Source organism: Gouania willdenowi, chromosome 6, assembly GCF_900634775.1.
Source record: "Gouania willdenowi chromosome 6, fGouWil2.1, whole genome shotgun sequence".
Taxonomy (NCBI): Eukaryota; Metazoa; Chordata; class Actinopteri; order Blenniiformes; family Gobiesocidae; genus Gouania; species Gouania willdenowi.
The window spans coordinates 2,471,948-2,616,126 of NC_041049.1; the positions used below are offsets into that span (position 1 = coordinate 2,471,948).

Here is a 144,179-nt window from a genome sequence, read left to right on the forward strand (position 1 = left end):
GGTACCACCTATACAACAATGGCAAAAGTGACAGTTTTGCCTTGGCAGAATAAAGTTCAAGGAGCGGATATCGTCAATTCCATCTTATAGAAATGAACATAACAGATATCTACAACAGTATCACCACTAGGTGGGGGTACACCCTGAGCAGGGTACCAGTCCATCACAGGACAAGCACTGACAGACAAACTTTGCCTTGTCAATTCTAGCGTTCATCATACTACTAGAATCCATCTCAAGTCCAAATATCATTTCAGATAACTAATTTATAGATAATTTTGATCAGATAACTTTCATTCTGCCTAGACACAATGACCTTTGAGATCTCTATAATGAGGTACCTCCGACAAAACAAAAGTGACAGTTTCGTTTAGGCAGAATTAAGTTCTTAGGGCAGACATCTGCGATTCAATTCCACCTAATGAAAATGAACATAACAGATACAAATTATCATTGCTAGGCGGAGGTACACCCACATTGCCTAGTTAAATGTAGTGTGTGAGTGAGTGTTGGTGGTGGTCGGAGGGGCCTCGCTTCCGTCAGTCTGCCCCAGGGCGGCTGTAGCTACAATAGTAACTTGCCACCACTTAGTGTGGAGTTAAAGAATAATACCATAATTCTGTAAAGCGACTTTGAGTTTCCAAAAAAGCGCTCGCTATATAAAATTGATGTATTATTATAACAACGAGGTACCTCCTACACAACAATAACCTTTGAGATGTCCATAATGAGGTACCTCCAACACAACAATGACAAAAGTGACATAGTTTCATAACAGATATCTACGATGTCATCCTGTCTAGGCTAACAATGTATCACCACTGGGTTGGGGTACACCCTAGACAGTTCACTAGTCCGTCACAGGGCAAACACAAAGACAAATAATGCCTTCTCAATTCTAGAGTTCCCGACATTTCTAGAATCCATCTGAGGGCCAAATATTGTTACAATAACTAATTATAATTTTGACCAGATCACTTTAATTCTGCCTAGATGAAATGACCTTTGATGTGTTTATATCAAGGAACCTCCTACATAACAATGGAAAAAGTGACATAGTTTCGTCTAGGCAGAATTAAGTCGTAGGAGTGGAATTTAATTGTAGATATCTTCAACTTCTCTCCACAACTGGCCTAGTTTTTGTTTTCTCAGTTCTCGCCATGATCAGTTCTTTTTTCTACCAATGAGGATTCAAGTTGCTATTAGTTTCATTTTATTATTTAAGGTGAAAGAACCAAACTTGTCTCTTTATCTAGTCAAGAAGCGTTTGTGTTTTGAGAAATCGTCCCTTTTGCATCCGGACCAGAGTCGGCTTCCTTTAGCCGCACCAGAGTTCAGTTACGTGTTCACATCCTGACAAACCCTGACGATGTTAAAGCATGGTGTGAACACGCTTTAAGTGTGCTACAACTACTAAAACCAAAGATTTGTCAAAGACCAAAGAGTGAGGACACCTGACAAACATTTGCATTGGAAACAGTAGGAAGCACATTCTTTTGGTTTGCTGCTGTAATGGAAACTTTGCACATGGTATAGACCAGGGGCGCCCAAGGCCAGTCCTGGAGAGCCCCTGTCCTGCATGTCTCCCCAAATCTAATCTTGGTGTCATCATGTCGCTCTGCAGAAAGACTGATAACGAGCTAACCTTTACAAGTTGTGGCGCACCAGGGAAACCTCTAAAACAGACGTAGCAAACAGGCGGCCCAGGTTTCCACATGTGGTCCTTGGTCTACTTTTGTGCTGATCACAAAGTAAACACATAAAATGACTACAAAAACACACAAAATGACTGAGAAAACTACATAAAATGACTCCAAAAAAACACAAAAATAAGCAAAAAAATATATACAATGACAGAAAACTACATAAAATGACTCCAAAAATACACAAAATGAGTGATAAAAGTTGCCTATTTCTGATTTGTAAACATGCAGGACAGGAACTATTCAGGACTCCCCCTGGTGTAGACACTAGACTTTGGGTGCAGAGTTACATTCATCAAATGTTAGCTAATCCACACTGGTGTGTGTGTGTGTGTGTGTGTGTGTGTGTGTGTGTGTGTGTGTGTGTGTGTGTGTGTGTGTGTGTGTGTGCTGGTGTGGGGTTATTGCACATTTTCAACAACGAGCTGTAAGGAACGATTATGGCTGATTATTGTGAACCTGGGTAAAACTGAACCTCAGTCCGTTAGCTAACAATGCACGTTTAGCTAGCTAGCATGTCCATATGCTATGGACATGCTTTTTGTACAAATAATTTAGCTGACGTTTATAATACAGATAGTAGTTAACTCTCGACAACTCGAATTGTTTTCACATATTTTTTAAACCACAAACCTAAAAACAAGATTAGCATTAAGCTTCACTCGACAAGCTAGCGGCGCGCTACACGTGTGTGGCTATGAGTTATCCAGGACTAGTCAAGATCTAGTCAGTGCTGGGGAAAGACGGCGAGTTAGAAACACACTTTCTAAGCTCCACTGTAGCTTTAAATTCATATTGTGACCAAAGGCTGCTCAAAGCCCCCATCACAAGAAACAGACACAGGCGCGAGGATTTGAACCAAGGACCACATTGTGATAGTGTGATGGGCTGGGTCACTGTAGCGCATGTGCAGCTCCTAGACTAAAGTCTTATCCTTGAGGGGTTTAACTTAAGATGCTTCCTGATACCACAGCCCAAAACAGACAGAAAAACTGGTAGAAAGGGTTCAAAGTGTCCATACTGGAACAATTAGTTTAAACTGGAAAATAATAGTTAGAATGTGGATATGTGTATTGGCAAAAATAAGCATGAAATATGGTGAAAAGAGGTTAAAAGTGACAATAATGAGTCAACATGTGTGACATTAGGTGAAAAAGTGGTGGAAAGGGTTTATAAGTGCTAAACATGTCAGGAAAGTGGAAGAAATGTGCAGAAAAGGAATTGAAATGTGCTGTAGAAGTGTCAAAAATGGGAGTAATGTAGCAAAAATGCATTAAAAGGAGCAAAAAAAAAAGCAAGAAAAAGTGATGAAAATAAGTTAAAATATGGCAAGTTTGGTGTAGGTGCAGAAAAAGGGTAAAAATAAGCAAAAATGGGCTGAAATTGTTCAGAAAACATTCTTGAAGGCATCTGGCGAGCACAAATGGGGTCCTGACCTGAAGGTGGAGAACCCCTGCTTTAAGATGTCGTGTTTATAGTGAGTTCACTGACTTCATGTCCTTTGTGTACTCAAAGAAATCCGTGAGTCCTGATTCAGTTCAAAGACTCGACTCTTTAACCCGGATCTTTAACTAGCGGAGCAGCTGTAGTTGCGTGTGCATGTGGTCACATTATTATGGCTGACAGTTAACTCTTTAGGGACTCTCTGCAGACAGTGTGCAGTGGTTTGGGTTCTTTGTCCTTGATGTCATTGAAAACTTAACGGAATGTTTGTAAAAATTTGAAAATTATTGCAATAATCAAAGAAGGACCCCGGCATATTGCCAACTCCACTGAATCACGAGGAGAACGCGCCTAAAGCCTAATGGACGAGTGGTCGAGACGGACTAAACTAAACATGCACAGCAGAGAGGTCTGTACAGCAGGTTAGAAAAAGAGCAGGACCACCATGACCATGTATTTACACTGTGAGCCTGTGTCCACCACACTGTGGATCCCTCTCCCTGCAGCAGATTCCAGGTTCTGTAGCAGCGTTTCCCCCGTTAGCTCGTTAGCTCGTCACACCGACTCCTTCTCGCTGTACGGTGCACATTTTAGCTCATCATCAGGTCTTAAAGTGAGCTATCAGGTATCAGGAAAACCTCTGTCATTTATCAGACCAAACGGATTCATGACAACACGACATGACATTGCATTTGAAGAAACCTGAAATACAGATGAACTAGGGCTGGGCGATATGGACCAAAATCTCTATATTTTTTTCACTAAATGACGATATACAATATAATAAATCTTAATTCAAATAAAGTCCAATCATAAAGACAATTCTGGGTTAAAGTTGCTGATGCTAAATGCCACACAGGCTCATTTATTAACAAACAGCTGCACAATATGAGCCACTTTTGGCTTTTTCTCCGATAAGGGACAGCACGTGTGAGTGAGTTCTGTCGTGTGGCTCTTTTAGATGTAGATCTGGGTTAGGACACTGTTATTAATCCATCTAAATGTGCTTTTCGTGCCTTTCTGAGAAGTAGCAAAAGCAGCGACTCCTAAAACAAGTATTTTGATACAAAAAAAGATATAGAAATATATATATATTGATATAGGCGATATTGTCATTTTCTATATCTCCAAAATTGAAAACTTGATAATGTTGATATATATCGCCCAGGATGTCATATCAGAGAAAGTTGAAAGCTGTTATTTTCTATGTATTTGTCATTTAACTATGTATTTATTCATCAAACAATATGTTGATATATCTTAACTTTTAAAAAAATAAAAGGAAATAACATCTTTTCAACTTACTTTGTCATGTGTACTTCCGGTTCCTTCAAAATAAAACGCCATGTCGAATTTTACGGCCTGAGGCTGTCAAGTGTGATGACTTTTGGACTCGACAGTGTTTGGTTTGCCATGTGACACTGTTCCATTGGACTGAGGTTTTGCTGAGTCATGAGTAAGTTTGGTCTGGATAATGATGGAGGTTTTCCTGATACTTAATACCTCACTCTGAGACCTGAGGATGTGCTAAAATCTACGCGTTAGCATGACGCGCACCGCTGGGGCCGCTGCAGGGTGGAAGTGTCCCGTGATGGTTTTTGGCCTCGGTTGATACAACACAGTGAACCACATGAAGAGACACAGGCCTACGTGTCGTTGCTACGAGAAAAAAACTTGAGCATTCCGGTTGTGTTTTTTGGCACGTAATGAACTCCCAAACGTCCGGTTTCAGAGACGCAGATGAAACTCTACTCTAACTTTGTGAGTCATGCACCAAATCAAAGGATGGTGAACCTGAAGAGATACTAAACCCAGCTAATGCTAACCCCAAGCTAGCCGTGCCTGAAAAGCAGTTCCTGTGACGTGGACCCTCACACCACTGAACCCTTGGAGGTGGAGAGGTGGATGGAGTGGATGCGCGTGGCTAGAGTCTTTTCCAGGTCCAGGAGGAGGTCGGACGTGATGCCGGGGCTGGACGCAGGGCTCTCAGGGGGTGGGGGCTCGTACAGGAGCTGCTTGAAGCTGTCCAGTTCAATCAGCAGCACCATGTTCTTCAGGAAGTAGCCCTCGATGAAGACCGTCAGCTCCGAGGCCCCGAGGAACTGGATGGACAGGAAACAGAATGGGGGGAGGGTGAGTTTCTATGTTTTTACGCCTTTTCAGATGTTTGAAGATTAGCTTCTCCATGTTTACTCAGACACACTTCCCTCCAACACACATATACGACACACGCTTGGTCTCAGATTTAGGTGAAAACTTCAAATATTTTAAGGCCCTGATTTATTTTTCTTTGATCTCTTCAAAGGAAGAGATCTCTTCAAAGGAAGAGATCAAAGAATAGACACTCCCTAGGGAGAAAAAGATCAAAGGTCACAGAGGGAGTGAAGTGGCCCAAAGCTGCAGATAGGAGAGCTTTGGAAACAGTTATGGGAGGCAAGCTGAGGCTTGATCACCCTGTAGCTGGCCACCTTTGATGAGGGTGTCTAGTCTTATTCAACCGCTTCCTGTTCTCGTCACCTTGGCGTGCTTGTAGAGGTCCACGCAGGTCTCAGTGGTGATGTTCTTGGAGCAGATGATCTCACAGTGTCTCTGAAGGGCCTCGAGCTGGAAGAACTTGGCTGCTGACAGGAGCTGTAGTTAGAGAGGGATGAACATGTGACTGTCACATGACCAACATCCTTCAAAGCATGTAGAATAATGACCAAGAACAAAGGCTTTGTTTGTGTTTTTTATCATTTGGTGTGTTTCTGATGTTAGTTTGTGGGATTTTGTTTTGTTGTTTGTTGTTCTTCTGTCATTTTGTGTGTTTTTGATGACATTTAGTATATTTTTGCTAGTTTTGATCTTTTTCTGAGGTTTTTTAATTTATAAATTGGGTTTTCTACAAGTCATCTATTGTTTTCTTCTGTCGTTTGGTGTGTTTTTGTTTCCTGAAATCATGTTGGTGGATTTTCTTGTTGCTTTGTATGATATTTTGCTAACTTTTCTGTCCTTTTTTTGTGTTCTTGATGTCATTTTGTGTTTTTTATTTTATATTTTGTGTTTTTCTTAAAAATTGTGTTTTTGCAAATCATTTATTGTATTTTTCTGTCATTTTTTGTGTTTTTGATGTCATTTTGTGTGTTTTAAAAGACGTATTTTCTATTTTTGTATTTGAAAAAAAAAAAAAACAATTCAGAGTTTCCTTTATCTATAAATTGTTTTGTTACATTTTTCTGTTTTGAGTGTTTAAAAAGTCGTGCTTTGTATATTTCTGACATTTTGTGTGTTTTTGCTGATATTTAGAGAATTTTTCGGCCCTTATTGTGTTGTTGGTGTGGTTTTATGTATTTTAAAAGTCATGTTTGGTGTTTATTTCTATGTTTTTCAGATTTGTCCAAGTCATTTCTTTATGTTTTTTTTTTTTACATCATTTTCTGTATATTTGTTGACATTTAGTGCATTTCTCTGCCATTTCTGGTGCTTTGTCTTTTATTTTCTGTGTTTGGAGTCATTTTGTGTGTTTGTGTGTGGGTGTGTCTTACCTCCATCACCTCAGTGTTGCGTATGTGCAGAGACTCTGTGCCTCCACAGTACAGGTACTGCATCACCAGCTGGGAGGGAAAGGGATTTAATGCTTTAACTGTCAAATATAAAACACATTTCAAATGGAATAAAAGCAGATTCTAATGGAACCTTTATTGTGAAGGTGTGGATGTTTCTTACGTGGAAGATGTTGTATTTGACGTGGCTGATCTCGATGCAGGTGTTTTCAGCCGCTGGTCGGTTCTGCAGCAGCGACTTGAACCTGGAAGCAAACAACCAACATTTCACCAAGGCTCTGACTTGGGCCTGATGACGTCACGAGGCGTTCAGGGTCACCTGGGAGAGGCCGTGAACAGTAGGACTTTGTGTGCATAAAAGGGTTTCCCCTCCACCAGGAAGGTGACGTCAGACATTTCCTGGTTGTTCAGGAAGTGAGGATCTAGAAGAAGAAGAAGAAGAAGAAAGAAGGAAGAAGAAGAAGAAGAAGAAGAAGAAGAGAAGAAGAAGAAGAAGAAGAAGAAGAAGAAGAAGAAGAAGAAGAAGAAGAAGAAGAAGAAGATGAAGATGAAGAAAGAAGAAAGAAGAAGAAGAAGAAGAAGAAGAAGAAGGAGCAAAAGAAAAGGAAAAAACAAGAAAAAAAGAAGAAAGAAAAGAAAAAGAACTTTGTTTCTTGATTGAATAACAGTTCCTGCAGTTAAACACTAGAGGGAGCCACAACACAGTCAGTCAGTCAGACAGACAGACAGACAGTCAGACACACAGACAGACACACAGTACTCATACCTAAGCGTGAGCTCTGTTTCCTCCGTAGTTCGGTGAGTTTAGGGATGGGAAACGGTCCGTAGCACTGAGTGAGAATCACCGACAGCTGCTGACTGATCACCTCGTTCTGCACAGGACACGCCCACACACAGGACACACCCACAATTAAGCCAATTAATGGCGTTTCCGTCTTCTTTGGACTATAAGTTGGTGAAATGGTCATTCTTTCAAGAAAAGCTCAGATTCACAAATCTAAAACATAATAACTGTTCAGGAAGTGCTTGTCTTTTGATTGGCAGCTCATTCGTCCAATAGGATGGATCCATAATCTCCTCAAAGGCTGTGTTCGAAATTTCTAGTATAGTACGAACGTACTATACTAGAGTGATTACATTTTTTAAACTCAAAACCAGGAGAGGAATTCAACTGAAGAAGACGACAGATTTTAAAAAGAAACTATTTACATGTGTTTTTATTTGTAATGAAAAGGTCACATAAAATGTATTTATTTTTTCTTCCTTTAGAATGAAATGTATTATTGCAACGACTGAACCAAATTTAAAGTGGCCATCAGTTAAAAAAAAAAAAGAAACATTTTAATTTAATTATTTTGAATAATCAAAGAAAAAATAACGTATATAATTAGCATTATAGCTGTCAATGTAAGAGTGGCATTCCTTTAATGTTATTGGCTGTGATGTAAATGTCATACTAACGTACTACTCACACTAACGTACATAGTAGTACGTTAGTATGAGTAGTACGTTAGTATGAGTAGTACGTTAGTATGAGTAGTACGTTAGTATGAGTAGTACGTTAGTGTGAGTAGTACGTTAGTGTGAGTAGTACGTTAGTATGAGTAGTACTTTAGTGTGAGTAGTACTTTAGTGTGAGTAGTACGTTAGTATGAGTAGTACGTTAGTATGAGTAGTACGTTAGTGTGAGTAGTACGTTAGTATGAGTAGTACGTTAGTATGAGTAGTACGTTAGTGTGAGTAGTACGTTAGTATGAGTAGTACGTTAGTGTGAGTAGTACGTTAGTATGAGTAGTACGTTAGTATGAGTAGTACGTTAGTGTGAGTAGTACGTTAGTATGAGTAGTACGTTAGTATGAGTAGTACGTTAGTGTGAGTAGTACGTTAGTATGAGTAGTACGTTAGTATGAGTAGTACGTTAGTGTGAGTAGTACGTTAGTATGAGTAGTACGTTAGTATGAGTAGTACGTTAGTATGAGTAGTACGTTAGTGTGAGTAGTACGTTAGTATGAGTAGTACGTTAGTGTGAGTAGTACGTTAGTATGAGTAGTACTTTAGTGTGAGTAGTACGTTAGTATGAGTAGTACGTTAGTGTGAGTAGTACGTTAGTATGAGTAGTACTTTAGTGTGAGTAGTACGTTAGTATGAGTAGTACGTTAGTATGAGTAGTACGTTAGTGTGAGTAGTACGTTAGTGTGAGTAGTACGTTAGTGTGAGTAGTACGTTAGTATGAGTAGTACTTTAGTGTGAGTAGTACGTTAGTATGAGTAGTACGTTAGTATGAGTAGTACGTTAGTGTGAGTAGTACGTTAGTATGAGTAGTACGTTAGTATGAGTAGTACGTTAGTGTGAGTAGTACGTTAGTATGAGTAGTACGTAAGTGTGAGTAGTACGTTAGTATGAGTAGTACGTTAGTATGAGTAGTACGTTAGTGTGAGTAGTACGTTAGTATGAGTAGTACGTTAGTATGAGTAGTACGTTAGTGTGAGTAGTACGTTAGGATGAGTAGTACGTTAGTGTGAGTAGTACGTTAGTGTGAGTAGTACGTTAGTATGAGTAGTACGTTAGTGTGAGTAGTACGTTAGTGTGAGTAGTACGTTAGTATGAGTAGTACGTTAGTGTGAGTAGTACGTTAGTATGAGTAGTACGTTAGTATGAGTAGTACGTTAGTGTGAGTAGTACGTTAGTATGAGTAGTACGTTAGTGTGAGTAGTACGTTAGGATGAGTAGTACGTTAGTGTGAGTAGTACGTTAGTGTGAGTAGTACGTTAGTATGAGTAGTACGTTAGTGTGAGTAGTACGTTAGGGTGAGTAGTACGTTAGGATGAGTAGTACGTTAGTATGAGTAGTACGTTAGTGTGAGTAGTACGTTAGTGTGAGTATGTTAGTGTGAGTAGTACGTTAGTATGAGTAGTACGTTAGTATGAGTAGTACGTTAGTGTGAGTAGTACGTTAGTGTGAGTATGTTAGTGTGAGTAGTACGTTAAGATGACATTTACATCACAGCCAATAACATTAAAGGAATGCCACTCTTACATTGATAGCTATAATACTAATTATGTATTTCATATTTTATTTCATTTTAAATCATTTTAATTCTCTTATATTTATTTGTATTTGAAGACAACAGAACAAAACAACAGAAGTGACAAGAGCTCTGCTCCCCTCATGTACACAGTGCACAGCCCCGCCCCCTATTGCACCTTGCAGGTTCTCAGGATCTGGAACATGAGCGGCAGGCCGTGTGTGATCAGCTCCTCCGTGTACTCGTCCTCCTTGATGCAGCTGAAGTCCTTGAGCAGGCCCTGGATCAGAGGGCGACGGTGCTGCATGAAGCAGCTCCTCAGGGACTCCAGCCAGGTGTGGAGCGTCCACGGAACACCTGGGAACACACACACACACAGCAGCACAGTGAACACAGGGAGGGGGAGGGGCCACACAGGACCGGCCATGTGGGCGGGGGGATGGGGGACAGAGGACCGACCATGTGGTAACACAGAACATGTGGTGAGGTGACGTGAAACCACCAGGATGTGCTTTAAGGCTTTCAACTGTGATGATCCCTTCCTCCTATCATATCGTCTCCTCCGCCTTAGCCCCGCCTCCTCATAACAGCAGCTCCTCCTCATTTTAACACTACTGTGACTGAGTCAGTAGAATTTAGAATAATCACCAATAATCACAGATCTGAGCAGTAACAACAAAGGCTTTGTGAGTTTTTGTCTGTATTTTTTGTGTTGTTTAAGTTGTTTTGTTTGTTCTTCTTGTAATGTTGGCGTTTTATGTGTTTTGTTTGTCATTTTTTGAGTTTTTATCGTCATTTTGTGTTTTCATTGTCGTTTTGTGTGTTTTCGAGTTGTTTGGTGTATTTTGAAGTCATTTAGTGTGTCTTTCTAGTCATTTTAGGTCTGTACTATGAAACTGGATTTCTTCTTTTAGGACGAACTTCCAGGATTTATTCTGTGTGAGCTGTACTACGATGCTGGCTAACTTCTGACCAGGCTAAATCACCATGGTAACTTATGCTGAACACCTAACCTGGTCTGGAACAGGTTATGAAGTGGATCAGATCTGAGCGAGTACTAAAGCCCCGCCTCCTGACCAATCAGTTCTCTTGTAAAATGAGCAGCACATTGTTAGAAGATCCTGGTTGGTCCAGATCTGACAGCTGCGTTTGGGAAATAAAGATTATTAATAGATTAATGAATCCTTTCATTTAGTGATGAAATCATTTAGCAAAGATATAGATTTATATCTGATGCACTGATCTACAGTCAGCTGATGAAAAATCAAAGCACTCACTCACTCATTTGTTTTTTTTGTCATTTTGTGTGTTTTACGAGTTGTTTTATAATGATGTTGTGGTTTGACTTATTTCCAGGTTTATTATATGAAAATAGAATAAAAAATATGTTCAGCACAGTGGAACAAAGGGTTTGATGTGGTTTAGGGGTGGATGGTGAAAGCGGGTGAGAAGCTGAACTGACTGTAACTGTAACTGTAACTATAACTAGCTCTGGTAATGCTGAGGTTAGACGACAGGACAGGGACGGACAGGACGAGACGAGACAGGGTGAAGCATGTGTTAGTGCGTCTGACCTAAGCTGCGGATGTCTATGGTGATGTCCACATGGCCGTGCTCTGCGCTATGGTACATGGCCTCTTTCAGGGCTCTCTGCCTGGCCTTTCCTGTTCGCAGCGTCCCTCGGCCGTTAGCTAGCGGCGCCGACCTCTTCTCTACGGGATCCGAACCCTCAGCCAGGATCTCTTCCAGGGACAGCACGTCCACCTTGTCCTTCTCCGACTGTGACAGCAACTTCCGGAATACGTTCCTGGAAGAAAAAACATGTTCAATTAACCAGATGAACTATTTCATTTTTTTTTTTTTTCTTCTTCTTTCTTTTTTCTACTTGTCTGCACATGCTGTCAAAGGTCAACACCACAGGAAGTGCAATCATTATGAGACAGCAATGCATATTTTGTTATTGCAATAAAATACATTGATTTATTTTATTGCTTAATTGTGACCATCACCAGCCCTCCCTAAGGAAGGGTAAGAAATCTTTTATTATAGGGAGGATATAAAAAGGGAGGAGAAACTCAAGGCAGGAAATAGAAAAGGTGGGGAAGAATAGACTGTTTTGCAGTGAGGGTGAGATGTGAGGTTGTAGAATATATTGTGCTTATTATGTTGTGTAATCCAGGCAGTATGGTGACAAGTGTGAAGCTTAGCTATAATGGTGGTGGCTGTGAACAGGGGGAATGAGTGAATGGTAGTACCTAAAGCAGGTATTTGGGATTAACGTGTCTAAGGTTAAGCCCAGTATGAGTTTTATCCCACATTCCAAGGCGTGCCAGTGCATCGTATACCAGTATATGTGCAAAAAAAAAACCCGCTACTGCAAGCCCAGGAACTGCCCTGGGCCCGCAGATGCAGCCAGGCCAGCAGAAAGAGCGGAGGCCAGGGAGCCCCAGGGAACCCCCCCGCGGCCGAGCAACCCCCCAGATGCCCCCAAGATCCCAGGCCGAGAGGCAGCCACCGCCCCCCACACACACATCCGAGGAAGCCCCAAGCAGCCGAGCACTCACCGACCCCAACCCCCAACCCCAAGGCCCCCCGCCAGCATCCAGCCCCCCCCACCCACCCACACCCAAGCACCCAACCCCCTGAGGGAAGGGCCCAGAGAGCCCCCCGCCCGAGACCCCAGCAGAGGAGCCAAGGCCCCCGCCCAGCAGACGGCCAGAGCCGCACGGAACGGGCAGCCGGCGGGCGCCTGCCGGTGGGCCCAGAGCCAGCAGGGTCCGGACCCCAGGCCAGAAGGACCCGGAAAGGAAACAGCACCGAGAGCAGCGCCCCCAGGGACGACAACCACGCCCATAGTCGCCGAGGGCACCAAGGGGATGCTGCAAGCCGCCCCGCCGGCCCCCAGGCGCACCGACCAGGCACCCCAGAGCGTGCCAGATCGCCTTTCCTTGATGCCGCCCGCGCGATGCGCCCCAGACGCCCCCGCCCCCCCACCAAAGGGCCCAGCCACACCGCAGAGCCCGGCTCACAGGCCGCCGCCCAAGCCGCACCCGCAGGTATAGCAGGGCGCGGCCCGTACCACCCGCCCCGGCGGACCTCCGCCAGGACTGGCCAAGCCAGCCGGCCAGACCTGCCGGACCCAAAGGGCACCACCGCAGGACAGGGAACCCCCAAGGGCGAGCCCCCGGGCCAAACCCCCGTGGGGGGCACCCCCCCACCCCCCAGCCCACGAACAGGCCACAACCCAGCAAGACCGCGCAGCCCCTGACGGCACAAAAACAGCTGCCCAGGTCCCGCCCCCCACCGGACAGCGCAGGCCACGGGGCAATGCCCCCCCCGGCGCAAGAGCGACCGGCGGCCGCCACCACAGGAGAGAGGGACCCCAATGGCACACAACCGATGCGGAGCAGCAGCCCCCAGCCAAAGGCGCAAAACTCACCCACCTGCCAGCCCGCAGATAGCAGGACAGACCTACCAAGTGGCCGATACCGACCTCAACCCCCGGAACAGCTAGAGCCGCCCCCCAGCAAAGAGCACCACCCCGGAGCGCCAAGCAACCCCGCCCCAACCCCGGCGCAGACGCCGGCACCCCCCAACGCGCCCACCCCCCACACCGGCGCGGCAAGCCGCCCCGGACCCACACGCCGCCCCACCCACAGGGAAGGGGCACCCCCACGCCCCACCAGGCCGGCACCGACCGGAGAGACCCCGCAAAGGGAGCCCCCAGCAACACTCCTCCACGAGATTAGAGTTAGTGTTCAAGAGTGCTCTGTATATTTTTGAGAGTTTTTTTGTTTTTGTTGAGATATTTTTCATATATATGGCCAGTTCTGGAGGTTGCAAGGTGATTAAATCTATTGCCGTATTTTTCTTAATTGTCTCTGTTACTTGTAGGTATTGAAGAAAATTACTTTTATTTATATTGAATGTTTGGGTTAGATTGTTATATGTCCTGAGCTTATCATTTTCGAAGAGGTCTTGGAGATGAATAATTCCGCTCTCTTCCCATGTTTTTAGATAGAGTGGTGTTTTTCTGTTTCTAAAGTCAGGGTTGTGCCAGATTGGAGACAGCATGCTAGTTTTTAATTGAACATTTGTAATTTCCAGGGCTTTCCACCACGCAGTCAGGGTGGAGGCAATCAGTGGGTTTTTAAAGCAGTTATGACGTTTGAGGGTCACAGTGATAAAAGGGAGATCAGAGAGTTAAATATGTTTGCAGTCTAGCTGTTCTATTTCTAGCCAGGTGTTGTGGTATTCTTTTGGTTTTAGCCATTCTGTTCAATATAGAATTTTGTTTGCTAGGTAATAATGCGTGAAATTAGGGGCTTCCAACCCTCCCTCGCTTTTATTTTTTTGAAGAGTTGTAAGGCTTATTTTGGGTTTTTTTATTCCTAGCATAGAATTTTGTAATTGCGGAATCTAATCTTTTGAACCATTGCGTTGGTGGTTTCAGTGGATCATAGAGAACAGATAGTTTATTTTAGGTAAGATTTTCATTTTAACTGAGGCTATTCTGCCAAGGAGTGAGATGGGGAGATTGTTCCATCTCCACAGATCTTCTGTGACTTTATCCAACAGAGGGTCTAGGTTCAGTGTAATTAATTCATTTAGGTTTGGTGATATATTTAAGCCTAGATATTTAATTATATTTGTGGGGGAGGGGTATTGTGGGTTTTGGGTTGCTGGGTTCCATGTTTTTTTCGTTAAAGGAAGGATTGATGATTTTGACCAGTTAATGGAATAGTCTGATAGTTTAGAGAATCTGTTTATTAGTTTAAATAATTCTTCTAATGAGGATTGGGGTTCTTCCAAATAGACTAAAATATCATCCGCATAAAGATTAATTTTGTGTTCTGAAATGGATGAGTGGATTCCTTTAATAACAGAGTTCTGACGTACAGCTGCTGCGAGAGGTTCAACAAATATTGCAAAAAGCAAAGGTGAGAGTGGGCAGCCTTGTCTGGTTCCCCTCTGCAGTGTGAAGCTTTGGGATGTTATTTTGTTTGTGGTTACTGAGGCCTTAGGTTAAGAGTATAGGGTGGAGATCCATTGTATGAATGATTCTCCAAAGCCAAATTTGCCAAGAACAGCAAGGAGGAATGACCAGTTTACTCTATCAAATGCTTTTTCTGCGTCTAGTGACAAGATTATTGTTTTCTTTTTAGAGTTCTGTGCCATGTTGATCAAATTAAACAGCCTTCTAACATTGTCTGTGGAGTGTCTATTTTTAATAAATCTTGGTCTTGGTATATAATTGACTGTACGACTTTCTCTAACCTGGAAGTGAGTGCTTTGGAAATAATTTTTATGTCTGTGTTAATAAGTGAGATGGGACGGTAACTTGAGGGTAACATGAGGTTTTTGTCTGGTTTAGGTAATAATTTAATGTTTGCTGTATTCATGTGGCCTCCTACGTAACCTTTATTTTTAATTTGTTACTACTCTGAAAAAGAGCAGAGCCAGCATTGACCAGAAGTGTTTTAGGAATTCAGCAGGGAACCCATCTGGACCTGGTGCTTTGCCTGTTGACATGCTATCCAAAGCATTTTGTAGTTCTTGTAAGGTTAATGGTGAGTCTAAGGTGGTTTTCTGCTCTATGGTGAGCTGTGGTAGGTTTAATTTATTGAGGAAGGTTTTCATATCTTCAGGGTCAGGGTTTAAGTTTGATGAGTATAGGTTTTTATAATAATCATGAAAAACATTATTAATGTCCTGAGGTAAGTTTAAAGTTTGACCTGAATTATCAGAAATTGCTGCTATGAAATAATTTTCTTTGTTGTGTTTAAGCTGATTTGCTAAATATTTGCCTGATTTATTGTTGTAGTCAAAGTTTTTGTACCGTAATTGCTGTAAAATAAAATCCGTTTTTTTAGATAAAATTATGTCCAGATTAAGTTTTGTATTTTGGAGTTTTTTCCATAAAAGTTCAGACGGGTTAGCTGCGTATTCTTCTGTAAGTTTCTTAATTTTTTCTTCAATGGTTTTTTCTGCTATCTGTTCCTGTTTTTTCTTATAAGAAGAGTATGATATAATCTTCCCTCTGATGACAGCCTTGCCAGTTTCCCAGAGTAAGGACGGTGACACTTCCAGAGAATCGTTTGTTAATAGAAAGTCCTCCCATTCTTTTCTTATCATTTTACCAAATTCACTGTCATTAAGTAATGAAGTATTAAAGCACCACAGAGAGGATCATTTCTGATTAGGGTCACACTTCAGGGTGAGGGATATCGGGGCATGATCGCTAATGATTATAGGATGTATTTTAGAGGAAATCTTATGTGCAATGGATTTATTTGAGAGAAAGAAGTCGATTCGGGAGAAGGATTTATGCACAAGGGAGAAGAAGGTGTATTCTTTTTTAGTTGGATTGTTCAGTCTCCATACGTCACCTATTCCAAGATCATCCATGTAATTCATTAATACTTTAGCAGATTGAGACGGTTTTGTATTTGGGCACTTACTGGATCTGTCTAATGATGTGTTGAGTGCCAGATTGAAGTCACCTCCGATGATTACAGATGAATCTGCAGAAAGGTCCGATAGCTCCGAAAAAACTCTATGGAAGAATTCATGGTCGTCGTTATTGGGGGCGTAGAGGTTTAGAATTGTGAAACATTTATTATAGATTAACACTTTGATAATAATAAATCTACCCTCTGGGTCTATGGTGGAGTTGATTATGTTAAAGAGCAACCTTTTGTTGAAAAGAACCGAGACTCCTCTTTGCCTGGAATTGAAACACAAATTATATATTTTGTTAAAATTTGAGTCTGTCAGAGATTTTTCTTCTGATTTAAGTAAGTGAGTTTCTTGAAAGAAAACAATGTCTGCATTTAATCTTGATACATAATCAAATATCTTGATCTTTTTAGCCTGCGAGCGAATGCCACGCACATTCCAAGATGTTACTGTAAACTGAGACATGGAAAGGAGTGCGGTTTAGTCCTTACGAATGTGATCATAACCAAGAGTCTGAAAGCATTTGTGCACAGCTGTGTCGTGATAGACTTCAATGCAAGAAAGAAAGAGAAGAAATGCTTATCATGCGATACCACCACAAGGTAAGGGGCTGGGTTGAGAAGGTTAGTGAGAAGCACAAACATACAACAACAACAACCAGTACCAAAAGATTAAAACACGCAACGGGTAATTATATAAAGCGTAGGAAGGGGGGGGGGGGGTATTGAGTGGATGTGAAAGAAAAAAAAGGTTAGGGGTTGGAGAAGAAAGAGGTGACATGGGGGTAGAGAGTGTCCTGTGAAACTGTACGAGCCTATACGTGTTTACCAACATCTGAGCAAACATACACACACATACATACACACACACTTAGTATATATACACATATCCCTTATTTTATTTTATTTATCTTTTGAATTATTTCAATTATTTAGATATATATATATATATATATATATATATATATATATATATATATATATACATACATACATATTTAATTATTATTGTTTATATTTAATTTTTTTTTTTTTTAAATTTTGTTAACATACATATATAAATATACATACACATAGAATACATACACACACACACACACACACACACACATTTTACCTTTTAAATAGTGCTACCTTAACTACACCATGAGTGGAGAATTATCCTTTCAATATTAACTCATAAATCACCTGTGTTTTTTTTTAATATGTTTTATGTTATTTTTCTTAGTAGAGCCAGGGGGTGATGTTAGAATCCCTAAATAGTTGGCCATCTATGTAAAGCTTGTCTACGACCAGTTTGGAATTACGACCTCTCTGACGGTTTTCTTTGAAGATAGGATATAAGGTTTTGCGGCGTTCATTTATTTCTCGAGGGAATTGATCATTCATGCCGAATTGCGTACCTTTAAGTTCCCTACCTTTACTTTTAACCTGGATTTTCTGTTGAAAGTGTTCAAATTTGGCAATGATAGGGCATGGGTGGTTACCTCTGCGTGGACCGAGACGATGGACACGGTGAAAGGTGATGTTTTTCACGGTTTCTGCTGGGATTTTAAGTGCAGACGACATGAAGTTTTTCAGTAGAGCCTCTGGGTCGTCGTTGGGGGTTTCTGGAATACCTGAGAATATTACGTTGTCTCGCATACTGCGAGATTGGATATCCAGGACTGTCTCTTTAAGAAGCTTGTTTTCATTTTTCAGCTCTTTTACCTCCGTGGTCACTGCAGATAAAGCCAAATGGATGTCTTGATTGACTTTCTGTAAGTCCTGAATTTGTTGGTATGCAAATTCCAGGCTGGTTTTCATTTCCTGAAAATCTTGGTGCAGCAAGTCGACCACACCCAGCCTCTTATTGATGGATTTTAGGACCTCGGTGTGGGATTCTGCCTCCAGATCTGACGTGTCTGTTGATGTTGATTCGTTTTTTCGGCGTTTAGCGGACTTACCTGATGTGCTCGCGGCTTTCGGTCCGGATTCCATTACGTACTCGGCGTAATATCGGTCGATGAAGTCTTCGAGGTCCTCCACTCTGGCTGGTGAGAGGGCGCGTGGTCGGCTCTCGTTTGTGGCGTGGATTTAACGGTAAGAAGTGTTAATATGTGCAAATAAACAAAGTTGGTATGCTAGTCAAGGCAGCGAGCCGCCATGTTGAATTTTCACAGACTGTCACGTGACTCTCAGAACATCTCGCGTGACTTCCAGATGAACTATTTCAGAATCAGAATCAGCTTTATTGGCCAGGTACAGTTTAGAACAATACGAGGAATTTGACTTGGTAGTTGCAGCGAAAGAAGACACATCAACACACCGGAGCAGCCATTTGCGGCGCCCACATATTTAGGTGAAAAAGGGATAAACAACAGGAGAGGAGGGGTGAGGGGAAAAAAACTGCCAGTTTGAAACTGATTTATGCTAAAAACGTGCAACAAAAGCCAACAAAACAGTAAGTAACATTATTTATTCCCCTACAAAATAAAGCTAATACGTAGTAAGCAAAACCTTCTTTAAAAAATACATGAGCCACTAAATAAAAAAGATACAAGGTCAACATTTAGCTAACATGCTAACAGATATTAGATGTAGAGGAGCTCAGAAGTTATCTGTTAAATTTCTCTGAAATATAAAGCTAATACATAGAGAAATAATTGTCATCCATTCGTTTACAAAAGTGGGTAATTAAAGACGCCAAGAAGGCAACATTTGTGACCCCTGACTTTTATTTACATTAATATATAAGTTTTTGACTTCAAAACATGAGGATATAGATTGTGATACGAACCCAAAAAAGATTGTATGCTAACATGCTATTTGCTATTAAGTGAAGAGGAGCTAAGAAGTTATTCTAGTTGTTCATTTTCTCCTAAAATATAACGCTAATATGTAGAAAACTAGCCGTTAGCCATTCCTTCACTAAAACAGGTAAATTACACATAATTAAAAAAGCTAAGAAGCTAACATTTGTGGCCCGACTTTTATTTACAATAAAATACATTTCAACCCAGAAACATCTGTATGCTGACATGCTAATAGCTATTAGCTGCATATATGCTAAGTAGGTGATCTAAAAAGTTAACTGTTCATGAGTATTTTTCTCCAAAAATATAAAGTTAATACGTAGAAACCTAGCCGTTAGCAATTCCTTCACAAAAATATTTATTAAAGAAATATTTGTGGTCCTGCCTTTTATTTACATTATTACATATGTTTTGCTTTAAAAACATGAGGATATAGAATCATACATCCAAAATAAGTTTGTATGCTATCAAGCTAATAGCTAATAGGTGTATCCTATGTAAGGAACCTTTTTCCTCAACAATAAAGCTTTTTATCTGTATATACAGTGTCCAACAAAGTTTGACACTGAAATAAAAGTATAGTTTGACCTCTGAAAACCAGGGAAAAAGATTAAATATAAACTTTTAAGACAAAGAACGAACACCTACACCTACTGTAGGTATTTTACATTTTTTAAAGAGGGGGAAAACTTCTTGCAATACATGGTAGAAAGAGGATATTTCTTGGGTTTAAGTCACAGCTTCTTGTATTTAAAATTCATTGAGTGACTTATAAAGCAAAGTGACCTATACACGCATGTTTTTACATAGAAAATGGATAAAAAAGCATTTAATAGCCCAACAGAAATGTGATTCTGTCTCAGATGGTGAAGCCACTATTTTGTCGAGTCACAGATTTTGTCACAACACTTGTTTAAAACTTTGAGTTGTGGCGACTACGTCTGCGTATGATTAGCGCCCGCCCCCTGGCTGCTCTGCAGAGGAAATAACCTGACTAAACCTTCAATACAGGGTTGGGGTCAATTACATTCTTCAATTACAATTATGTCCATTATTATCCATGTTCAAATTACAACGAAATTATAATTACGGTTATTCTTTTCCCAATTACAATTAAAATTATATTTTTTAAGTCAAATACAATTATATTCTGAATTCGATTACAAGTTCGATTACAATTAATCACAATAAATAATAATAAATAAACTGTAACCATCCTCTTGTGTTAGCTTTCTGTTAGCATCTCTAATGCTAACGATTCAGTCTTAAATCAGCTGTAAAATACACTAAAATTGATATCTATCATTTAATTAGTTTTTAATCTCTTGGCTACCTTGTTAGGCTTCCTAATCAATAACAATATTGGTTTTAACATCATTGTGTGGGCGTCTGAGCCTTTTTTCTTTCAGAACTCCTAGAGTTCAATATAAACAAAAAAAGGTCAAATGGCAGCGGGGAAAAGTTTATATGAAACATATTTTAATAATTATTAACTACGTAATTTAATTAAATTGTAAATGACAGTTTTTATAGAATTTCCATTCTAATTACAATTACAAAGTAAATTATCTGGACTCAATTACAATTATAATTGCGTCATACTTGTAATTGATTATCAATTATGTGCTTACAATTACAAAACCCTGCTATATACTATAAAATCTTTTTAGTTGTTGTTGTAATAAAGTTGAAGTATTTCAGGAGATAAAGACACCGCGTTATAGAAAAGGATGAAACATGCAAAGCAGAAGCTATAAATCAGGAGTGTGCTGCCATCAATCCACATCAAAGACACTGGAGGTATCTGCAATGGCGCCGCTCAGCAACAGATGTGCGTCGGTGACAAAAATCAACTCCAACACGTTAACACAAACCGTGCAAAACGCGGCCCCATAATGCATCAGAGCACCATCTGCTCTGGTGACGAGGAGCTCATTGAGAGTCCGACTGCAGCCAACACGCCACTGTTTGATCAGCAACGACGTGAGCGCTCTAACATGAGCATGAGCATTAATCCTGCTTTGATTGCCACTAACGGTCTTTTATGACTTAGTGTTCCACTCTTCTGTGAAAATCACATTTTAATCTGCAGCGTTTCACAGTGTGTTGGAGATTGACTCACATTTATCAGATAAATGAAGTCAGATAACACTGCAGTGCAGACATGGGCAACTTTTATCCCAGCATGAGCTTCAAAAATGGCTTTATCTGATCAGATAATGATTAATCGGTTAACGTTAACACAGGAAGAAACAATGGTTTGTGTGTTTTAGTCATTTTGCTTATATTTGATGTACTTTGGTATGTTTTTGGTTGTTTTGTGTAATTTCTTTGAACTTTTGTTTTTGTTTTTATGTCATTTCATGTATTTTTGGAATCATGTTGTATATTATGTTGCTTTATGTGCTTTTGTTGTACTTTTGTTTATTTTTGTGGTCATTTGGTGTATTTTTTGTTGTTTTGTGTAATTTTGTTCAACCTTTGATGATTTTTTTTTGTTGTCAGTTTGGGTGTTTTCTGATTCTGAGTCATTATGTGTATTTTTGCTGTTTTGTGTTTTGTTGTACTTTTGTTTATTTTTGTTGTCATTTTGTCTGTTTTTGGAGTCATTACGTGCATTATTGTAGTTTTGTGTAATTTCGTTGCACCTTTGTTTTTGTTTTAATGTCATTTTGTGTGTTTTTGGAATAATTTTGTGGATTTTTGTTGCACTTTTGTTTATTTTTGTGGTCATTTTGTGTAATTTTGCTCAATCTTTGTTTATTTTTTTGTCAGTTTGTGTGCTTTTTGAGTCATTTTGTTTATTTTCTTGTACTTATGTTTATTTTTGCTGTCATTTTGTGTGTTTTTGGAGTATAGTTTAATGTAATCCATTTGCTTTTAGCAGCTGTAGCTAAGCTACTTAAATAACTTGTCATTTTCCACATGAACATCCTTGTCTGTAATGGATTTTGATGCTCCTTACACAACCCTGCAGTGTGACCGTTACACTATAATTGATCTTTCTAATAGCGCATGCATCATGTTGTTGCCAGACATTGCTCACTACCCAGAATGCTACTGGAGTTTAGCTTCCTCAGGTGTAGCACAGATCTCTGTGTATCTGTACAGCGTCAGGAGGGCTTTATCAGAGGCAGATGGACCAGGAACAGTGTGTAAATAAATCACCAGTGAGTGTGTTATTGTTGTGTGTGGGTGTGTCACCTGTGGCCGTGCGCCGCCGCCAGGCTGTACGAGTTCATCTCCCCCAGCGGCGTTGACGAGATGCCGTTTCGACACATGGTCCCGATCATGGGGTCGGCGCCTCGCTCCAGAAGCAAACTCACTAGCTCAAAGTTTCCTGGAGAGGAATGACAGAACAAAAATTAACATTCCTATTAGTTTAATCTGCAAAAAGAATTCAAAGATGTCAAGTGCTTTCTTTGATTACTCATTTCCCCTCAAAGTGAAACCTTATTTTTAATGGAAAATCTACAAATTAGGCTGATACATATTCAATAAATGTTCCCCACGAAAGATGCTAATTCAGCCATTTATTATTGACTGGTTACCCCACAAAATCAATGGGAAAGACGTGCTAACAAACTACCTTACTAGCCATGCTAACTTAATTTATTTTCTCTTTGCACAAATTGCTAAATATATAATTACATAACATATTCAAGATATTAGCCAAATAAACAAATACAAACTATGACGGGAACTACATTAGCTAACATGGTGTAATCCACCCGCTAACAATTACAACAAGCCCTATTAACGAGTGAAAGAGACGTACAAATAGTTTATGACATGAAGAGATTTTTTTTTTCTTACATATTAACCAAATATCTTCTCTATCTAACATGTATTTTTTTTTTTTTACATATTAGCCAAATATCTTCTCTATCTTGCTCTGAACGAAGGCGGACAAGTTTCTCTCTGCTCCCTCCTTCCCCATCTGTCTTTTTGTCAGAATCCAATAGGAGCCTCTCTCTACATCTCTATCCAAAAACAGAAATTATGGAATTGATCATCTGGTCTCTCAATGCAATGGATCAAATATTTTCCGACAAAAAGAAAGGTCAAAGGTGAGCCTGCCTGTCTGGATGGAACGTCTGCGGAGGGACACACGATGGAGGACGTGGAAGACGTCTAAATAATTGGATTTATGATAGCAGGGATACTGCTGATTGGAGCTAGCAGTTTCCTGACCTATCGCAAAGTCTGAATTATGTTGGCATCTGTTTTGGGAAGGCTGCCAGTCATTTGTGATGGGTTGAGCAGGGCTCTTAACACTCAGACTCATGCAATAAACTTACTCAAAAGTGAGCAGGATGCTACTTTGGAACGTTTATGCAGAATGGAATCCAACTCGGAGAAGTTAAACTGCTCAGCTTTCGAGATAAGGCCACCATATTGGATTTACTGCTTGAGAAATGGACCCAAAAAATGAAGGAAAATTGTGCTCAGCCTGACCGAAAAACTAATTGTTATCTCATTTGACTCCTCAAGCCAGTCGTTCAAGGACGGTTTATCTATTATCTATCTGAAACCAAGACAGAAATACAGAAAAATCAAAAACCAGACAAGCAGCGTTTTTCTGTTTTAAAATTAAATCTTGTTCTGTTTGTGTGATATTTAGGTATTTATGGGAAACTAGGACGAGAGCTTCATGTTTTAATCTGTGTAATTGTTTTTGCAAAAGTGTCAAATCGTAGAAGTTCTAACATCTATTGTTCCTCACACCAGCCTCATAGTTGATAGTCAGTCACTAGTTTATCTGGATACTATTTAGACCGTAACACCTCAAAACAAAACTACAGCGTGAGCAGCTTTTTACGAGCTCAAACATCCACAGACTGAATAAAAACATGAACAGGACCAGAAAACTGCTGACAACAGTCCTATTGTGTGTGGAGACCTGGTCCAGGACCTGGAGAGGGAAACCAGGTGCAGTGGATTATAGGTACTTGCTCTAATTTCCCCATAAATATCCAAATATCACACAAATATTTCAGTTTTTTTGTTTAGGTTTTAAGTCAGTAAAACAAAAAAACACATTTTGTTATTTTGATTTGATTTTAAAACAGAATAACCAAAGAATGAATGGTACATGGATTCATTGGACATACAAGCGTACGAGTAGTTTTCCCCAGTTCAAGATGGCGCCTGTTTATTAACTACCGCAAACAGCATCTGTGACATAAGCCCAATTTCCCAAATTCATGTAGCTACATGTGATGCTTATGCTAACAAAGACTGCCTGAAAAGCACTGAGAGGTGGATTCTTTGGCTTTTAGAGATGTGGACGTCCATCCGTCACCTGCTGCCGCGGCTAGCTGGAGCGGCGTCTCCGTGTAGTTCTCTGCACCATCCTGTAGGGCGCCCTCGGCGTTGGCTCGGTGATCCAGCAACAACTGTGGCAAAGATGTGATGGAGAGATGAACGGAGGATGAGGACAGATGGGCGGAGAAGGGAGAGGGGGTTAGCAAACATCTGCACCTGCTGGAACCTGAGGCGTTGCACCAGCTCGGGGCCTCCTCGTTAGCTCCCGTTTGGGCTCCTTTACTTTCTACAACAACAGACTGTAAATTTATCATTCAGCAGATGCTGAAGACTGCATCAAAGGAAGAAAGCTTCTCCATTCTGCTTCCCTGAGGCTGTTCTCCTGTGCAACTTTGTATCTTTAATGCAGACTGGGAAGGAAACGTGAAGCAGGGTCACACAAATGGACCAATCAGCCACACATTACACCCTCTAAGCGCTAATCGGTAACAAAACCAAGCAAACCCTGCAATATAAGGTCACTTTAATCATTGCATCACTCCAAATGCTCGTACCTACTCAAATTATCACATCAAAACGACAGAGGGAAATAGTTCCCAGTCGAGGAAACACTGAGTTTTGGTGCAGAAAAGTGGGAGGCGTCATTAAGTTCCCTAGACTCGCAATTAAATCAACAGGAAAGTAAAATTATTCTAGTTTAACTTCACAAGTCATGCTTGAATCCTTAAATGTATCCGATTTACTTTTTGTTATAAACTGACTTAAATCAGTGACGGATATGAAAACACATAAAGTAGCTATGCAAATTCCTCTTTTTAACACTTTAAAGAATATCTGTACTAGTCATGCTTAAAATATGATATTTTTTACCCTAAAATTAACCATTTTTTAGCAGCTTTGAGGACATTTTCACCTGCAGTCTGATAATAAGCAGCCAGGAAACCATAGATGGTCATAATGAAATGGCTGATGGTGCCGCCACAGTTTTTGCTGGTTTCCAGAGCTATAAAAACCAACAATCACACTTTCCACGCAAAAGTAGCAGCTTGTAGAAATACAGTACATTCAGGGTATGGAGGAGTTCACAGGATGGTAAACACAACAACAACAACGGTGGTAGAATCTTCTTACTTCCAGGTCCAAACAACACTTTAATTAAGACATTATTTACAAGATTACAATTTAATTTGGCAGACGCTTTTATTCAAAAACACGTACAACACAAACAGTTAGGGTTAAGGGTCTTGCTCAACACCACAAAGACCCAGATTGGATTCGAACCGATGACCCTCCGATTACTACCCGCTTCATTAACCGTTAGCCACCACTCATTGTGTAAGAAAAATGGATACGCTAAAGGCTAACAAAAGCTAGGCTAAAGGTAACTTTGCCGTTACCGTTACATATCTAAATGACCTTTTATTGATTTTTAAGCTGTCGATTGTTTTCTTTTGCACATATTGATCATGTAAAGCCCATTGAATTGCCTTGTGCTACACAAATAAATTTGGTAATTGTAATTAAAAAATGTAATTGACACCAACCCTGAGGTTTCGAAGCTTGGACCTCGATTTGTTTGGACCTAAAAATAATGAAAATGAGAACCTAGTCGTTCATAGTAATCTGTGGCTCATCAGGAACCAGGTAAACACAAAGGTTCAGGATATTTGACCCACGCACGACCAGGAAAGGGCAAAAACACATCACCATCATTAGTCCAATGATGCTCATTATCAGTCATCGTTATCCAGACAGCTCAAGCTGGGGCCATAGGTGAAGGGTTACAGGTCATAAACGGCACTACCTGCACCACAGGGGCGTGTCCGTGCAACACGGCGAATGTGAGTGGCGTCCCCTGGCGCGTTTCAGGATAAACTGAGGGGTGCTTGTTTACTGTGCTGGGCACCTGGGAAGTCACAGGTGAGGTTGAAGGGAGAGAGATTTGTACAGCCATTAACATCGACAGCTCCAACGCAGGAGGAGGAAGAGGAGGAGCAGGAGGAAGAGGAGGAGCAGGAGGAGGAAGAGGAGGAGCAGGAGGAGGAGGAGGAGCAGGAAGAGGAGGAGGGCAAGGAGCAAGAGGAGGAGCAGGAGGAGGAAGAGGAAGAGGAGCAGGAGGAAAAGGAAGAGGAGGAGGAAGAGGAGGAGCAGGAGGAAGAGGAGGAAGCAGTGAGCAGAGGACAGATGGAGAGAAATTTGTGTCAAAAAATGGTTTTGTAATTTAAAAAAAAAATTTGCAAACAAAACTATTGTTGCTATTTTTTTTTAAATGCAGGTTTTGTTTACAAATTAAGAATTAGTTCTCATCAAACTACACATTTTGTTTGCGTTTCAACTTCAAGCTTGTAGGCGGGGCCTCCTCCGGACGATATTAGAAGTCTTTTTATTGGTCACTTTATCACTTAAAGGTCCAGTATTATGCTATTTGTCACCAATCTCCATTTGATCTAAGAACCCCAACAACATAGTATTTGAGGTATATTTATATTTTTAGCCTCTGAAAAGTACATTTCGTGGGAGTGGGCGTGTCTATAAACAATGATTTCATGCCTCGCTCTGTTAGATGGTGATCATTGATCACCAAAGGGATTATCTTTTGTTATCCACACACTGTTGTTATTGTTTTCAGCCAAAAAACTGCACGTTACAGTAAAACACATGAATATTTATTGTGATTGTGAGTACGTCTCAGCGCTGCTTCAGGGTGTGTGTTTATCACAGCAGCAGCAGCGGAGTCAGTCAGCTGTTTCAATCATTCACCGCAGTGTTAAGCTGCTAAGTCACTTTCTTCTCCTCCACATCTCTATTAACTACAGGAATAAATAATCATTTGTATTGTCCAACCGCTGCATCGTATTGTGTCACAAACACGTCAGACCTTGTCACGCGATACGAGGCGGTATAACAGATACTAAAAGTGGAGCTGCTCCCTGAGCGCTACACCGTGGCTACATGCAGAGAACATATTTTGTGTATGTAGCTTTACAAGTATAATGTATATTCCATATTAAACAGCAGTTTGTTTTACCTGTGAGGTAGTTTGAGAGGGAGGAGCTTACATTCTTACCTAAACTTGGAAGTAAACTTCAGTGGGAACATTCATCATCCTAATTATACTTATAGTATATATATAGTATTTACTCATTGAGTTTGTAGTGAATAGTACATTAGTGTGACATTTCCAAGTTTCCCAAGATGCATTTGGAACCTACAGCGTTAAAAGCCTGAAGCACACTGAGGCTAAATATCTCTGTTGATTCTCCACCTTTATTTTGAAAGTTTTGAAAACATTTAAAGTGAGAAAGTGACCAAGTAGAATATCAACATGTGCTCATTTGATTCATAAAACTCACGTAAACACATTTCATTCCCACATTTTGGAGATTTTTGGAAACTTGCCATTGTGCTACTGACTAAACTTCCTGTTAACCTCAAAATAAGAGCAAAAGTGTTAAAAAACTAATGGAACACAAGAAGAGATGCTTCTATTTTGAAAAGGGGATGTTTGATATTTTAGCTTAAAGCCAGTCCCAGGACTATTATATGTTCCGCTCGCAATGCATCATGGGACAGTTGAGTATGACTAGTGTGCCCACTATATGGTATACATCCTGGTATTTATCGCGTATTACTATCTAATGTGAACGCACTACATACTCATTTAGAGGTCAGACTTAGTATGAGTAGTACGTTAGTATGAATAGTACGTTAGGATGCAATTTTGAACACAGCCTACGACAGCATAGCCCCGCCCCTTTTACCCTTTGAACCTGCTTAGTCAGTGGCGCTACATGCTAAGCTAACTATGGCGTTCCTTAGTGATGAGTAGGGATGTAACGATTCACTCAACCTCCGATACGATTCGATTCACGATACTGGGTTCACGATACGATTCTCTCACGATTTATTTTACAAAATGGGACTGTAGACAAATTTTTTTTTTGGGAAAAAAAACTAGAAAATACTGTATTATTTTCCTTTTATTTTTCATTGTCAAAAGAATTCCTTGATAAACTATTCAAAACAATGCAATTTAACTAAAAATAAACCTTGAATGAAATAAACAAAGGAATAATACAAATGAAAATGAAGCCTATTAATTTAAATTCTGGTTCTATAATAAACAATAATAGTTCTTTTTCTTTTTAAAAGTGCAACTGAAATTGTATTTTGTGCCTTAACAATTGGACTTTTAAAAAAAAAAATTACGTCATATTTGTTTGGACCAGCAGAGGGCGCTGGTAACACAGTGGTCGGTTAGCATGCAGATATCTCGCAGTGAAGAAGAAAAGCTATGCTAGCAGACAGAGCTAATAGAAAAACGTGACTTTTACAGATATTCAAGTAATATTACAGATATTCTTTCGGTGCTAAAGAGGTAATGAATCATTTATTAACATATTTAAGACTAGAAGGCGGCCAGAAAGAAAGTATTAGCAGACTCCGCCCGCCGCCTACACTTGTGGATAGCGCCCTCTGCTGGTTAAAAAAAGTACTGCGATTAAATTTTCAGAAAATCGATATCAACCGTGAACCTATTAATCGATTTTTAACTGCCTTACGATTAATCGTTACATCCCTAGTGATGAGTCATCGTTGGTCATTGTTTGAGGAGGCAGACGCACCAAATGAAGGGAGAAGGTGAGGCTGGGTTTGGGAAACAGGCAGCTTACACACACACACACACACACACACACACACAAAGACATGAGAAAAAAAAGAACAAACATTAGACGGATGGCAAACGGGGTAAAATGGATGCAGGTAGCGGCCTAGCAGCTGGGCTCAGCACTGACCTCGCTGTTGATGTCGGCTCCAGCATCCAGAAGCATCTGAACCATAGCCTCGTCCCCACGTACGCAGGCGTACATCAGAGGAGTCATGCCCTGCAGCACAGAGAACAAATGACTTCTCCACATCACTATAAGGTGCTAACGGGGAGATGTGAGGGCTGCAGACCTGCTCGCTCATGCTGTTGATGCCGTCGGGGCCCAGCAGGTTCACGGCCTGTTTCACCAGGTCGGTGCGGCCGCAGTTCAGCATCCTGAAGCCCAGATCCTGGAGGAACTTTGCCTCCGTGGAGGCGGCGTCCATCTTCCCTTTGGCACAGAAACAATCCTCGGCCCTGAAACAACATCACCGTGATGGTGAGGGAACGTCAACAGAGCAAACAGCTTCTGCTCTAGAACGTGGATGAATGAGACGGAGTCCAGCTTTAGGGTTGCTGGTCAGATGTGGACATAGGGTTTATTTGGTCAAAGGCAGGGATCTGCAACCTTTACTCTTAAAGGAGCCATTTTGCCTCATCTCACCTGGATTAAAGTCCTCCTGGAGCCGGAAAAAAACCTTCTCAATGAAGACAAGACAGTGAATGAAATTCTATACAGTTAAAATGACATAGAATAATGTTTGATTTCATGATTTGATTTATATTGATCATGTAAATGGAAACTTAAAAACAGATTAAAATAAAATGAAATAAATTAACATCAAGAAATAACAACTAAACAGTATCTTGCATCTTCAATCTCAGTTTACATGAACACAATGTTATATAAAGAAAATTATTTTTAGTTAATGTATTTAAAGGGCTACAAAAAGTAACTTGAAGTTTGATAACACATGATCATGTGATCAACACATGCTAATTTCTCATTTCTTGCCACACATAAAACATACATATTTAACCTGTACATTGGTGGTTAAATGAATCTGTTCCCACACAATTAAAATCTCTGTTTTCTTCCAGAATAGTGTTTGTGTTGGTTTAGTTATTTTACCAGGGATTTAAAACTTAAGGTTAGTCACAGGTGCAGGAAAGTTGATGGTCTGTAGATGTTGCAGGAAGTGAAGTAGGAAGGTGCTGAGTCATTGCACAATGTGATTTATTTTTAGGTTAACAAATTGTTGTATCTTGATTTTATTTGTCATTAATCAATAATTGCCTCTGTTGGAAAATGACAACTCTTTATTTCAATAGGTTTTTTTTCAAGCTATAGGGAGCCATTGCAAAAGAGTCAAAGAGCCACATGAGGCTCCAGAGCCGCAGGTTGCAGACCCCTGGTCAAAGGGAACAGACCAAAAATCGTGCATTTGGGCTCTAGTGGCTCTACCCAAAGACCAAGCACATATTTGGACTCGGGGGGACCAGACCTTTTCGCTGATGCCACGTTTGGTCCAAACTGAACACTTTTAAAATCGTATGTTACAGACTGTATAGGCTAAATATGGCACTTATCCATGGTTGAATCACACATATATATTTATCGTGCGATTACATGTGAATTAGCGAGATCTTCCGAGTTCTTATGTGGCTGATAGCAGTAGTCATAACATAGCAGAGCCTCCTCGGGCAGAGACCTTGGTGAATACTATCAGTGTATGATGGTATCTGGCCTGCTGGGCAGTCTGACCAGAACTGACCAGGACAGAGTTCTGTAATTACATATCATGTGCATTTCATACAAAAGGCAATCCAATGTGTGTTACATGATTAAAAACAGCAACAGAAAACATTAAACAACAATAAAAACATTTAAGAGTTTAAAATCAACTAAATAAAAACATTAAAAATCTCCCTCTCAGTCATAAGTAGTACAGAAAAACGTAGTAAATAATGTGTTACCAAACTAAACAAACTAACTAAAACTGTTTTTTTTCCCCGATTCCATTTTGTTTTTATAAAGCCCCCAAAAAAACAACTGAAGCTTAAACGTTGTCTCACTTGATTTGTCGCGGTTCGCAGTCGACTCCGGGCAGCAGAAGTCGCGCCGCCTGTCGCACGTCGTCGCTGTCCACCGAGAGGCTCCGTCGATGCTCGGTGTGAGACACCGCAACGCGAATCCACTCCATCAGCGGCGGCAGAACCAGGAACGGCCTGTAGGGGAGATTACACCGACTCAATACTGCCACCATCACCCCGTGTGGAGGAAATGGGTATGAGAGTATTTAGACAGAGTCTGTTTATTAGGTTTGAAAAATACTACAACGTTAGCTTTTCTTTGATGTGGACGTTAAAAAAAGAATGTTATGAGTGTAAGAAAATCAACAATTTAATTAGCTTTTCCCCTTATTTAAATCACTTTTTAAAAATGTTACTTAAATATATTTATTCATCAAACAATACGTGTAATATTTTATTTTTTAAAACAAATTAATGTTTTTATTTTATGTATTTTTTCACATGTAATTTGTAGATATTCACAAAGAAAATAAACACACACTCTCATAATCAGTTCAGAGGCATTAAAACTCCTAACGCGTGTATGTATTTTTCACTGAAACTTCATTACGTCTTCTGCAGGATTTGCTAGTGTTCTATATTTGCTTTAATAAAAAGCAGAGATGGATGAGGAGGAGAAATAATGTCTTTAATGGATCTCCTCTGGCAGAAAAGCGGCTCATAACACGCTGAGATGACGCACTCTCCTTCCAACAACAGACAACACGTAAACAGGAAACAATCGTCTCTTTGTGTGCTTTGTTGATGCTCTCGTCCTTCTGCTCTGACTCAGAGATGCAGGATGAGGCTTTCAGGAACAAACATCTGGAGCATCTGTCATTATGAGTCAGAGGATCATTCTCTCCACCCCACAATATCAAATCAGATCAGTGGGTTTCATCTCAGAGTCACTTTGAGTTAATTACCAGTGAATCATGGAGAGCTACTGTACATTCACTAATAGTTCACAAAGAAGAAAGTGGAACATATTGTCTGACTGCTGAACATTAGATCAGCGGTTCTCAAACGTTTTTGGGTATTTCCCACAGGCAGAGTTTGAGATTTTTACCCATGGGGGATTCCCACCGCTAACCACAATGGGTGTAACATAAACAACTAGAATATTTGCATTTCCTGAAGAAAATACAAGTGAGGATGCAGGTGCTAGCCCACGTCGCACTGCATTAGCTTAGCATTAACATTAGCTAGGAATAGCATTAACATTAAAGTTAGCATTAGCTAGCATTAGCATTAGCTAGCATTAGCATTAGCTAGCATTAGCTAGATGTCAGTGCCCAATCCTTTCAACGCATGCGCCAAACGCGTCTCGATCCAGTCGGCCTATTTTACGTCAGTTTGTGTAATATTTAAAAGGTTGAAACCCTGCTATTTAAAAAGAATTAGAAATGTATGTTTTGAGTGAATTTCGATTTATTTTGGTTTTTATCTAATTTTCTGTTTAGTTTTTGATTGTCAATGTTGTTTATTGTGTTTTTATCCATTTTTTTTTTTTTAATTAAAGGTATTGTGGAGGATGTTATTTTGGCTTCAAATTCTGGGTGGATCATCAAGACTATTGGTCCTCCTAATTATCAATCATTCTGGTGATAGGTTTACGTGAGGCCATCGTATGTGCGCGTCCCTAGCTAGTTTTTGCTTGCCGCGAAGAGGGCGAATCACTAACTGGAAACGGACTCGGAAGAGGATCGTAGTGGTATGCTTTTGATTCAGATTTGACAATAATCGACCTAGTAGTTAATAGCAGAGAAGTTTATCCTAATGTAAGCTATATTAGCGATGCGAGCCCCTGCACGAGTCACGCACCGGGCTCGTGCATGCTCTCTCGCACACGTTTAACGGCGTTCCCTCTTGGGAACAGATAGAACGTTGCACATGTGCACTTTTTTCAAAAAGTGGAAAATCCTCCTTTATACCTTTAACAGTTAAAAACACCACAAAGCAGTCACATATTTAAATGTGTACAATTAAAATATTTCACAAACATCACATGGTCGGTATACATTCAAATATCACGTCCCAGCAGCTCTCTTGTAAGAATTACGAGTGTAGGAAGTGATGTAGTCTACGCACATGCGTTGAAAAGAGCTGAAAGGAGCCGGTCCGTGAAAAGATTAGGTAGTGACAACTAGCATTAGAATAGCATTAGCACTAACTTAACATTAGCCTTACAATAGCAATAACCTAGCAATAGCTTAACATTATTAATGAGGTTGAAAAATATTTTTGCACTTTAGTTCCACGTTACATTTAGTTCCCGCTCCATATCTAATACTGTTTAATAATTTAATGCTATTTTAATTTCTGCTACATTTTTAGATTCTCATTGTTACTTTCTTTGTGTGTAGGCATTTTGTTTAGTGTTGTGCCCCACATGTTATACCTTTATTTCCCACCAGGAGGTGCATCCTCACCTCTCGTTCTGTAGGGAGACCTTGGAAGGTTCCACGTTGGGGTTCTCCCACTCCATCTGTGGACAGTGCATGAAGTAACATAAGGTGTAGAGCGCCTCAGGCTCCCAGTGCAGTGTGTTGTTGGTCTTCTGGTGGACCGGAGTCCCGTTGCTGGCGTTCTTGATGTGCAGCGGCTGGAGGTGATGCATGGCTCTGGACACCAGGTCACCTGCAGGGACAATTTACACCATGAGTGGAGCATTAACCTGCATCGTGACCTGTGTTTCTCTTTTCATCCTGAGACACTCACAGATACTTACCGCAGGTCTAGTTTTCCTAAAATAAACATTATCTGTACAGTGGGAGTAGCATTGATACCATCAAAACAAACAAGTGTTTTGTGTTGTCTAGGCAGTAGGTACTACAGTCATGTGACACATCAGCTCAAAAATGAGTTATTCTATGCAAACACTGAATGGCAGAATTTTATGAAGACTTTGTCAAGACCCTGTTAGGATTTTGTCAAAACTACGTGAAGACTTCGACAAAACTTTATTGATTTGCCAAAACTTAGTCAAAATGTTATCTAGAATGTGCCAAGATTTTACCAAGACTTCACCAGGAGTTTTAAAAGATTTTGCAAAGAGTTTGACAAAAACATTCCCAAGACATTGTTCAGGCTTTGTTGAGTCTTCACCAATAATTTTTCTGGCGTTTTCCTCATTAACACTTTTCAAAGACCTCATCGCAAATTTTTCACGACCACCATGACATTATAAACAGCTAATTAAGACTTTGTAAAGACTACATCAAGACTTTGCTGACTTTGCTTCTTCAAGACTGGTTTTAAACAAAATTATTGCTAACGTCCAACTCGCTGTTTATATTTCCAATGACATTGCCTTGTTCTCTGCAAAGAAATGTTGCAGTACAGCGTTGTGTGTGTGTGTCACGTCCAACGAACCAAACAGTGATTTACTAAATTAGTTCAGTTTATAATGTTGTTTTCACTCTGTTTTCACAAGCTGGATTTGGCCCACGGTCCTCGAGTTTGACACACTTATCGTAAAGCTTGTGTTGGACTTTGTGTGGCATCCTGAATAAAGGTTTGAAACTTGTAGGGTACAGGATGAGAAGATCTGTGCATAGATAAAGCTCATATTATGTCACTGCTTCATTTAGTATCTCCTTTACTTACAGGTTCTCTGATATTTCGTTTATTGTGGAAACCGACGGAAAATATAGAATTAACTTCCGAAAATGGAAATGCAATGTTATTGTCATTTATAAAAGGTTACTAATATTCTTTTACGCAAAGTCAAAAGAAAATTGCAATATGACACTGAAAATATCTTCACATGCATGTTTTAGGAAAATATCACACATTTAATTGCATTTGTCTTTGTTGGTCAGAGAAACAGAAATGTCCAATCCTGCCAAAATCAGAAATAAATTGACGTAGTATGACAAACTTTACCTCCTGAAATGGATACATCTAATTGAAAAATATAAAAATATCTATACCACCAACATGTTTTGGGACAATACCACACATTTGCACCATATTTGTTTTTACTGTAAATCAAGTTGTCTACTGTTAGCTTTAGCAAGTGTAGCAAATGTGTAGCGAATACCCTTGTTCTGCATATTTGGCAATATTTCAGAAAGTTCAATTGCGCGTAATGATCTGATTAGGGAAAAACGATGAAACGGAAATGTGTACCAGGAAATTGACGCAGAAATGACAAGGAAATGGTTAAACTATGAAACGGAACTGGAGAAAATATTGAGAGGCTTTACACAAGGCCGTTAATCAACGAGATCATTACAGAAAGATTAAAAATCAATGTTTGACAGAGAAAAATCAAATTGCACAAGATAATTTTTTTGGCTTATAGAAACAAAAAAATAATAAAACACCTTTGGTTCTCTGTCTGAGCAATATACAAGTATTGCACTCACCCGCATGTGTTAAGTTTCACACACACCTACACACACACACACACACACACACACACACGTCACATTCATTGTTTATTCCAAAAATAACCGGTGTGAGGAGAGACGACCTTATTCCCCGGAGCCTGAAGCTCTCCATCTGTCAAACCAAAGATCTCCGACAGGGTTCACTGCCGGGCCGAGCTACTCTGAGCCCTTTGTTCACAGCTTGGTTTACACTCATAAAACCCACAGAGCACAAATGACATACGTCAATAAACAGGAGAACACGTGCTTTACCATTCTGGAACAATCATATCAAGGATCAATGGAGGACGTGATCCAGAAAGGCACAAAAAACTTTCATTCAGAGTTCCTGATCCCATCATGGAAAAGTTAAAGAAAACAAAGTGTTTTAGGCCAAAATAGTATAAAAATAATATTAATAATAACAATATTGCCATTTCTGTTTCAGGAAGTAAATTCCATATTGTCCGTTTGTTTTTCACAATCATGTAAAATCTTAGGCAGCGTATTTTGTTTGTTAAGGAGGTTCAGAAGCCAAATCAGTCAAGACGCTTTGGACTAGGGCAGGGGTTCTCAACCTTGGGGTTGCGAGACACTCGAAGGAGTATTTATTCAACAATTTCAGCACATTTTCCCCTGTTTTTACCTTTATTCTGCAACTACAACAAACTCACCATATTTTAACCTATTTTCATCACTTTTTCGTGACATATTTTTGCTACTTTTAATGTATTTTTGCTACATTACTCCTATTTCTGATACAGCTCAATCAGATTTCAATGCCTTTTCTGCACATTTTCCCACTTTCAAGATGTTTTCGACACTTATAAACCCTTTTTCACCACTTTTCCACCTAATGTTGCATACATTGACCAATTATTGTCACTTTTAACCTCTTTTTGCCTTAATTTATGCTCATTTTTTGCCAATTTAACCACATTCACGATTTGGAATGCCCATTATTTCCCAGTTTAAACTAATTGTTCCAATATTGACACTTTGAACCTTTTTTTAAATACTTTTTCTGTCTGTTTTGTCAACTCTAATTTCTAAAATCCCATTTCACCACCTTTTCCACCATTTTTGGTCACTTTGAACCCATAGAAGTGGATATTATTCAGATGAATAAATAAATGTGGTTATCACAATAATAGACCATCATTTTACTGACTTTATGGATGGATGCCAAAAATCTCTCCCCTTTATTCCCCTTATAGATGGTCCTGTCTCCACATGACTGTTCTTCAATGTTCATGTCTGTGTTCAACCACCTTCAGCTACAGTGGGGGTCCCCGCTCTCTGGAACCTTTATTTTGGGGGTTGCGGTCTGAAAAGGTTGAGAACCACTGGAGGGAACAAGGACAAAAAAACCTTCCTTATTCTTTAGCCACGCCCTAAAACCATCTTGTTTTTATTGTTCCAACCTGCTCTGCTCGGCTCTTTGACTTCATTGTTTCTGTTGTACTGAACTTGTCTGTGTGAAACAGAAGGAGAACTTATTTCTGTCTGTCTGTGTAGAGGTTTATCAATATTCCCTCACAACAGTGACCTTTAGATAGTTAATCTAACCCAGCATCTGTGGGATTGAGGCCCAGGGTTGATCAGGTGGTTACAATCACTTTTTATCCAACAAACAACTTATATAAACTCAATATTTAGCTTTTTTGTTTTTTTTTCTTCTTTACATCTCTGTGACAGTCTCACGTTGATCAGGCAGAAGATCTTTGCATTTTCCATTCCATCCAAACACAGCAGGCGTTTAACAAGACCTGACGAAAGCCTGACAAGCAATAACTGTACTCTGTAATCTGTACTTTTTTTTATTTCATACGTAAAGAACTTAAGAACTGAAGAGAAGTTTTTGAATGTCAAATATAATGTCTTATTTCTCAGCTGGATGGATGCAGACTTTCACCAAAAAAAACAAAACACAAAATAAGTACTTTTGAGGAAGAAGACGAATGTTAGATGGAGTTCGAGCAGGTTTCGATGCATGAAGTCTCCAGAAATGAACTTATCACAGACTTATATTTGTCAACATGTGCTGCTGAGAGGAGTTTTAAAGTTTCTAATCTGAAGAAGTTCAAAATCAATGCAGGCGATTTTAACACCACGTTATCACTTTTTATGCTTATTCTGTTAGTGCATAATTAAAGAAATTATCTGCACTCAAGTCCGTCATTATTACGTACTTAGAGAATCTGCACATTAACTCATTGGCTGCCAGCCATTTTAGAGCATTTAGACTGATATTTTAAGACCCACAGAACATTTTTCACTATGATAATGTAAAATCTGAACCAGATTCTGAAAGAATAGAGTCTCTACTTTCATCATTAAAAAAATTCTGTTTCTATCTTGTTTTGTTCTTCTGTAATCAGCAGTTGAATATAGGTAGTTGTCAGAAAATGACTATTTGTGAAAAAAAACATTGTCTTTGAAGCTAAAGTTTTTAACTTTAGTGACACCTCAAACATCTGAACATTGGTTTCCTTTTATCAAACAATAAATCAACACTGAGATCGGACTTTTGATTCAAAGATTCAAAGTGTTTGTTGTCATTTGCACAATAAAGAAACATGTTTCGTTGCACAATGAAATGCGGCGTCGTGAAACGCACCAAGTCTCACCGCTTGTTCACCGGTTATTGATCGTCTTCTAACACGATCGACACACTCCTAATAGTTCACCTAGATCCACACATGCTCTGCTCTGAGTGTGGGCTGCTTTAAATCCACCGTCTTAGATTCGTTTTTTTATTTTCTCTCTTATAAACTCTTCACCTCCTTCTGTGCTGTTTATAACCATCGGCTAATCTCTCAACCCAAAGTGTGGTGCTGCCATCTACAGGGTAGGAGTTGGTCACTACACCACAGTAGAAGTCTGCTATATAATGGGAGACCTCCGCCACAGTGTCTCCTAGCAACCCCCGTGAAAAAACACAATTGATGTACATAAATGTCAATGGTAGTAAACGTTTGGATTTAAAATGACGTATGTACACGTCAATGGCAGTGAGTGAGATAAGGGGTGGATTCACTAAAGGTTTAGGGGTTAATAAGGGGTACAAACTGCAGGGAATCAGGACTGTGTGTGTTCAGCGTGTCACAATGCGCCCTCAATCCATTTAGCGCGTTTACCTCTGATGAATATGTAAAGTAGGCGCATCTCATAAGCGGAGCAAAAACATGGGAGGAAGAAATGCAAATAAATTAATGCAGTGGGCGCAATGCAATTCATCAAACCAGGAACTGTTCACGGTGATTGTTTTATGCGCCGAAAATAATATGACCCACAGGCAGGTGCCAACACCCAGAGATCATAACTGCACTGAATATTGACACAAAACACAGCGAAGTTGGAAAAAAAATGCTGCAGTTAACCTTTCTAGTGTAAGGAAATAATTCAAATAAAACAATAGTCAACATTAACAGCCATTGAAAAAAAATGCAGAGCAAAGTGTGCGAGAGAAACCGCCGAGGCTGCCCGTGTGGAGTCTGGTGACGCTGCGGTGCAGAGAGGATGCTTTGCGCGGAGCTCCATGGATGTCGCTCCAGACGCACCGCTCCAGTGAGCTCCTGTGTCTTCATCTCCATGTTTTGACTCAAATGATCTCCTGTCCTGTTGAGCATCAGGCCAGAATCAGCTGATCAACTGTGCAATTTACACAACAACGGCACAATGTTCACATATGAGAGTGTGCGTGACACAGCGCTCTCAAGAGGTCAGACCTGCAGGATGATGGTCAGTAGATCATCTTCAGATGGTGCCGATGGACTGATTGACAGACAGTGTTGCTGCATTAACTCAAATCAAAGGCATCAACAGATCAAAAGGATGTTTCTGTCCAAATCTGTCTGTTTTTCATGGACTGATCAGAGCAAAGTTACAGAACCTGATGGAGAAGCCACATTAAATTAGGGGAAAAAATATCATTAGGTTTTAAAGTTTATTAAACAACATTTGTATTTGTTTATTTAGTTTTCTAAATCATTAAATATTTGTGCAGCAGACAGAGAAGTCCACTTACGACGGTCTCAACCACGTCGATACGCGCACCTATAAGTACCGCAATGTTAGTGAATTCCCCACAGCAGGTGGGCAAACAGCGCCACCAAAGGATTTAGGGACGCACCAGGTTTACTATCCTTTATTTCAGATCTATGTGAATCCGCCCCTCTATGTAATATGCACAGAACAAACACAGCATTAGATTTTAGTTGCTACTAGTGACAGCATGCTTTAGAGCAGTACCTTTCAACCAAGAATAAATCACTTTACCAAATACCAATTCTTCCAAAAAATACTGAAGGAGCTTTTTTTTCCCTTTCTCCTGTTTTCAACTTCTCATCTAAGACATATGGGGCGCCGCCCTTGTGGTGACCCACAGTTCTCCCGCTCCTGTCCTCCCATGTTACATGTGATTGTCTTTTCACGTTTCTTGGACGGAATGTAACTGAAAGGCAAATTTCCCATTGTGGGACGAATAAAGGTTATTTTCTTTATCCCCGCTTGCCTCAGCCTAAAATGGCAATATTCCAGTTAACTAAACACCAAACTGGAAGTTTTTACCCAAGAAGGAAGAAAAATGGGCGAGAAGGAACCAGAGGAGCGACTTCTTGACAGTTAGTTTATCAACACGACTCTCGGGCTTTGTAAAAACCAAAGAGGACGACTTCTCCTCCGACACACACTTCTAGCTCTTCAGGCAGAAGATAATATGAGTGAGTCCGAGCCCAGGCTTTGGGGCATATTAGCCATTCTTAGGGCGACCATGAATCACAGTGAATCACCGGACATGTCATTACCATCACCCTTTAATCAGCAACGCTCCAGTTGGAATTAATGACTGGTGGACACGTTTATTCTGGGTCTTATGGGGGATGGTCAGTGATGATCCTTACACGGTTCCCTGTTCGTAGCCTTAAAAAGTCAATAATCCAAGGTTTTTAACTCATGGTTAAGATCTTGTTATTCCAAAGAGGTGTACCATACTGTATATCCACACTTTGAACATTATTTTGGTTTATCTTATCAAAGCATTTTATTAGTATAGTTTTTTATTTGAGTTTGAGGAGACTTCTTTGTTTTGATCAATTGTTCCTTAATTTCCCAATATTCACACTGTACATGTTTAGTTTGATCTGATGAATACTTTTTGAGATATGTATAATTTAGTGAGGGGGTGTGTCCTTATTTTTCTTCCATGTTCATCTTCCAATATGTCAGGAACTCCATCACATAGAAAGGTAAATATGGTATAGTAATAAGCTCCACCCACTCTCTCAGAATATAGAAATAGATCTGCTATACATCCTATCTGGTGGACATGTCAGCTCCTCTAAATAGTGTGTGTTTGGGTCTGGAACATGTTTGGGTCTTCAGTAAACTACTTAGCATATGTCTCAGCTCCCTGTAATGTGATCAGCTTAGAGCTATGAACATAGACTGTTCACATCACTAATGATTAGTCACAGATATACATTGGTTCTAGGGTCACACACTCTGGAAATATGAAAATATATTTGTTTTACAATTTTCATTGGTCCATAACTGCATGTGGGAATGTAAGAAAAATAATCTGATCTCTGGTTTAATTTATAGTATAAATGTTACTCTTTATGGGATATAAAACAATTCATGCAACTTCTTCATTTTTATTTTGGACCCCAACTTTGGGGCCATTTCACCACGTATATTAAGTGCCATTGTAGAAAAATGTTTTGAGACCAAAACTCATGGGCCATTTGTTGAAATGACATGAAATGACCCTCCATCAAATTATGTTTACTTGTGTTTGGGACAAGTTGACCATTTGACGTTTTGAATCCAACTATCCACATTAGTAGAAAGGGGAAAACTAAGGCAGCATGATTAAGCCATATAAAAATAAAAATATGATTATTTATTTTTAAAAAGTTGAAATCGGAAAATCGATTTTCCCGTTTAATTATGTGTAATCACGTTAAGAGTCTCTCTATCTTTACAAACTGTAGGAAAACAAGTTTCAAACACATGTTTAACGTGATAGCAAATCTTTTCTTTTTTAAATGTGAATTTTGTGTGAAGTTTTCTTCTAATGCAAGGTTTTCTTTTTAAAAATGCTGAGAGATTCATTTTTGGTTGTGCAGGTTATTATTTTATCAAACCCACAGGGGATTTAACATTCTTTATTAAAGCTTTACAGTTGCACTTTATTTGTTTTCACTTTTTCAATTAAAAGAGAACACTTACAATCATTAAATCCAGTGTTTTTTTTAAAAAAAAAGGGATAAAATGTTTAAAATGGGAATCGAAAATCTAGGAGCTATTTTATTATTATTATTATTATTATTATTATTATTATTATTATTATTATTGTTTTTCTTCAGCAACTTGCTTTGTCCTAAAACTCCTCCTCGGCTATTAAAGGTGCAGTCTGCAACTCTCAGTTCCCTCTTTCCCCCTCCCTCGCCGCTGCTCTCTTGCCCTGCCTCCAAACTTTTCAAAGTCCCTCCCTCAGAGGAGCTAACAAGCTAACGTTAGATCAGTAATCACATGTTATATTACATCACAGTAATATAACATGCTCTGTTAAAAGCATATTACTGCAGCGCATCTCTCTCTCTATGTGCACACACCTCAGCAACAGCAGTAACAACAAAGTGTCACTCACAACAGCCCACTCGGAGGCTGCTGCGTGCACATGAACAAACACATGCACTACAGAGTTCTAGTGTAACAATTACAAATCAAACATAACATAAATCAAGCAGCAGTAATTACCTTTCAAGCAGAAAATTCACCAGTTCCATCTTCTTCAGATCATACACTGTAAAAAAGATGGTGGTACAGCTCCGGGAAAGGGGCGGGGCCTGTGAGCAACAGCTGTCAGACAGCCCATTAAACACAATCCTGGCTCTGATTGGTTCTTTTAGCTCGGTCGCGGTGCATTCTGGCAATCTTTTAAAGGCTGCATGAGCAGCAGGGGGGGCGGGGCTCAATGAGCCTGTTTTTTTCACACAAACTACTAGTTTGATGTAAAGCTGTCCTTACATAGTGAGAGCTTTAGTAAATATGACAAAAAGTCACTTTTACAAGAGTTGCAGACTGCAGCTTTAAGCAGCACTAATGACACGTATGTCATCTCATAGGGGCAATGTCACGGATGTTTTGTCGACTTACATTTATGAAAAGCTCATCTCAAGTGGAGTATTTTATTTCATTGTACCGAAGCTGTACGACCTACCAGTAAAAAGACCGGTAGAGGTCAAAGTTCATGATGTCACACACAGAAAAAAAAACCTTTTTTCTCTATAACTTGGCCATAAATTGAGATCCAGTGCTCAGACTGGTACCATTGAACAACATTTCCTTACAATGTGTGACCATGACCTTTGCTCAAGGTCATATTTAAGGTCAAGGTCGGTTTTCTTTTTTTCCTGCATTATATAACTTGTCAACAAATCCAGACACAGGTTGTAATTTTTGCCAATTTTCAATTGCCAAATACGTATTTGCCTTGCGAGTACAGGTGTTGCCTAGTTACCGAATCTAATCAGCTGTGCTCCATTGATAAACAGGTGATGCCCCTGCGGCAGCTTGGCTGCAGTTACCCAAACCACTGATTTATACATCCTGCCCTATACTCCCAAAAGTCATCAGCAATACATGAAACAAACTATAAAAATGAGACAACACAACATATGTTATAAAAGACATTAAAAGGTCAAAAGCATCATTTAAACTATGAAATTGTAAAGCGTCCAACTGATCCAGAAAGCTTTCCTTTGATTAAGCTTCTGGATTCTATCCCCCTCCTCTAATCAAAGGTTTAACATGTTCAGTAAAGAGTCAGAATAAAACCACACAAACAATGCTAAAGTAAAACATCAGAGGCTGTTGATGATGCAAGAAGGTGCACCATGTTTGGAAAATCCATGCCAGAAGCCATTTGTACAGAGGTAGAAAAATCTATGTGGGCCTTTAATCTGATTCCTACTTCCCAAAAACAAGGATATATGGATGGTTTTCCCGTATCACGACATATGTGCGAATGTCCGTGTCCGCAGACCACGAGACGGACGGAACGACCAACGTTTCCGCCTCATTCCCTGAGATTCCATCTATTTCAGTGTTCCACAATCAACCAAACCAGTGCGATCTGTTACAGGAATTTTTTTAAAGGGCTGTACCTTAAAAAACAAAAGAGTCACACAGAGGAAAAATGAGAGATATGCTTTCTTAGCTGCAATAATGACTTGATTTATTCAAGTAAATCAAGGAGGTCAAAGAAAACAACCTCAGACACTGGTTCCAGATGGTCGTATCAATCTTTGTCCCTAACAAACGATTAGTAATACAGGATTATTAACCCAGTAGATCCTTCAATGTGGAACTTTGAGCATCATAAACGTCAGTATAGGCAAACGTTATCTTGATTAGGTGCCTGGTCAATCAGTTCATGAACACAAATATTGTGAGAGAAACTAATATCTCAGCTAAGTTTACGTGAGAAAAGCTAACATTGTTTTTCCAATAAATGGTGTCACACAAGGTGTTTTTCTACCTTAGCCTTGGACCCTGGAAGATCATAAAACACAGGTGAACGTGTGTGATTATAAGATGCAGAATATAATTCTAATAACAGATCCCAGTTTGATGGTGAACGTCCAGGGATTCCCTGAGGAAAACCTGTCATCTCCGTCTCCTGAAGCCACAGCGTCATTAATCAACTCCTGGGCTCTATTTGTAGGTATTCCCAGTGTGAAGAAATGAAACAGGAGATGAAAAAAACATCTTCCTCATCAAACCCCTGAATGGATCCCCCATCAGTCCTCCTCTGTAATGGCTCTTAAGTTAAAAATGCACCGACGCACTCTGCAGCAGTCTGCAATAAACAAGCCTCCGCTGTGGGACAAATCCACTCACATCATTCCCACTGAGCGGGAATTTGGTGTCGAAAAACAGCAACAAAAAGCTTCTGTACATGTTTATTTTTCCTCAATCCAGCTTCAAATCAAGATAAATAAGACATGGTACAGCTGTGACAGGACGGGGAAATAAACACCCCAGCATGGTATCATGATGGTTCAGATTCCACCGCGAGAAGTAAGTGGTGTCTGTGTACATTCATACAGTATTTACAAACTACAGCATAGAATGTGTTCTATGAATTTTATATTAAGTATTACCTAAGAGTCATTCCATGTCATCTCTCTCTGTGTTAAAAAAGTTTAGTTTATTAGTAAAACAAGACACAGAGTCAAGCTACAGTGGTCGCATTTAAGGGAGTTTCAATATTTGCACGTGGTGAAATACCCAAAGTTGGGATCCAAAATAAAAATGAAGAAGTTGCATCAAGAAAAATGATTTTATATCCCAATAAAGAGCAACATTTATACTATAGATTAAAACAGATCCGATTTTGTTTTACATTCCCACATGCAGGTAGTAAGAAAAAGTCTTTATTTTTCATATTTCCAGAGCGTGTGAGTCTAGAACCAATGCATATCTGTGACTAATCATTAGTGATGTGAACAGTCTATGTTCATAGCTCTAAGCTGATCACATTACAGGGAGCTGAGACATATGCTAAGTAGTTTACTGAAGACCCAAACATGTTCCAGACCCAAACACACACTATTTAGAGGAGCTGACATGTCCACCAGATAGGATGTATAGCAGATCTATTTATATATTCTGAGAGTAGGTGGAGCTTATTACTATACCATATTTACCTTTCTATGTGATGGAGTTACTGACATATTGGAAGATGGGAGAAAAATAAGGACACACCCCCTCACTAGATTATCCATATCTCAAGAAGTATTCATCAGATCAAACTAAACATGTACAGTGTGAATACTGAATAATCGAGGAACAATTTGTAAAGATTTCTGTATTTTTTAGACCGGAGTGCGTGGAATGACCTGAAAAATTGTTGAAATGACATTGAATGACATTGTGAAATGATCGAGTGAAATAACAAAATGTTCAGGGTATAAATTTCACAAATCCCAATGGATAAAATAACTGAAAATGGATGAAAATTATTATCAATAATAATAAATGTTTCTTACAAAATCATGCAGAAATTGCAATAAGCCCTGGAATATACCCTCACATGCAATTTTCCCTCATAACTGGGGGTGAGATCTGACGTGTGAAAAGTAGGACAGGTATTTAAACCCTGATATGATAATGAACGATTAGTGCGTAAATGGGCTCAGCCTCTCGCTGTGCGTGGACTCATCCCATTATCTCCCGTCTGAACGCTGGACCTGGGATAATGGAGCGAGAGCACTCAGAGGAAGCCTGAATGGCAGCCGGAGAACGAGGCTAATGTAATCACTCGCTCTTCCTGCCTGTTTTTCAGACCACGTGTGAAGCACCTTGGCTAAAATCAGGACTAATGGCGTCTTCAGTGGGCGGAGTAATAATGGCTTCCTAGAATAATGGTGAATAACGTGAGGTTGAGTTGGAGCACTTAGAAAGCAGGATGGGATTCCTGCGTCACGGAAACCGTTTCAGTTCGAAAGAGAAACCACTCTCACTCCGAAGCAGACCATTACATTACCAGTCATGAGTCGGACAGAACATCGGTGCATCATCGGCAAAATACCAAGTGTTTTGCATCAATATTTCCATCTTAACATTAAATTCAGCATTTTAATGCTGACTTTTCGTGCTGACCAGTGTAGTTGGTAGAGCCATCTACCAACTACACTGGTCAGCACTGGTCAGCACGAAAAGTCAGTAGTTGGTAGATGGCTCACTGTACTAAAATGTTATTTATCTGTATTATATTTGTATGATATTTTCCTGGAGGCGTACACTTGTCATAATTCAGTGGTTCCCAAAATGTTTCTGCTGTGACCCCGTAATGTCTCAACTCTCAGCTGCTTTTGGCCCATTTCAGTCACTTTACACTCATTTCTTGCCAGTTTTAGCCACTTTTGGACCATTTTTGGCCACTTGTTACCATAGCTGCCTCCACTTGCTCGTTAAAAAAGGGGCCGGCCCACTTTGGGTCGACGGCCCACCGGGACAGCGCCCGGTATGCCAGATGGCCAGTGTGTGTTCTCAACAGCTATTTAGAAAAATCTAAATTTGGTTGGTTGATTTCTAAAAAAAAGTGGGTCACAATTTAATGATCTTGGACAAATGTGGGTCCCAGGGTGAGACTAGTTGAAAACCCCTGTTTTAAACTAATTATTATTGAAAAACTGAGAACTGTTTGGACTTTTCTCAAGATAAAACGATAAAATATAGATCGTTATTGATTGCGAAGGAGGGATAACAGGCGTTCACGATATCTGCAGGATTTTGATGGTAATAAAACTCTAAATAAAGAACACCACTGAGTGAAAAACCTCATATTTGCAATTCCAAGCTCTGTGTTGTTTTATTTTGGCGGGGCCTACTGAAGGGAGGAAGCAGCACTCACTCAGCTCGGAGATGCTTCCCACTCTGGTGGCGAGCAGCGACTGTTCCAGCGTGCGAAGCTCGGCCTGTGGGAACGCAGAACCTTCGCCGCCTCTGCCGGATCGCTGCTGGTCCCGGTGAAGGTTTAGACTTTCTGGAAGGCTCAGGACCCCTGAGAGGAGAGCACAGAAACAGCAGCTCAAAGTGATGACTCAGCAAAAAAAACATAATTTTATCCATTGAAACTTTCAAGTTCAATGGTTCAAAGTTTGATTAAAAGAAAAGCACTTTTTTCCAACCATGACTCAGAAAAAATACTTTGGTCCTTTTCTGTTCAAACCATGACCTGGCATTAATATTCAGCAATAATAATACAGTATGATGTGGCATTGATAGCATGACTTGACAGTTTGACCAGAGAAAACTCCACTGGTTGTCCAAACATGACTCAGCATGAATAATCAGGTACATTGTTGTTCAAACCATGACTTGGCATTAATATTCAGCTAAGCCAGTCTTCAACCATGACTCAGCAACAATAACACTGTATGATGTGGCGTGGGTAGCATGACTCGACAGTGAGATGATCAAACTACGACTCCGCAAAACTCCACAGGTTGACTATATTGTCCAACCGTGACTCAGCATGAATAATTGGGTACATTGGTATTCAAACCATGACTTGGCATTAATATTCAGCCAAGCCAGTGTTCAACTACAACTCAGCAATAAATTACAGGTTGGCTGTGTTATCCAACCATGACTCAGCAGAAATAATCAGGCAGATAGTAATAGTACGGGAGAGAATATGGTGTTGACACAATCACTTAATTATATTTAAACTGTGGGTTTCAAAAATGGACTCAGCAAGAATACTTGTTTAAACCGTGACTAGGCAATAATAATCAGGTATATTGTGTTGTGTAAACCATGACTTTTCAAGAAGACTCACATAAAATGTGTTCACATCATGACACAGCAAGAATAATTAGGTATATTTTGGTGTTTAAACAATGACTTGTCAAGAATACTTTTGTAAAATGTGTCATTCACACCATGACTCGGCAACATTGCTTGAGCTGTGGTAATTAAACTATGACTCAGCATTAATAACCAGATATATTGTAGTGCTTAAACCACAACTTGTCCAGAATACAGTCGTAAAATGTGTTCACACCATGACTCAGCAACATTACTTGAGATGTGGTAATCAAACTATGACTCAGGAATAATAATCATATATATTGCGGTGTTCAAACCGTGACTCGTCAAGAATACTCTCGTAAAATGTGTCGTTTACACCATGACTTGGCAACATTACTTGAGATGTGGTAATTAAACCATGACTCGGGGATAATAATCAGGTGTATTGTGGTGTTTAAACTGCGACCTGCCAAGAATACGTTCAAAGCATGACTTAGCATTACTACTGTGTTTCTCCAATCTTTTAAGGATTCTGTGTGAACTGGAGCCCCGGCTTCTAATCGCTCCGTAGGGATACAGTCGGGAGTTGTTTAACTACGTCGAGACTAAGGTTTGTTTTTCCAAACTTGGAGGATGTGGACGTAAACATCTTTTCCTTTCAGCTCGGGGGAAAAAGTCGAGCTCAGAGAGAAACGGCGGCAGGAGTATCTCCTGGTGTTTGGGAAGCTGTCAGTGGAGCTGTTTCCTGTCTCTGAGTCCAGCTGCGTTCACAACGCCTTTGATGACTTTCATGTAGAAACAGGTTTGAATAATTCACCGGAGCTCTCTGATTGGTTCCAGAGGAAGGAAAAAAGCAGACGAGGGACGTTTGATGGAGCTGAACTTTGTGGAATGGACATCAGAGAAGAGAAGAGAACCCTGTGGACTCTGAGGGAATCAAACTGAATCATCTCAGCCTATTCAAACCTCAATGACTCATCATTCGTTTGTGAGCGTCACAGGTCATCATTTATACACAGGAGAGAAAAATAACTGGTTATGTCATAGTTAACCAGGTGGGTTAGTGTAGCGGTTCTCAACCTTGGGGTCAGGACCACATTTAGGGTCAGGAGACACTAGGAGGGGGTCACCAGATGCCTTCAAGATACTAGGAATCTTTTATTTTTTAACAATTTAATGTCTATTTTTGCTTTTTATAGCCTTTTTCTGCAACTACACCAAACATTCCATATTTTAACCTTTTTTATCTCTTTTTCTTGCCATATTTTTGCTCCTGTTAATACATTTTTACTACATTACTTCCATTTCTGACACTTCTACATCATATTTCAATGCTTTTTCTGCACATTTTTCCACTTTCAAGACATTTTCAGCACTTATAAACTCTTTCCACCACTTTTGCAGCTAATGTCAGAATTTTAACATCTTGTCACCATATTTCATGCTTTTTCTTTCCAATTTAACCACATGCACGATTTACCAGTTTAAACTGTTCCATTATTGACACTTTAAACCTTTTCACCACTTTTTCTGTTTGTTTTTATCCACTCTAATTTAAAACTTTTAACCAGTTTCTGTGGTTTTTAAAACCACCTTTTCCACCATTTTTTGGTCACTTTTAACCCATTTTATTTGTGATGAAAACAAGGATTTCCATCTTTAAGATGACTATAATAATATTAAACGTTCCTGGATAACAGTGGATATTATTCAGATGAATAAATAAATGTGGTTATCATGTGAGTTTAAATCTCCTCCTCTGCAGAAACATCCCATCCATTCTTTAGTCCGTGGTCGAGGAAACACCTTGTTTTTTTTTCCTCTTTCGTCAATGAGGAAGGAAACTCCTCTGGAATATTAACAGGTGGTTGCCACGGCAACAGCTGACTGCAGCTGAACAGCGCTGACGCAGGAATAAAGACGCATCTGCAGCAAAATTACACACAAGGAGAGACGAGGAGGGCGTGCAGATGTCAACAACGACCTTTACCTCCCGCTTATCAATAATCACACCCAGAAATGAAATATGCATTTCAAACAAAGCAGTGAGACGTCTTTACAGAACAAAAAGGAAAGTGGAAGTTTAGTCCGTCAATGAACAAACAATAACTCTTAAAAAGATGAAGAATTTAAATCCATAATTCAGACCAAAAACAACAACACTGTTGCTTTTTTTATTTATTTATTTTTATTAAAGGAAATGGTGGGTTTTACTTTTTATTTGCTGACGTTTTTATTTTCCACTTGTAAAACTACTATCATTAAAGTTGGTAAACCAGGTTTTTGTTTTTTTATTATTAAGGGTCCCCATTAACAGTGTACAGAGCTACATCATTATTATGTGTGTTCCCCAAAAACACACATAAGTACACACAAAAAAAATTATTACTAAAATACACAATATGAAAAAACAAACGCAAAATGACAACAAAGACAAACACAACAACCACTTAAACAAACAAAATGACTATGAAAACACAAAAAACAACAACAAATTATGGAATAGCTCCAAAGACACACAAACTGTCAACAAAATGACACAAAATGAGATGAAAATACAGAAAACAACAACAACTAGAAAAGCACTCTGAGAGCGCAGACCTCCACCAAACAGCTCATTTCCACCTTATGTTGTAGTCCTATATTGATTTTATATACTCTATAAGATTAATTGATCATCAAAACATACGTTTAGCATTTGAAATAACAATGACATTATTAATTGTCAAATAGTTATTAAAAAACTGCAACCATGTTACAAATCATGCTCTGTGATGGGCAGTTATATTTTTGTTCTTCTTTTTCTAATTGGAACACTGATGACATCATCAGTGAAGGGTCTAGTTTCCTGGTTGCCTTGGGGCCGGCTGCCCGTTCCGCGTGGCTCTGGCCGTCTGCTGGGCGGGGGCCTTTGCTCCTCTGCTGGGGTCTCGGGCGGGGGGCTCTCTGGGCCCTTCCCTCGGGGGGTTGGGTGCTTGGGTGTGGGTGGGTGGGGGGGGCTGGATGCTGGCGGGGGGCCTTGGGGTTGGGGGTTGGGGTCGGTGGGGGGATGCGCTGGGTGCTCGGCTGCTTGGGGCTTCCTCGGATGTGTGTATGGGGGGCGGTGGCTGCCTCTCGGCCTGGGATCTTGGGGGCATCTGGGGGGTTGCTCGGCCGCGGGGGGGTTGCCTGGGGCTCCCTGGCCTCCGCTCTTTCTGCTGGCCTGGCTGCATCTGCGGGCCCAGGGCAGTTCCTGGGCTTGCAGTAGCGGGTTTTTTTTTGCACATATACTGGTATACGATGCACTGGCACGCCTTGGAATGTGGGATAAAACTCATACTGGGCTTAACCTTAGACACGTTAATCCCAAATACCTGCTTTAGGTACTACCATTCACTCATTCCCCCTGTTCACAGCCACCACCATTATAGCTAAGCTTCACACTTGTCACCATACTGCCTGGATTACACAACATAATAAGCACAATATATTCTACAACCTCACATCTCACCCTCACTGCAAAACAGTCTATTCTTCCCCAACTTTTCTATTTCCTGCCTTGAGTTTCTCCTCCCTTTTTATATCCTCCCTATAATAAAAGATTTCTTACCCTTCCTTAGGGAGGGCTGGTGATGGTCACAATTAAGCAATAAAATAAATCAATGTATTTTATTGCAATAACAAAATATGCATTGCTGTCTCATAATGATTGCACTTCCTGTGGTGTTGACCTTTGACAGCATGTGCAGACAAGTATAAAAAAAAAAAAATCATCAGTGAAGGCTGTCCTGAGAACCTATGACATCATCAACAAAAAGTTCCACAGTGTGGATGGAAAAAAATCAAAAAAAAAAAAAAATATATATATATATACATATATATTTTTTAATTTTGGTATGCCGAATATCACCAAAATTTAATCGCCTGTTCATTGTCCCATTTATCAATTTTCTTGAAAATATCATACAAATCTGTTCATAACTTTTGAAGTTATGTTGCTAACTGACTGACTGACAGATAAACAGATAAACGGAGGGTAAAACATAACCTTAATGCTCTGTGCTTCACGCATGGCATAGGTAATAATAAGAAAGTGACCCCAAAAACAGACAAATCAACAACAAGTAGAATGTAGAAAATGACAGAAAAATAAACAAAATTACAACAAGAAAACAAAACAAAAAAACAAAATCCCACATATTGTCAAAACAACAAAACCTCAGACAAAGACAAAATCCTTTTGTGTTGTTTTGATTGTCATTTTGTACTTTTGGAGTCATATTTCTGTGCTTTTGTTTTACTTTTGTGTATTTTTCATATTTTCTATGTTTTTTTGTGTAATTTTTTGTTGTAAATCTTTTTTAAATTATTTTGTTGTTTTGTCTTCTTGTTTTCTGTGTGTTTCTAGTGTTTTTGTGACACCAGAAACACACAAATCATATTACAAATAGGACGGATGTGAGTCCCTGAACCTTTGAAGGCTCAGTTTAAAGGGTTGGAAAGGTTGAGGTTGTGCTGACTCAGCTTTGTGTATTTCTCCCAACATGGCACCAATAAAGTACGATCTTATCTAATGAAACGCATTTACTGTGGTTTCACCCTCGTTAATGTTCAACGGGACAGCTCTTTGTTCCTCCCTCATACCTTCAGTGTGTGTGTGGGTGTAACCAGGAAGTGCTGAGCGCTAACACGCTGTAAAGTAACTCTGCACTCAGACTAGTTTCAGGGAGAAATGGAGCAGCAAAGAGCTGAGCTACAGACAGGAAAATTATCCTGTCCCATCTGTCTGGACCTCCTGAAGGAGCCGGTAACCACTTCCTGTGGACACAGCTACTGCAGGACATGTATCAGCAACCACTGGGATGCAGAGAAGGATAATTACATCTACACCTGTCCTCAGTGCAGAGAGAAGTTTATAAGGAAGCCTGATCTAAAGAAAAGCACCATGTTAGCAGAGTTAGTGGAGGAGCTGAAGAAGAACAGACTTCAAGATGATCCTGATGATCAAAGATTTGCTGCAGCTGAAGACGTGGCCTGTGATTTCTGCACTGAGAGGAAACTGAAAGCCTTCAAGTCCTGTTTGAACTGTGTGGCCTCTTATTGTGAAAAACACCTTCAGCCTCATCATGAATCTGCTGCATTAAAGAGACACAAACTGGTGGATCCCTCCAAGAAGATCAAGGAGATGATCTGCTCTCGTCATGATGAGGTGATGAAGATGTTCTGCCGCACTGATCAGCAGTGTATCTGTATTTTCTGCTCCATGGAGGAACATAAAGACCACAACACGGTTTCAGCTGCAGTAGAAAGGACTGAGAAACAGAGAGAGCTGCAGGAGAGTCTAGCTGACATCTACAAGAACATCCAGGACAGAGAGAAAGATGTGGAGCTGCTAAAAGAGAAAGAGAAGACCATCAACCTCTCTGCTGATCAGACAGTGGAGCACAGCGAGCAGATGTTCACTGAGCTGATCCGTCTCCTCCACATAAGAAGCTCTGAGCTGGAGAAGGAGGTCCGATCCAAGCAGCAGACTGAAGTGAGTGCAGTCCGAGCGCTTCAGGAGAAGCTGGAGCAGGAGATCAGTGAGCTGAAGAAGAGAGATGCTGAGCTGCAGCAGCTCTCCCACACTGAGGATCACATCCAGTTTGTCCTCAGCTACAGCTCCCTGTCAGCGCTCAGTGTGTCCACACACTCCTCCATCATCCACAGAGGTCCTGGAAGCTGCTTTGAGGAGGTGACAGCAGCTGTGTTAGAGCTCAGAGAACATCTCCACAAAGTCCTGATGGAGGACTGGACCAAAGTCTGTCACACTGTGGAGAGAGTGGATGTTTTACCATTAGAGCCGAAGACCAGAGCTGGATTCTTAAAGTATTCACAGGAAATCACTCTGGATCCAAACACAGCTCATAGATACCTCAGATTATCAGAAGGAAACAGAAAAGTAACATTAATGGAAGAAGATCAGCTTCATCCTGATCATCCAGACAGGTTCACTGAATGGGTTCAGGTCCTGAGCAGAGAGAGTCTGACTGGTCGTTGTTACTGGGAGGTGGAGTGGAGAGGGGGAGGAGTTTGTGTTTCAATCACATATAAGAGTATCAGCAGAGCAGGGAGAGGGGAAGAATGTTTTTTTGGAGCTAATAACAAATCATGGATGTTATTCTGTTCTCCAAAAAGTTACACATTTATTCACAACAACATAGAGTCTCCAGTGTCAGGTCCTCAGTCCTCCAGAATAGGAGTGTACGTGGATCACACAGCAGGTATTCTGTCCTTCTACAGCGTCTCTGAAACAATGACTCTCCTCCACAGAGTCATCACCACCTTCACTGAACCTCTACACGCTGGAGTTAGTGTTTCTTATTATGGAGATAATGCTAAACTCTGTAAACTGTAACTAAAATTATTTTATATAAACACAATTTTACTTCCTTTATTTTTTTTGGAACTAAAAAAATATTTTAAAGAATAAAAAAATGAAACAAACAAAACTAATTAAATAAAAAAGATTTGTTGTTTTACCAGAATAATTGCTTTTGATGTTATAAATAAGATTTTCATTTTCAATTTTTTTTAAAATTCTGGTTATTTCAATATTTCAGTAACAACCACATGTTTCCATTGTTGGGTGAATTTTATGTGATCTTTAATGAAAATGTATTTGTACAAACAGCTACTGACATGTTTCAGCCATAAACAAATGAATGTATATGTTCTTTAAATTCTATGTGGTAAAAATCTACAAATGTTGATTAGCATAATAACATGGGAAAATAAAAATGTGTAATCAAGATGTTTGAATGTTATAATGGGAAAATTGAATTGTAGTCAATGAAAATGTGAGGTTTTTAGATTATGGTGGTATGTTAACGTGTGATTCCTGTGAAATAAACCCAGTGTGACTCTGCTGCTGCTTGTGAGGTCATTTTAAAGTGTCAAAGATTTACAACATTTATATCAACCACACAGCTCATTAGCTTTGTATAGTAAACAGAGGCCCTGGATGTTAGCTCAGGTATGTAGCCTGTGCTAACTGAGCCAAAGCTAACCAAACAAAGTGCTCATTAGCGCAGAGGAACCTGGACTGGGAACGGCCCACGGATTTTTTTTTTGTCAAAAAAAAAAAAAATCCACCAAAATGCCACCTAAACCCAACCTGGCAACGCAGCTTCTACAACTTCTAATATTCCTCTCTGAGCTCCGCCTTGTGTCACTTTTCCTTCACAAATTCGTCTTATTTCCTCTGTAAACGTACAAATATTTGTGTCGTGGTAAAAGTAAAGTTAAAAAGTCACCAAAATAAAGATTCAGTAAAGTACAGATACCTGAAAATATACTAAAAGAGTAACTAAACCACAAAGCTAATGTATTTGGGTGTAAATATGGATCATTATTATTCATAGTTTCTTTTTTTTTAACATATTATAATTAAATGTCTAATAGCTCTTATTTAACCATAATAAAATATATTCAGGTCAACTTTCTCAGCCTATTTTTCAGGAACAAGTCAAACAGTTTCAGAAAAACAACTGATTTCAACTTAATCTAAATCTAACAATAACACAACCATGTACGTAAGCGATGAGACAAATGAGATATTAATAACTGGGACACTCAGATTAACACTAATCAAATAAGAATAATTCTATTTTAAATACTAAACTTAATACACATTAAACAACTCATATACATGTACCTAATAAATCAAATAAATAGACACAATAAACCCCTAAGTGATAAATAATAAATAATCAATCAATAAATCATGAACATAATTTGTGTTAAATCAGCAGTAAATCTCATCTTTAACAAACTATAATAACTGATCGTTTGATTTCTAAATGTAAAACATCTTCTAATTAAAATAATACTGTTAGATATAAACTTTATAAATCTATGCTTTGACCTTTATCATTTATGTATGTCTTTATCTCTGATGAGCTCATGTTTCACCCTGTGGGTTGAAATCAGGTTATTTACAGTTAAATTTAGCTATTGCTAAGAGTCTGTGACGTCATTGGTCCGTCGTGTGTCACAATCAAGCACAGTTGGCTCCGCCCCCTCCTATAAAACTATCACCTGTGGACTCTACAATCTGTGGTGAGTAGGTTGGACAGAACCATGTTAATAGAGAGCTATAGTGAGTATTGAGTAGCTAGTTAGCATAGCATAGATTCTTCATTGGAGATTTCATAGTATAGACTGGGCGTTTCTTAACTGCTTCAGTAGCTCCGCCCATAATAAGGCTTTTTTTTTTTTTAAATGTCCATTTCTGGATTATTTAGAGCAAACAAAAGCCGCACAAGTTGTTATTTCAACTAAAAAGCTGTTAAATTATCTAAAAAGCTTTTTTTGGAATAAATCTTCTAATACGAACATTTCAAAAAGGCCAAACTTGTAAAAACAGTGGAGGATTACTACAGTAAAAGTATTTGTTTTTAACTATCTGTGACACACACCCACACTGACACACAATGGGGCATTTATGTTTATTTATGTGTTTGTGAACCTACAGACAGACATACTGTAATAGTAATTCATGTTTTCTTTATCATTCATTCCTGTGAGGTCTGAGGAACACGGTTCTGGTGAGTATTTATGCTAATGAAGTGTTGGACGTTCTCTCTGCTGGAGTCAAACACTGAATCTACTTCTGTGTCTTTGTGCAGTTTGGAGTTGATCACATGACTTGTCTTTCCTTCTTTCTTTCCACATCACTGTTGCCTCTCGGTCTCTCCGGTCGTGGCCTTTTGCAGTTGGATTGGCGTTCCGGGGGCGACGCTGCCAGGACCAATCGGACTACTGCCATTCCTGAGTCCCCCCGAGAACCTTCCGGCTGCCCGACCTTCCACGACCAGCTGACATTCCTCCCCCCAGGCTCGGCGACCTCTGACACGTTAGTGGCATCGCTAACGCTAACGTCGACACACATCATGCTCCGACAGCAGAATTACAGAACCAGATCTGGCAACCGAGCTTTGACTTGGAGCTATTGTTCATACACAACACGGAACCCTGAGGTTTGTTTCTAGTAAACCACACTGAGGGAAAAAGCAGCTGCACACTAACTGGCCATAACATTATGACCACGGACGCCTCCCAAACACAGAATTCTGATGATTATTCTTAACGCAGATCTGCAGAAATCTGATGAATTAATCACTTTTTGGCTCATGTGATATTTAAAAAAATAATGAGAAGAAAAAATAATCTATCTATAAAGCAAATAAGTTCTGTGTGTGTGTGTGTGTGTGTGTGTGTGTGTGTGTGTGTTTGTGGAGCGAATATCTCCCCGACATGGTATGTGTTCGACCTGAAACTTTGTCAACGGCTTCCAAATACTCCAAGTGTGTGCATCCATTATTTTGGAGTAATTTGGTGATTTACAAACCTTTATTTTAATTTTATTTCACCTGGACGACACATTCATGTTCACCTAGAAGTGAAACCTATTCAGCTTTTGTCCTCAGTGTGAGGGGGCGCTAGCGCACCATCTATATCTATTTCACTGCACAGCTCTGCTACAGTGCGTTCCAGAGTCAATCAGCGGCGAGCTAGAGTCACATGTGCAGCCAGAGCCAATCGGTGCTGAGCGCACAGAGCCAAGCAGACACACGGGTGAGAGAGAGGAATATACTGTAGTTTAAGGCTTTTCCACAAGTTTTGATCTCCTTCTTCTCTTTTGAGGAAACATACTTTATGACTGTTCCTTCTTTGGTGATTACATTTCAAAACGTTTATTTTCATGTTTGTTTGACTGTTCGCTGTTTAGACCGGACGGACATGACCTGGATGTTGTTGACGGGCAATGGCTACGGCAAAAAACGCACAATTCTACACAAATACTGCATTACAAATGCTGATATTTTCACCATATATCTATACTATAATTCAAGGGAGGTCTGTGTGTGCATGTGGATGTGTGTGTGGAGTAAATATCTCCCAGACGCGGCGCCAGTTCGACCTGAAACTCGGTCGACGAGTTCCAAATAACCCGTGTGTGTGTATCTGTTATTTTGGAGTAATTTGGTCATTTCAAAAATGTTTATTTTAATTTTATTTCACTTCTGGACGGCCCCGAAATGAAACCTATTCAGCCTTTGACCTCAGGGTGTGAGGGGGCGCTAGCGCATCACCTGTTGAGAGACGACTTCCGGCATCCATTTTGAAGGCGAAACAGATGAACTATGAATCAACTGCTATTCATCCACGTTCCAAATACCCAGAGTGTGTGCATCTGTTATTTTGGAGTAATTTGGTGACGCAAAACGGTCAAAACATTAATTTTATAATTACGCTCCCTCAGTAAGAGCACGCCACTTCCGGGTTCATGACGTCACCGGGTTAAAAAAAAAAAAGAAAAAGGTCGATATTAAAAAGGTTTTTGTACCGCTAAAAGTCATTTAAGTTAATATTTCATAGTTATTTAATATTATTCCCGTGATTCCAAACTTACTTTAAATCTCGGGTCACAGACTTCACTTCCTCCTTCATCTCCATGAATGTGGGCGGTGCCTGTGCTGATGGTCGTTACCTTATCACAAACATTCTGCTTCTTCAGACAGAGGAATGTAACGTTTTTGTGAGTGGATGGGTCCTCTATGATTATTGTTTGTTCTGCGCAACGGTGAGTGTTTCTTCTCATGTTCTACTATGTGCTAAGAAAGATGCTAGCAGCTGCAATGTAAACAAACACACACACACACACACGGCTGATGCGCGTGCGTGCACTACATCGGGATGTACATGGTGAACTCACACAGAGCCGTTGAGAGAGATTTGCGACTTTGGTGTTGTAAAACGTTTATTTTTGTGGTACTTTCGGGTCTCTCTTTTTTATACACACACACACACACACAAGTTATGAAGTTATGACAAAAAAAAAATAAATTAAGAAAAACTGCAATTTTTTTAAATCAAAATCCAAGTAAATGTATCAGAAAAAATAAGAATAAAAAAAGGAAGCGTGATTTTAAAAGAAAACAACTAAATAATTCAGGAAACCTTTTTCAGGAAATGTACTTTAATCTCCTGACATGTTTCGACTGTCACTGCCAGTCTTCTTCGGAGGCATCTACTGATCACTTTGATGTGTCCCTGACAGGAGATCAAAGTAAATTACCTTGAAAAAAATACTTGTCTGAATAAATAAAATGGGGAACCCAGTGATGCCTCTGAAGAAGATTGGCAGTTGACAGTTGAAACACGTCAGGAGATCAAAGTACATTTCCTGAAAAAAAATAAATAGATAAATGAAATCATAACATAAACTGTCTCCCCATCAGGTCAATAATAAATGCAACGTTTTTCAGGGGTCCTAATGTTGAATTATTTTTCAGGAACAATTTCCCATTTTTTTTTCCAGGTTAAATATCTGACTGATGATAAAATGTCTGTCTTATTTTGAACTGTGTTAATGTCTGATGGAATCTAAAAACTCTGAGTATCTGTAGAACCAGTTCATCTCCTGGATTCCTTGGTTCTGAGCTCACATCTCTTTGTTCCTCCCTCATACCTACAGTGTGTGCGTGGGTGTAACCAGGAAGTACTGAGCGCTGACAGACGCTGTAAAGTAACTCTGCACTCAGACTGGTTTCAGGGAGTGACAGTGACAGACTGCTGAAATGGAGCAGCAAGGAACTGAGCTACAGACAGAAAAAGTATCCTGTCCAATTTGTCTGGACCTCCTGAAGGAGCCGGTGACCACTTCCTGTGGACACAGCTACTGCAGGACATGTATCAGCAACCACTGGGATAAAGAGGACAAGCGCATCTACAGCTGTCCTCAGTGTAGAAAGAAGTTTATAAGGAGACCAGATCTAAAGAAAAACACCATGTTAGCAGAGTTAGTGGAGGAGCTGAAGAAGAACAGACTTCAAGATGATCCTGATGATCAAAGATTTGCTGCAGCTGAAGACGTGGCCTGTGATTTCTGCACTGGGAGGAAACTGAAAGCCTTCAAGTCCTGTTTGAACTGTGTGGCCTCTTATTGTGAAAAACACCTTCAGCCTCATCATGAATCTGCTGCATTAAAGAGACACAAACTGGTGGAGCCCTCCAAGAAGCTCCAGGAGATTATATGCTCTCGTCATGATGAGGTGATGAAGATGTTCTGCCGCACTGATCAGCAGTGTATCTGTATTTTCTGCTCCATGGAGGAACATAAAGACCACAACGTAGTTACAGCTGCAGTAGAAAGGACTGTGAAACAGAGAGAGCTGCAGGAGAGTCTAGCTGACATCCACAAGAACATCCAGGACAGAGAGAAAGATGTGGAGCTGCTTAAAGAGAAGGAGAAGACCATTAACCTCTCTGCTGATCAGACAGTGGAGCACAGTGAGCAGATGTTCACTGAGCTGATCCGTCTCCTCCACCAAAGAAGTTCTGAGCTGGAGAAGGAGGTCCGATCCAAGCAGCAGACTGAAGTGAGTGCAGTCCGAGCGCGTCAGGAGAAGCTGGAGCAGGAGATCAGTGAGCTGAAGAAGAGAGACGCTGAGCTGCAGCAGCTCTCCCACACTGAGGATCACATCCAGTTTGTCCTCAGCTACAGCTCCCTGTCAGCGCTCAGTGTGTCCACACACTCCTCCATCATCCACAGAGGTCCTGGAAGCTGCTTTCAGGAGGTGAGAGCAGCTGTGTCAGAGCTCAGAGAACATCTCCACAAAGTCCTGATGGAGGACTGGAACAAAGTCTGTCACACTTTGAAGAGAGTGGATGATCTACTATCAGAGCTGAGGAACATAGCTGGATTATTAAAGTGTTCACTGGGAATCACTCTGGATCCAAACACAGCCAATAGATACCTCAGATTATCAGAAGGAAACAGAAAAGTAACAAGAATGTTAGAAAATCAGCGTCATCCTAAACATCCAGACAGGTTCATTGATTGTCATCAGGTCCTGAGCAGAGAGAGTCTGACTGGTCGTTGTTACTGGGAGGTGGAGGTGGAGGTGGGATGGGGAGGAGTTTGTGTTTCAGTCGCATATAAGAGTATCAGCAGAGCAGGGAGAGGGAAGAAATGTCAGTTTGGATATAATGACAAATCATGGATGTTATTCTGTTCTCCAAACAGTTACACATTTTATCACAACAACATAGAGTCTCCAGTCTCAGGTCCTCGGTCCTCCAGAATAGGAGTGTACGTGGATCACACAGCAGGTATTCTGTCCTTCTACAGCGTCTCTGAAACAATGACTCTCCTCCACAGAGTCAACACCACCTTCACTGAACCTCTATACGGTGGAGTTAGTGTTTCTTATTATGGAGGTAATGCTGAACTCTGTAAACTGTAACTGAAATTATTTTATATAAACACACAATTTTACTTCCTTTTTTTTTTGGAATTAAAAAAATATTTTAAAGAATAAAAAAACAAAACAAACAAAACTAATTGAAAAAATCATTTGTTGTTTTACCAGAATAATTGCTATTGATGTTATAAATAAGATTTTAATTTTCAATTTTCAATTTTTTTTAAATTCTGGTTATTTCAATATTTCAGTAACAACCACATGTTTCCATTGTTGGGTGAATTTTATATGATCTTTAATGAAAATGTATTTGTACAAACAGCTACTGACATGTTTCAGCCATAAACAAATGAATGTATATGTTCTTTAAATTCTATGTGGTAAAAATCTACAAATGTTGATTAGCATAATAACATTGGAAAATAAAAATGTGTAATCAAGATGTTTGAATGTTATAATGGAAAAATTGAATTGTAGTCAATGAAAATGTGAGGTTTTTAGATTATGGTGGTATGTTAACGTGTGATTCCTGTGAAATAAACCCAGTGTGACTCTGCTGCTGCTTGTGAGGTCATTTTAAAGTGTCAAAGATTTACAACATTTATATCAACCACACAGCTCATTAGCTTTGTATAGTAAACAGAGGCCCTGGACATTAGCTCAGGTATGTAGCCTGTGCTAACTGAGCCAAAGCTAACCAACCAAAGTGCTCATTAGCGCAGAGGTCGCCAACCTGGACTGGGAACGGCCCACGGACTGTTTGATAAGCAGAAAAACTTTATAAACCATCACAAAAAAAAAATCCACCAAAATGACACCTAAACCCAACCTGGCAACGCAGCTTCTACAACTTCTAATATTCCTCTCTGAGTTACGGTTCGGTGTGGACCCAAATGCAGAGAGAGAAGGAGGAAGGATCGAAGCATAGCGTTCTTGGATCCAGTCCATGTTTTATTCTCAAAAAAAAAAAAAAAAACACTTAAATCCAAAAGGGGAGCAGGAACAGGGCGCAAGACCAGGCACAGTAGCCCACGAGGAGGGAGACAACATCACACATTGATCCCACAGTCATACTGTGTCCAAGCACTCAGCTATATAGTGGAGGAGGCCTGATTGGGAATGGGCCACACCTGGGTGAAAACACGAGGGAGCTAATCAATCACCAACCAAGCACACAGACATCACTGAGGGGTGGAGCCACAAACAGGAATCCCTGAAACACAGACAAGAGTTAACACAAACCAAACAAACAAAGACAGAATAACGAAAAGAGGACCCAAGGGTTAAAATAAACAGAACCTAACACTCTGAGCTCCGTCTTGTGTCACTTACTACTAAAAGAGTAACTAAACCACAAAACTAATGTATTTGGGTGTAAATATGGATTATTATTATTCAAAGTTTCTTTTTTTTAACATATTATAATTAAATGTCTAATAGCTCTTATTTAACCATAATAAAATATATTCAGGTCAACTTTCTCAGCCTATTTTCCAGGAACAAGTCAAACAGTTTCAGAAAAACAACTGATTTCAACTTAATCTAAATCTAACAATAACACAACCATGTACGTAAGCGATGAGACAAATCAGATATAAATAACTGGGACACTCAGATTAACACTAATCAAATAAGAATAATTCTATTTTAAATACTAAACTTAATACACATTAAACAACTCATATACATGTACCTAATAAATCAAATAAATAGACACAATAAACCCCTAAGTGATAAATAATAAATAATCAATCAATAAATATTGAACATGTAAATGTTTATTTAATTAAAAGGAGTGAGGCTGGGTGTTTTTTTTTTTTTTGTCATTTTGCAATAATTTTATCTAATTTTGTGTGTTTGTTGTTTTTGAGTCAATTAGTATATTTTTGCTGTCATTTTGTGTATTTTTGGTTTTGGGCAACTTTGTCGTCATTTGTATATTATTCTAACATTAGTGTATTTTTGTTGTAATTTTACAATGTTTCTATCACGTTTTGTCGGTGTTTGTTGTTTTTTGGGGTAAATTTGTATAATTTTGTTGTAATTTTGTGGGTTTTTGGAGTCTTATCTTTTTTGCGTTAACCTTGAGTGTGTGTCCTAATATTTTCCAAGTTTTTGTATTTCATTATGATTAAAAGCAACAAATTGTTGTTGAGCAGAAGTGTTGAGTGAGAACATTTTCCCGTCCTGAGGCTGGTGTCAAACTACAAGTATTCAATGGTAAGCCAAGTTTACCTTAAATTTGGATTAAAAAACAAATAAAGTAATTTAAAGGGGTGAGACTGGTGTTAAATTACAGGTGCTTTCATTTGTAAGCTAATCAACAACAAGGACATGCTCGTCTGGCAAAGATAGCGAGGCTGGTGTCCAATTACAAACGGCATCCGTGTGGAGCACATCACGACTGTGTGGCGCCAACAACAGACGGACAGACACGCCGTCGTTCACCATAAGGGGCTAAATATTATTCAGGCATCTGCTCGGACACCTGTGCTCCATCTGGGTTGGAACGTGCACTGATTATTACTACAGATTATTTATTACATGAGGAAACAAACACTGACCACCAGTTCATTCACTTATTTAACCATCAGGGAACAAAACAAACATCCTTTAATATCACAGAAGTAGATGAACATGGTTATTATTAAAGCTATTTTATCTATTTTTAGTTTAGAAAATCACCCAATTCTCTTTCAGTTTACCCATTTTATCTGCCTTTGCTTTCATTTAGCGATTCTTTTTCTTGTCATTTTGTATGTTTTTCTGACATTTTGTGTATTTTTGTTGTCCTTTTGCAATACTTATATCATTTTGTGTGTGTTTTTTGGAGTCATTGTATTTTTTGTTGTCATTTTATGAGTTTTGAGAGCAATTTTGATCACTTCTGTTGTCATTTTGTATATTTTTCTATCATTTTGTGTATATTTCTTGTCATTTTGCAATGTTTTTTCATCAAATTGGTCAAAACATAAATAAATCAAAGAACATTTAAGTATCTGTCATGTACTGCTTAGATCAGTGGTTCTCAACTCAAAGTAATCTTAAAGATGTAAATCCTTTTTTAAATCTGAAATAAAATGGGTTAAAAGTGACAAAAAATAGTTAAAAGTTACAAATTAGAGTGGCCAAAAATGGACAAAAAAGTGGTAAAAAGTAGTTAAATAGGCAAAAATAATCATGAATAATGGTGAAAAGAGGTTAAAAGTGACAATAATGGGTCAATATATGTGACATTAGGTGGAAAAGTGGTGGAAAGGGTTTATAAGTGCTGAACATGTCTGGAAAATAGAAAAAAATTTCCAGAAAAAAGGCATTGAAATTTGATGGAGAAGTAGTAGAAATGTGAGTAATGTAGCAAAAATACATTAAAATGAGAAAAAATATGGCAATAAAAAGTGATGATTGTTGATGCCTTCCATATTTTACGTCTAATTTATAACTATAATGTTGAAATTAGGGATTCACCGAAATGAAAATTTGTGGCCGAAGCCGAATAAAATATAAACACTTGGCCGAATACCAAACATTGAATGCGGTTGTTAATTTTTTCATATTTTTTTTAAATAGTGCATAAATAGCCTAGAATACATTTTTAGACATGTTTTTTTAAGAAAGTAAATGTTTATTGAATATTCTGACATTTTTTAAATGTTCCAGTAGCCTTTGCTTTTCATAAAAAGCACAACAAAGTTTTTCATTTATATTTACCCTTCAAAAAAACAAAACATGCATTACAAAAAAAAAAGGATTTGTGGCTCACAGCGCTAACAACGGACCAACTTTTCCGCAGTGACGGCGAGCGGTAAGGAGAGAGTCTGGCTGTGTTTGTGTGTGGAAAGGAGGAGCTGCTGCTGCTGCTAGTTCTGCAGCAAAGCGCACACACTTTTCCGACTCTAAATCACTGCACGTTGTTTGACTGCGTCATTGCATCACACGCTACTATTTGACCTTGATTTTAACTCACTAAACCGAAGGCTGAATGTTGCTTTCTTTGCAATATTTGGCCAAATATATTTGATTACCGAATATTCAGTGCATCCCTAGTTTATATTGTTCATTTCCTCACCTAAAATCTGGGGGCCACTTGGGATCAAACTGGACTGAATTTTGCCCCTGAACTAAAATGAGTTTGACACCCCTGGTTTAATATTATAAAAACAAGTAAATATGTAAAAAGTAGTCTTAAAACAATGAGATCTCATACACAGTATATAAAGGATATATTAGCGTTTGCGTTAGCATTAGTGTGTAAGAAGGAGCAGCTCTGCTAACAGCTGAATATTAGCACTGGTTTTGAAAATGTGAAAATAAACAAATAAATAAATAAATCCCAGTAATAATAGTATTTGCTGCGAGGCAGAGCCCCGAAGCACAAACATGTCAACTCTGACTGTGAAGCCTGAGGAAACATTTCATTTCCTGCCTTTCTTTCCACTGAGGAAGAGGAAGAGGAAGAGGAAGAGCAGAAACAACAATGGTCTGTTTTCTAAATAGACTGAAGCTTGTATACTGGAGCTCCATTTCCACAGTATAAGTCACAACTTTCCTCCGTTTACAGTCAAGGGTCTGACTTATTCAACGATGGTAGACACTGAAAGTAAAACTATAGTCTTCATATTAAATGTTTTCTCAATCAAAAGTCTTTTTCTATCATCTGATTAAAAAAAATAATGAAATGTGTTTAAATAGATCATCCACAAATGTGGACAAAAACCTTCTAAATGTCCTTATTAGTAGATCTATGTCTAATAAAACACATTATTATGTATCATATTCATTTAATAGCCTTTTAAAAATGGGACGACTTTACAGTTTTAGAGCCTGTGTTCCTCCATCTTGAAACAATGTGATTGATGACGTCACAGGGCCCCACTGCCTGTAAACATCCCATTGTTTTCTATTGGAGTGAAACATTCAGCCTGATTTTTAGATTATTTAACAGCTTTTTAGATCATTTAGTAGCTTTTTCAGTCAAAATTACAACTTGTGCTGCTTTTGGTTGCTCTAAATAATCATGAAAAGTTAAAGATGTCGATGTAAACCTCTTTTGTTTCATGAAAGACGATAAAAACAGTTGTGATCAGAAAAACTCTGTGACTGCAGGGGGCGACAGTTCCAACTCTGTGGTTTGGTAGTAGACAATGAGGTAGAGAAGAAGAGCTCTCCTAAGGGATCTTTACACACCCTTAAACGGTGCACTGACACGCTCTGGTGGCTAAAGTTAGCAGGCAATCAAAGACGAATTAAAGACTATCATTTACACTTTAGCTGCTCAAGGGAGAGTAAAGGCCCCTTAGTAGAGCTCTTCTTCTCTGCTTCATTGTCAACAACCAAACAGTTTGAATCACAGATTTTTTTTCAGGTCACAACTGTTTTTATCCTCTTTTGGTAAACATGAGGGTTACATCAACATCTTTAACTTTTAGTTTTAGGCCAAACAGTGGATGATCCCTTTAAAATATTTGAATAATAATCCAAACTTCAGCGTGTTTGTTTATCACAGCAGCTGTAAATCATTAACAGTCACTTCCATTCTCCTCCTTACTTCTGACCACAGAAATAGTCAATTTAAGACGACAGTCCACAGGGTCACATGATCAACATTCATGTCAGCATAATGAGTGATCTGAGCATTAATACAGGAAAGAACAAAGGGTTTTTATAGTAATTTTGTGTGTTTTTCTGTCATTCTGTGTATGTTTGTTGTTGTCTTGCTCTTTGTGAGGCATTTTGTGCATTTATGTTGTCCTTTTGTGTTTTTTTCCCTGTAAAATATGTTTTTGGAGTTATATTGTATATTTGTGTTGTCATTTTGCATTTTTTGGTCTAATTTATAGTACTGTGGGTTTGCAGTCATTTTCTTGTCTTTGTGTGTACTTTTCTTGTTATTTTCTGTAATTTTATATATTTTCTGATTATTACTGTTGCCGTTTTGTACATTTTTGTTTAAGTTTTGTGCGTTTTTGGATTATTTTCTGTGTTTTTTTGTTTGTCTTTTACTGTATTTGAATTCCTGCAATGTTGTAATTCTTTGTATATTTTTTTATCAGAATCAGAATTAAAAATACTTTAATAATCCCAGGGGGAATATATTTTTGTTACAGCTCCAGATATACAAACAACATATATGATTATTAAATATTATTATGATTATTATTATTATGTATTCTTGCTTTTGTTTGGTGTATTAAACTGTCATTTTGTACGTTTACTTTGGGAGTTGCATAAAATTAGAACGAGGCAATAATATGCAAACACAAACAAAACGTGTGAACCAACAGGGAAACGAGTAAACTTTTTGAAATTTTGAAACGGGAAATCCGAAGCTCTACGAATGTTACAATCTGGGAGTCTCCTACTCGTTCACAATCCAAGACATTGGAAAAAAAAAAAACCCAAAAAACAAACAAGAAAACAACACTGAGATAAATTTGAAGGTGAGAAAGCTCTACGCCCACATGTAAACAGTCCACAGAGACGATGATTAGCTCCACAAAAGCTGGTGATTGGTTCCATTAGAGCCTGAGATTCTGCTTCGTAATCAGGCACCGCTGAGCTTTAATATGAGTGGGATGTTCAGGTTCCAACCGTCTGACCTGGGTCAACTCCTTCTCTGTGTGTGTGTGTGTGTGTGTGTGTGTGTGTGTGTGTGTGTGTGTGTGTGTGTGTGTGTGTGTGTGTGTGTGTGTGTGTGTGCGTGTGTGCGTGTGTGCGTGTGTGCGTGTGTGTGTGTGTGTGTGTGTGTTATGGAGACACACACACTGAAAGTGACGCAGGACAAGGATCTCACGGTGTCTCTAAAGAAGCATCCTCTGCTAAAATCCCGCCTCCGCTTGTTGGCAGGGCTGTTGCCATGGTTACCTGGATCCGCAGGAGTGATGCAGTGATGCATCGTGGGGCCGACGCCAGGAAAATCTTAACTTCCCGTTCTATACCTCGTCATTGCAGCCAAAGGGAAACGAAACGTTGCCACGTTTCCATGAGAGCTTTAATTAATTCCCTTTTAATTCAGAATAAAACTTAAATCCTCTTTAAAAAAAAGATATAAAAATAACCATGTGAACACCTTATTCCGAATGAAAATAGCCATTCCAAAATTAAACTTAAATCCAAATGAAGTGGCTGGTTTAAACCTTTTTTCCAAGTATATCCAGAATACTTTTATTCTGAATTATTTAATTCAGAATAATTCATTCCAAATAAAAAACATAATTATGTAACCGTGGCCAAGAAGACAAGAGGGCAAAATGACAAGGAAGACAAGACAACACACAACAAGACACAAGACGAGACACAAGATAAGACAAAACAAATCAAGAAGACAAGAGGATACAAGGTGACAAAAAAGCAAAATGACAAGAAACTGCATCAAGAAGTTAAGATAATACACAAGACAACTATCTAAGACAAGCGTCTCCTAAAGACCCCAAAAACTAAATTTAAAACCAGAGGAGACCTGACGTTCCAGGCTGTAGCTCCCAGACTCTGGAATAACCTGCACCAGTCTCTCAGGGAGCTCAACTGTGTGGACACTTTTAAAAAACTGCTGAAGAGCTTTTAGTTACTGGATTTTAATTTTTATTCATCCTTTAATGTTGCTGTTCTTATGATATTTATGCACTCTTGTTTTATTATTCTATTGTGTTGCACTTGTACTTTTACCACAACTCTGTACAGCACTTTGTGATTTTATCTGCAAAAAGCACTTTATAAATAAACTACTTACTTACTTACAGACAAGCCAAGTCAAGAAGACAAGAGAATACACAAGACACAACTATCTAAGACAAAACGACACAGAACAAGACAAGATACAAGACAAGACACAAACATCTAAGACAAGAAAACACAAGACAAGTTGTGGAAAGGCAGGACATAACTAGATAATTTCAGATAAGATACCAAAAAAGAAAAGAAGACAAGAAGACAATGCAGAAGCACAACAAGACAAGACACAAGACAAGAAGACTAAACAAATCGAGAGGACAAGAGAATACAAGAACGACAAGAAGGCAAAATGACAAGAAGGCACATCATGAAGACAAGTCAAGTCAAGAAGACAAGAGAATTAAAAAAACACAACTATCTAAGACAAGGCAACACAAGACAAGACAATAAGACAAAACAAATCAAGAAGACAAGAGAATACAAGACGACAAGAAAGCATGTCAAGAAGACAAGACACAACTATCTAAGACAAGAAGACACACTGTGGCAAGGCAGGACATGACTAGATCATTCCAGATAAGATGCCAAATAAGAAAAAAAGACAAAAAGACAAGAACAAGATGTAGAAAGACAAGACATAAGAAGACAACTCCAGATAAGATCAGAAATGAAGACAAGACAGAGTGTCATTTATCACGTGATCAGTTCACTCCGCCCCTTTACCAGCAGCTTCCTGTGCAGAGCTATGAACGGACACCGCCTCTATTTGCATCCATACGAGCTTTCCTAACTTTTCCAGTCGGTTTCACGCGCTGTCATCGTGGGCTGGAACTCATTAATTATGTCCTGCTGCTGAGGAGCAGATAATGGCTGCGTTCAATCACTGCACTTCATGTTTATTCTCAGCAGAGGCCAAAATAGCAACAACAAATCATCTGCTTTGTTTGCCCTGTGCTAATGATGCCCGCGTTGTGTTGGTTCCTCTGGAGAAGACAAAGAGTTGGCTCAGATCACACCACGGCGGAGTTCATATTTTAGTATCAGACGCTGGCGGGGGCACAGAGTCGACCCTCGCCCACATTTATTCATGATTAAAACCACTCAGAACTAAACATCAATGAGGAAAAGGACGTCACAAAACCGCCATGTCAGCATTTTACTGCTCCCACTAAGTTTTTTCCATTATTAATATTATGTCCATGTTTGCATTTTAGTTTAATATCTAGAGCTCTTTAGCCAGGACTTGGAAATGGCCATATATGGATTGTGACGACGTTTTTCATTATTGTTTGCCACATTTTGCTCATTAAAGCAACCCTTTGTCATTACATACCACCTGGTTCCTCTTTATTTGACCATTTTTGGCCACTCTTGACTGCTTTTGGACCATTTTAGTCACTCGACACTCTTTTCTTGCCACGTTTTTGCCACTTTTGGACCAGTTTTGGCCACTTGTTACCATGTCTGCCTCCAGTCGCTCTAACCCAGGAAACGCTCATGAAAGAGGATCAATGAGAAAGTCAAATAAAAGGAGTAAATCTTCTATTTTGGGTGAGCGTACACTAACAGTCGGGTTCTGAAGCAGGCTTTCCTCGGGCTCAGTGACGTGTCGGAGCTGCGAGCAGATTGATTTGTTTTGCTTGTCCCTCTGAGCTCTAAAGTTTGACAGACCCTGCAGAGGTCTCCATCCATCACTCATCGCCCGCTGTTTACTGCACTCTGCGTGATGTGATGGATGGAGCCGCGCCGTCAACTCTCCTCAGTTTTAGGAGCCGTTCGTTGAAAACGTTTAGCAGGCATAAAAACTGATGACCTACTTCATTCACCTCATTTCCACCTGAAATATGGAGGCGGAGATTCAGCCTGAACTGGATCCTGAGGTGGAGCTTATTACTATAACATATTTACCTTTCTATGTGATGGAGTTCCTGACATATTGGAAGATGAACACTGAAGATAAATAAGGACACACCCCCTTACTAAACTATACATATCTCAAAAAGTATTAATCAGATCAAACTAAACATTTACAGTATGAATATTGAATAATTACGGAACAATTGGTAAAAATCTGAATTTTTAGAGACTGAAGTGCGTGTGTTATTTGTTGAAATGACATAGAATGACCTTATATTTGAGTACTAGTAGAGCTTTATAATGGATGATATCACTGATGCTTAAACAGATTGCTATGGGCGGGGCTAAAAAGGCTCTCTCTAGCTGGGTTTCCATTACCCTTGGAAATACGCAAAATCTAAATAGCGCGAAATCTGGTAATGGAAACACCTGCAATTAAAAAAAAACACTCAAATATCGCAAAAAGGTTTTTACACTTTCATAAGGAGGTTTTTCCGACGTTTCGATATTGACGTGTCGTAAAAGCTCAATGAAGCACTTTTTACGCAAATACACGTCACATGACGTGACGTACCTGGTCACATGACCACGTGTCTCGTGTGGACAGAAGAGAAGACCCAGACTATTTTAAGCATTAATATTTAATAATGATTAGTAACACATTAGATGTGAAACAACAAAGGAAGACAGAATGTTCTAAGGAGGTTTGGAACGTCCTTCTTCCTACAGAGAATTATCACAGGAGTTAAAAGTTAAACACTGAGTATCTGTAGAACCAGTTCACCTCCTGGATTCCTTGGCACACACACACACACACACACACACAAACACAAACACAAAAACACACACACACACACACACACAAAAACACACACACACACACACACACGAACACAAACACAGACACAAAAACACACACACACACACACACAAAAACACACACAGACACACGCACGCAAGCACACGCACACACACACAAACACACACACAGACACAAAAACACACACAGATGCACGCACGCAGGCAAGCACATGCACACACACACACACACACACAGACACACGCACGGACGCACACACACACACAGACACAAACACACACACACACAGACACACACACACACACACACAGACACAAAAACACACACAGACACACACACATGCACGCACGCAAGCACACGCACACACACACACACACAGACACAAACACACACACACAGACACAGACACACACACAGACACACACACATGCACGCACGCAAGCACACGCACACACACACAGACACAAAAACACACACACACAAACACAAAAACACACAGACACACACACACACACACACGCACACACAGAAACAGAAACACACACACAAACACAAACACACAGACACAAAAACACACACAAACACACGCACAGACACAAAAACACACACACACACACTCACACAAACAAAAACACACACAAAAACACACGCACACACACAAACAGAAACACACACAAACACACGCACACGCAGACACAAAAACATAAACACACACACACACACAAACAGAAACACACACACACACACACACACAAACAGACACAAAAACACACACACACACAGCGTGCTACAGGGTCTCTCTCTCTCTCTCTCTCTCTCTCTCTCTCTCTCTCTCTCTCAGAGGACGACACTCTGCCTTGTCCTTCATTTGACCTTCAGCTAAAACCAGGGGTGTTGGACTGTGAGGTAAAGGGTACTAAGAACACAGGGGGGGGGTCTCAGCTGTCTGTTTTATATATTTAGATTATTTATATTGGAATGAAAAGGGCCCTGTGTGAAAATAAGATGCTTGTAATAAACCCCCCCCCCCCCCAAAAAAAAATAAATAAATATAATAATAAAAATATTAATAACCAGTCTCCCCTATAGTAGAACAGATTTATTTAATACAAGCAATGAATATGGAATCATTAGGTTATTGTAGTGTTTTTCAATCTTGGGGTCAGGACCCCATGTTGGCTTGCCTTAAATTAAATGGAGTCGCCTGAAATGTCTAACAATTGGTAAAAAAAAAAAAAAAGAAAAAGAAAAAAAAAAAAAAAATGTAAAAATGGATTAAAACTATATTTCTAAATGCTTTTTAATTATTATATTTCAAATACACATCCCATACAAAAAATATCAAATAACTGTATCCTATACTTCAACATTCTCAAATATAAATAAAATGCAGTATAAAAACATATGAGGTGGTACACTGGCTAATCTGTAATAATAACACACTTTAATAAACATAATCAACAACTAGTTCTAGAAAAAAAAATGTCTCTGGGGTCGTCGGACATTTCTGGTTTTCAAAATGGGGTCACGACCCAAAAAAGTTGGAAACCTCTGGGTTATTGAGAAGTAAAAAAAAAGCTTATATAATAATACAAGAATACTAGTATTGTTTCAGGGTGGGAAAAAAAAGTGTACATAACTTACAGTAGGGGTCCAACAAGATGGTTTGTTCCCAGGGCCTAAAATGTGGGGCTCCGCCCCTGGCTAAAGCCCCATGTACCCCCTTTCTCTTATTTCTGAATCCAAGTCCCCCTCATGTCTGACTTCATCATTTGCTTGTAAAACTATTTAAAAACATCTATAGATCATAATGATGGAATGAATGAGTGATAAAACACATTTTAAAGAATCTCATGTTGTAAATAAGTGAAAATAAACAATATTTAGTGACTCATGAATAAATGTATTTCTATAGTTTTTATTATTTACGGTCACTCCCGCCTGGTGTAGGACAGACACTGACCTTTGTATTTGTAGTTCATGTTCTAATCATCTCTTTATGTGTTTTCTGAGTCATTTTTTGTGTATTTTGTTGTTGTCTTGTTCTTTTTATTATGTTATTCAGTATATTTTTCTCTTATTTTATGAGTATTTGTTGTGGTTTATGAGTGTTGTTGGTATTATCTAAAGTATTCTTTATCAGTGTGTGTGTTTTTGGGGCGTCGTGTGGTCGTTTCTCATGTCCTCTTTTGATATTTTTGTGTATTTTCTAGTAATCTTGTGTATTTTTCTCTTGTTTAGTCTTTGTTGTTGTTTTGTGAGTTGCTTGTCATTTTTTAGTATCATTTTTAACCAAAAATAAACACTAGAAAACCCCACATTTTTAATGCTTTCATTTGTAATTTTTCTACACTCTCTCTCTCTCTCATGTACCCCTCGTAGTGCCATCGCGTACCCCTAGGCGTACACGTACCCCCATTTGAGAAACACTGAGCTAAAGTAAACTTTCCTTTCCCTACTCACACTTTTTGGGTTTCTTCTCAGAAAACCACCTCGTCTTTATCTCTTCCTCCCCTCCACCATTTATTCAGGATTCCGACAACCTCCACAGACGCTTATCACCATCATCATCACCATCATCATCATCATCATCATCATCATCATCATCATCATCACGGAGGCCTTTCTAACAAATGAGGCGTCTGCAGAGAGCGGCGCTGCTGATTATGGAGCTGAACAAATCACAAGTGATCAATGAAGCGTCCACGAGTGATTCCACACGTTTTTATCACCTGATCTGTAGAAAGAAGATTGTAGAAGTGTTGTTTTACACAGAAAGAAGAGTGAAAAACAACAGATAGAGTAAATCTATCCACATGTGAACAACATTACATTTAAAAGTCCGACTAGCTACACTAGTGGTTCTCAACCTTTTCAGCCTACAACCTCCAAAATAAAGGTTCCAGAGAGCGGGGACCCTCCAAAATAAAGGTTCCAGAGAGCGGGGACCCTCCAAAATAAAGGTTCCAGAGAGCGGGGACCCTCCAAAATAAAGGTTCCAGAGAGCGGGGACCCTCCAAAATAAAAGTTCCAGAGAGCAGGGACCCTCCAAAATAAAGGTCCCAGAGAGCAGGGACCCTTCAAAATAAAGGTTCCAGAGAGCAGGGACCCCCACTGTAGCTGAAGGTGGTTGAACACAGACATGAACATTGAAGAACAGTCATGTGGAGACAGGACCATCTATAAGGGGGAATAAAGGGGAGAGATTTTTGGGGTCCATCCATAAAGTCAGTAAAATGATGGTCCATTGTTCTATGAATCTGTGATAACCACATTTATTTATTCATCTGAATAATATCCACTGTTATCCAGGAACGTTTATTATTACTATAGTCATCTTAAAGATGGAAATCCTGGTTTTAATCACTAATAAAATGAGTTCAAAGTGACAATAATGGGTCAATATATGTGACATTTGGTGTAAAAGTGGTGGAAATGGTTCATAAGTGCTGAACATGTCTTAAAAGTGGAAAAAATGTGCAGAAAAGACATTGAAATGTGATGTAGAAGTGTCAGAAATAGGAGTAATGGAGCAAAAATACATTAAAGTAGCAAAAATATGTCAAGAAAAAGTGATGAAAATAGGTTAAAATATGGTGAGTTTGGTGTAGTGGCAGAAAAAGAGTAAAAATAAGCAAAAATGGCTTATTTGTTAAAAAAAATATTCCTAGTATCTTGAAGGCATCTGGCGACCCCCTCCTGTCCCATGATGCATTGCGAGTGGAACGTAAAATCTTCCTGGGATCGGCTTAAAGCTAAAAACAAAACATCCCCTTTTCAAAATAAAAGTATCTCTTCTTGTCTTTGATTAGTTATTTAACTCTTTTGTAAATAGGGCTCTTGTTTTGAAGTTAACAGGAAGTTCCAGATTGACTTCTTCTAAATGAACCAAAATATCATCCATGAATCAAATCGTGATTCAAATTGAATTGTAAAAATGAATGTTTACAGCCCTACTACTAAACACAGGTAAACCGTATAGAGTAGATCACTGACATGTCCACAGTCTTTGTTCTTTTAGGTTTTTAAGGCCAATACGTTCAGTTTGTGTGTATTTTAGAACAAACAGAGAAGTAAAGTCAGTGAAGGACATCATCAGTGCTGAAGGACAGAAACAGCATCAGTCAAAGCTCCAGTAGAAGAAAAAACAAGCCCATTTTACACACTTCTTCTTCTTCTTCTTCTTCTTCTTCTTCTTCTTCTTCTTCTTCTTCTCTGGCACGGTGGAATAGTACAGCTTATGTAACGCCATCCAATTAGATCAGCTGGACCAGCTCGTCCAGATGCTGCTGCCTGGAAACCATGGCTCCATTCTTCCTCCTGATTGGATCGTTCCCATCAGCTGGAAAGTCCCGGTTTGAAATGGAACGCGTGGAGGTGGGATTGTAACGGAGAAAACAAAGATGACCCAAATAATTCAAGTGACTCTGAAGGAATTGGATCTCGTTTCCTTCTCAGCTGGAAACACTGAATGGTAGCTGAGTTTTAACTGTTCTTAGAGCCTCCGATTTTCAGTTTCAAAACTTTTCCCATTTCTGTTTCTCATCACAAACTATTAAACTTCTCCAAATCCTGCCAAACCTTGATACAGGTTCAAAGTTGCAAATTAGAGTCAAAATAAGACAGGAAAAAGTAGTTAAAAGGGTTCAAAGTGTCAATATTGGCTTAAAAGTGGCAGAAAAAAGTAGGAACAATTAGTTTAAACTGGCAAATAATGGGCGTGACTAATCGTGAATGTGGTCAATAATCGGTCAACATATGTGACATTAGGTGTAAAAGTGGTGGAAAGGGTTTATAAGTGCTGAACATGTCTGGAAAGTGGAAAAAATGTGCAGAAAAGGCTTTGAAATGTGATGCAGAAGTGTCAGAAATGGAAGTAATGTGGCAAAAATACATTAAAAAATATGGCAAGAAAAAGTGATGAAAATAAGCAAAAATGGGCTGAAATTGTTAAGAAATTATTCTCAGTTAACTATTCTGATTAATTCGATAACTATACATGGCAGAAAGTGCTACGCTGCACAGTTCTTACACATGCTAAAGCTAGCATTAGCCCACCTGTAGTGATGTGCCGTGACCACTAGGGTATGGTACGCAGGGCGTTGCAAATCAAGACCACCAACGTCAATTCAATATGTTTCTGCTGGCAAGCGTTAATCAAACAAAATCAACATCAAAAAACATAATTAAAGAAACACAAACAATTATTTAATATATCCTCCATACTCTCACAAAAAGATATATCACATGACACGGCAGCGCCTCCGTTATTTGTGTTGGAAACACAAAAATACGGAGAAAATGACAACAACAACTCAGAACATCCTCAGTGAGGAGCATCCACAAAGTCAATCCTTCCTTTTGTTCCATTCACTGTAGAAAGTACCAACAATGTTCTGATCTTACCTTTGCTGAAGCTCTGGTAGCTCAGGGTAGCTCTCCATCATTTAAAAACTGTCGTTTTTCCTCAAAACAAAGTTTCTCTATCATCTCTAGTGCTGTCATCCTGACTGTAGTGTTATCCCGCCCACTAGCTAGAGAACGTAGCAGCAGCGGTCACGTGATATGAATTCACTAATGCACTGTGAACGTACATATAGCATTTATAGCACGGTTACGTCCAAAGGCAGCGTAGAGAGCTGGAAATGGTCACGCGCAAACACAGAAAAACACGCTATGGGAACAGAGGCAGAGCAGCAATGTGCTTTTGGGAGAGGGCGTGGCCTCCTCCTGGCTCCTCCTCCTGCCTTACAGCGGAGTGAGACTGTGCAACGTCTCTGCCGTACCAGGAAATAGTGATATTCAGTCATTTGGGTTATGAAACGCACAAAATGCTGACACTTTCAAACTTATAAGTACTATAGTCTATCAAAAAATGAAAAATAAATCATTTATAATTATATTACAATTAAAACAAATAATCAAAATATCAATTCACCATTGGGTAGGCACTGCCTACCTTGCCTACCCTGACTGCACGTCACTGCCCACCTGTTTTCTGGTGAGAAATACAGTGAAAATGTGTGACATCGTCCCAAAACATGTGGGTGAGAGTTTAGTTTGTGTCATAAAGATATTTTACATCTCAGGAGGTGAAGTCTGTCATATTGCATCACATTTTTAGCAATAATGGACTTTTCTGTCACTCTGTCCACCTGTTTATGAAGATAAATGTGAGGCTGTATTCAGTTCCAGATTGACATTTCAGCTTGATTAAATAAACAAATCATTTTAATAACAATAATAATAACAATAATAATAATAATAATAATAATAATAATAATAATAACAACAATAATGCCATTTACGTTTCAGAAAGTGAATTCATGAATTTCCGTTATTTTCCGTGCTCTCAGAAAATCGGGGACGATTGTGACAGCTGAGGAAGGATTCTATGGGAGGAAGTTGTTGATGCTAATTTAGTTTCTGGGTTGGAAGAAGAGGAGGAAGTGCAGGAAGAGGAAGAAGATGTTTTAGGTCATCCTGAAGAGAAACGCACCTGCACAGGCCAACCTCATTAGTACTGTAAACACACAGCGATGCTGACACAGGAATGTTTTAATGAGTGCTTCAGACTCCGTTTCCTCACATGTGACCAAACACTTTATTCTTGCTTTGATCTGAGGATCCTTTAAAAACCATGGAAACAAATCAACAAAACACCACAGAGAGGAAATGAGAACAAATGGATGGAAGCTTTAAGGAATCAGTGTGAACGCTTTACTTTGAAGGAGCTTCCCACTTCCCACTGAAGCTCTGCTGCTGATCTGTCACGACACACCCTGACACACACACTTCATAAAACACACACTCTCCCTGCAGGAAGTAAGAAAAATGCACACTCACCCTGCAAAAAAACAAAAACAAAATAAAAAACACACACGTGCCCTGCAAAAAATTGCAAACTTCCTCTGAAAAAACAGCCGTATCGTGCCTGAGCAAGATCCGGCCCCTCCCACATTTTCACCGGCACCTTTTAGATTGGATCCAGGCTCCAGCACCTCATTTTTATTTATTTTTCCCAAGCACCTCATTTGCTTTTAGGTGTTTTGATTACATTTTGAAATCACTGGAAATTTCAATGTACACACAAAATTAAGGCTGAGCGCGAGTGAGGAAGAGAGTGAACGTCAGGCCACGCCCACGCTACGTCTAAAGTGTGATTAAAAAGACAGTTCATTTAAAGAGTTTTTTTAAGCCAATACGTGAAGCTAAGCCTGACGTAAACAATTCCAGGGTTGTTTATGTGGAAATCGCTGACTCATTAGAGAAGTTATGGCTACATTAGAGGTGCTGAATCATGGCAGATTGAACAGCTGTCACTTCTCCGTAACGCGCGATTGTCTGTGCTTCTTTACTGCTGATTCATCATTCTTTTATTAAACATTTAGGTTGATTGGTCATTTGTGTTCATGTGATATTATTAGGCCATTTAGTTAGCAAAGGGTGCTTTAAAAATATTTTTATTCCGTGACATTTTTGTCTCTCTCTCACTGCCAGAACAAGAGGCCGGCGTTCCTGGACCTTTATAAATGAAGCTTTCAATGATTGTGTTTTTCAGACTCACACTCTGATCATTGTGCAACGCTAATCACATAAATTCCAAAAGTCTCGACAAAAACTTAAAATTCAGTACGTTTGCTCTGAGTTTGTTGGCGTTAGAAACAACGTCGTCACCTGATGATAAAAATCCACCACAAACACAGCCTGATTAATTATTCTCTCAGTCTAAATCAATACAGGTTAGCTCGTCCTCCATTCCATCCCATTCTCTCTCTCTCTCTCTCTCTCTCATGAGGAGGAAAATCCAACATTCAATGTGGAGTCGATTCAACAAACTGGGAAACTGACTCATTCTGAGGAAGAGTGAAAAAGAAATGCAGGGAGGTCAGAATTCACGGAATTCACTTCTTGATACGAAATTGACAATATGTGACACTCGCCCTACAAAAAAAAACACACAAAGAAAACCACACGTGCCCTTCACAATGGAACAACACACACTCATTGATTGAGAAGTGAAAAAGTTTTTAATCATTTAGTTTGAAACGACTTCCGTCACTAACGAAACACTTTGAACACGGTCTGACAGAAAGCTCAAAGCAGAAACAAAGACAATCTAAAAATGGCAGAAAGCCCCTCATAATGCTAAAGCTAAATTAGTCAGATAATTGAGTAGCCAGTGATGCGTGTTATTACGTTACGGGACAAGCCTGGAGTCTCTTCAGCGTTTAAAGTGGCTTTTTGTTTTGTCCCTCGGGAGGTTTGGGGGTGTGAGTGTGACACAGTGACTGCACGGGTCTTACATAACGCAGAGCGAGCTGCCAGGTGAATTCTCCGTCTGCGTTTGACGAGGACAATGTTTGCAGACAAAGAAATCTCATCTCATCTCATCTCATCTCTGACAGGAACCTCCCCCCCAGCTTTGGTCAGCAGATCTCACACGCTTCCTCTGAGCGGCCATTACTCACAGCGAGCGCAGGTCGCTCACATTTCTAATGAGTTCAGAGCAGACGACAGGCGGCCTGGGGGCCACAGATTAACTATGTGCGGCCCCCAAGGTGAACGCACAACAACACCAAGATAAATACACAAAACAACAACAAAAATAGTCATTATGACAACAAAAATACATCAAATGGTAAAAAATAAGAAATGAGGGTATGAAACAAAAATAGAAGTACACAATAAATGACTCCAACACAAAATGACAATATAAATACACAAAACAACAACAAAAAGGTTCAAGAATGACTGAAAAAACACAATATGATACAGAAAAGCAGAAAATAAGTTTCAAAACACACAATATGACAAAAATAATCAAAATGACAAAACAAATATATAACAATGCGCAAAACTACTCCAAAAACACACATCATGATACCATAAACACACAAAATGATCTTAAAATTTGTCAAACGACAACAAAAATGACTACAAAAGCACAATATGACAATAAAATAGCACAAAATGACAGAAAAAAGTACAAAACAACGACAAAAATGTACAAGAATGACTCAAAAAACATAATATGACAGAAAAGCCCAAAATAACTCAAAACACAACAAGATTACAAAAATATACAAAATGGCAAAATAAAATGCAAAATTACAACCAAAAATGCACAAAATTACTCAATAAAACGACAAAATCAAAATACTAGCAGTAGTATTGTTAGCCAGTTAGCTGACAGTTGCTATGCTAATGCAGTGTTTTTTGCCATTAGCCTATGGATAAAGTGAAAGCCTAGCAGTAGGCTATGAGCGATGTTAGCTGACAGCTGCTATGCTAATTTTATAGCTATTGCTGTTGCTGATGAAATAAAAACTTAGCAATGCTAAGGACATTAGCCTGTTAGCCGACAGTTGCTATGCTAATTTTATAGCCGTTTCTGTTGGAGATAGGGATGTAACGATTCACTCAACTCCCGATACGATTCGATTCATGATACTGGGTTCACAATACGATTCTCTCACGATTTATTTCACAAAATGGGACTGTAGACAAATTTTTTTTTGGGAAAAAAACTCGAAAATACGGTATTATTTTCCTTTTATTTTTCATTGTCAAAAGAATTCCTTGATAAACTATTCAAAACAATGCAATTTAACTAAAAATAAATCTTGAATGAAATAAATAAAGGAATAATACAAATTAAAATGAAGCCTATTAATTTAAATTCTAGTTCTATAATAAACAATGCAAAACTGCATAAGTTATTTTTCTTTTTAAAAATGCAACTGAAAATGTATTTTGTGCCTTAACAATTGGACTTTAAAAAAAAAAAAAAAAAAACGTGATTACACTGATTTACGTCATATTTGTTTGGACCAGCAGAGGGCGATGGTAACACAGTGGTCGGTTGGCATGCAGATATCTTGCAGTGAAGAAGAGAAGCTATGCTAGCAGACAAAGCTAATAGAAAAACGTGACTTTTACAGATATTCAAGTAATACTACAGATATTATTTCGGTGCTAAAGGGGTAATGAATCATTTATTAACATATTTAAGAGTAGAAGGCGGCCAGAAAGAAAGTATTAGCAGACTCCGCCCGCCGCCTACACTTGTGGATAGCTGGTTAAAAAAAGTACTGCGATTCAATTTTCAGAAAATCGATATCAACCGTGATACCTATGAATCGATTTTTAGCTGCCTGACGATTAATCGTTACATCTCTAGTTGGAGATGAACTAAACAATGAGCAATGCTAAGGGCATTAGCCTGTTAGCTGACAGTTACTTCACTAATTAATTAACAGTAATTGATGGTAAATCTATTAGCATCACTTGTTATTCGACTCACTAAGTAATAACTCAAGAGGAATGGTTTTCCTGGACTTGTTTGTGTCCTTGAAAGTGTGGAGCTATGAAGTGTGTGCGTCTCATAACACGCAGCGTTAAATTACTCGCTCCTGAGATATTAAAAAGCAGCAGGACGTCATTGTGCGGCGGCGACTCTCATTTCCTCTCCACAGCACTCCACTCAATCCTCAGGGTTCGCTGCCAGCGCCGCTGTTAATTATTCACGGCTAAGAGCCTCCGACACGACTTCATTTGGGCGCTGACATTTCATTAGCTTATGCCGAGATACCTTCATTTGTTTTCCAACAACACAATTCAGGAAATGAAGTTGGACGACAATAGGTTTGGAGGGAAACTCACTGATAGGCCTCCAACAGAAGGTCATTTAACTCACTTCAGAAACCCTTTTGACTCATCAAAGAGTCACATTCTGTATGTAAAATGACTCACGAATCAAAAAATACAGTTAAGGCAGAAATCACCTCCAGCCAACGTGTCGTCAGATGTATAAATAGAAACTGTGAGCACTTCCTTCTGCTCAATTTTTCCACATATCGCATTCTCACTGCAATTTTTTTTTGGGCCACTTTTCATCCAAATAAGCGAACTTTTGCCCAATAAATACCACTTATTTTCACATTTTAACTATTGTTTGCCGCATTTTGCCCCTTTGCCATTACATACCACCGCTTTATTTGCCCATTTTTTGGCCACTCTTCACTGTTTTTGGCTCATTTTAGTCACTTTTCACTCTTTTTTTTGGCTACCTGTTATCATGTCTGCCTCCACTCACTCATCAAAAAGAAAAACATAGCGGACCAGCCCACTTTGGGTCGACGGCCCACCAGGATGATTCCCTGTATGCCCATAATACTAATACACACACCACAACACAAAAAACAGGAGAACCGGTTGCGATGATTCGTAGGCGTTAATTGTAGTAGTAATTGTCATTCAAATATTGTTTGGCCATTAATTGAGATTAATAAATTACAAAGTCTCTATTTAATTGGATACTGTACATTTTTTAATGGAGTCCCATCACTAGTCACTATATACAGTATACTGGCTTTTTGATGTGTGTTTATAAACCTTCTTAGGCAGTTTTAGGCTTTCATAATGCAGGTTATTTGCTTTTGTTTTATTTTTTAGGGTATTTTAAAGTGTTTATTTCTAAACTTTCATCGCCATTTTCAGCTTTTTGATAGAACGTAGTGTTCTTAGACCTGTTTTACGCACGTTTTTAGGCTTGTTTAAAGATGTTTCAGCCAGTTTTGTGTGTTTTTTTTTAGGTCATTTAGGCTGTAATGTTTTGAGGCTTTAATGATCTTTTTAAAGGGTTGTTTCATTATAATTTAGGCATTTAAGACATGTTTAACCTTGTCTTTAGACTTTCTTTACGCTTTTTGATGTGCGTTTATAAACTCTTTAAAGCATTTTTTAGGATTTATAAGCCATGACAATGGTTTATAAAAGAATGCAATAAACAAAAAAGCACAAATAATGATAATAAATACACAAAATGATCTTGAAATTTGCCAAACGACAACAAAAATGACCGTTATCCTGTTATCCAGGAAGTTTATTATTATTTGTGCCATAGTTTAGAGTCATCTTAAAGATATCAATCCTTGTTTTTAAATCAGAAAAAAAAATGGGTTAAAAATGACCAAAAATTGGTTAAAAACCACAGAAATTGGTTAAAAGTTGCTATATGTGTCAATATTGGAACAATTAGTTTAAACTGGCAAATAATGTGCATGACAAATCATGAATGTGGTTAAATTGGCAAAAAAATAAACATGAAATATGGTGAAAAGAGGTTAAAAGTGACAATAATGGGTCAACATATGTGACATTAGGTGTAAAAGTGATGGAAAGGGTTTATAAGTGCTGAACATGTATGGAAAGTGGAAAAAATGTGCAGTAAAGTCATTGAAATGTGATGAAGTGTCAGAAATGGGAGAAATGTAGCAAAAATACATTCAAAAGAGCAAAAATATGGCAAGAAAAAGTGATGAAAATTGACTAAAATATGACAAGTTTGGTGTAGAAACATTTCTAAACTGTGTAATGTCTGTAGGTTTAGTCAAGCTAAACTTTCCATCTTTGTTTTTAATAATGAGAAAAATATATTCACGAGGAGCACATTTTCTGCTTTCCAGACCGTGATTAACCCCGAGCTAGCCGAGTGTTAATCAGCCGAGAAAAACAATGTGAGCAGCCGCGGCGCCGCCATCGATCGCACGGCGGGCGTGATGTCAGGAACCATTGAGCTGCTCCACATGGAGAGGACACAGCCTGAGGGAAAAACAGGCATTGATCCCACTCGACCACAGCGCTCTGACAAACACACTTCATCCTCCACCAGAATCTCGAATCACCTTAATTGATATTCATTCATTACAAAAAAATTACGCAAAAAAAAAACACAGTTAATCATTAACTGCATTTCCATTAACCTTGGAAATGCGCAAAATGTAAATAGCACAATAAAAACACCTGAATTTGAAAAAAAAACCACTCAAATATCAATAAAAAGTTTTTACGCGCATGAGGAAGAATTTAAGATGTTTCAATATTGAAATGTGTCGCAGAAGCGCAATGAAAACAACCTGGTCACATGACCACTCTCTCTGTAAACAAGAAACGGGAGAACCAGAGGAGAAGTTGTTGCGGTTAGAGCTGGAGCAACGTGTCGACTTTGTTGACACCAAAAATACGTCGACATTTATTTTTTGCGTCGATGCGTTCAGTGGTGGTGGTAACGTACTGGAAATCTGGCCGCCAAACGCTCAGGACGAAGAAGAAGAACTCACATAAACAATAACGGCGTGGGCACCAGCGTGGGCACCAGCAGTGGCACCAGCGTGGACACCAGCGTGGACACCAGCGGTGGCACCAGCGTGGGCACCAGCGTGGGCACCACCGGTGGCACCAGCGTGGGCACCAGCAGTGGCACCAGCAGTGGCACCAGCGTGGGCACCAGCGTGGGCACCAGCGTGGGCACCACCGGTGGCACCAGCGTGGGCACCAGCAGTGGCACCAGCGTGGGCACCAGCGTGGGCACCAGCAGTGGCACCAGCAGTGGCACCAGCGTGGGCACCAGCGTGGGCACCAGCAGTGGCACCAGCAGTGGCACCAGCGTGGGCACCAGCAGTGGCACCAGCGTGGGCACCAGCGGTGGCACCAGCGTGGGCACCAGCGGTGGCACCAGCGTGGGCACCAGCAGGGGCACCAGGTGGGCACCAGCAGGGCACCAGCGGGGCAGCAGCGGGGGCACCAGCAGGAGCACCAGCGGGACGAACCAGAGGAAGGGAAAAACAGGGAGCAAAGAAAGGCGCCAACAGCAACCCTAACACGAACCCGAACACGAACCCGAACACGAACACGAACACGAACCCGAACCCGAACACGAACCCGAACACGAACCCGAACACGAACCCAACCCGAACCCACCCGAACACGAACCCTAACCCCGAAACCCGAACACGAACACGAACCCGAACACGAACCCGAACACAACACGAACACGAACACGAACACGAACCCGAACACGAACCCGAACACGAACACTAACCCTGAACACGAACACGAACCCTAAACACGCACCGAACACGAACCCGAACACTAACCCTAACCAAACCCGAACACTAACCCAAACGAACCGAACCCTACCTAACCCTAACACTAACCCTAACACTAACCCTAACACTAACCCTAACCTTAACACTAACCCTAACACTAACCCTAACACTAACCCTAACACTAACCCAACCTTCCAGTAATTGGCTTTGTTATTCTGAGCTGGTCACATGACCTGACGTACGCCCCGTAGAAAACACCGGGCAAATGATGCGTAGTATTTCTACGTCCTGAGAGGCGTTTGCGTAGGATGTCTACGCATTACGCAGTGGACGAACGTAGTCATTCTACGCTTTGGAGTGAGACCAGGTCGTATTCAAACATCTTAAAACATCTTAAAAATAAAAATAGTTATTTGGTACTTTTTGATAATTCGGAATAAAAGCCACATTATTTTACCTAAATTGCGATGCCTGATAAATATGAATATAAAGTGATTTTTTTTATTTTTATCATTTCGTTTGTATTCCACATATTTTGTGCAATATTCCTACTTTGTTGTGTTACTATATCTTATTTCACGCTTGGCCTTATTTGTAATTTATTTTATGTCACTTCTTTATGTTTTTTTTTAATTTTTTTATTTAGCAGTTTTTAATATTAATGAGCATTAATATATTTTAATATTATCGAGTGTTTTTTTTTATTTGTTATTAATTTGATTTGTTCCCCTTTACCCTGAAAAGAAGTAAGCGGGTCAGAAAATGTATGTATGGATAATTAGATTTAATATTTCATGTGTATAATTTTTTGGGGTTTTTTTTATTGGGTTCTTGTTTTCTAAAAAAAAAACAAGCTCAAGCTCTGCCATTGATCTGAGACGCTGAGCAGCCACGTGGTTCATCTCAGACCTCAGCGCTCTGAGATCAGAGATAACTATCTCACCACCTTCAGCTGTGTGTTTGCTATTGATCTGATTACCACTGATCTGATTACCTGCTCCTGCCTTTATCTGTGAAGTGTCCACGTTTCTTTTTATGCAGCTCCAGGAGTCATTGGCACAAATCCAGACGAGGTTCACACGTTTTCATTTGGATTGACTTTAAAACGTTTCAAATCATTCTAGAAAACATCCCCTCGTCGTTTATTCAGCATGAAATGTACAATTAGTGGTAAATGCTGAAAAAAGGAAGAGCAGACTGGCTAAAATCTATATCTTAGCCATTTTTGTCACGCTTAATAAAGTCTTTCAAGTAGATTTAGTTGTAGAATTTTTTTGTAGGTCAAAAATACACGACAACAAAAACAGAGAAAAAAGCAAACAAATCAGAAACCAGTATATGAGGACGTTCCTCCTTTGCTATTTTCTCTGAAACCCTTTCTAAGCGATGCCAGTTCACAAATGGCAGGACAAGATAAACACAAGCAGACAAACAAGCGTCTCATTTACAGCCGCAGACGAAGACGAAAGCGGGACATAAAAAGTGGAACGTTTGAGAGGCTGCGGCTTCTTTTAAAAAAGCAATTTACGCCGAGTCTGTGAAGCGTGGGAACAACAAACCTCCAGAGATGAAGAAGCAAAGGCAGAGCAGCGGCTTTCTAATGAAGTATCACACAGTTAAACACAACAGCCTCACAATGAGCAACACACACACACACACACACACACAGAAGGACAGAGAGAAAATATTGCATTTGTTTCTCACGCTGCCAACTTTAAGGTAATGAACTGGAGCTGGAAAACAAGCTGCTTTCACCACTCGTTAGGCAGCGGGATTGGTTTCAACGCCTGGCAAACGGCCCCAAGCATCAGAGAAAAAACACACAAAGTAACACAAAGGATCTTACCTGGAGGATGGAGGGATGGATGATGGAGGGATGGATGATGGAGGGATGGATGATGGAGGGATGGATGATGGAGGGATGGAGCATCATCAGGACCAGCAGGAAAACAAGAGAAACAGGCGTCAGATTACACACAGATACAGGAAATGTTACACTTTGTCTGAAAAGCTTTGTCATGAATGAAAACAAACAACCTTAATTATTTAGAAATTACCATAAAATCACATGTAAATGCAAAGTATTGTTTATATATTTAACATTTTATTTGAAAAGCTTTATCATTAATTAAAACAATTCCTTTAAAAAAATAACTATTAACTACACAAATTTGCATTGCTGCGACAATGCAAAAAATAACTGCCAACTCATTGTAGGCCGTACTCACAGGGAACTAACAGCATTACGTGAAGTCACTGAGAAATTAACAAACATTTATTTAGAGTCAAAGTTACAGACATTGTGCAGGGCAAGATTTGAACCAGGTTCCTAATAATCATTGCTCAAAGGTAGGTAGACGAAGCCTCTGATCACACTGAGCTACACACATAAAAGTCCTACTTGTGGAAGCAAAGTAAAGGATAAATACTAAGCATTCCCACTAAAGGTATTGTTATAAGAAAGAAGAAGATTGGAGCAACATTTTAAGCTATAAATTGTGGCTGTAATTGCAAGAATGAAACTTTAACAGCAGTTTTCCTCAAAGTTCATGAGCAGCAGCTGTCACATTCTAGCAGACCTAATCAAGCACTCTAAGGCCTGCAGACGCAGCGTCATTTGCATAAAACCTTAAATAATCTTAAAAGTAAGAGAGTTATCATTGTCACTAAGGAGAAGAACATTTTGATCTTTGAATGGTGTAAACCAGTTCAGATTTGCGTGCAGCATGACAAACAGGGTCAATATAAAAAAATATATGCATTTATTTTGTCAGAATTTAACCTGTACAATGTACGTAGATGTGTAGATTAGAAAGTGGACAGTATTTTGGTGATAAAATTATGTCTCTGAGTTAAAGATTGACAGAGATATACCGTTTACAGTAAAAGCATACCATTAAAAGTAAAAATGTTAGCATTGACACTAAGCAGCAAAACATCTTGATATTTGAGTGGTGTAGATCAGTTAAGAATTGACAGAGTAGTAGCAAGTTCAAATATGTACGGAAGAATAAGACAAATAAGAAATCAATTGGATTTCCACAATTATTTAGAAATTAGAATAAAATTAAATGTAACGTAATAAAATGTTTGTTTATTGTCGTCCCCTGTAGGGGGTCACAGGGGGACACTTTTGGCCTTTTTCCTTTAAGGGACAGCACATGTGAGTGAGTTCTGTAGTATGGCTTGTTTAGGTCACGACTACAGATTAGATCAGATTTAGAGCAATAGGAGTCACAACAAATCCATGTATCATTCGTTTTTCATTATGTAACAAAAACATTAAAAAAATTTGTTTCCAAAACCAAAATGAAAAAACGGACTTTTGCTTTGGTACACAAAACGGAAAACGAACACCTTTAGTTGTTTTCTCCATTATCAATTTGCCAAAGTACGTGACCCAGAAGTGTACTCTCATCCAACGCTAACGGCTATGCTAACGGCAGTTCGGCATGACAAAATCGCTGCTTCCATCTGTGCATCAGAAACGTGTCCTTTTGGCTTTAGCTGGTGTTGGACACAGAACCTTCTCACGGACATTTAGGAGGATTTAGAGACTCCTAGGTGTTGCAGAGCTAAAGATATCTCTGAACGTGTAACGCTTCACTTCCGGGTCACGTACTTTGGAAAATCCGTGATGGAAAAAATGAATAAGGGTGTTCGTTTTCCGTTTTTCATTTTCTGTACCGAAGCAAAAGAGCTTGAATTTGAAAAACAAGGCGTTTTTCATTTTGGTTTTGGAAACAAATATCAAATAATGAGTGTTTTTTTCATTTTTCATGTTTTTGTTACATAATGAAAAACGAATGAACGAATGATACACAGATTACAACAAATAGATGGATTTCTCTCTGTGTACAGTGTGTATATGTATATATAAATATATATATATATCTTACTTTTTTCTTTAAATAACACTGTTTATTAATCTCATTATTTATCTACTGCTGTTGAAATACTGCAAATTGACCCTTTGTGGGACAATAAATGTTATCTTATCTCTTCTGGAACTTTAAAGTCTTTCACTTTTCTAGTTCCTCGACCAAAACACGCAAAGCTTGTTTAAATCTACCAATAACTAGCAAAAAAACCAACATGTGATTAGGTTTAAAAGCCAAGTGTTTGTGCACCAGAGCAGCCAAAGCTGAAGAGGATCAGTCGTACAAGAGGTGTCCGAGGGGACGCTTGTTCACGTAGCACACCTCCCACTGAAAGCAGTCAGCTGTCTGTCATATCCACCACTCAGAGGATAAAGGACAGAAGAAGAAGAACTGGAGCGAAACACTGAAGTATCTCCATCAGAGCGTAGCGACACAGTGAACACACTATGTTGTGTTTTTTTACAGCCCCGAAACTTCCCAGTGTCCCATTTCACCAGGTCCTAACCAAGGTTCATCTAACGTGTGAGAAAAATACGATACAATAGAAAAACGAACAAGCCTGTCTTCAAAGTCCTTTAAAGAAAATAACTCCATTAAACCTTTAGTATTAAATATGATCTTTGATATAGAGCTTAAAATTCACAACAGGGAACCTAACCTTTAACTTCCAATATGAACATATACAGGAATTTTACACTTTATCTGAAAAGCTTTAATTAAACTTGTCAATTGTCAATTAAAATATTTAATTTCTTAAATAAAAAACAAAAAAAACTATTATTTTTTTAGAAAAGAAATGTAGAAATGAAATTGTTTTTTTCCTATAAGGCAGTGGTTCTCAACACCGCAACCCCCAAAATAAGGGTCCCAGAGAGCAGGGACCCCCACTGTAGCTGAAGGTGGTTGAACACAGACATGAACATTGAAGAACAGTCATGTGGAGACAGGACCATCTATAAGGGGGAATAAAGGAGAGATTTTTGGGGTCCATCCATAAAGTCAGTAAAATGATGGTCTATTGTTCTATGAATCTGTGATAACCACATTTATTTATTCATCTGAATAATATCCACTGTTATCCAGGAACGTTTATTATTATTATTATTATAGTCATCTTAAAGATGGAAATCCTGGTTTTAATCACTAATAAAATGGGTTCAAAGTGACCAAAAATGGTGGAAAAAGTGGTGAAATGGGATTTTAAAATTTGATTAAGAAGTGGCAGAAATGAAAGTAATGTAGCAAAAATGCATGAAAAGGAAAGAAAAAATGATGAAAACAGGTTAAAATATGGCAAGTTTGGTGTAGTTGCAGAAAAAGAGCAAAAATAAGCAAAAATGGGCTCAAGTTGTTCAGAAAATATTCTTAGTTTCGTAAAGGCATCTGGCCACTCCCACACCTGCTGTAAGGAACAAATATTATGATTAGTTCAATCTTTTATTATTAATAATAATAATTCCTTTTATTTAAAAAGCACCTTTCAGGCCACCCAAGGACACTTTATAATAAAACAGAATAATAAAAACAGTGCAACACATTAAAAACAGTATAATACAAAGGAACTTCAAAGTCTTTCACTTTTCTATAGTTCCAGATATAAATACTGTGTACACAGTCTCACATCCTGGGTCTCCAATCCAGGCATTATTTCCTCCATCTTTTTACTATCAAAAGGTACAAAACTGTCTGCCAATGCTTAGTGATGCACACGGTTGTTGTCTTTAAGATAAAAGAAATAAAAAACCAACCCTTGCTTTCTTATCTTAAAGGGAAAAGCAAGACTTCCATGTTGTAGACTCATGTTCCTTTCATGCCAGAATGGTTCAGGACATGGTCTGAATAATTTGGGGACTGTTGAGCAATGTCATAAATAAAAGTCTCCAATGACAGCAGGAGACGCACAGGATTGGCTCTTAAAGCTGATCGCCTCAAAAAAAACATATGTTGCAAAGGAGCAGAGATTTCAGTTTAGACTGCTTAGACCTTTCCTATTGCACTGAATGTGCCGTGAGACGCCTGGAAGTGTTGGCACATATAAATAGCATTGAATAGAATGGTATAAGTAGGACATGTTGATGTGGAGCACCTTGAATATAGCTTTGCCGAAACCAGAGGAAAAACCCTCATGTTTACATCTAATGTCGTGTCTTCAAGGTCACAGTGAACTTACGTTCCACTTAATTTGCAAAAACATGGAGAGCTGTTTTTGTTTTGTCTCAGTCAAGGTGTTTTCTAGTTGTTTTAGGGCAAACATGAACTGTAAATAAAAAGATTGCTAAACAGACTAATAAGCAGTGAAAGGAACCAGCGACTCTCTGCGAGTCTCTGCATGACTGCAGTGTTTTTGTTTACTTCATTTCTCAAGGAATCACTTTCATTCATCATTCAGGTCTGAATCTGTAACATTTTACACTGAGATTGAACTAAAGCTGAATTAAAGCAGAAATAGTTCATTCACGTTCTGCCAATCACTTAATATCTGAACTGACAGATGTTCGTTTCTGAAACGCAGTAGATAAAAACAAATATCTGAACCTTAACGTTTCTCTGAGCGTCCACCTGTCAGATGTGTATCAGACCACCTCTGCATATTCACAAGCCTCCCTTTGATTGAAAGGCTAAGAAAAGCACATGGCATTAAGAAAAACCTCCACAGAAATGTCAGATCTTCAGGGTCCAGATAAGAATCTGTTTATGTGAGGAGACGTTAACCTGGATGTCAGGTTGTCAGAATACGCCTCCTCCCCCGTCACCGCCATGTTCCCACGTCCAATTATCTCCCAGGGAAAAAAAAGACATTTTCTCGACTCCCTGCGGAGTCAAAAAGTACCCGAGGAGACAAGCCGGGAAGACGACTGGAATACTAAGTACAGACTGGAAACAGCAGGAAAGCACCTCCAGTTATCAGCTGAAGGTGAAATACTTCCTTCTCATAACTGAGTTTAAAGGTCACAGAGCTGTTGGTAAAGATACAGATTACACACTTTGTTCCACAGAAAATGTTCTCAGTTCCAGGGGAAAGTTCTTACTTCTTGTTAAAGTTCTTAGTTCTATAGAAAGTTCTTAGTTTCAGGGGAAGGTTCTAAGCTGCGAGGGAAAGTTCTTAGTTCTAGAGAAAGTTTTTAATTCTTGAGAAAGTTTTTAATTCTTGAGAAAGTTCTCAGTTCTCTGGGAATAGTTTTACTTCTTGAGAAAATTCCTAGTTGCGAGGGAAAGTTTTTAGTTGTACGGAAAAGGTTTTACTTCTAAAGAGAGTTCCAAGTTGCGAGCGAAAGTTGTTGGTTCTGGAGAAAGTATTTTATTCCAGAAAATGTTTTTAGTTCTAGGGGAAAGGTTTTGCCTCTAAAGGAAGTACCTAGTTGCAAGGGAAAGTTCTTAGTTCTAGAGAAAGTTCTTAGTTCCAGGGGAAAGTTCTTAGTATTTGGAATCGTCTATAGCTCTAGGAAAGTTCAGTGTTCAAAGAAAAGTTCTTAGTTTCTGGGAAAGCTGGGAGTTCCAGAGAGAGTTCTTATTTCTAAATAAATACTTAATTGAAACTAAATGTGTGTTTTTAGAGGGGAGAAACTTAGCTCTACAGAAAATTGTAAGTTCTGGGGAATGTTCTTAATTCTGGAAATATTTTTTTCATAATGGTAAAAGATCTTCATATCACGTGAAAATTCGAGGGATGGTTCTTAGTTCTAGAGAAAGTTCTGAGTTCCAGACAAAGTTTTAGTTCCAGGAAAAGTTTTTATTTCTAAAGAATCTCTTAATAGGATATTAACTATGTTTGTTCTGGTAAAGTTCCTATCGCTACAGGAAATTGTAAGTTCTGGGGAAAGTTTGCATTTCGTTTTGTAGGAAAGTTTGAGGGATGGTTCTTAGTTTTAGGTGAAAATTCTTGCTTAATGCAAAAGTTATTGATTCTGGGACGAGTTCTTTGTTCCTGGGAAAAGTGCATTAGTGGAAAGGCGTCCAACCGGAGCTGGAGTTCTGAGCTCTCACGTGCCGTCAAAGCCAGGAGCTGCATCCCATGCGACATTGATCTCATGCAGCATGTGCAGCAGCGCTTGTTGGGTCAATGACACAATCCACACACACAGTTTGTGATGATGGGTCAATCAGCAGCGCACCAGTCATCGCTGCATCAACACACACAATTATCAGTTTATCGACTCCCCATTAGACGACACTGCGGCGCCATGGCTGAGCACGACATCCACTGCGTCACTCAGGACACTCACACTCTGGGGGGAGAGCATTGGGAACCAAGAAGAACTAAACTAATGTCCAGAACATGAGAAGATTCACTGGGTCACCAGCAATCAATGCTGGGGTTGAATCTAATAACATTTGGTTATTTGATGCTAAAACAGACTTTGGGTTGCCAGGTTGGATCTAAAATAGGTTAAACCTAAGAGCATCCAATTGGCCAACAGGAAAAAGTAAAAATGACAGAGAAAACATGAATCAGTGTGTAAGTGGAATTCAACATTTGCAGGAACTCACAGTTTTCCCGGTGAGTATATTGCATGATGGCAGTCGTCTTTGATGTTAAACTGTTGAAAAAACCTCAAAATTCATACAAAATCTTAAATTTTTTCTCAAATTATTACATAACATTTTCCTTACTTATTGCTTGGATATTGTCGGTTTCTTACATATTTTGTATCTTATTTATACGTAGAAGTGTAAACTAGGGCACGATAATGTTGATATTACTCGTTTTCCAGCATAAAATCTGTGGCTCACTTTAGATCAAACTACTCCGTATTTGGACTCTGAACTAAAATTAGTTTTACACCCCTGAATTAGGCTTCCCCCCCACCCCACCAACCTGGCTGGATCTCCACCAATGGGTGATGAGGACCGTAAAGTGCCCGACTGAGCTTCTTCTACCTGTTTATCATAATGTTTCTTAGTCTTTATGCTCATTGTGAGGATTCAGCCTGAGCAAATGATCCAAATTGTTCAGTACAACTTTATTACATTTGATCTCACCTTACTATCCTACAGTTTCTATAAGGAGCCACTATCTACTCCTTAATTACAGTTGTGATCTCAGAGGTTGAATGTGAACCCACTGTGAGGTTCCTCAGGGCCCCATAACTCCAACCACATATTTAATAAAGCTGCAGTAATTAGAAACCAAGCTGAAGTCCTTTGAACATGAACACAGCAGGAGTGCTTGTGTCTGTAGGTCTTGTGTTCGTTTAGCCTTGACATGTCTGACCTGGAATTTCTGAACCAATTGAGCAATTATTAAACTCTCTTTAGGTCAATAACAAAAATCATTCTGCCTCAGAGGAACCAGGACGAGGTTAGGTTTAGAGGTTTAGAGGCTAGGGATAGGTGGTTGTAGGGCCCCCCAAATGATACGCACAAAATGAAAAATGGAGAGTTAGAGTGGGAGAGTTAGAGTGGGAGAGTTATGGGGTATAGTTAGGGGGTAGAATTAGGGGGTAGAGTTAGGGTGGGAGAGTTAGGGTGGGAGAGTTAGGGCGGGTGGTAGCCAATGAGATGAGCCATGTTAATCATGAAATATACAAGCTTGTTTTTATGCCGAGTCATGTTAAAAGGAAATCCTTCTGGAGTTAACCTGAAGCTGGAAATGAGCCTGGACAACGTTCCATATTCAGCTGTGATTACGTGTCGTTATGTGACGGGGGGGGGGGGGGGGGCTTTTTCTGGGCATGTGCAGAGAAGTCCTAAAGTCAGCTTTTTCCTCCCCATGGTGTGAGGGGAGATTATTTTGACCTTTAACATTTGATTATTTCTCTGAAGCTGTGAAGCTTAATAAACCAGTCTAATACAAACTTACATTAAAAAAATCCTTGTTTAATAATTTATTTATGTTTATCTATTATATTTGGATTAATTTATTTGTAAATTTAGTGTTTTTTATATAAAGATCTTCTTATGCATTGATGAATTCATCTGTTTTTTATTTATTCATGTTTATTCAATATTTATATAATTAATTATGTATCTACATATTCATATAAGTTATTAATATTATGTAATATTATAAAATATTATATATAATAATGCAGTATATTAAATATATTTATTTAAATAGGTTTATTAATGTTCATCTATTGTATTTTTATGATCTATTTGTACATGTTTTTACTATTGATGTTTATTTAGTGATTATATTCATTTCTATATGTATTTATTTATGTATTTACTTGTGTATTAATGCATTTGTAGGTTTATTAAAATTAATTTGTCATTTTTTTTACTTGTTCATTCATTATATTTTTTTAACGTTTATGTGCATTTTCTTTTTATTGATTTACTAATTGAAACAAAAACCTTGTTCATTAAAAAGTAATAGATTGAAATTATTTTAATTATCTATAAAATTCTCCTGAACATTCATATTTTTCCCATCTTTCCATGAAGTAAATATCAGTTTTTAAAGCAGTTTTTATGGGTGAAAATTGACAGTTTTGGACACAAACAGGCAGCAGAGGAGGGAAACCTCACAGCTGTAACACGTGAAAAACATTCCGTCTCAGATAATCCATGACTCGTAGAGGAAAAGCCTGTGAATCCAACGTCTCCAAATGAAATAAAAATGGCAGCTTCGCATCCTCTGCAGCGACGACTACACGCCCACACTCAGCAGCCAAGGTAATGTTCCCATAATTCCCCTGAATCTGACTCCAGTCACCATGGCAACACAAGCAAGTGTGCTGGATCGCAACAAGAACTCTGTGTGTGTAGTGAAAACATCCCTGCAGCTAATTAAAATACTGCTACTGTAGCCCCACCCCTTTACTGCTACATGCTAAGCTAACACAAACACGTGGGAATGGTGGCTACGCGCTAAACTAACACATTTATGTGAGACTGGTGGCTTCACGCTAAGCTAACACAAACATGTGGGACTGGTGACTAAGCACAAAGCTAACACAAACACGTGGGACTGATGGGTACATGCTAAGCTAACACAAACAAGTGGGAATGGTGGCAACGCGCTAAACTAACACATTTATGTGAGACTGGTGGCTGCACGCTAAGCTAACACAAACATGTGGGACTGATGGGTACATGCTACGCTAACACCAGTCTCACATAGCCACCTGGAACTGGTAGTTACGTGCTAAGCTTACAAAAACACGTGGAACTGGTGGCTATGCGTTAAGCTAATACAAACATGTGGGACTGGTGGCTAAGTGCTAAGCTAACACCTACACCTGGGACTGGTGGGTATGCGCTAAGCTAACACAAACATATGGGACTGGTGGCTACGCGCTAAGCTAACACAAACACGTGGGACTGATGGGTACATGCTAAGCTAACACAACCACGTGGGACTGATGGCTACGGGCTGAGCTAACGCAAACATGTGGGACTGGTGGCTATGTGCTAAGCTAACTCAGTTAGTTCTCAGTCAACCTACAGCGTAAGTACTCTAAAATAGTATACCAGCGCCAGGCAATCTTAGATTTAGGTAAGTCAAACAGTTATAGTCCAGTAGATACAGCAAATCTAGCTTCTGATTGCTACAGCGGCTACATCCAGCGGAGGAGACGTAAGCGGCGTGATCGGAAGCAGGCACGGCACGCGTGTACACACAAACCAGGGTAGATGATCTTTAAACCCTTAAAAGGTACGATATTAAATTTGATGTAGCCAAATTTAAGGCCTTAAAAGCTTTACAAGAAAAAGGGCATAAAATTTGAGAAATTGTAGCATTAAATATTGTGGTACGTCAGTTTTTTTGAGAAATAAAAGCCAAATGCTTGATCATTTTACAGCCATGTCGTTTTTGTTACGCATTATTTGTTTTGGCAAAGATGCAAGCAACGGGACAACTTGTTCCGACTCACGGGGCAGCTTTATTTCAATACATCTGAGGACTAAAGTGCTTTCTGTGTAGAGTTCACATAAGAGCACATAAGTGTGTTTTATATTGACACTGTAGTTATGCACAGCTGTGACTTAAATGCACTTTGTGTTATAATGAGTGAATATATTTAATGTGATTCTTTCAGCAGATCAGTTACAATATTATTTAATGTATGAGAGGGGTCAAGTTTGATTTTATATTGTGCATTGTTGGAATGTGTTATATTTTTAAATAGTTTTTTTCTTTAAAGCATTAATATGAATTCATACAATTGCAATGTTTTAATTTTTGTGAAGTTATTACAGTTATCCCATTTTATTTATACCCATGAATGCAATGAGAATTATAATTTGCATAATAATTCATTTTTGGTTTTCGGTTTAGGCCAATAATTTTCATATCAGTGCATTTCTACTGAATGGTAAATATTTCAGCTGCTGTGAAGGTGTTTTAATGAAGCGTCTCCAGAGACGTGACCTTTCCCTCTCACAGTAATTACTGAACTCGCTGCTTTGTGACGGAAAATAGTTTCATTACAGCAGCTCCTCATGATGCTGCTGCTTTGGTCTTTAGTCCTGTTCCTTTAGTCCTGATAATTTAGTCCTGATCCGTTAGTCCTGATCCTTAAGTCCTGATCCTTAAGTCCTGATCCTTAAGTCCTGATCCTTAAGTCCTGATCCTTAAGTCCTGATCCTTAAGTCCTGATCCTTAAGTCCTGATCCTTAAGTCCTGATCCTTAAGTCCTGATCCTTAAGTCCTGATCCTTTAGTCCTGATCCTTTAGTCCTGATCCTTTAGTCCTGATCCTTTAGTCCTGATCCTTTAGTCCTGATCCTTTAGTCCTGATCCTTAAGTCCTGATCCTTAAGTCCTGATCCTTAAGTCCTGATCCTTAAGTCCTGATCCTTAAGTCCTGATCCTTAAGTCCTGATCCTTAAGTCCTGATCCTTAAGTCCTGATCCTTTAGTCCTGATCCTTTAGTCCTGATCCTTTAGTCCTGATCCTTTAGTCCTGATCCTTAAGTCCTGATCCTTAAGTCCTGATCCTTAAGTCCTGATCCTTTAGTCCTGATCCTTTAGTCCTGATCCTTAAGTCCTGATCCTTAAGTCCTGATCCTTAAGTCCTGATCCTTAAGTCCTGATCCTTAAGTCCTGATCCTTAAGTCCTGATCCTTAAGTCCTGATCCTTTAGTCCTGATCCTTTAGTCCTGATCCTTAAGTCCTGTTCCTTAAGTCCTGTTCCTTAAGTCCTGTTTCTTTAGTCCTGATCCTTTAGTCCTGATCCTTTAGTCCTCATCCATACCAGCCTGTCATTGCCCGATCCCGTTAGATCTTGGAAGCTAAGCAGGTCTGGGCCTGGTTAGTAGTTGGATGGGAGACCACTGAGAATTCCAGGTGCCACAGTGGGTGGCAGTCGCTGCAGTGGTATCTGTCATTGTGTCCTTGGGCAAGGCACTTCACCTACATTGCCTAGTATGAACGTAGTGTGTGAGTGAGTGTTGGTGGTGGTCGGAGGGTCCGATGGCGCACTATGACAGCCTCGCTTCCGTCAATCTGCCCCAGGGCAGCTGTGGCTACAACAGTAGTTTGCCACCACTAAGTGTGGAGTGAAAGAATGCCTTAATTCTGTAAAGCATCTTTGAGTGTCTATGATAAACGGTATGATAGCAGAAGTTTTAGTCTTCCAGGTATTTTATTTTGAAACATCACCACTTCTGCTTGTGTCATTGTGTGTTGTTTTTTTTCCTGCCATTTTGTTTGTTTTTGTTTTTTTGTGTGATTTTTTGTTGTAATTTTATTGTTTTTTTGTTGTGTGGATGCATGTCATTTTGTGCATTTTGCTTCTTTTGTTGTGTAGTTGTGTGTTTTTGTTGTTTCATGCATTTTTGTTGTTGTTGCTGTATTGTGCTTTTTGTTTAATTTGGATATTTTTTTGTCATTTTGCTTTGTTTTGCTGTTGATTTGTGTGTGTGTGTGTGTGTGTGTGTGTGTGTGTGTGTGTGTGTGTGTGTGTTATGGAGTGTTTGTGTTTTTTTTGTTGTAATTTTGTGTGTGTATTTTTGTACTTTGTTGGTTTGTATGTTTTTGAATTCATTCTGTTGTTTTTTTTTTATCAATATATGTTTTTTGGAGTTCTTTTTGTTATTTTGTGTGTTTTTGGGGTCATTGTGTGTTTTCTGGCCTCAATGCTTCTTCCTTCAGGTGAGATAAATCTGTGCTTTGTCCCGATCGTTCCCACCGTCTCCTTCGTCCTAATGAAGCTGCTTTAACAAGACACTGAACGACTGCATTCGTCTGAGCGATGACCCCACAGGAGGAAAAGAGCTTTTTTCCTCCTGCTCGTCTCTGAGCGCCGACGACTCAATCGGGCGACGTGTGACGAATGGCGTGTTGGAGACGGCCGCTCGATAACAGAGCAGCGGGAAATTACAGCAGGTCTGTCTGAGCTCATCACACACAGTCCATTAGTGTTACACTAACAACTGCTGCTAGCAACAACAACAACAAAGAAAACGCACAAATACTTAGAATACCAAACATTCAGTCGCAGCAGTATGAAAGTGACCATTTCTTATCCACAGATGAGTCGCGCCAGACAATAAGTCACATGATAGCTCAGTACAATACTGAACGACACTTTGTTTATCCTCTTTGGTCCAGAACTGTGCTACTGGCTGAAGAAGGTGTCAACCATCAAAAGATTCAGCCAATCAGAGCCCGCCTACAGACAACAATAACATACAAAACACATAAATAAACAAAATGACCCCATAAACAGACAAATTTACAACAAAAACACAAAACCACAACAAAAATATGAAAAAATACAACAATAGCACACAAAATTACAACAAAAAGACAAACAATGACCAAGAACACACAAAAATAAACATAAACACAACATAAATAAACAAAATGGCAAGCAAAAACAGGCAAAAATGACAACAAAAATACAAAAAAGAACAAAAATAACACACAAAATGGCAACAAAAAGACAAATAATGACAACAAAAACATATAAAACAATGACAGTAACATAAAAACTACAATAACAAACACATGTAAAAAAATGACAAAGAAACATAAAACACACAACACAAATAAAGGCAAAAATAACACAAAACCACAACAATAACACACAACAAAATCAAGAATGTTTTGACCAGAGAGACATGTAAACCCATGTAAATTTGCGATGGTAAAACAGGGGATGGGACCCGGATAAGCAAACTGCTTCTCTCGTCTCCTTTTTCGGCATGTACAAAAAAGAAAAAAAAAAAAAAGTGAATGTAACCATGTCGGAAATAAACTGAATAAATAAAAAAAAAATAAAAATAACAGTAACACACATGACAACAAATAATTACAAGACAAACATATAAAATGACGACAATAACATAAAATCACAGCAAAAACACACAAAATGACAAAAAATTATAAAAAAAAAATCACAACATAAATGAACAAAACGACAGAAAAAACCCAAACTCTTTGTTCCCTGTGTTATTGATCAATGAATGATCACGTGACCCATCGTCGTCCAATCAGATTGAGAGTTTTTCTCTTTTCTTTCCTTTTCTAAACTCTACAGATGAAATCAAGGATGATTTCAGGTCAAGCTGAAAACAATAGTCTGTGAGGAACGATTGAAAAACCCAGAGGAGCGTTTGGATTAAACACAGCTTTAAATGTCGTCCCTTTGTGGCCCCCACTGGCCTCTTTAAGTGGTGAAGACGAAGAAGCAGAGTGACTTCCACAGGATTAAAGATGGTCCTCCCTGACACCGTCTGCACCTGATGGAGGCGACTGCTGCTGAGTTTAGCAACAATAATAAAATGTAATCCACCCGGAGGCGCCGCGGCACACGGAGACGCTTCATCAAGTGCACGGAGATATTCCTGCACGAGCAGAAAAACCACCTCAGAAAGCTCTGCTAAGACGTCTCCTCCACATCAGTCTGTGCAGCAGCCGCTTCATATTCCATCCAAACGCTGTTATTTTCTTTTCAGGATAAAGATGTTTTTCCACCTCTAGGAATCTTTTTGAGTCATTTAGCACTTTTTGTGTGTGTATGTTGGTGTAGTTCATTAATTTTGTCTCTTTTTGTTGTTGTTTGGGGCATTTTTGAAGCAACTTTGTGAATCAACGTTCTGATTTGTGTGTTTTTGTTTGTCGTTTCATGTTTACATTTTTTTTCAATTCTGGGTATTTTTATTCTCATTCATTGTATTTGTTGTATTTAGAGCCTCCAGTTTTTTGTTTCAAATTTTCCCCAATTTTGTTAAAACATTAACATGTAATATTAATTACCTCGTCTTTCTCCAATCAGACTCATCACAGGCTATTAAACTTCCTGAAATCAATCATAAATACAGTTAATAGAGTTAATTATTGTCATTAAGTTCATATTTATTTATTTTTACTTTTTATGAGAAAAATGCTAATTTACAACAAATTAGAAGTGTACAACATCCACACAATATAGAAAAATTTTATTCATATTTATACACAGCAGAAATGCACCGAAATCCCGCGAGATCTCGTCTGAGGTTTGACATCCACTCATTTGCTAACGTACTAAAGCTAACGTTAGCCAACTCCTTTCAGGGTTTAAAATATGGAATAAATTTGTGATATTGGGGTGAGGGTTCTTTTGGTCTGATAGAGATGTTTTCAAATTCAAGTTTTATAGTTTTACGTCACATTTGACATTTCCATCTCTGACCAGTCGTTCACCATCACAAATTGTGAGTAAACGTGTGATATTTCCAGAAATTCAGTGTCAGATTACAATTTCAGCTTGATTTTGTTTTGAAAAATCTTAAACAAATAATAATTTACCATTTTCTGATCACTACATTTTGTGTCCGTGTGTTTTTATTTTAACTGCTGACTGAGTCTTCATGTCATCTGGAGTCCACTACACTAATGCTAAAGCTACAGCGTCTCAAAGAGGAGATTTAGAAGAAGCTGTGACTGTAACAGCGATGGATAAACGTTGGTTATTCTCAGTGGACTTTGTAAATGAATGAGGTTGGTGAAGCCGTCACTTCTCATCCTGTCAGACATGTGCTTCACTAACTCTCTGTGGGCTTTGATACGACATTAACTCCACACACGTCTCTCACAGCTTTAAAAGAATCCTCCACTGATTTTACAAGTTTGGCCTAAAATCTTCTAAATGTCCTTAATACTAGATATATGCCTAACAAAACACATTATTATGAACCATATTTGTTTTATTAAACTTTAAAATGGGACTACTTTACAGTTTTGGATCATCTTAAAAACACGTGATTGATGATGTCACACGGCCCCGCTGCCTGTAACACAACATTGTTTTATACTGGAGTGAAACATTCAGCCTGATTTTTAGATCATTTAACAGCTTTTTAAGTCAAAATGACAACTTGTGCTGATTTTTTTTGGTTGCTCTAAAAAACCAGGAAAAGTTAAAGATGTTGATATAAACCTCTTTTGTTTACAGAACGTAAATATATATTTTATTTTGGTAGCCAGAACATCACCAAAATGTAATCACCTGTTCTTTGTCCCGTTTATCAAATTTCCTGAAAATTTCATCCAAATCCGTTCCAAACTTTTCAAGTCATCTTCCTAACAGACAGACAGACAGACAGACAGACAGACGAATAAACGGAGGGTAAAACATAACCTTACCGCTTCGCAGAGGTAATTACTATTTTCCCCCTGAAAGTCAATTACAATTAAATTCTCAATTACTAAAGTTTAATTATAATTAATCACAATTAATAAGCCCATAAACCATAACCTTCCTCTTGTGTTAGCTTTCTGTTAGCATCTCTAATGCTAACGGGTCAGGTTGACCCATGTCTTAAATCAGCTGTGAAATACACTAATAAATATTATCTATCATCTAATCATTTCTTATCTATTGGTTACGTTGCTAAGCTTCCTAATCAATGAAAATATTGGTATTAATATTTTTCTGTTACTATAACCCTAGATTTCAAATGATGGTAAAAAGATCCTCAAGAGAAGTGACAGGAAAAGTTGAAACATATTTTAATAATTAATAACTATGTGTGCATAACATAGAAGTGTAACATGGTTAACCAGGTTTGTGTTTAATTTAATTGTAAATGACAGTTTTTATTGACTTTCCTGGACAATTACAAAGTGAATTATCTGAACTCCATTACAATTAAATTACGATTACAACAGCAACAGATTTTTTCAATTACGATTACAATTATAATTACGTCATAATTGTAATTAATTACCAATTAAGTGATTTCAATTATAATTGACCCCAAACCTGCCATCAGCTAAAAACATACTCTGCATTTATTTACAGTCACTACACAAACTGTAACACGTAGCGCGAGACATTATCAAAGGAATTTAACACATTTTTCTAATTTTCACATTCAATCACCTGTTAAAACAATAGTGTTTATGAGTAATAATGTCCAAAATATGCATGTGAGGCTTTTCCGTGTCACGTTGGAGCCTGATTTTAGATAAAGACAAACAGAAGAACGTTAAGTTTCTCTGCTTTTCCCGTATCACAGAAAATCAGAAGTCTACTAATATACAGAATTTTATTATGACATTATGATTATAAGTATTGATTTTTGAGTCATGACTATTCCTACGTATAAAAGTCATATCCCTCTCTGTCATTTGTCCTTTCTCACCTCATCCTGAAAGCAAATGATGAGGAGATCAAACACAGGAATGAGGACGATTCGCCCACTGTAGTTTACGTGTTGATGAGATCATTTCTGATCAAATCTCTGGTTTTGGTGAAACAGTGGAACGGTGTGGGCGAGCAGCAGCAGCAGCAGGAGCAGCAGGAGCAGCAGCAGCAGCAGCAGCAGGAGCAGCAGCTCCTCTGAAGCTCTAACTGAGCTGCTTAATGAACACTTCTCCTCCTCCGCCCCTCCCTCATCCCCACAGGAGCGTGTCGCCTCCATCCATCACCATCCATCACCATCCATCAGGCCTGTAGTGTGGATGAGGACAACTGAGTGGGACTCGGTCTAATTCCCTGCTCTGATTCTCCTGGGCTCCTCTCTGGGAACGGGAACCCCCCCCCCGTCCTTCTAATCCTTGTTTTTTTTAGTGTTCTTCTCTGTCAGGATCAGAGACAGTGTGTGTGTGTTTCCCTCAGCCTGCAGGAAACATCTATTAAAGGACCTCTTTAACAGCTATCGTCTGCTGAGAGGCCTCGACTGTGGAAAACACTCCACACCTTCGTTTAAAGCCACTGGGAGCTCCCAGCATTTAGCACAGAGGAGACGTTTTGTAGCGTTTACGGGAAAACTCAGCCTCTCGGTTTAATAATCTGTGATGAAGACACGCTTGGGTGGAGGGAGTTGGTTAAAGCTGCAGTTTGTAGAATTGTGAGATGCTGTGCGGTCCCCCCACCCCTGCTGAACAAAACTCTTGTGTAACTCTTAGCGACTGTTTTCTCCATAGAGACTAGTAACAACTGTAGGGTCTTTATCTTGTGTTGTTGGAGAATTTTCTGATGTTTTAGAGACATGAAAGCACGTATCAGACACGTTGTGTGTGGCTCCATTCTCTCCACCTTATAATAATAATAATAATAATACATTTTATTTAAAAGCGCACTCAAAGACACTTTACAGCATAAAAACAACAAGTACATTATATATATATATATATATTTATCACACTCACTCTCTCGGTACATGGGGCGGACTACGCACGAACTGAAAGCGGATCGCGCACAGTCGACCGCACACACCGGGTCAGAGGAACCTGAACACGTTTGTACCTTTATTCTGTTGCTTCTCCACCTCAGTCTTCCTTTTGCCTCTTGCTTTGCCGTGTAACCGCTGTGACCAAAAGCCGTGTTAGAGACTTCCACTGAAATGGAAAGCCACGGGACTGTCACTACTCTCAGATCGTGAACGCGCATCGACTTTTGACGAGCAGCTCCAGCAGCCAATAGTGATGCTTAAAACAGCTCATGGGATCGCTCTGTTGGTATAAAGATCTCTGATTACAGAGCCGGGAGGAGGAGAACACATTCACCGTCCACTCAGAACACTTTGGATTATAATAAGCTCACAGATGATTATGGATTTTTGACCAAAAACTGAAGCTTTAAAAGTTCACAAACCAGATATATCTCCAAAAGTCAGGTTTAATGAAAAGTGTAACGTTTTGACTTTTTACTAGTATCGCATTTGAAAGTCTACTAGTATAGCAACTCCATATTCTCTACTAGTAGACAATTTGGCTTTACTAGTAACGTCTACTCGAGCACTAGTGCACCAAAAACCTTTACTAGTAAAACAATTTTTGTTTACTAGTACTAATAATACACAAAATATCTCACTAGTAGTACAAGTAGAATGTTTTTAGTTACATATTTATAACTATTATGTTTATAACTACCAGAAAATGGATGGATGGATATTTATAACCAAATCCAGCTCTCTGATTGGTTGTAATACTTTTGAAAGCCAATGGCAAGTCTGAATTTACTTTCAACACCCCCTTATTATCATATAATGCTCACTAGTGACAATTTTTACGTCACTAATTAAGTGTACTCGAGCACTAATACACCCTACTAATGGTTGTTATCACTAGTATCACATTTATGGTCAAACGGCTTTCCCTACACGAAACCTTTTATAGCGTTTACGGGAAATCTAAGTGGAAAACGTGATAAAGACGCGCTCGGGTGGAGGGAGTTGCTTATTCTTCTTCCCACTCCCTGTTCACTCATTTTCTTCCCTTCTTTGTTCTGCTGTTGAGAGCAACCACACAGTTGGTGAAACAATAAACAACAGGCTCTGATTGTAGCAACTATTTAAAGTCAGTAAAGAGAGCGTTTGCTAAAAAATAATCAACTATTCATAGTTACATGGAAAAACCTTTTGATGTTTGTTTATATTTATAATATCTGAGGGTGGACACAAACTGTTAAAAAATGATTTCAATTTAAGGGCGGACAGAAATAGGGAGGAGCTGAGAGACGGCATAGATGAGAGCAGCGCGAGAAAAAAAAAGAAAAGAAAATCATAAAAGATGATTAACTTTTAAACAACGTATTTGTCAGTAAGTGTCTGATTCTGAGTCTGCGGGGAACTATTGATGATTATAATGAGTTATTAGTATTGATAGATGATCAGAACCATTGATCAGCCTAAAAATAAGGACCTCGTGAAAAGCCAAACTTGTTGATTTCCTTTTCAAATCAACTGTTCATGAAAAATTATGTAAAAAAAAAATATTATGTATAATGTTTACTTAAACAATGTAATATACTTATTCACTGGAAGAATAAAACTCCTCCTACACACCTGGTATTAATTACTGAAGGAAGTGATGAATAAATATACAATTTCTATTGAGAGAAAAGCTAAACATTTTCTATTTAATCTGGGAACATTTTATATAGGGATCGACCGATATGGGTTTTTTAGGGCCGATGCAGATAACGATTTTTTCCCCCATGAGCCTTCGCCGATGACCAATACGGACTGCCGATTTTCTTGAGACGATATTTGGAGCCGATACTACTTTTCCCTCAATTTACAATCATAAAAAATTACACAAAGATGATAACCAAAGGTACAAGTCTGAATTAAAAAAAGGAACATTTATTGAAATTAACAAAGGTGAGTTAGAACGACACCAAGTAAAAAATAAAGTGAGACATCTCATGTAATATTATGAAAGAACTGTTCATCCTTGTCCTGAAAATAGCTTTGACAACAGTTGGCCTGACTGAAGATATATTTTATTAACAGGATTATTGTGTATAAATAAATATAATTATAGTATTAAACACAAAAAGAAACCATTAATAATAGTCCATTCCAACACAACCCCAAAACAGAAATTAACAGAGGAAAATAATGTGTTGTCAGATGCGCATTAAGCAACAAACTCTTCAAGTTTCTGTTTTAAATTATATCAACAAGAATAAATATTCAAACGAGTAGTAAACTGCTTCTCAGACTTCTCAGCACAGCACTGAGTGAGAAGCAGAGAGAGGGGGAAACACACACACACACACACACACAAGCCAACCCTCCAGCCAGCTGCTTGTTAAATACTACTGCGACAGCACCACGGAACCATGGAATATCAGCTAAGTTAAACAGGTAAAAGATGTATCGGCCGGCCAATGAATGGGTCGATCACTAATTTTATATACCACTTTAATAACAATAATTAGCCCATATAAGAAAAGTATTAAACAATGTATTATTCACTTCCCCACCCCTTTTCATTTTTTTTTCTCTCTTACTCATACCTTTTATGTGTGTATGTATGTACGCATATGCATGTTTATGTGTGTATGTATGTGTGTGTATATATATATATATATGTTTATTTTATTTTATTTTTACTAGTTTTTGTATCTGGGTACGATGAGTGCAATGCGAACATTTAGATTGCATAATCATACCGTCAAGCTGTACCTGTATGTTTCTAAAAGTTGAAATAAAAAGAGTTTGTAAAATATATACATATACTGTATTATAATAAGGCAGAGCGTGTACGGTGGAAATGTGCCCCTCTGACCACGAAAAAGGAGGAGCGGGAACAATCCTTTCCCCACACATCACCCTGACAGTTCCGGCTCCCTGGAGGTTCTCCAAAAAACTCCCCTCGCCCGCTTTCAGGCATGAGCTGTCCTACTTTACAAACCGAGCCCATTTACCCCAAAAACCTCAGCGCCGCCGTCTGAACCAGGACGTTCTCTCAGGACCGTCGCTAACCCACACAGCAGTGGTTTGACGGAGCTCGTCCCAAAAAAGCAGCGAGGAGGAACGCGTGTCAAATTAGTGTCTGCGAGAGCAAGCAGCAAAGGAGGCTTCACAACGTATGTGGCTTATAAAACCAACAATCTCAGCGGTTACATCAAAGCCAACATGACACGTGTTGCATTTTTCATACAAACGAGTGCAACGAATCCAAGAGCTTTAATGTTTGACAGCCAATGTCACATTCATACAAAAAACGCAGCAGCAACACCTCACATTATTACAGTTTGCAACTTTCAAAATAAAATAAAATACATTTCAGCTCCAGACGTATAGTTACTTGTGAATAACTAACACAGAGCCCAAATACAATGGCCTCATGTAAAGGATTTTCAATGTTCACGAGAGGTGAAATAACCCAAAGTTGGGGTTCAAAATAAAAATGAAGAAATCACATAAAGAAAAAAATAATTATATCCCAATAAAGAGTAACATTTATACTATAGATTAAAACAGATCAGAAGTTTTCTTACATTCCCACATGCAGTTATGGGCCAATGAAAATAGTAAATAAAGTATATGTTCATATTTCCAGAGCGTGTGAGCCTAGAACCAATGCATATCTGTGACTAATCATTAGTGATGTGAACAGTCTATGTTCATAGCTCTAAGCTGATCACATTACAGGGAGCTGAGACATATGCTAAGTAGTTTACTGAAGACCCAAACATGTTCCAGACCCAAACACACACTATTTAGAGGAGCTGACATGTCCACCAGATAGGACGTATAGCAGATCTATATCTATATTCTGAGAGAGTGGGTGGAGCTTATTACTATACTATATTTACCGTTCTATGGAAGATGAAAATGGAAGAAAAATAAGGACACACCCCCTCTCACTACATCATCCTTATCTAAAAAAATATTCATCAAATCAAACTAAACATTTACAGTATGAATATTGAATAATCACGGAACAATTGGTAAAAATGTATGATTTTTTTCAGACCAAAGAATGTATGATGTCCTGAAAATTTGTTGAAATTACATGGAATGACTCAGCATAAACAGGAAACAACAGTTTGTGTTTTTTTCGTTTTGCTTTGTTTTTGGATTCATTTGGTATTTTTTGTCATTTTACTGAATTTGTGTCACTGTTTTGCATATTTTTTCAGTTGTTTATTTGTAGTCGTCTCGTGTATTTGTTTATGAAGTGATTTTGAGAATAGTTGTCGTCATTTTGTGTATTTTTCCTTTTTATTCACTTTTATTCAAGCTAAAGCAAGAACGTTGTTGCTTTATTTGATTAATTGTTAGTCATTTGTAGCTTTTACATTAACCAGGCTGCAAAACAGCACCAACAAATGCTGAGTCATTGTAGAAACCCCCCAAAAACTGGTAAATTATGCTAGTGCTTTATGTGCGTTCGTTTATAGGTGGAAATGTTAAACCAAAGGGATGTAAACATTTGTGTGTGTGTGTGTGTGTGTGTGTGTTGCACTTAGCCGAGTGTGACACCATTGGTTTAATGATCATTTGTTCGCCCCGAGCACGTCATCCTGATTTCACCACTGCACTATTTTAACAAGTGTGGAAAGAAGGAAACGTGATGGAGACATTTTGTATATTTTTGTCAAACAGTGAATTTCTCAATATTTTGTGTATTTCTGTTGAAATTTGGTGCTTTTCCGTTGGCATTTTAGAGTTTTTGGACACACGCACGCACACGCACACGCACACACACACACACACACACACACACACACACACACACACACATTGATCCTGTAGCTAATGCTACAGCTGAGCAGAAGCCAGGAAGCAAACAGTTAGTTGGACGTTGGGCTCCAGCCAATAGGAACGTCTCAGCGTCGCTGCTGTCTGAGTTTATGAAAGGTGACGTGAAAAAACTGAATCACTGCGGCTACAGCATGACAAACAAGCCCAGCGATCGATCGTGTTCCAGTCGGAGTTCAAAGATTAGCACGTACGCTAAATAAAATGATGCAAAAACACATCAGGAAACATTAAGTAAAAGACGCTGCAGCTAAATGTGTGACGGAGAGATAAGGAAGTCTTTGTGTGTTTTATTTTAATTTTGTCGAGCATAGTGTAGTTCTGATAACATTTTGTGTATTTTTGTTGACATAGTGTTATGGAGGAATCATCATCATGTTCAGCAGCTAATCCCTGATCATAGTGATGAGTGTTCATTAAAGATAGAGACATGATAATTCTATCTCTGAGGGAACAGCACAGATTTTTACTCTTCCTCCTCCTCCTCCTCCTCGTCTTCGGAGTGAAAAAGAATCCACGTTCTAATGACACACAGGCAATAAAACCACAATATTCAGAGCTGAGCCGATTCCTTCAGTCCCTCATAAAGACAACTAAAAATAAAATAAAGAGCCTGAACTTTCCCTGGGAAACATCTATCCAACTTTTATCAGAGCAGGGGTTGTTTATTTTTCCACATTTTGAGTGTTTTGAGGGTTATTTTCTGTATTTTTGGAGTCAATCTTAGAGTCATTCTATTTATTTCTGGAGTCAGTCACTTTTTTTTGCAGTCATTGTGTCTATTTTTCTATCATTTCATTGTCATTTTGTGTATTTTCAGAGACATTTAGTGTATTTTTGGGTTAATTTGAGACTGTTTGCAGTCATTTTCTGTATTTTTCTGCCATTTTGTGTATTTTTCTATCATTTCATTGTCATTTTGTGTAATTTATGAGTAATTTTGTGTATTTTAGGAGTAATTTTGTGTATTTTAGGAGTCACTTTGTGTGTTTTTGTAATAATTTTTGTGTATTTTTCTGTCATTTTGTGTATTTTTTTGTCATTTTATGCATTTGTGGCACTGGAAAAGCCCTATGATTTTTTTCAATTCCTGTTTCTCCTGCCAATTAAAATTCAACAAGTAAACATGGTTCTGAGATATAAAAACACCCCAACTAAAAAATTCCAGAAGTTTTTGGTAGAAACGAGACTTTCGAAGACGTCAAGAAAAACTAGACATAAAATGAAAAACAATCACTGATCAGAAAATTATAAATATGTGGAAAATAAGTCAAAGCCCAACGCAGTCAAAGAAAACCACACACACATACACACACACTGTGGTTACACAACGTTTGGGTCACCAGCCTCACATGTGGACTTCACCTCATGGAAAGGAAAAAGCTTTATAACACAAACTAAACCTGCTCAAATTATGCAAAAAAAACGTACAGTTGTGTAAAAAAGATGAAATATTAACAACAGTATACGCAGAGTTTGAGATTCTTTCCGGGGGGAGAAGGAAAAATAGAATTAAATACTGTATATAGACCGTCTCGAGATTCACACCAACCACAATGTGTGGAACATATACAATAATGTAAAAATGATTAGTTACATAATTGATAAAGTTGACTATACAAAAATTAGCATTGACGCATCGTTTAATGTTGTAAATTCATGAAAAAATCTTTCTGCTCCATTTTAGCTGCAGTACCATGCATTAACTGCTGGGTGCAGTGTCGCTTCACTCGTTACGTTATAGAGAAGAATTGCACAGCAGAAGAAGAACCAACCAAGGGGCGGATTCACTAATGATTTAGGGGAATTAAAATGTGCACAAACGTCACTCCTCAGGACTGCACGGCTGCTGCACGTCACAATGCGCCCTCAATCCATTTAGCGCGTTTACCTCTGATGAATATGTAAAGTAGGCGGCGCTCACAAGGGGAGCAAAAAAATGGGAGGAGGAAATGCAAATAAATTAATGCAGTGGGCGCAATGCACAGGAAAATAGTACGACTGACAAGTGCAAACACACACACAGAGATTTTTAAAGATGTTGTTTTTGTTTTGTTGTTTTTTGAATAAAACATTTTCATTTGTTTATTTTGTTTTCTACATCATTAAATGTTTGTGCAGCAGACAGAGAAGTCCACCAGCCTCCAATTTCACTTCTTCAAATGTCATTGTGAGCTTCTCTGCACTCACGTCTGCACATTAAACGAGCAAAATGCTCATTTAAATAGGGGCGGTCTCCACCACTTCTGCACGTGCACTAATCATTGCTGCAATCTTCGTGAATTCCTCGCAGCAGGTGAGGAAACTGCAGCACCAAAGGATGCAGCTGGTTCACCACCCTTTATTTCACATCTTAGTGAATCCTCCACCTAAAGTCTCAGAAGTTTGGGACCATTTCACTGAAAACGTACACTACACACCCGAGGTAGAAAAAACATTTGTGACATGAGACTAAATGTGCTTTCACACACACCTCTTTGCTCCGCACCATGCGTCACTTCCTCGGATAGTCCGTTTTTTTTGCGATATGTGAAAGGTCACTCGAACTCTGGTCCTCTGAAAAATGTTGGTCTCGTTTCGCCCTAAGTGAAGCATTGTGCGTTTTTTAACCATGTGAGAAAGCAACCAGGACCAAATATATGACTTTACATTGAAGCACATGTGTATATATATATATAAATACAGGACAGCGGTGGAACACAGCAATCACAGTCTGTCGTTGCGGCAACAGGCACGCACACAAGCTCACAAACCAGCACTCCAGCAGGCAGCACACACACAAACATCCATCCATCCATCCATCCATCCATCCATCCATCCATCCATTTTCAGATCTGCTTTGTCAGCACACAAACACATCACAAACCTTTCCTCATTCCCTTCCGTATTCACTCCCACTTCATTCATTTATTTCACTTCTCTCTCTTCCTCAAACTGTTCACATGGCCAGCGATGGCTGCACACCTGACTTAAGTTACCGGTACCATGACGTTTCTGAGCGCTGACAGGTGATTATGTAGCGCATTAGCACAGGTTGTGGGATTGTGTGATTTTGGGTTATTTTGAATTATTATCAATTAAGTTTCTGAGAGGTTTGTTTGAGGATTTCCTTTGAAAAATGCATTTTTCTGACAGAAGTTTATGGAGGCTGAAGTATTCTGTCCAATAGGCGACCGACCGCTTTGCCTGCGTGACGTTGTTCAGAAAGTTTGGTGCGAATAGCAAATAGCATGTGTGAAAGTGGACCGGACCGAATTAAAATGCAACAATGTTGCAGATTCACCACCTGAACCGCACCGAGTCCACAGATTATATGTGTGAAAGCAAACTAACACTAATATGTTAGAATCAAAGCAGCAGAAAACTGTTTTATGAAAAAATGTTTTTTTCAGATGAATTTGGGAAAACTGTAATGAAAACTGTTGACCACTAGGATCAACATTATGGACAACAGTCAGTTTTACAACAAGGAAATGGAATTGGAGAAGTTTTGAAATGGAAAATCGGAGGCTCTGCTAACCCGAGCTAACGGCTAACGGCATGTGAGAAAAATCCTGGAACTCATCAAAGAGTAATAAGTGTTAAACTCATCCTCTCAGAAAGACACAGAATCTGTGATAGTGTTGGAAATGCCAGCGTGGGAGAAGCCCTCGTTCTTCTGCAATTATAGAGATGTGGAATCCATCACGACCAGCAGCGAGCGTGCACGAGCATCTGTGGTCTCATGAGGGAACCCGAAGAAGGAGGAGGAGCAGAGGAATCACAGACAGAATGAGGCGCTCATTAAAACAGAGAGTGAAACACGGCGTGAACACAGCCGACACGTTTAAACAACCACAGCAAGTTTAGAGGTCCATGACTCAGCAGTTTGTGTCTGACGTAAGCTATCATTAGCATTAGCATCAGACGACCGACACATGACCTGATGCTCTACTTTCTCAAACACAAGATGGTTATCCAAGGTCTTTGAACACTTCATTTCTGCAAAATCAAACCCAAATATTCAACAGCAGACATAGGCAACTGACGGCCCGGGGGCCACATGCGGCCCTTGGTCGATCATTGTCTGGCCCCAAAGGTAAATGATGAAAAAAAACAATTGCCAATAGACAAAATGACAACAAAAAACACAAGATTTCTCCAAAAACCTACAAGAAAAGAAGACAAATAAAAACAAAACAACAGAATTACACAAAAAAAACACAAAATGACAAAAAAATAAATAAAATACACACACACACACACACACTCTCTAATAATTACCCTGTGGGGACACAATGTGAGATATCCACTAACAAATCTGCTGACGAGACGCAGAGAACAATGAGGAGCTGATTTCATGAGTCATTGTTTTAAGATACTGGATGGAGAAAAGCTGTCAGCATAAGAACACACACACACACACACACACACGCGCACACACGCACGCACACGCGCACACACGCACGCACACGTACGTGCCTATAATTTGTAGGAACTCAAAGTGAAGCTTTCATGAACTTTGAAGCTATTTCTCTCTTTCGTGTCAGAAAGAAGCTTTCAGTGGGAGTTTTGTTGTTAGGAAACGTTTCACTTTAGAGACACTTTGACACCAAAACACGTCCTTGTCCCTCGGTAAGGAGACACAGTTTCCATTTAAACACGTTTTTCTAGTGCTTTAAAGAGCATAACACAAAGTAAAGTGTTAAAGTTGTTTAGTATAAAACTTTTTGAGTCATTTTGTGTATTTATCTGTCATTTTGAGCTATTTTTCTGTCATTAAGTGTGTTTTTAGAGTTATTTTGTGTGTTTTTTAAATAATTTGTTGTATTTTTGGAGTCACTTTGTTGTTTTTGTAATCAATTTACATATTGTTCTGTCATTTTGTGAGTTTTTGCAGTAATTTCTGTGTATTTTTCTGTCATTAAGTGTGTTTTTGTAGTTATTTTGTGTGTTCTGGGGGTTATTTTGTTGCCATATTGTGTGTTTTTGTCATTTGGTGTATTTTTCTATCATTCTATGCATTTGTGACCCTGTAACCAGTATGTATTTCTCAATTCCCGTTTCTCCTGCTAATTCAAATTCAACAGGTAAACTTGGTTCTGGAATAGAAAATCCCCCCCAAAAATAAAATTCCAGAACTTTGTGGTAGAAACACGACTTTAGAAGACGTAAAAAAAAATAGACACAAAATTAAAAACAATCACAGATTAAAACACTGTAAATGTTCTATATTCACATTTTAAAGCTCTGGAAAAAATAGTTTCTAACAGAAAAATCTATTTTTTTCCTGAAAATGTGACAGTTGAGCAGAAACAAAGAGGCTGTGTTTGGTGCAGATCATTAGTGGGAGCAGAAACTAAATATAGTCTCCATCCTTCACCTGCAGGATGAAGCACCTGATGCAGAGCCTGTGTTTAATGTGCGGGCCACAGACCACATGTTGGAAACTGTAACAACTGGTTCCTCTAAGTGGGTCAAAGACGAGAAAAACTCATCATTTATCAAGCTTGCTTACGCTAGAAACGGGGAAAGTGATGTTGATTTTCAAGCAAAGGTTGTGATTTATTAAACTAAACTTGGTAGCGTGACACATTCAGTGTGTTTTTGCAATAATTTTGGATTCATTTTGTGTATTTTTTGTTATTTGGGGGATTTTTTTTATTGTCAGTAAGAAGAAATATATCAGACCACTTTTAGACATAAACTGTGAAAAGCTGCTGTATTTTATCTGCATTTGTCATCTTAATGTAACATGTTTGTCATTTTTACCTTAGTGTGTGTTTGTGCAGCTCAGCTGGAGCAGGAATCAAACCTTTTACAGGGATGTCACGTGAGTTTCTGCAGCTATTTTTCTGTCTTTTTTCTGTGTGTGTGTGTGTGTGTTAGCTCCTCCTACCGTTGGAGCTCCTCCCACAGACCAGGTGCTGGTAGGGCTGCAGTAGACCCCAGATCTCCGGGTCTCCACTGATGCCTTGCTCCAGGGACTCCACGCTCAACGTGCACGCGCCGCTGTCCCTCTCCGGGAGCGCGCGGCCGAACACCTCCCTGAACAGGCTCTCCATGCACGCGCACAGGTAGATGGCGGCGTGCTCGTGCACCCTGAGGGCCACGCGGCTGTCCACCATCCACCTGAAGAACTTCCCCACGGAGAACACGAGGCCGCAGCGCGCGGACTTCCCGCGGCTGAAGCGCTCCGCGGTGCTCGCGCAGTAGAGGGAGAGCGCGCTGAGAGCCGCCGTGGTGCAGTGCACGGACACGGTCCACGACAGCACCGCCTTCATGGCGCTCTGCACCTCCTGCTTGGTGCACTTAGCGTAGCGCAGGCTGAGCCGCTGCGCCTCCCGGGACACGCGCACCAAAGCCCGGCTCAGCAGGGCCGAGAGGCGAGCCAGCACGTCCGCAGGGGGGTCGCCGACCACCAGCGGCTCGTCCTTCTTCAGCACACCCTCCACCTCCGCCAGGCTCCACGGCAGCTCGTCCAGCTCCGGCAGCTTCGCGCACTGACCCGCGCACTCCAGCATGTCCGAGTCCTCCGCCAGCACCGTGTGCACCGTGTCCAGGCTGTTGTGCCTGCTGTGCATGGACTCCGTCAGATGCCAGCCGGTGCCCCCGTGCGCGAAGGACGGGTGCGTGTCGGAGCAGCACAGCGACACATTGGAGGAGCGCACCGAGTCCGCGGCTCCACCATAGCCGGAGTCCAGCGTCAGGTCCTCCAGCGTCAGGTCCTCCAGCCTCACGGAGCTCCTAGCCCTGGCTGACATGGCTGCTGCTGCTCATACACCTCATACTGATGCTGTGGTCGCGCGCACACCTCTCCGCTCCTCCAGAGGAACAACTTGGAGACGTGAGAGCGCACTGACAGAGGGGGCGGGGCCAGCAGCGCCTCTGTCAGGTGGAGCTACCTGGGACACAATCAGAAGAAACACAAAAATAAATAAACAAACATTACACCATTGTTTTTCAACCTTGGGGTCGTAATCCCATGTGGGGTCGCCTGAAATGTCTAATAATGCAATAAAATAAATGACTGATTATCATTATTATAACAGTGTCTATTCTTCTGCACTGCCGGACCTTTTCTTCATAAGCGTAATGTGTCTCTGTTACTACCGTGTTGCCGAGTGGCCTAAGCTGCTAGATTCATGGCTTTTTCCTTCTGCTGATGTGGGTTCGAATCCCACTTCTGGCGTTTTTTTATATTTTTTCATTTTAACATGTTTAACATGGCCAATTCCACCTTTAAAAATACATACACACAAAAAAAGACACATTTTAGGGTATTTTCTTGCTTAATTCTAAAATAAAACTGACGGAACTATAGCTAGAAGGACATGGGTCCGGCAGTGAGGGAACTACCGGTTTTCGGCTTACTACGCATGTAGACACATGCACACTGGAAGTGCCGGAACTATAGTCAGGTTTGTCAGGTCTGGACCAATGGCAACAGCAGCCTTATTATAATTAGTCATCCAGGAGGGCCTCGACGTAGAGCCACTGCTCCTCCACATTGAGAAGAGCCAGAGCAGGTGGCTCAGGCACCTGATTAGGATTCCACACGGACGCCTGGCTGAGGTCTAGTGGACGAGGCAGCGTAGTGATAATAACACACCTTTTGTCTGTTATTGACTTTGTTGCTGCAGCCATGAAAGGTAATAATAAAACTCTGGAACTTTCTGTCCGTCTCGGTTCTCTCTTTGACTCAATCCGCTGTAGAAGCAACTCTCGTATTGCTACGCAAAAAGTTGAATTTAACGGTGTGACTGGAAAAGCCCCATATATCATGCTTTAAAGGTCCAGTCTGTAACTTTCAGATGCCTCCCCGCTGCTCTCTTGCCCTGCCTACAAAGTCCCCCCCCTCAGAGGAGCTAACAAGCTAACGTTAGCCCGACAGCAACATCACAGTAATATAACATGCTCTGTTAAAAGCATGTTACTGCAGCACTTCTCTCTCTGAATTTGCACACACCAATCTAGCAGCAGCAGCAACACAGTGTCACACAGCAGCCCACACGGAGGCTGCAGTGAGAGCAGCACGCACACAAGCAACACATGCACTACAGAGTTCTAGTGTAACAATTACAAAACATAGGTAATGTAAATCAAGCAGTAATTAACTTTCAAGCAGGAAAGTCACTAATTCCATCTTCTAGTCCTCCAGACCATACACTGTAAAAAAGACGGCGCTACATTGCTGTATTTTGGCCATGGTCTGCACCTTTAAGGGCACGTCCCACCAGTAGGCGACCCTGAGGGTGACCCAGGACACACTGGAGAGACTGTTTCTCTCAGCTGATTATAGATCTGAATAATATCCACTGTTATCCAGGAAGTTTATTATTATTTGGGCCAAAGTATTGAGTCATTTTAAAGATGTAAATCCTTGTTTTAATCAGAAATAAAATGGGTTAAAAGTGACCAAAAATATTGGAAAAGGTGGTGAAATGAGATTTTAAAAAGCACAGAAATTGGTTAAAAGTTGCAAATTAGAATGGACAAAAACAGACAGAAAAAGTGGTAAAAAGGTTCAAAGTGTTAATATTGGAACAATTAGTTTAAACTGGTAAATAATGGGCATGACAAATGGTGAATTTGGTCAAATTGTAAAAAAAATAAATAATTATTAAATGTGGTAAAAAGAGGTTAAAAATGACAACAATGGTTCAACATATGTGACATTAGGTGGAAATGTGATGGAAAGGGTTTATAAGGGCTGAAAATGTCTGGAAAGTGGAAAAAATGTGTAGAAAAGTCATTGAAATGTGATGTAGAAGTGTCAGAAATGGGAGAAATGTAGCAAAAATGCATTAAAAGGAAAAAAGTGATGAAAATAGGTTAAAATATGGTGAGTTTGGGGTATTTGGAGAAAAATGGTAAAATTAAGCAAAAATGGGCTTGAATTGTTCCAAAAGAATTGTCTCACGATCAGATATGGGCTCCTGGCCCCAAGGTTGAGAACCCCTGTATTAGACTATTACTGTGAAGCATGTTGTGAATATTTGGTTGATTTATATTTTGTTTAATGTTCATTTTGTCCTCCTATTCTTCTATTAGGTATTTATCCATTTATGCTGTTAATAATTTAATATAATTTGCTGTTTAATGAATCGTGACAGCTTTTTGTTTATTTTTGTTTGTGAAAATTGAAATTCCAAAGTTATTGTTCCAAGATAAAATAAAATCCCTCATTATGTAGATTTTAATTCAATCTGTGTGTGTTTTTCACATCTTGTAATGTCCTTTTTTTGTGCTGTTGTGGATATGTTTTGTGTTCTAAATAAAACAGTGTGGACAAAAGCAGAGGTGGCCACAGTTGGTATCAAGATAAACAGATTTATGGCTGTCACTGTGCATTATTATCACTGATGGACTCATCTGTTGGACGTCGCTGGAGATGCCAAGTCCGTCTTGTTCACACTCTCTAATTGGTTTAATTTCATCGTCATTCGGGGATTTTTACCATGAAACAGACCAAACCACCGATGCTTTTTGTCTCGTCAGTGTGTGGAAACGATGTCAACGATTCTGAACAATGGACAACTTTAAGGGTTTGAAACTAAAGACCACGTTTGTACAAAACACTTTTCAGACAATGTTTGCCTATTTTTCCTTTAATTAAATCTGGAATGTTTGCATTATCTCAGGACAAGACAAGAGACAAGACAAGAAGCAATATATAAAACAAGACAATAGAATAGAAACAAGAGATGACAATACAAAACAGGAGGTGAGGCAAGAAAAGAGACAAGAATCAAGACAATTGGCAAGATAAAAAAAAATACAAGACAATAAAAGATGAGACAAGACAAGAGGTGAGACGTGACAAGTGACAAAAAGCAAGACAAGTGGCAAGAGATGAGACCTGACAAAGAGGTGAGGCAAGACAAGAGACAAGAATTAAGACAAGTGGCAAGAAAAGAAAAAAGAGGGAAAGAAGACGAGACACGACAAGACAAGTGGCAATATAAGAGAATGGGGAAAAAAGGACGAGACACAGCAAGACAAGAGACAAGTGGCAAGATAAAGGAGACCAGACATTAAAAGATGAGACAAGACAAAAGACAATATTTAAGACAAGTGGCAAGAGATGAGACCTGACAAAGAGGTGAGGCAAGACAACTGACATGAAAATAAACAAGATAAAAAAGAAGAGGGAAGAAATATGAGACACAAAAAGAGATGTGATAAGACAAGAGAAAAGAGACAAGAATCAAAACAAGTAGCAAGAAAAGAAATAAGAGGGGAAACGGACAAGACATTACAAGAGGTGAGACAAGACAAGAAACAATAATCAAGACAAGTGGCAAGAAAAGAAACAAGATAAGAGAGAAGAGAAAAAAAAGACAAGACAAAACAAGAGGTGTGGCAAAACAAGAGACAAATGGCAAAATCATAGAAAAAAGACAAGACGAGAGAAAAGGAAAACAAGACAAGACATGGCGAGGTGAGGCAAGATAAGAAAGAAGAATCAAAACAAGCGGCAAGATAATAGAAAAGAGACAAGACGAGAGAGAAGAGAAAAACAAGATAAGACAGGACAAGAGGCAGGATGAGACAAAATACATGACAAAACAAAGCAAGACAATCATATACTGTATAAGACACCAGATAAGATGAGACAAGTCAAGACGAGGGACAAGAAAAGAGAAAACAAAGAAAGAGACAAGACAACCATAAAAAAATGATTTGGGACATAAAAACAAGCTAAGGTAAGCTAACCCAAATAAACAGTTTTTTGAGTTTATTTTTAAAACATTGACTTTTACTGTAAAAAAAATAACTGACATGTTCCTAATCTAAAAGATCAAAGATGTAACTCTAAATAAACTTTATCTTCAACACGTCTGACTCATTGTGATTCTAATGTTCCACGACCTTCTTGTTCAACAATAAATTCTAGAAACTTCCATCTTGAAGGTTTATCACCTTCTGCTTTAAAGCTGTTCAGATTATTTAATCTTCATCTCCAATCGTGTCAGGAGATGAAAACGTGAAAGCAGAATGATGAAGAACAGTTGGTGGAGCGATGAGTCATCGTTCTGTGAGCCGGGACTTCTCCTCGGTCGGATCAGGACCGTCCATCTGTCCTCGCGGCCTCCTGCCAGAGGCTCCTTCATGGTGTCTCAGTGTTCCAACGCAGTCCCAGGCCTGGAGAGTTTAGGAGACGTAACGCCTCCACTTTCACCAAAACGTGAGAGAAAAATGCTGCTACTGCCTTTTTATCAGCCTCCACATATTCAACAATCACTTGGTTTGTAAAGATGTCAAGAAACAGTCAGGCATCAGTAGGACAATACAAAACAAAATGAGACAAGACAGGACAAGGAAATATGAAATAGAATGGGTCAGAGGTGTTGTGTGTTTTTCTGTCATTCTGTGTGTCTTTGTATATTTCTGTTGTCCTTTTGTGTATTTTTCCTGTAAAATATATGTTTTTTGGAGTCATACTGTGTATTTGTATGTGTCATTTTGCGTTTTTTTTTCTTCTACATTTGTTGTCATTTTCTGTAATTTTGTTTATTTTTCTGAGTAATTTTGTGTATTACTGTTATCGTTTTGTTCATTTTTGTAGTCGTTCTGTGTGTTTTTGGACTATTTTCTGTGTTTTATCTTGTCTTTTACTGTATTTTCCTGCAATGTTGTAATTCTTTGTAATTTTTCAATGTATTCTTGCTTTTGTTTTGTGTATTTTTCTGTCATTTTGTACATTTACTTGGGGGGCCGCATAAAAATAGACAGAAGGCCGCATGACAAATCCAGCTAAGACAAGATTAAATATTACAAAAAAAATGAATTCCAAACAAGGCAAGACAAGAAAAGAAAAGACATGACAAGTCTAGATAAGTCAAGATAAAAGAATACAAGATATCTAAAGCAAGCAAGGCAAGACAAGAAGAGGCAAAGCCAGACATGAGACATCACACATGGGACCAGACAAGTTAAGTAAAGAAAAAACAAGACAAGTACAGATGTGAACAAGACAACATCTAGATAAAACCAAGGAAAGACACAGGAAACGAGATAAAACAAGACAAGTAAAGAAAAGACTAAAAAAGACAAGTCCAGATAATACTAGCTATAGGAATACAATAAATATGAATTCCAGGCCAGGCAAGGCCAGACACAACGAGACAAGACAAACTAAATAAAGAAAAGACAAGACAAGTATACATAAAACCAGTACAGATAAGTCAAGACAAGACAACTTTAGATAAGACAAGGAAATTAAAGATTAGAGACAAGATAAAATAAGTCCATAAGACAAGATAAAATAATATAAGAAATATCAATTCAAAGTTACCAAGACAAGAAAAGACAAGGCAAGGCTGGACAACACACATGGGACAAGACAAGCTAAATAAAGAAAAAACAAGACAATTCTAGATAAAACCAGTACAGATAAGACAAGAAAGGACAACTTCAGAAAGACAAGAAAATTAAAGAGAAAGATAAAATTATTCTAGATAAGACAAGACTAGACAGGACGAGACAAGGCAAAGAAATACACAAAGTAAATGGATAAAACAAGACAAGTCCAGATAAGACAAGATAAAAGAATACAAAAAAATATGAATTCGAAGCAAGGCAAGACAAGAAAAGACAACTTCAGAAAAGACAAGACAATTGAAGGTTAGAGAAAAGGACGAAACATGGCAAGGAAAGACACTAAGACAAAAGATATAACAAGACAAGTAAAGAAAAAAATAAGTTAAGAAAAAAACAAGACAAGTCTAGATAAAACCAAGGAAAGACACAAAGGGGAAACAACAAGACAAGTCCAGATAAGACTAAAAGAAAACAAGAAATATTCATTCCCAGCAAGGCAAGGCCACACACAATGAGACAACACACATGGGACAAGAAAGTAAAGAAAAAAAGACAAGTCTAGGTGAGAGAAGAAAAGACAACTTCAGAAAAGATAAGAACATTGAAGATTAGAGACAAGATAAAATAAGACAAGATAAGACAAGACTAGACAAGATGAGACAAGGCAAGGAAAGGAAAGACACAAAGTAAATAGATAAAACCAGACAAGTCCAGATATAGTTTGACGGAGGTATAGATGGATGGAGGGTTGGAGGGATAGAGGGATGGAGGGATAGTTTGATGGAGGTATAGAGGTATAGATGGATGGAGGAATGGAGGTGGAGTAGAGAACCTGACTCTAACTGTTGGTATTCAGGCCCATTTCTCTTTAAAGCCTCCGTTGCTTAGAAACAGAGTTAGTTTAGATTTCTCTGCAGTGAGAGAAAAGATTTAGACTGAGAGACACAAACAAACTGCAAAGTCATCTTTACTTTTAGAGTTTCACTTTATTTCTGTAAGTCAAACAGTTCTATATACAAAAGATAGGATAGGACGACATAAGACAAGACAGGACCAGTCTAGACAGTATAAGACCAGTCAAGTCCAGATCAATCAAGACGAGACAAGACAAGACAAGTCAAGGCAAGGCAAGACAAGACCACTCCAGTCAATTCCAGATCAGACAAGAAAAGGCAAGTCATATTTATTCAAGACAAGACTAATCATGTCAAGACACGTCAAGAAAAAAAACAAGTCAAGACAAGACCAGTAAAATCAAGACTAGACAATACAAGACAAGACAAGATCACTCCAGGCAATTTCAGATTAGACAAGAAAAGACAAGTCATGTCGATTGAGGACCTGACAAGACAAGACCAGACAACTCATGTCAAGACAAGTCCAGAAAAAACAAGTCAAGACAAGATCAGTCAAGGTTAATCAAGTAAAGACACAACAAGACAAAATAAGATCACTCCAGTCAATTTCAGATCATACAAGAAAAGATAAGTCACAAGACAAAATAAGTACTGAAAAAGACAAGACAGGACAATTTAGAAGAAAAAGAGGTCAAGACGACTCAAATTAGGTCCAAAAAGGAACTCCCAATTCAAGATTAGACAAGACAAGACAAGTGCAGACAAGAAAATTTAAGTCAAGATGAGTCATGACAAAACAAGACTTTATCATCATTAGTCCCACAATAGGAACATTTGGTTATTATGGCAACAATAAATATACATAAATAAGGAATAAAAAGCTATAAAAACATTTGGAGAGAATTGGAGATGAATAACTCTTTTTATATAAAACAATAAATACAATTAGCAAAACAAAACAGAGTTGCTTTTGCAGATATTTCAATAATAATAATAATAACAATAATAGGTTAGATCAGGTAGATCTTAATTTACGTGAGAATTAACAGTACACTCGCAGAAAAATCTTAAGTGATAGATTTTAGAAATATAAAGTCATTTTTATAAGTGTTTCTATTATGAATACAATAAAGTGTATAGTGCCAATGAGTATGTTACATATGTTGTATAAGTATATATAATAAACACAATATTAATTTACATTTCTCATAGAAATATTGATGTTAAATGATCACGTATTATATGAATAAATATTTTCATTAATAAATATTTTGAGTACAAAGTGGGTTTTTAGTTTTACATACTGTATTTAAAGTGTATATTTGCCGCCCCCTGGCGGCACTAATGTGTCACCACTCCCTCTGTCTGCGTCTCATTACATAATTACTCAGATTTTATATAAGGATAATATGACGCATTTGTTTTCCACGACAGCAAAGAAAGATACAACATTTAGAAAGGAGACGAACTTTAAAAACACAAGAAATTATGTTTAAATTTCCACTCAGAGCAGATTAAAGATGAAATTAGGAGTGAGAATTAATGCCAGGCCGGGTTACAATGAAGAAGTTTTTAACTACTTACTGAACCCTGTTATAAAACTCTCCATAAATCAAAACTGTTTGTCAAAGTTACAGCAGAAAACTCCAGTTTCTGCTGACTCATGGTTGGATAAGCAAAGTAAGAACAGTCAGTGGGTGAATTTTAATCATTGTGAGAATCACAGAAAAAAAAAGAAACATGATATAAAGTTCAGTTCTAGATAGCTTACTGTATCTATTATCACTAATCAATTAATATCAATGTATTTATTTTTAAAAGAATGCCAGAGTTTTAGGGTTTAAGGTTAAACACAAGATGTTTAAATGTTACATTTTACTAAAACAAAACATGACGTTTTATTTTGGTGTTTGAATTAGAAATTAGATATATCTAATCATAATGATATCAATCATCTCTGTTTTCTGAAAGATTATGACATTTGATAATGTTAATTACATAATGTTATTATGAAGCTTAATTGTGTTTCTAAAAAAACAAAAAACAAAGAGAAGTTTCTCGAACTTAAGGGGAAAGAAATAAAGATTTATTATTATGAGAGAATTTAAAGTTGTGTTGGAATAAATAAACGATAATAAATATTAAGGATCACCTGATTACAAACATCAGGAATGAATAAATAAATATATTAATTAATTAATTAATTAATTAACCAACTAGTTAGTAATTTAATTCAATAATTCCTTGATGTATTTATTTATTCTTTTTTTAGAAGCACAATTTAGCTTAGTAACAATATTGTGTTATGTGTGTAGCTAACATAATCAAATGTTGATATCATACAGTTATATATTAATTGTCTTATGTTTAACCACAAATCATAAAACATTAAAAATGAATAAATACCTGTATATAAAATAATGAATTAATCAATCAATCAATCACAATTTCACATACATTACCTAATGTAACTCATTCCTCTCATTAGACACATTATTATAAACCATTTGTAATTAATACTTAAGTATTAATTTAAATTAAGATATAATATGATCACCCTATGTTTGTAAACGATACATAATAATCAGGTTAATTTTTATTCAATATATAAATACAAAGTTTATACATTGGTTATAACGTATCATTGTTAATAATTTTGTGTTTATTTGTGTTTGTTGCAGTAAAAAAATAAAAAAAATAAACCGCTAACCAGTTTATGCAATGATGACCGCGTGTGTGTGCGCGCGCCACAGACTGCAAAACACGCCGCAGAAACGTGACCCCGCTTCTGACCAATCAGAGAGCGGGTGTGTGGTGGAGATGGGCGGGGCCTGTGCAGTAAGGGGCGGAGCGGTGACAGTCTGTCTGTGGCTGAGAGCTGCGCTGGGTTTACGTGGACGAAAAGCGGACAATTTGATCGTTTTTACCGACGAAAACTTCTAACTACACACGCAGACACACACCGGAAGAGGAGCGAACGACACCGGAAATCTTTGTGAGCCACGAGCGGTGGATTTTAGCTAAAAAAAAAAAGGAGCTGCTGTTTGGGTGTTTACATAACCTGCTTTCCACGGTCCTAACACGGAGTGACCCCGATTATCACCGCCTCACAGGCCGGTAAACACACCCACATACAGTCCGTGAGTAAAAAGCGAACATTTAGAGACGTTTGTTTGTGTTTAATGACTTTTTAGACGCGCTTATTTAAACCATTAAGAAAAACAAGTTATACAACCAGCCGGGAAAGCAGTGCCAAGCACCGGGTCCTAAAGCCCGCCGGGTTGGAGATTGCTCGCTGTCCTTCAGACAAATGCTGCAACACTTCCACGTTTGTGCGCGAACCAACGCTATGGAAGAGATTCAGTTAGAGGAAGGCTAATTTAATCCTATTTCAAGAACGTTTTTACAAAACATCCGGAATTTAAAGGACGTATTTTTTTTTCTGCACGAACCGTTTTTTTAAGTCCAGTTCTTTGCGTCCACAAACTGCGGATAAAACCCCAACAGAAGCAGAAGAAGGTCCCATTACAAGGACTCGCCCAGTTGAGTAATGGTCATTAATACGATCCACTGGTTCAGGAAGGGCTTACGGCTCCACGACAACCCGGCGCTGAAGGAATCCCTGCAGGGAGCGGATACCGTCCGCTGCGTCTACATCCTCGACCCCTGGTTCGCGGGTTCGTCCAACGTGGGCATCAACAGGTGGAGGTGAGACACACACACGCACACACACACACACACACACACACACGCAGTATTTACATAATTAAATTAGACCAGTTAACAAGTAATAATAAAAAAAACACAGCTGAATAATATAATAGTAAAGTGAAAATGCATTGGAAAAAAGGTAAATATTAATTTAATAATGATAATGCAAACGTTTGATCTGTACTAAATTGTCATCACGAACACGATTAGAAATAAATAATGGCAACAAAAACACAACTACTTAAAAAAAAACACAGAAAATGACAACAAATTCACACAATGGCTTCAAAACACACAAAATGACGAACAAAGACACATAAAATAACAACCAAAACAGCAAAAATGCACAAAACAACATTGAAAAAACACAAAATGACAACATAAACATAAAACACGCACACACAAAATGACAAACAAATACATAAAATGAACCCACGCTCTTTTAGCGCAGAGTTTAGAAAATGGCCAATTTCGTATGTGTTCGAAACTCGACATTTTGATAGAGGTCACAATCCAACACCAATCCACCAAATTTGAATGAAATCAACCTGTCTCCATGGAGACAATGGTAGACTTAACAGTGATGATGTCAGAATTCCAAAATGTGGATGGTAAAATGAATGGGATATACTGTATATATTTCTGTATTCGTTGCCAGAACATTAGCAACATTAAATAACCTTTTCCTTGTCCAATTATCATTAATTTCCTGAAAATTTCATCCAAAGCCATTTATATCAAGTTATTGTGTACACAAACACACAAACAGACTTACAATATACTTTATACTACAAAAACACACAAAGTGACAACTAAAAACACACATAAAGACAACTAAAAACACACATAAAGACAACTAAAAACACACATAAATACAACTAAAAACACACATAAATACAACTAAAAACACACATAAATACAACTAAAAACACACATAAATACAACTAAAAACACACAAAACAACAAAAAAATTAAAATGACAACCTAGACACACAGAACAACTACAAAAACACACAAAACATCAACAAAGCAACAACAAAAACACAAAATAACCAAAACATTTTACTTTCATTGGTTGAGTTGAGTGTCGCTAAAGTTCCTGATGATGATGGATGACGAGTCCAACTGAGTCCAGCTAGTGATTAATGATTAGTGATTAGTAATGAATTATTAGTGATTAGTAATGAGTGATAAGTGATTAGTGATGAATGATTAGTGATTAGTGATGAGTGATAAGTGATGAATGATTAGTGATTAGTGATGAGTGATTAGTAATGAATGATTAGTGATTAGTGATAAGTGATGAATGATTAGTGATTAGTAATGAATGATTAGTGATGAGTGATAAGTGATTAGTGATGAATGATTAGTGATTAGTAATGAATGATTAGTGATTAGTAGTGAGTGATTAGTGATGAATGATTAGTGATTAGTAATGAATGATTAGTGATTAGTGATGAATGATAAGTGATTAGTAATGAGTGATTAGTGATTAGTAATGAGTGATGAATGATTAGTGATTAGTAATGAATGGTAAACCAGTCATAAACTCATTCTGATGGTAATCGTCTCTAAATCAGGCCTCAGGCTGTTTCTATGCTTTGGTTCATATGATAAATTCAGTGTTTAACTGAACACTCTTCATAAAACATTATGGCAGTGTCTACACACACGCAGCGTTGAAAAGGAAAGCACAAGTAGGTCAGCGCGTTGGCAGAGAACTCTGGGGTTTCTGACCTACTTCTGCTGCAGAGCTGGATGCACGTTTGTGGTAGCGCAAGGCGCTAATCCCTGAGCTAAAGCTCTGATACAGACGATCTGTGGCTTTATTCAGGCTTCATCTTCAGATAGAAGAGAAAGAAGAGAGAGGAACAGCTTGGTGTGAATCTGTGGGAGGGAGGTCACATGGCCTCTGATTGGACGTCATGTGTTTACAGCAGACGTGGGCCACATGTGGCCCCCACAGAAATACAGCAGAACACACAAAATGAGAACAAACAGAACACTTTACTGTTCTTTCCTTGTTTTACACCTTTACTTATACTGTCTTAGCTGATTTGTTGATACAACTTTTTATTTCCGATATGATACCGATATTGCAGCCTTGCGTATCTGTCGATATCGATATCACGATGAATCATACATACATTTTTTTAATTTAGAAATTTCTCTCTCTCTCTAATAAAGAAATAATAATAACTTGTTTTATAGTGTGGAATGTTAGAAAAGGCTTAATCAGCTGATGTTACTCAAACAGAGAACAATTGTCAGCAACAGTAGGGATGAGAAAAACTGACCTATTTTTTATTAACCAATTGGTTTCATCATTTTTAACCTTAGTTCAACATAATATCTACAGTATTCTACAATTGAATAAAAGAAATAAAAAATGATGTACAAATACATGTAATTTGTATTGAACAAAATACATGGTAAAACAATCTATAATAACATGAATTATTGATTGGCGTAGAGCAGTTTATTTGTCTATTTCTGATACAAAGTGTGATCTCACTTGTGTGTTAGGATACGTTTATGTGTGCGACCCTAAGGTACGTCCATACCAAAGGACATCTTTGCATCAGTTCAAGTCAAACACCTGTTTTTTGGTCTTAACCTCCAGACTATAATTCTGCTGATTTCATCCAGGACTAAACAGGAAGCCTCCACCTACGTAGCAACCGTACGGGAAGCAGCGCGTTACTGCTGCTCCACACACACACACACACACGTTTCTGTCTGCACACATGACCAAAATAAAAGCCCGTCACTGTCTGTGTCTGTGGGCAGGAGAAGAAAAACAAAGCGTCAGTTTATGATGTAACAATAAATAAATATGCTAACACACACTAATGGCTGACTCACAAACATTCACAACAAGGACGAGTTTCTCATGCAGAAAGGCTCCTCCTCTATAGCAGGGGTTCTCAACTTTGGGGTCAGGACCCGGACCCCTTAGTGTTAAAGGTCCTTTGCATGGGCTTTACAGTGGTTACAGTCTGGTTGTGGCTAGAAGGTGCCTCTAGAGGGACCCCATGTAATTTCACTGCTCGTCACTGATTGGTTCTTGGTTGTGTCACAGGTTCTTACTGCAGAGTCTGGAGGATTTGGATTCCAGCCTCAGGAAGCTCAACTCTCGTTTGTTTGTGATCCGCGGACAACCGACTGATGTCTTTCCCCGACTCTTTAAGGTACATCCCACGTGCATTAGGAAGTCCTCTAACTCCTTTAGGAAGTCTCCTAACTCCTTTAGGAAGTCCCCTAACTCCTTTAGGAAGTCCCCTAACTCCTTTAGGAAGTCTCCTAACTCCTTTAGGAAGTCCCCTAACTCTTTAGGAAGTCTCTTAACACCTGTAGGAAGTCACCTAACACCTGTAGGAAGTCACCTAACACCTGTAGGAAGTCACCTAACACCTGTAGGAAGTCACCTAACACCTGTAGGAAGTCACCTAACACCTTTAGGAAGTCACCTAACACCTGTAGGAAGTCACCTAACTAATTTCCTTAACTCTGTGACATAATCCACAGAGTTAGGGAAAAGTGGATAGGAAAGGAGATAGGAGGGACTATTCAGACGCACCCTAACTCTCCCATAAAAAGTGCGCTGACACGCTCTGGTGGCTGAAGTTAGCAAGTAAATCACGGATGGTTGAAGGACTCCTACCCAAAAGGACTTTTATCCTCAGGGTTTTTATCTTCATCCTTTAGGCATAGATCTAGTAATTAGTACATTTCAAAGATTTGAGGCCAGATCTGTAAAAACAGTGAAGTATGTCTTTAAAGACGACAAGACGAGTAAAAGAAAACACGCGTTGCCCTTTGAATGCAAATAATGAAATAAATACATTAGTGTTTTGCTGTAGTTTAGTGTCTAATAACGATTAGTTTGATGTGATGTGTTGACGCTGGTTTGTTGGCGGTTTGTCAGGAGTGGAAGATCTCCCGTCTGTCATACGAGTACGACTCGGAACCGTTTGGGAAGGAGCGAGACGCTGCCATTAAGAAGCTGGCCTCAGAGGCTGGAGTGGAGGTGACGGTTCGCATCTCCCATACCCTCTATGACCTGGACCGGTGAGTCAGCGTTTCAGTGACGCGTGCTACAGGGGTGGGAGGAGTCAGCCTGATCTCTGTGTTATGTCGCCCCCCTCCCTACAGGATCATAGAGCTGAACGGGGGCCAGTCCCCGCTCACCTACAAGCGTTTCCAGACCCTCATCAGCCGCATGGACGCGGTGGAGCTGCCCGCCGACTCCATCACCGCTGACGTCATGGGAAAGTGTAAGACGCCGCTGTCAGACGACCACGACGATAAGTTTGGCGTTCCGTCTCTGGAAGAGCTGGGTGAGTCTGAGCCCCCTGACCAACGTTTAGAACCACCATCACAGACGCACAGAGACTGACATCCATGAACCCCCACAGGGTTTGACACCGAGGGTCTGACCTCGGCCGTGTGGCCTGGAGGAGAAACAGAAGCACTGACACGTCTGGAGAGACACCTGGAGAGAAAGGTCTGTACAACCCACACGTCACAAATCATCATAATCTTATTATTATCACAGCTAACGTCCAACACTCACAAAATAATACATTTTTACTGGAAAAAAATTATGAAATGCAATTTTATTTAATTACAATGTATTTAAATTATGGAATTAAAAATCTGTTTTAGTGGAAAAATGCAATCTTTAAAAAAAAAAAAAATCTATTAAAATTATGGAATAATAACAAAAAAACATATACATTTTTACTGGAAAAAAAGTAGTAAATTGCAATGTTTTTCCAAAATTTAAATATATTAAAATTATGCAATAAAAACAAACAAATGTACATTTTTTTTAACTGGAAAAAAGTAATACCGGTACAATGCAATTTAAAAAATACATAAATTGTGGAATAAAAACAAGCAACATAACTGCTTTTGACATATTTAAATAATTTTTCCTTGAATTGAAATATATATTAATGTTCACGATACTTTGCATTATTTCTATATTATATACATGTAATAATTAATATATTATATATGATATCGCCAAAGTCAAATCTGGAAAATGAAGCATTAAATGTGTGAGTATTGTTTATTAATTCGGATTAAATATATAATTTTTAATTCCATCTTGTTTACAGTAATGTAAGTGTTTGTGTTTATTTACAGTAATATTTTTCATCCCATTGAGAAATGAAACGGCTTCCTGTTGTTGTTGTTGTTTAAATGTGTGTTGTGATGTCATCTCTCTCTCTCTCCAGGCGTGGGTGGCTAACTTCGAGCGTCCCAGAATGAACGCTAACTCTCTGTTAGCGAGCCCGACCGGCCTCAGCCCGTACCTGCGCTTCGGCTGCCTCTCCTGTCGCCTGTTCTACTTCAAACTCACCGACCTGTACCGGAAGGTAGGAGCACAGCCACACATCAATAATATCATTATAGCAATAATACATGTTTAGAATTCATGGTTAATTTATTTATGAGATTAATATTATGTTTTGTATTTAAATGCACACAATTTTATAAATATAATATATATATATATATATATATATATATATATATATATAAATATATATATATATATATATATATATATATATATATATTAAAATCCAAGCAAAAGTATTTAAAAATGCCACAACATAAGCAGTTATATTTTTGTTTTTATTCCATAATTTTAATAGATTACTTTTTTTTTTTAAAATTGCATTTTATTACTTTTTCCCAGTAAAAATTGCTATATTTTTTGTATTTATTCCATAATTTTAATAGATTTAATTTTTTTTTAAAAAGATTGCATTTTTTCCACTAAGAGATGTATTTTTTTTTTTTAAATTACATAATTGTAGTAGATTTCAACTTTGTTAAAACACGTCCATCCTCCCCCGCTCTGCGCCACCTGCAGGTGAAGAAGAACAGCTCTCCGCCGCTGTCGCTCTACGGCCAGCTGCTGTGGCGTGAGTTCTTCTACACGGCCGCCACCAACAACCCGTGCTTCGACAAGATGGACAGCAACCCCATCTGCGTCCAGATCCCCTGGGACCGAAACCCCGAGGCGTTGGCCAAGTGGGCCGAGGGCCGCACCGGCTTCCCCTGGATCGACGCCATCATGACGCAGCTGAGGCAGGAGGGCTGGATCCACCACCTGGCCCGGCACGCCGTGGCCTGCTTCCTGACCCGGGGAGACCTGTGGATCAGCTGGGAGGAGGGCATGAAGGTAAACCCCATCTTAACATTTATGCTAGCAGCGTTTTCCTGGTATTTATGTGGTTTAAAGTCAATTTTTTTATCATCGTCTGGAATGAAAAAATTCAACTTTAGCGGAATTTAAATCTTTAATTATTGATAAAAAAAATAAATAAAAAATTACTGGATAAAAGTAATTAAATTGAATTTTAAAATATATTAAAGATTATGGAATAAAAATAAAAAACTATTTTACTTAAAAAAAAATAATAAAAAGCAATTTTTTTTAATCAATTAAAAATATGAAATATTGTTTTTTTAATATGTACTGGAATTGTTTTATTATTATTATTATTATTTAAACCTATTAAAATTGTGGATTAAAAATTAACTGGAAAAAGTAATAGCATGCAATAAAAAAAAAAGTTAAATCTATTAAAATTATGGAATAAAACTGGAAAGTCATAAAAACATTTTTTTTAATGAAAATCTATTAAAATTATGGAATTTTAAAAGAATAATATTTTTTACTGGGAAAAATTATAAAAACGCAGTTTAAAAATAAATTGAAATCTATTTAAATTATGAAATTGAAAAAACATTTATTTTATTGGAATATATGTAATCTTTAAAACTTTTTTATCTATTTAAAAAAGTAGTAAAATGCAATTATTATTTTTAAATCTATTAAAATTATGGAATAAAACCCAAATAATATTTTTTTTTTTTTTTTTACTGTAATCTATGAATCTAGATGATTTTCAGGAGAATAAAACTACCATCATTGATAAAGTGTGTTTTTTTTTTTTAATCAAAGCTGGTGCTCTGGTTTCCTCTCAGGTGTTTGAGGAGCTGCTGCTGGATGCTGATTGGAGCGTCAACGCTGGCAGCTGGATGTGGCTCTCCTGTAGCTCCTTCTTCCAGCAGTTCTTCCACTGCTACTGCCCCGTGGGCTTCGGCCGACGCACCGACCCCAACGGGGACTACATCAGGTGGGAACATGTACAGTAATCCATGATGTTCCAACAAAATTTAGCACAGACTGAGATCAAACACTGAACAAAAAGTCAACGTTTAGAGCCTTCTCCAGAGATCGGCCAACAGGGGGCGTGGCCAACTACACAGTTCTGCCAAAAATCTAACTGAGCTTTTCATGTTGTTCTGAGACGTGACTCTTAAAACAAGTATTTTAAGACAAAATAAGCCATAAAATAAAAATACATCATTATAGGCCATATTGTAATTTTCTCCCATATCGTCGAAATAGAAATTTCGATATATCTTGAATCTTGATACATTGCCCAGGCCTACCTGAAACACCAATAAACATGCATAGAAAACATTAAAAAAATGCCTAAAAACGTCATAAACTTAATTGTTGTTATTTTTAATATTTTTGCACCTTATCTTTTATTTGCATATGTTCTTTGTGTAGTCTCGCTCCTTTTTTCTGGGTGTATAATTATTATTATTAGTGTTTATTTATATATATATATATTAATATATATATATACGTATGCTGCTCTTTGCCCTTCAAATTACCCCTCGGGGTTTAATAAAGTATTTGGTGATTCTTTACAGTAGGTTTAAAGTCGTCGTTAAATTAATAACCACAACATGACATATTGTTAAGAAAACAAAATTCTGACAATTGGCATCTAAAATACCTAAAATTACTTTCAAAATCAGAGAAAGAACTCATAAGGACACATCAAAGCGGTCAGCAGATGCCTCTGAGGAAGACTGACTACCCTTTTATTTTCCCCTCTCTAAAGTGTAACACTGCCCTCTATCTGAAATAAATTATTATTACTATTACATGTCGCATCAACGTCAAATGACATAAGAAGACGTTAATTTTATTGATATTAAATATTATTGAAATGTTTAAAAAAAATTACAAACGTATTGTGCAAAGAAAACAATTGTCATGGTGTTTTCTGACTGTTCCTCGCTGCGTTCCAGGCGCTATCTGCCCGTCCTGCGCGGCTTTCCCGCCAAGTACATCTACGACCCGTGGAACGCCCCCGAGGCCGTGCAGAAAGCAGCTAAGTGTGTGATCGGCGTGCACTACCCTAAGCCCATGGTACACCACGCTGAGGCCAGTCGGCTCAACATAGAGCGAATGAAGCAGATCTACCAGCAGCTGTCCTGTTACCGAGGCCTGGGTACAAGCACGCCACCCTCACCCTCCACGTGCACGCCACAAACGTGTGCACATAGTCCTCAATGGTACTCTGCTGTGCCCACAGGTTTACTAGCCACGGTTCCATCCAACGCCAGCGGGAACGCAAACGGTGAGATGTCGTCGGACGCCATGGCGTTTCCTGTGGAGACGTCGCAGGATAACCCCGCCCCCTCCTCCTCCTCTGGTACGCACCTCATCACACTCCTCCTCCTCTTCTGTGCTCAAATTAAACTCTTGTTGACGTTGAGCACGTGTGGTTTTCTTCCAGCCTATCAGATGACGAGCCGCTCTCAGGGCGACTGGCAGAGCGGCGTCCTCATGTATCTACAGGGAGAACCACCGACCGGCGTCAGCTCCCAGCAGCACGGTGAGTGAACACCAAGAACTAGAACCAAGGACGAGAACCAGGACCGTTGAGTTTAAAGTCAGAATTCTGAGATTAAAAATCAGACATCTGAGGGAAAAAAGTTAGAATTCATAGAAAAAAGCCCTAATCTCTTCAGTATTTTCCCCATTATTGTTTTTCTTTATTTTAAATTTGAAACACAGACTAAACTCTCATCCACATGTTTTGAGACAATATCACACATTTGCACCACATAAATAATCTAAATCTCCCATGATTTCAGCCCATTCTTCCAGTGAACTACTGCTGTGTATAAATATTTAACATGTTTGATACGATGTCAGGTAGTTTATCAGCCTGTAATGACATTAACTGGTGGTTCTGGGATCATTCTATTCTAACATCTCATTTCCTGTTAATCCAGTTCCAGGTTACACCCCCAGCTCCAGCCTGGTGCGCTACACTCAGCAGGTTCCCAACAAAGGTGAGGCAGAGACACAGTAGGATGATCCACAGTAGGATCCAAACCGCGTTCTAAAGCTTTCTCTCCCTCTGCTATTCTCCCAGTACCAGGACCAGACCCCCCCAACCCCACCCCCTACCACCACCACCACCAACACCAGACTAGCAAACGCCACATGGACGACTCTGGGAGCAGCAAGAGCTCCAAACTGCAGAGACAGAGCAACCACTGAACAGGTTAGTGGCTAACGCTAACATTCCTAAAACCTCCTCCTGTTCCACAATCTAAAACGTCTGTTTAAACCAGGGTTAAGGTCAATTATAAGAATAATAGCATAATTGATCATTAATTACAACTAGAATATTTGCATTTCCTGCAGAAAATGCAAGTGAGGATGCAGGTGCTGCATTAGCCTATCATTAGCTTAGAATTAGCCTATATTATCTTAGCATTAGAATTAACCTATCATTAGCTTAGCATTAGCATAAACTTAGCATTACCATAACTTAGCATTAGTCTAATGTTAGCATTAACCTAGCATCAGCTTAGCGTTAACATTAGCCTAGCGTTAGCATCACGTTAACTTTAGTCCAACGTTAGCATTAACTAAACCTTTACCAAGCTAAGCCTTGACCTAGCATTAGCATAGCAATAACGTAGCATTAGTGTACCAATAGTATAAGCACTAGCATAACATTAATTTTCCTTGGAGGTAAAGGTGTACGTAATTATAATTGTAAATGTACGTATCTATTATAAGAGATGCTAACAAGAGAAATGCTGGTCGCCGTAATCATAATTGAGTTGTAATTGAACATGGATAATTATAGACATAACTTAAAAATGTAATAGACATTATTTTCTAACATTTGATTATCTTGTGTTTCCCTCTTCTCTTCTCGCAGGTTTTTCTGCCGACTCATCGTCCTGTCATACGTCATCGTTTTGATATGGAAACCCGAGCCGTGCATGAGCTCGCCACCCCTCGACCAATCACGGACTCACTCTGTGTATATTGTTGACCTTGGACTGTTTTTCTGTGCTGAGGACTGAGCTCCGTGTGTATATAAATATAAACAGCCTCACACATACGACCTGTACATATTTGTGTTTCTTTCTCTTGTGAAGCCCCCGTCCATATATTTTTGATATGAAAATCGATCACAGACGGGAGCGTTTGTGACCTTTATAGGCCGTCCAATCACAAACCAGCCGTCCTCTCATTGGTTCCCACGTGTAAATACCAACGTTTCTTGTTGAATGTCGACCGTCGTGTTTCAGGAAGTGAAAGAAAAAGTCTCCGTCTTTATCAATGTGTATGTTTGAATAAACCTGGGTCAAACGTACAAACTGCTTCTGTCATGTGTAATATATAGTCCATCCAGGAGGGGGCGCCATCATCATTTTAGTCAGATAAAGACAGTCTTTACAAAGTAAGTAAAACACTTACAGAACTCCACATCCCACAATGCAATGCACCAAACTTTACCAACAATGTCAATAATTAATAGTGTTAGAGATGAAAAAAAAAACTTTAAAGCAACAAATTTAACCATTTACGGTTGCTTTTTTTAAGTCTATATATTATTCTTTAGACATGTTTCTTTTGCTCTTTTTTAATTTTTAATTTCTTTGTTACTATTTTGGGAAAGCTACACACACACACCAAAAAAAAAAAATCAAGACAAAAAAAAAGATAATCACAAGATGTAAAAAAACTGTTCTAGAGTTCCACTAGTGGCTGTTTTTTCTCTCCTTAAACAGTGCGCTAACACGCTCTGGTGGCTAAAGTCCCTTAGCAGAGCTCTTCTTCTCTCCTTCATTGTTGATTACCAAACCTCAGAGTTGGAACTGTCGCCTCCTGCGGTCATAGATTTTTTTTCATGTCACAACATTGTCATCTTTAACTTTTCCTGATTATTTAAGAGCAACCAAAAGCTGCACAAGTTGTCAAAACTGAAAAAAGCTGCAAAATGATGTAAAAAGCTACTAAATAATCAATAAATCAGGCTGAATGTTTCACTCTAATAGAAAACAATGGGATGTTTACAGACAGTGGGGCCATGTGACATCGTCAATCATGTGATTTCAAGATGGAGGAACACAGGCTCTAAAACTGTAAAGTTGTTCCATTTTTAAAAGGAAATTAAATGAAAACGGTGCCTAATAATGTGTTTTATTAGGCATATATTTAATCATAAGTACATTTAGAAGAGTTTAGGCCACATTTGTAAAAATAGTGGAGGATCCAGTTTAAACTGATCAATGCTGCCAATAAATAATCTGACCGAGCCCTTTATAACATACGGTTAGATTCATTTGAGATGCTCATTCTTCTTCTGCAGATCGGAGTGGAGCTACGGGGTTAAAGAGCGGCCTCTGCTGCCTCAGGCTCAGTTTGTCGTAGCTCGTCTCAAAGTCCTTCTTGGTTCCTACGATCACGTCCAAAGATCCAGAGCGTACGTCGTACCCGTAGGAGGCCAACTTGTGGATGCGATAGAGAACGATCTGCGGAGTGAGCTCCAGGACGTTCGGGGATGCCTTCACCTGCTCCATGGTCACGCCCACGTCCATGAGGCCCTGGAAGCGCTCCATCAGCGTGGGCGGGGCGTAGTACAAAAGGGCGGGGCAACGAAGGAGGATGTGCTTGAGTTCTTCTTTGGAGCAGTCCAGGGCGGCCTGGATGTAGGTGAGGGCCTGGAGCATGGCCTGGGGTTCTAGCTCAGAGATGGAGGCCCTGAGGCTGGAGACCAGGCTGAGGAGCTCCTCGGTGCTAAAGCCCTGGTCCCAGAGGAAGCCCAGGCTGTCCCTCCAGGCCTCGGCGGGACGCAGTAGGATGTACGGGTTCTGGCTCAGGAGCTTCTGAAGCCACACCCTTACGTTGTTCTCATCTCCGCCCAAGTCCAGGTAGGTCTCCCTCAGGGTGTGGATCACCTCCTGGTTGCGCTCCACGGGCCGGCTGAAGCTCTGCGGGGCGCTGGCCATCAGCCTGCTGATGATGCGTTTGTTGAGGCGAAGGCTCCGCAGGTAGACGATGTTAGCTCGCTGGTTCTCGTGATGAGTCAGTGTGAAAAACGAGGCCGGAAACTTCTCGACAATGTTCATCAAGTCTCGCTTGTTGGGACACACGGACACCCACAGGTCTCGCTGGGCGAGGACATGGGCGGGGCGGCACAGGACGGCCTCAGGGTGGTCCTCCAGGATGTGGGCAATGACGGCAGTGTTAGCGCCCATCTCTCTGAGTATGGAGGTGGTTTCAGACACGAACGCCGTGCTCTCAGACAGAACCCAACCTTTGGACTTACGCACTTTCCTCACGTCCACCGACAGCTCGTACAGAGAGTCCAGAGTTCGCTGGTTCTCCGGTCTGCGGCTGTACGAGGAGGAGGAGACGGAGGAGGGTGAGAGGAGCAGCTTCATCCTCTGGCAGTAACAGCACAGGGAGGCGGAGCTTACACGAAGCATCGTGGGAACCTGGGTGGACCACAGAACAGATCTATTCTTTATGTCTGTAGCAAAGGACATGAACAGATCTATACTTTCGGGGTTCTCACCAGTGCTGTTTTTCCTTTTTTAGTCAGTACAGTCGTAATAATAACTTAGGATAAGATAAGATAAGATAAGATAAGAAGTCCTTTATTCCTCCCACAAAGGGGAAATTTGCATTTAATTTAGTTATAATTTCAAACTTTTCTTGGGGGGGGATTGATGACCTTGTGATCTCCCAAACTGTGAAAAATTCAAGGTGAGAACTAGGGTTGGGGTCAATTATAATTGTAAATGTGTAACTGATAATGAATTACAATTATGGCGTAATTTTAATTGTAATTATAATTTAAAAATCTGTTGCTGTCGTAATCATAATTGAATTGTAATTGAGTTTAGATAATCAACATTGTAATTGTAATTGCCATGAAAACTCCATAAAAATGGAATTTAATGCAAAACTGTTGAACCATGTTATAGTTCTATGTACAGTTTTACACACGTGTATGAAACAATTATTACTGTTTATATCAAGCTTTCCTATATTTTACCGTTTAAATATATATATATATATATATAAATCTAAGGGTATAGTGACACAAAAAAATGCTCAGCCGCTCACACCAAAAATATTAAAACCTATATTTTCATTGATTATGAAGCCTAACAAGATACAATAGATAAAAAAACAAATGATAGATATTTGTTTTTAACGTATTTTACAGCTGACTTAGGATCCGTTAGCATAAGAGATGCTAACAAAGCTAACACAAGAGGAAGGTTCACTTTTATTAGGTTATTTATTTCAGGCTCAGAAATTGTGATTAATTGTAATTGAACTTTAGTATTTTAGAACGTAATTGTAATTGACATTCTGAGGATAAAAAAATAATAATTGTAATTTCGTTGTAATTGGAAAATATGCTGGTCACTGTAATCGTAATTTAATTGTAATTAAACATGGGTAATTGAAAATGTAATCGACCCCAACCCTGGTGAGAACCCTGACTTTATGTCTTTAACAAAAGACATGAACAGATCTATTCTTTACGTCTGTAGCAGATCTATCATCAGCACATGCTTTATTCAAAGGTTCAATGAGAAAAACGTCCTGAAGGAACACAGTGTTCAATGCTGCACGTGCTTTATGTGTTATATATATAACACCACACACACACACACACACACAGATACACGTATGCGGACACACATGTTAATTACACACTGTATTTGTGTCAGTAAATGAACATTAGTGAGGTTTCCTTTTACCTGAGTTTAGTGGAACAGCCGCAGTTCCTCCCACCGCTACGCTTTCATAACAGAGGGGCGGAGACACACGTGGGAGACACGTGACCGCCCTCTGAGGGGCGGGGCTTTGAGGTGCTCACGTTATATTTTTTATCTTTTTTTTTTTTTTTTCAATAAAATGTAAACTTTTAGGGTTTGGGAAAGTTCAAGAGTTTATTAGCTTTGAATTTAGACTTAATAAATAATTTCTTAATTCTTAAGAAATACATAAATTATTCAAAACATTTATTACAGATTAGAATAGTAAAGTAAAAATATAAAACTATTCTTTACCAGATTGAGGTAGCAGCTAATTTGTTTGACTATCCAGATTAAAGCCTTTCTAATCCATTTATTAAATACAACTATTTATCAACAAATCAGAAGTAGATGATGACAGGTTTGCAGTTTATTTCCAGTACTTAACTTATATTCTATCTTTAAAACAAAAAAACATTGTTTGCAATCAAAGCGTCAGATAAAAGGGAGGGTTTTTCCTTTGTTTAAGCATTTATTTTTTGACTAATTACTAATAATTTATTAAACATAGATGGCCTTTAAATAAGTTTATCACCAAGGCAGATAAATGTGTATCAAAAGTGTATTTTTAGTGTTGTTTAAGCAGTTATACCAGTGTTTGACGAGTTAACCTAATGTGTTTGCGTTTAGCTTATGTAGCTAAAGTCCACTAATCACCATGGCAACGCCAGAGGAAAACCGTCTGGTGACGTCACAACGTTACTCACGTTTACTGATTTTAGAGAAGAAGCGGGAAACTTGGTGGGCGGGGCAAACACTTTGTGGAAAGCTAACGGCCAACGTCCATAAAAACGTAAGTTAAAATAGCTCAAAATAAATAAATTCGGCAGATTTGTTACACAAAGATTATCATAACAGTTGTTTTAGATTATTGCTATTAAAGTTTAGTGTGTGCAACTGATGTAAATCTGTGTATAGATTTTAAGAGATTTCGTGTAATACAGTATTACCATGGAAACACCCAGCAAGTTATTACGCTAAGATTAATACTTTTATCATTATTTTACATTTTTTTGGGCGTGGATTTTTTAAAGTTGATGTACTTTTTTAAAAAATGTATTTTTAAGCCTGCTAGCCAACAGGCTATATTAACATGTTAATTTCCAACACAACTGAATCACAGTTATTCCGTGGGACCACATACGGCCCTTAGTATAATTTTATACAGATTACAAAATACTGTAAAAATACACAAACCAACAGCAAAATACCCAAAATTACAACAAAAATGCACAGTTATTTCAAAAACACAACAAAATCACACAAAAAGACAGAAATGAAAAAATATAGGAAATAAAATGACTCCCAAAAAAGAATTTGACAATAAGAATGCACAAAATTACTAAAACTAAACAATAGCTAAAGTGCACAAAATGAGAGAAAAAATATCCTAAACGACAACAAAAATAATCTAAATTACTCTAAAAACACACAAAACAACTGCCAAAATATACAAAATGAGAAAAAAATATTCAAAACAACAGCAAAAATATACATATGACTTCACAAAACAACACAGGCAATATACACAAAATGACACAAAACAATACAAAACAACAAGAAAAATACACAAAATTACTCCAATCATACACTAAATATACAAAATGACAGCAAAAATATTCAAAACGATAGCAAAAATACACAAAATAATCCCCAAAACACACAAAATGACAACAAACACAAAATAAGAGAAGAATATAGTATCTAAAATACACAAAAGGACAAGAAATATTTACAAAATAAATCCAAAAACATAAAACGACAACAAACGCACTGATCATACATAGATAAGATCACTGAATAATGCTCTCTTGAATATTAGAAAAATGTATGGGTAATAAGGATTTATTTAATTTGATGTAATAAATCTTTCTCAGGGTGTAAATAACGTGTTTGAAAGTTAACTATTTTTCTCACACAGTCCTTAAAAACAGAAGATAGAAGATTTTGCAGATGCAACAACGTCTTGGCAGAGGTGAGTTAAGCCTGACGGTTTATTTCATTTATTTTATATTGGCAGCACTCAAAGATTTCATCAGTCACCATGACAACAACACTAACCTGCTGCCTTAGTTAGCTGTAGTACACGCTTACAACCACAAGATGTCACTGTAAACCAGATTCAACCTTTAACTACTGAAGATGGAAAGCCCTTATCATTGTGGATGCTGGTTTTATTATTGTATAATAATAATAATAATTCACATTGCAGGAAGTTAATTCATTTTTTCTGTTCGTTTTCCACAATCATGAAAAATGGGAGAACCTAGAAATGATTTATGATAGGAATTCTTTCTTCTGGTGACTCTTTATCACACAAAGCAACTAGCGACAGACGTAGCAACTTCTCCCGCTGTTATCGGAGAATTTTGCTCAGTCTTCGCTTAAAGTCCTATATTTTTGAGCAGGGGTTCTCAACCTTGGGCTCAGGACCCCATTTGGGATCGCGAGACACTGGGAGGGGGTCTCCAGATGCTGTCAAGAAACTAAAGATATTTTTTTTAACAATTTTTGCTTATTTTTACTCTTTTTCTGCACCTACATCAAACTTACCATATTTTAAACTGTTTTCATCACTTTTTCTTGCCATATTTTTGCTACTTTTATTACATTTTTTTCTCTCCATCAAATTTAAATTCATTTTCTGGATTTTTGTTTTTACCTCAAGACATATTCAGCACTTTTCCACCTAATGTCACATATGTTGACCCATTATTGTCACTTTAAACCTCTTTTCACCATATTTCATGTCTATTTTTGCCAATTTAACCACATTCAAGATTTGCATTTCCCACTATTTGCCAGTTTAAACTAATTGTTACAATATTTACACTTTGAGCCACTTTTTAACCACTTATTCTGTCCAGTTTTGCCCACTCTAATTTGCAATTTTTTACCAATTTCTGTGGTTTTTACGCCATTTTTACGTTTTTACATTTTATTTGTGATTAAAACCAGGATTTACATCTTTAAGATGACTATAATAATAATAATAAATGTTCCTGGATAATAGTGGATATTATTCAGATGAATAAATAATTGTGGTTATCACAGATTCATAAATCTCTCCCCTTTATTCCCCCTTATAGATGGTCCTGTCTTCACATGACTGTTCTTCAATGTTCATGTTTGTGTTCAACCACCTTCAGCTACAGTGGGGGTCCCCGCTCTATGGGACCTTTATTTTGGGGGTCGTGAACATGGAGAATGATAGAAAACCTTGGTTGTTGACTTGGTGTGACTCTAATGTTGCTGAATGGATGAATCCAACACATTTCTGCTGCATCTGTCGTGGCTTGGATAAGCTCCTCCCACCCCTTCCATTGTGACTTGCGGTAAACAGCAGAATGCAGCAGCTATTTTTACAGCTCTACTCATTTGTTTGGGGTCCTCGCTGATGGACACAGTTGTCCCTGGTCCACCAGTAACAGCAGGCTGTGATTATACTGGAGGCAGCTGCTGGCCACTGAGGGACAGGCTTTAACCTTCTCTCCATCGTCCTCTCACGCCACAATTAACCCGTCTTCACTGCGTCTGTGGCAGTGAAACATTAGCCTGTGGAGATAATCAGCTGTGACCTGTGGAGGAGTTAATTAGGATTCCCAGACACTGGGAGCGCCTGTTCCTCTGTGGAAAGATCGCAAGACAAAACGGGAATTCTTTACATGTACTTTGGAAAACCAATTACTAGGAGAAACAGATTAAATACATATTGATCCGTACTACAACTCCTTTAGGCTGTATTTACAAATGTGACCTAAAACCTTAGAAATATCGTTATTAGAAGATCTGTGCCTAACCAAACGCATTCTTTTGCTTTTAATTCACTTTTAAAAAATGGGACTAGTTTACCGTTATAGAGCCTGTGCACCACCGTGTTGAAATGACGTAATTGATGACGTGAAGGATTTGAAGCATTCAGGATCATTTAGCAGCTT

At 38.9% G+C, this 144,179-nt stretch overlaps 5 protein-coding genes across 7 annotated transcripts; 3 read left to right on the forward strand and 2 right to left on the reverse strand.

Annotated features, from left to right (window-relative positions):
• Positions 1-4,177: 4,177 nt before the first annotated feature.
• Positions 4,178-116,228, reverse strand: LOC114464379 (ankyrin repeat and BTB/POZ domain-containing protein BTBD11-A-like). Of its 3 annotated transcripts, XM_028448496.1 has the most exons (17): positions 115,266-116,228; positions 46,760-46,909; positions 33,388-33,595; positions 30,959-31,111; positions 29,194-29,359; positions 29,031-29,120; positions 26,039-26,140; positions 24,272-24,365; positions 22,171-22,306; positions 11,288-11,520; positions 9,892-10,070; positions 7,455-7,560; positions 7,008-7,110; positions 6,852-6,933; positions 6,671-6,739; positions 5,664-5,777; positions 4,178-5,248 (listed from the first exon to the last, which is right to left on the reverse strand). In XM_028448496.1, exons 1-17 carry the CDS (start codon positions 116,128-116,130, stop codon positions 5,018-5,020), a joined length of 3,081 nt encoding a protein of 1,026 aa, XP_028304297.1. In that variant the 5' UTR covers positions 116,131-116,228; the 3' UTR covers positions 4,178-5,017. The 3 variants fall into 3 exon arrangements, 2 of the variants coding, with proteins under 2 accessions (XP_028304297.1, XP_028304296.1); XM_028448495.1 differs by lacking the exon at positions 26,039-26,140; XR_003674191.1 differs by lacking the exons at positions 4,178-5,248; positions 7,008-7,110; positions 26,039-26,140 and having other exon boundaries at positions 5,709-5,777; positions 115,266-116,130.
• LOC114464382 (E3 ubiquitin-protein ligase TRIM16-like) lies at positions 52,316-54,497 on the forward strand. Its single transcript, XM_028448498.1, has one exon. The coding sequence runs from the start codon at positions 52,373-52,375 to the stop codon at positions 54,035-54,037; it is 1,665 nt and encodes a 554-aa protein (XP_028304299.1). The 5' UTR covers positions 52,316-52,372; the 3' UTR covers positions 54,038-54,497.
• On the forward strand, positions 59,176-60,950 carry LOC114464380 (E3 ubiquitin-protein ligase TRIM16-like). Its single transcript, XM_028448497.1, has one exon. The coding sequence runs from the start codon at positions 59,265-59,267 to the stop codon at positions 60,930-60,932; it is 1,668 nt and encodes a 555-aa protein (XP_028304298.1). The 5' UTR covers positions 59,176-59,264; the 3' UTR covers positions 60,933-60,950.
• Positions 116,229-125,379: 9,151 nt separating the features above from the next.
• Positions 125,380-136,775, forward strand: LOC114465971 (cryptochrome-1-like). Its single transcript, XM_028451378.1, has 14 exons — positions 125,380-126,258; positions 129,344-129,452; positions 130,190-130,332; positions 130,417-130,601; positions 130,680-130,768; positions 131,508-131,648; positions 132,152-132,463; positions 133,273-133,424; positions 134,398-134,600; positions 134,685-134,804; positions 134,889-134,987; positions 135,391-135,450; positions 135,534-135,665; positions 136,335-136,775. Exons 1-13 carry the CDS (start codon positions 126,101-126,103, stop codon positions 135,659-135,661), a joined length of 1,899 nt encoding a protein of 632 aa, XP_028307179.1. The 5' UTR covers positions 125,380-126,100; the 3' UTR covers positions 135,662-135,665; positions 136,335-136,775.
• Positions 136,776-137,491: 716 nt separating this feature from the next.
• LOC114465973 (transcription termination factor 2, mitochondrial-like) lies at positions 137,492-140,247 on the reverse strand. The gene is made up of 2 exons (XM_028451381.1): positions 140,185-140,247; positions 137,492-138,903 (listed from the first exon to the last, which is right to left on the reverse strand). Exon 2 carries the CDS (start codon positions 138,892-138,894, stop codon positions 137,758-137,760), a length of 1,137 nt encoding a protein of 378 aa, XP_028307182.1. The 5' UTR covers positions 138,895-138,903; positions 140,185-140,247; the 3' UTR covers positions 137,492-137,757.
• Between the last annotated feature and the right edge of the window lie 3,932 nt (positions 140,248-144,179).

Excerpts from the sequence above, each read along its gene's own strand:
- LOC114465973 (XM_028451381.1), bottom strand. The coding sequence starts at position 138,894 with ATGCTTCGTGTAAGCTCCGCCTCCCTGTGCTGTTACTGCCAGAGGATG.
- LOC114464379 (XM_028448496.1), bottom strand. The coding sequence starts at position 116,130 with ATGTCAGCCAGGGCTAGGAGCTCCGTGAGGCTGGAGGACCTGACGCTG. Across the intron at positions 46,910-115,265 it reads CTGTGGGAGGAGCTCCAACG|GGGTCCTGAGCCTTCCAGAA; the intron begins GTAGGAGGAGCT and ends CTCTCCTCTCAG. Across the intron at positions 5,249-5,663 it reads ACCTCTACAAGCACGCCAAG|TTCCTCGGGGCCTCGGAGCT; the intron begins GTGACGAGAACA and ends CTGTCCATCCAG.
- LOC114464380 (XM_028448497.1), top strand. The coding sequence starts at position 59,265 with ATGGAGCAGCAAGGAACTGAGCTACAGACAGAAAAAGTATCCTGTCCA.
- LOC114464382 (XM_028448498.1), top strand. The coding sequence starts at position 52,373 with ATGGAGCAGCAAAGAGCTGAGCTACAGACAGGAAAATTATCCTGTCCC.
- LOC114465971 (XM_028451378.1), top strand. The coding sequence starts at position 126,101 with ATGGTCATTAATACGATCCACTGGTTCAGGAAGGGCTTACGGCTCCAC. Across the intron at positions 129,453-130,189 it reads TCTTTCCCCGACTCTTTAAG|GAGTGGAAGATCTCCCGTCT; the intron begins GTACATCCCACG and ends GCGGTTTGTCAG. Across the intron at positions 132,464-133,272 it reads GCTGGGAGGAGGGCATGAAG|GTGTTTGAGGAGCTGCTGCT; the intron begins GTAAACCCCATC and ends GTTTCCTCTCAG.